The sequence below is a fragment of the Rhinatrema bivittatum genome, chromosome 16 (genome assembly GCF_901001135.1).
Source record: "Rhinatrema bivittatum chromosome 16, aRhiBiv1.1, whole genome shotgun sequence".
Classification (NCBI taxonomy): Eukaryota; Metazoa; Chordata; class Amphibia; order Gymnophiona; family Rhinatrematidae; genus Rhinatrema; species Rhinatrema bivittatum.
In genome coordinates this window covers 30,758,795-30,899,305 of record NC_042630.1, presented here as the reverse complement: position 1 = coordinate 30,899,305, position 140,511 = coordinate 30,758,795, and the positions used below count along the sequence as shown (strand labels likewise).

The 140,511-nt window shown below is 47.7% G+C and overlaps 4 protein-coding genes across 20 annotated transcripts in view; 3 read left to right on the top strand and 1 right to left on the bottom strand.

The window, feature by feature from the left end:
- Positions 1–15,026, bottom strand: part of CA14 (carbonic anhydrase 14) — a 25,107-nt gene extending 10,081 nt beyond the window's left edge. For 2 of the 9 annotated variants that reach the window (XM_029581795.1, XM_029581801.1), the window contains exons 1-10: positions 14,082–14,206; positions 12,849–12,869; positions 8,871–9,050; positions 7,357–7,499; positions 5,235–5,330; positions 4,956–5,022; positions 4,439–4,596; positions 4,075–4,198; positions 2,318–2,341; positions 1–29 (exon numbers count right to left, since the gene is read on the bottom strand). The exon at positions 1–29 is cut by the window's left edge and continues 56 nt beyond it. In XM_029581795.1, the coding sequence (XP_029437655.1) occupies positions 1–29; positions 2,318–2,341; positions 4,075–4,198; positions 4,439–4,596; positions 4,956–5,022; positions 5,235–5,330; positions 7,357–7,499; positions 8,871–9,050; positions 12,849–12,869; positions 14,082–14,184 (945 nt within the window). In that variant the 5' untranslated portion in view covers positions 14,185–14,206. Of the gene's footprint in view, positions 30–2,304; positions 2,342–2,365; positions 3,461–4,074; positions 4,199–4,438; positions 4,597–4,955; positions 5,023–5,234; positions 5,331–7,356; positions 7,500–8,870; positions 9,051–12,848; positions 12,870–13,018; positions 13,271–14,081; positions 14,207–14,566; positions 14,809–14,834 lie in introns of those variants that run through there. The other 7 variants (XM_029581797.1, XM_029581802.1, XM_029581796.1 and 4 more) reach the window with 7 other exon arrangements.
- A 4,073-nt stretch (positions 15,027–19,099) lies between these two features.
- LOC115078783 (diamine acetyltransferase 2-like) lies at positions 19,100–22,432 on the top strand. The gene is made up of 6 exons (XM_029581806.1): positions 19,100–19,432; positions 19,767–19,818; positions 20,667–20,750; positions 21,216–21,317; positions 21,785–21,825; positions 22,124–22,432. Exons 1-6 carry the CDS (start codon positions 19,367–19,369, stop codon positions 22,301–22,303), a joined length of 525 nt encoding a protein of 174 aa, XP_029437666.1. The 5' UTR covers positions 19,100–19,366; the 3' UTR covers positions 22,304–22,432.
- Positions 22,433–22,698: 266 nt separating this feature from the next.
- On the top strand, positions 22,699–54,446 carry CIART (circadian associated repressor of transcription). Of its 3 annotated transcripts, none has more exons than XM_029581794.1 (6): positions 22,699–23,928; positions 47,192–47,802; positions 48,725–48,800; positions 50,828–50,906; positions 51,200–51,326; positions 52,531–54,446. In XM_029581794.1, exons 2-6 carry the CDS (start codon positions 47,203–47,205, stop codon positions 53,038–53,040), a joined length of 1,392 nt encoding a protein of 463 aa, XP_029437654.1. In that variant the 5' UTR covers positions 22,699–23,928; positions 47,192–47,202; the 3' UTR covers positions 53,041–54,446. The 3 variants fall into 3 exon arrangements, with proteins under 3 accessions (XP_029437654.1, XP_029437653.1, XP_029437652.1); XM_029581793.1 differs by lacking the exon at positions 22,699–23,928 and adding an exon at positions 43,159–43,315 and having other exon boundaries at positions 47,195–47,802; XM_029581792.1 differs by lacking the exon at positions 22,699–23,928 and adding an exon at positions 43,160–43,315.
- Positions 54,447–65,715: 11,269 nt separating this feature from the next.
- On the top strand, positions 65,716–139,488 carry PRPF3 (pre-mRNA processing factor 3). Of its 7 annotated transcripts, none has more exons than XM_029581005.1 (16): positions 66,600–66,736; positions 76,561–76,741; positions 82,087–82,217; positions 83,294–83,440; positions 90,727–90,810; positions 97,845–98,059; positions 98,360–98,666; positions 98,990–99,156; positions 109,145–109,227; positions 109,567–109,710; positions 110,785–110,884; positions 120,005–120,118; positions 120,250–120,368; positions 137,197–137,280; positions 137,481–137,542; positions 139,206–139,488. In XM_029581005.1, the coding sequence occupies exons 2-16, from the start codon at positions 76,597–76,599 to the stop codon at positions 139,350–139,352; spliced, it is 2,049 nt and encodes a 682-aa protein (XP_029436865.1). In that variant the 5' UTR covers positions 66,600–66,736; positions 76,561–76,596; the 3' UTR covers positions 139,353–139,488. The 7 variants fall into 7 exon arrangements, 5 of the variants coding, with proteins under 5 accessions (XP_029436866.1, XP_029436868.1, XP_029436867.1 ...); XR_003853091.1 differs by lacking the exons at positions 66,600–66,736; positions 139,206–139,488 and adding exons at positions 73,177–73,308; positions 135,715–135,884 and having other exon boundaries at positions 137,481–137,533; XR_003853092.1 differs by lacking the exons at positions 66,600–66,736; positions 139,206–139,488 and adding exons at positions 73,177–73,308; positions 129,779–135,884 and having other exon boundaries at positions 137,481–137,533.
- Positions 139,489–140,511: the final 1,023 nt, after the last annotated feature.

The window sequence follows — 140,511 nt, the reverse complement described above, 5'->3', positions numbered from 1 at the left end:
GGTCCCAACGACGATAGCAGCAATTTCACCTGTTTTTGGAGAGAAAAGGGAGGCGTTGGGGAAGTATTCCTGGCTGACCGTAGTGAAATGTAGAGTAACCAGCTGCTTTTATAGCCTCCGGGACAGGCTGAGCTAGTTCTGGCCGTATTCACAATGCATGCAGAGACTTGCAGTTCCAATGGCTCTAAGAAAGACCTAGTCCAAACCAATGGATGCAGTGGGAATAAAATCAGGACTGACTCGGACTGTCTGTGATGGCACGGTGCTAGCTGGTGCCCCTCTGCAATTGGGGAAAGTCCTCCAGTTTTTGCAAAAAAGAGCCCACTGTCTCAGTTTTCTATGCCATCTTACCCAAGGTCCCTTCATTGCACACATGTACCCATAAGACCCTCTTGGAAGCCTGACTGGCTAAAAAAAACAAAAACAAACAAACCGCTAGTGTGAACATGAGGCCATCAACGGGTGGCGTGGAAGTGCACTGCCTTGGGCGAGATGCTTGGCCTGAGTTATGGATGGTGAAGAGATGATGGATGCCATGCTTCCCTCCAGCTTCCTGCTCTGCTCAGCTCAGCTCACCGTTATCACATGCTTAGGGTTCTTTTCAGTTTTTATTTTATTTGTCCCAGGAATGAATTGCAAGAGTGAGGCAGCATGGTTTTACCCAAGGCAGATCTTGTCAGACAAATCTGATCACTTTCTTTGATTGGGTGACCAGCGAGTTGGATCAGGAAAAGGGCTCAGATGGACTTGGATTTCAGTAAGGTCTTTTGTGCGGTTCTGCATAGGCGACATATAAATAAATTGGGGGCCCTTGGTATGGTCACTAGAGTGACTGACTGGGTTAGAAGCTGCTTTGTGGGGGAGGTAACAAAAGGATAGACTCAAGACCTGGCTGTTCAACCAAGCCTTCGCTGGAGTCTGATTCTACTTGCCTCATCCCACCCAGGACAAATCATTGTTTTCCCACTGCACAATAATTCTTGATTCAGTAGCAACCTATTACTTGTCAACTCTTGCTCACCAGGTTTTTTGCATACAAGTTTTAATCCTAGTCATTTGTTTCTTAGTTATTTGTTATTTAAAATGAGTTGTATCCCAGTTCTTCTTTCCTTGTTCTTTGTAAGACACTATTAAGTCATTTTTAATGTTGAATGTAAACCGAAGTGATTAGTAACCTTGTTACCTGAACCTCGCTATATAAAAGTTTTAAATAAATAAAAGGAGTTCACTCAGCAGAGACAGGGGATTACTAGCAGTGTACCACATGGATCAGTCCTTGGACCAGTTCTTTTCAACATTTTCGTCAGCAACATTGTTGGAAAAGGTTTGTCTGATGCTACCAAGATCTGCAACAGGGTAGACAGCTAAGAAGATATGGGAAAATATGAGGAGGGATCGAGTGAAGCTTGAGGAATAGCCAAGGGTCTGCAGCTTAAATTTAATGATAAAAATAACAAAAACATGCAGTTATGCATTTAGGTTGCACAAAGGCAAGAGAGAAGTACAGTATTAGGGGTGAAATTCTTCTAAGCATGAAAGAAAAGTGAGAGCTGGGGGAGATTATGCACCTGTTTGGCCACAAAGTGACAGCAAAAGCTAGAACGATGCTTTGCTGCATAGGGAGAGGAATGGTCAGCAGGAAAAGGGAGGTGATATTGCCCCCTGTATAGATCCTTGGTGCGGCCTCACTGGGAATACTGTGTACAATGCTGGAGACCGCACCTTCATAAAGATATAAAACAGGAAGGAGTGGGTCCAGGGGGTGGCCACTGAAATGGGCAGTGGTCTTCGTTCTAAAGCATATGGGGAGAGACTTAAAGATCTAAACTTGTACATCCTAGAGGAAAGGTGAGAGAGGGGAGATATGATAGAGATGTTCAAATATCTCAAAGGTTTCCATGCACAGATGAGACTCTAGAATGAGGGGTCATGAAATGGGGTAGACTCGGGAGTAATCTTAGGAAAATGTCTTTACTGAGAGGGTGGTGGATGCGTGGAACAGCCTCCTAGTGTAGAGAGTGGAGTCAGAAGCAGTTTCTGAATTCAAAAAAGCATGGGATAAAGAACAGGGGCTAACTGAGAGAGGGATGGGAATTGTAAGGGCTAAATTAGATAGGTCCTATGGCCTTTTTCTGCCATCACATTTCTATTTGTATTATAAACAAAAAAAAAGGGGGGAAGGAAATCAGTGGAAGAAAAAGGTAACCCCCCCCCCCCCTTTGTTTGTTATAGTAAAACACTGAAAAATTCCTGGTTTACAGTGAAAACTGAAAACAACGGTTCCTCCATCTGTGCCATACATACGTGAGCTCCGTACCTGTAGAGTATGTAAATGGGGGACCTGAAAATAAAGCAAACCCGCAGTTAATGCTTGCTCCAGAGCATCTCCACCTGCTGTACAGCAAAACCCCTAACGCTCTCGGGAGAGGTTCAGCGACGTTATAGGGGAAGCGAGCCTATAGGTGGTGTGAGTGGTGGTGAGTGCCTATTACGCTGCGCAGACTTGTCATGCAGGTCATCCATGCAAGCGCCGTACGTGGAGATGTTCCATTTTTTTCTTAAAAACGAAAACAGAGGTCTGCTCTAGTATTTTCAGCAGATTTTATTCCTAAAGAAAGAAAAGCTCTTCCAAGTCTTCCTGCTCTCCATCGTCATGGCCTTTCTTCTCTTTCTTGTCCCTGTCCCTTTGGCTGTTTTCCCTTTCTATGGCAGAATCTTCCACCTCAAACATTTCTGGGTCTCTGTTGAGAGAAAAGGAAACGGGCCTGTCTTTTTTTTTTCCCCGGGCTGCAGTGATGGTGGGAAGACACCGTGATGCCGGCGTCTTAGTGCAGGGTGTGAGCCGAGTGCGACAGAAGCAGGGCAGTGGTCCCCCAACCCCCCCTGTTTGTACCCGTCAGCCGGGTCCAGGAAGAGTACAGGCCGAATCCCTGAGTTAGTGTGTTAGGGGTCTTCCAGTTGGAAAGGGCGCAGAGGACAGTACCCTTGTGCTATAAGATCTGAAGCATCCAAGACTACAACAGAGGTCACCAGTTCCAGGTGGAGATCTGGTGATCGTTTGGTGGCTTGGGAGTGGTGGCATAGGATTTTGTTATTGCTACAGCATTGGGGCCTGAATGAAAAAGTTTAGGGGCTGATGAGGTAGAGGATGTCAGCTCATAGAGGACAGCCTTGGCACTACAACAGAAGTATTGTGACTTCAAGAAAGCATGGGGTTAACACATGGGTTCTCTGCGGTGTGGTAAGGATTGTAAAGCTGAATTAGTTGGTGTGGATGTGCAGATAAGGTAGGCTGTAGGATTTGTTTCTGCCGCCAGGCTTCTTCTATACCTCTATACAGTGTGTTTATTTTCCAACAGGGCAGCTTGCATGGGGCAGTTAACAAAAAAAAACAAAACCAAAACCATCGATGGTGTTCTTATGTTCGCTCCAGCCTTGGATCCACTGTTGGAGTCTTTACCTGCAGAAGGAGATGGACAGAGTGCACGTGGTCCAGAAAAGGGCTACCAAAATTGTGATGATATGTGCATCAAAAATCCTAAGGTGGGAAATGTAGGACCTTTAGAGTCGCCAACTTCCCCCAGCACAATCCTGGCCATGTAGCCCATCCCCTCCCTTCTCCCATCACGCTATGCTGCTTTCTTCCCTTGCTCCCCTCTCCACATGCTCCTCATCCAGGAAGTCTGCTTCCTGAGCTCCCCCCTCCCCCCACGTGCAACGTGGAAAATTAACTTAGGAAGGTGAGTGGGGCTGGGGCGGGAGTCCGCGCGTGCTCCTCTCCCAGACCCTAGGTTCGCCCCACCTGGCCAGGCGTGCCTTCGTATTATTAATTCTGCTGCAGACACCATCACCACCTCCCTCGGGCTCGGAGCAGCCCTGCAGAGAGGGGGAGTTTGTGCTGGCCTGGAGGCCAGAGGTCATGCTTTGATGCTTCACCCTTTCCAAAATTTGAATGGAAACAGACTAGCAAGACACAAAAGGGGCCACCAGGGGGCGCAGTGCGACCAAGTTGAGAACTGTCGCGGCGGGGACAGTCACCCGTTAGGCAGGAATTGTACACTGCCCTGTACTCACCCAGGGGGAAGGTGCTGTACACTGTCCTGTTGTTCAGTGGCTGCAGGCGCCGGAAGTTATTCTCCAGTGTCACTGGGGACTTCTCTGCCCTGCTGGAATAAAGGGTGTGCTGCAGTTTGCTCAGCTGTTGAGAGAGAAAGCAAAGAAAGACTAGGAAGGAGGTTTGACCCCTGAATTTCCTCCTAGGGCACCTCTAGCCCTGGGAAAGTACATAAAGACACAATAAACTCTTGCCCGTAGATCTTAAAGTCTTAAGTGGGTATGCGAGGCAGAAAGGAGAGGTTAGATCTGTGTGTAAGGTTGAGCACAACCTGAAACACATAGTATGGTTATGCTCAACACATGACGGATCTTTTTCCGGTACCTGGGCTGTCGAGATTTGCACCTTCTGGTAGAACACGGTCCACAAGACGCTTTCGTAGCAGGGGGGCGTAGTCAGCGAGCCCCTGTAGCGGTAGTACTGGTCCAGTTGATCAGGAAGCAGGTATTGCACATCAAAGGAAGGGATGGAGATCTCCTGGCCTAGGGGGCAGGGGGAAAGAAAAGGGATGAAACTGCCCCGGATGCACCTGCCTAAAGGGTTTGTTGGGGGTCGTGGAGAAAAGTCTGCAGTTCTCGCTCTACCTCGTCCTTATCGGACCAGTACCCCTGCCGGTGGACATTACTGCAGCAGTAAGGCCAACCCTATAGCTGAGCGATGTTACCTTATCTTACACAGGAACTTCCTCGGTATTGATATGCCCATTTTTTCCTATGTTAGCTCTGGATTCCCTATGGTGCCTCATGCTCCACAGTTCCATGAGGTGTTTTTGGGGGTTTTTTTTGGGGGGGGGGGGGGGAATTTCCCAGGAAAGCCACGGAGGACGGCATTTTGCACTTACCTGCGTATTTAATGTTTTTCAGGTAGTTGAGTATGTGGTCATAGGCGGGGTTTGGCTCTTCGGCGACCTGAGGGAAGAAGGGATGGAGAAGGTACCGGATGCGACCACTGAGCTCCGATTTTTATCCCCTCCAAAACAGAGCTCGTTTTACTGGCCGTGCTGCCCGCTATGAAACACCCAGGAGAGCAGCAGACCTCAGCAATGAAACCAGGAGAAAAGTGGAGGGGGGGAGGGAGGGTGTGGAAGGAAGACAAGGCAGGGCCGCCATCCCTCTCTTACCTCTATCAGGACTCCCAGGACGGCGAGACCATCAGGCTGGTCTCTGGCTTCCTTCGCGCTGCTGTAATCCTCGGAGTTGTAATGCACGACGTGTAACTGCAGAAAAAGAAAAATGAAGAACGGATAAAGAGTCCTCAGGAGAGAGAGCGAACGCGCGCACCTGCACGCCCTCCTCTCAGCTACTCCACCACCGGAAAGAGCGACCAATCAGAGACCAGCTTCTCCGCTGCCTGGGCTGCGCCTGCTCTCTGCTTGCTGGCAGGAGAAGGAACTGGTTTCAAAAGCCTTTTAATTGTACAATTAATGATTCGGTTTTTAATAATAACAATTCCCCCCCCCCCCCCCAAACAATAAGATCAGGGCACCGAGGCACTGCTACATCTTTCTAGGAGGTCCCCCGACCTACCCAGAGACCAGGACTGATCTTATAAACTCTTAGGGGGTCTTCCTCGGTCATAGCACACGGATTTCATTTAGGGTTGCCACCTGACCTGGGTCAGCCCTGAGCCTGCCCTCAGTGACCCTCAGTGCACGCAGGGCCTTGTGATTTTCTACTTTGGTTTTCAGTTCAGGTTTATATTCCACCTTCCTTCCCTAAAAAAAAAAAAAAAAGGGGGGGGGGGACGACCACCCAACGTGCTTTACGATTTTGGGCAATAAAAAGAAAACCAAATCATAAACAGAATCCCTAAATTCTGCTGATCCCACTCTCACAAAAGGCTCTTAAAAAAAAAATAACACTCCCGCCTCCTCCTATAAACAACAATACAGATTTTCTTAAGAATTTCAATAACCCATAAGGAAACTTCTCCATAAATTGTACTGCATTGTGCCCTTTCACGCCTCCTCACAGCCCCAGGATACAAAGGACACCAAACATCACTGGAACTTCACTCCAGAGAGGCACTGGGGACAAAAGCAGGACTGGATCGGGGTTGATTTGGACTGGGTGACCCTAATTTCACGGTCATTTCATATGGTTGCCATCTCGTGCACCGCAAACTCATCTTGGTGCGGCTTCCTGGATCTTGGCGCCTGTTTCCACCCTCCCAGTGCTTGAAGCCTATGAATGGTCCTAGAGGCTGGATTTTATTTCTCATCAAACTTCAGTGGTTTTTCTTTAGCTCGTGGCGTCTTGGGTTTGCCGCCATCACGTCGATGGGCTTGCAATTCCTTCTTTCATTCAGTGACGTCGGAATCGCAAGGCCCATGGATGCAGTGGGGGAAGGAGGTGTATAAAAACCAGGATGACTTTGGACTATCCCTTCGGACTCAGTGCTTGCCGGCAGGCCTGGGTGAGGAGAGGGAAGGAAGGACAAAATCGGGCCTAGTGGACGCAGGTTATTTTGGGAGTTTCTGCCAGCCCCGACACACAGAGCAGCGTATTTCCCTCTGTAATCCCTCCCTCCATCTCTCCTCCCCAGCAGATCTCACTATTTCCCCCCCGACTTACCGAGTGATCCCGTCATGCCAAGGTGGGCGGGAGCTGGGTGACAGGTCTGGGAGAAGGTTCAACCACTGTCATGCCTCAGCAGTATCCTAACTCAGCTTAATGGGATTTCAGTTTAATTTATTGACTTAAGGCAAAAATAATGACTCTGCATTTCCAGCAAGGCGAGAGATTATATATGAAATGCCATGTCTAGCAGAGAGAGTGAATGTGCCCCAGCAGGGCTACCATCTGATCTAAAGGTTGAATGCATGCAGAGATATTAAGCATTCAGTCCGTAACGATTGCTTCTGAGGGTTCTATTATGTTGACTTTCCCTCAGAGTGTATCAGGCCCATGAGATGAGAAGTGGTGAGGTTAGCTTAAACGAGCAAGGAAACTTGACAGCGGGGTGGCATCTTCCCCTCCCGGGTGTCCCCAAGTTAACTTTCCCCAAGTCCATCTTTGTTGCTGTGAATTTGAGGCAGGACAACAGTCTCAGGTCCCCGGTCACCCTTGTCAAAGTTGAGTGATGTTCGCTGAGGCAGAGCTTCAGGGCGCCTGGCCTTGGCTGCCTCCCCTTAGTTTCTGCTCTGGGATCCAGTAATGTCTAACGCTGGCCCTGAGCCTAATTTCAGGTCCCGATGTGGGGTGCAAAGCCAGCAGAGCTACGCTGCGACCAAAATGCCCTACCTCGGCTGGGAACGCCATCCCGTTCACCCGGTGCTCAGCTCCCCCCTGGATATCGCCGCTGCCCCAGTGCAAGTGAAGCTGCTGGGCCGTGTAGCGCTTCGGAAGTCCATCGAGATACATGCTCGGAGGCAGACACATTTTTACTGGACAAGAAAGTGGGGGAATAAAAGGACACGGGCGTTAATCGTTCCTCCAGCACAAAGCAGCAACACCTGGAAAAATGTCGTTTCTGAGAAAGCTTGTGGGACGTACGAAACGGCCTCCCAGGGGAGGAGACGGAGCCAACAGCAGTAACAAAATGCAAGAAAACCAGAAATCAACTGGACTCTTATGGCATCGCACTGGGAATGGAGGAGGGCGGACGGCACGGGCCCTAGGGTCCTCGCCTGCCATCTTGGGCCTCTCTTTCTACATAACACCGGAGATTCTAAGGTAGGCGCAGCTCAGCCTGGAAGAACAAGTGGGGCGTAAGGGGGAGGAGGGGATGTCTTTTAGAAATAGATTTTAGGTGGCGTGGTGCCCGGAGGAGGGAAGACTGGTGCAAAGAGAGCGTGAGAAACTGATGGCCCTGGGAGGAAGCCCCTGTTCCAGTCATGTGACCTCTAATGGCCCATTCGGCTCAGTCTGCTTGCACCAATGTAAGAATTCTGCAAAGGTGGCCCTCGTGAGCTTTACAGACCACACCTATCGGCTGCCTCCGCTTCTTGAAGTGGTCGCCCTGTTTTTACCCTACACAACAACCCAGTCTATTACTCAGTGACCTTAGATCCCTGGAGAGGTGTAACGCAGGGAGGGCGTTCCCCAGGTTTAGCCTCGTGGAAATGCAGTACGAGGGCTGTGTGACTCCCCTTTGAGGACAGTGGTGGGGAGGCTCTGAAGGTGCTGGAACGGAAGCCGTGCTGGCTCGGGCACGGGGCTGGGTGTTAGGACGGTGGGCAGAGGCTTCTAGACCAAATTCCACAGGACAACCTAGCTTGGAGCTGAACCTCGCCAGCTCAGGCCAAAGGCCCAATTAGAATTTAGATCTCCATTGATCTAAGGAGGAAACGGGTTGGATCAAGCCAGAACAGGAACTTCCCCCAAGGATGTAAACCTCAGCGCCTCCTATGGGAACAAAGCGGCAAAAAATTGTGGATACACAGGGAACCCCCCCTGACTTTGCACCCAGGTGGCAATGAGAATGGTCCCCACGATAAACCGATCGACGGGCCAGAGTGCCTGGGAACTCCCGCAAGAAAAAGCAAACGCAGGGACCAGCTCGATGGCAGGAGGCGCCTGCTTCATTCCCAAAACCCGGGTCTTTGGGTCCCCCCCGGGGCAGCTGGGGTTGAGGGTCCATGATCGCAGGGGCATGGCCCCCCCCCGGCTCAGGACTGTCACTTCATTGACCAGTGACAGCTAGCCGTCTCAGGACAATCCGCAGCACCGCAGTGAGGTGGGGTCCAGGAGGCGCCTGCCCCCCCCCCCCCCCGATTAAAGCCATGGCAGCGGGGGTCACTGAGTCGCGTTGTCACCTGTGTGGCCTTCGTTGAGGAGGAGGAAGGTTGGGTCCTCCGGCTCCCTGTATCCCTTTGTCTTAATGGGCGGAAGGGATGAATTGTAGACCACACGCCTTGTTTCAATATTAACTGGGGACTGTGCTTTCCCTGCACATGCTGGGTAACTGGGTGACCAGTGGTTCTGTCCATGAGGCCCTGGTGAGAAAAGATACAGAATCAATTAAGCCATAAACAAGCGAACGAATAGAGTCATCTTTTTCACCAGGCCTGGCTGCTCAATAACAAAACAGTTCATCCCTAAACTCCATCAGCAAATTAGTGCTGGGCTGAGCTACAGAGATAAGTGACAGTAATTGCAATGGGAGAAAAACCGCACTCCCCCAGCACTCACTGCAGCTTTCCCAGCACGTTTAGAGGTCTTGTGAAAACAGGAGCAAGTTCTTGGATAAGTGAATACTATTGCAGGTCTCTTCCTAGAGACTCTCCCCCCATCAATGAAACTCGGGAGTGCCACCAGTGACAGCTCTGCCCTGCCAAAGGGGGTCCCTGCATATTCAAATAAGGATAAAATTAGGGATCTCATAGCGTACTAAACAGAATATTACAAGAAAACCCAACATAATAGACAGAGAATAGTAATTGTGTATGAGCAGGTGCAGAGCTATGAAAGTGCTCGCTCTGCGTTCTCACATACAAGAGAAGACCAGCAATTCTCTCAGCATATGGATTCCTTCCCCAGCTCATCAGTGCAATGGGACAGGTGCTAGCGTGATGTGGCCAGCCTAATTAGCAGCATGCGCTTTCAGCTTTTAGGGCAAATGATCCATCTCTCTCTCAGCATCCAGAGCTGGAGAGAGAAGAGTAGCAGGAGGCTGGATTTATTTTGTTAATTAATTTTAATATATTTAGGACCCCTCTATTCCAGTCAGTGGTTTTAGTATTCTCCTTCCAGTGCAGACACTGCAAGGCAGTGCTAGGGGAGGAGCTGCACTGGTGGGAGCACTGTGCCTCCAGTGCTGACACCTCACGGCAGTGCTAGGGGAGGAGCTTCACTGCTGGGGGGGGGGGGCTGTCCGTCTAGGGGAGGAGCTGCACTGCTGGGGGCGCTCTCCCTCCAGTGCTGACCCCACAGGGCTGACTCAGTAAAGATTCTGTTCAAGTGGAGTTAATGTTAGTCATCTGATCAGGACATCTGCCCTAAAACATACACAAGTACAATAAATAATACTGAAACTGATTCAATTCACAGTCAGCCACTAGATAGATTTAAATGTCTTCTGTCCTGCAGGAAGGCTCTAACTCTCCAGATGAATGACTTGTCTTTGGTGACTAAGGCTCAATACAGCCAAACAGAGATTATTCTGTGTGCTCTGGGTAAAGATTTCATTTCACTGAGAAAAGCCCCATGAAAGGTTTTCTTTGAAGGCTGCAGCTTTGTTCAACCAGCAAATTAAATTCTACCCAGGGGGCTCAGCCGGAGATTGTCCGAGAGAGGGGCACAGTCCACGCTGGTCTGCTTTGCCTCTGAATGGAGCCCTTTGCCATGCTAATTAGTTTTCTGGAAACATTCTCCTAATCCACAAAGACTAGGGGGAAAGCTGTTGGCCTCCCCCTGCACACGCCCAATTAGTATTCCAGTGGCCAGAGGCCGGGCTGTGAAGGAGAGAGTCACAGGATGCCTCTGTGTACATCTGTGAGAGGGCGCCTGCAGGGATATCCTGGGCACCTCTGCTAGCCTTAGGCCAGTGGTCTAGCAGAGGTGCCCAGGGGCTGTTAGGACTGACTGGGGGGGGGGGGGGGGGGCAAGGACAATGTGCTTTATAAATGTGCTTTATACATTCTGTTAGGTCAGAAAAATGGTCCATCAGGAGTCAGCAAAGAACTCGCTACCAACAGAAATGTTTTCTATCGCCCTCTGCTCCCCCTCCCCAGTTCCATTACCTCTCTCTAGTCAACCCCCGTTCTTTTCTTGCCCTCTCCTCGCCTCCATTTCCCCTTCCTCCTGTTCTACCTCTACTGCTCCCTGCTACTCTCTCTCTCCCCAGCGGTTTCTATTTCCATCGCAGCTCTCTGGCTCAGGCATGGGCGGCGTCGGGGCCTGGAGGCGCATGGGTTGATCTGCAGGGATGGGGCTTACCACCTCGGGGTCTGCGGCGGGAATCAGACCAAGGAGAGGGTTTTCTGACTTAACTTTCTGCGAGGGCAGAGGAGCGGAGCAATCAGGGCCGGAGGAACCACTAGGCGAGCTAGGCCTGTGCCTAGGGTGCCGAGACTTAGGGGGCGCCGCGGCAGGCGCCAGAATTTTGAAAGGGCAAAAAGTGCCCTTTCAAAATTCTGGTAGTCAATGGATTGACTACCATTTTAATTATTGGGTAGTATGTGATGTGTCTGCTGTTTGAAATATTTTATTGGTGTTGGGTAAAGCTTTCAAAATTTGTATGAGTCTTTAATTATTGGATATTCTATTCATCAGATGTTTTGAAATTATTTTATTAGTATGATTTTACTATTATTAGTATGATTTTACTATTATGATTAATGATTTATATATCTTGATTTTATTGATTGTTTCATGAGGAATGGTGATATTTTTGGTTTTCCATTGTTGCACTGTAGAGTCTGGCGTGATGCGTTTTACAGTTCAGTTTTTGTCTGCACATTTCTATTTATACTTTACGTGGCTTTATTCTGTAATTGGTGGGGGTTTGTGTTCTGCATGCAAAGACTGAGAGGAAGCATTCTTTTAGCATGTGGTTTCTCTGTAGGGATCTGTAGTAGCTTGGCCTGTTCTGTTTTCCTGATAGGAGGTGTCTTGATATTTTAGATTCTGGTGTAATATTTGTGGCATTCTTTTTCATACGTAAGGTTGTTATTCTTTGAGTGTTGGCAGATAGTACTGTGCTGATATGGGAGAAGCATACCAAGACATCATAATATGTATGATGCCATATGAATTCCAAGATGCAAAGTTTTCTTGTTGGCATCACAACAGTGCATGAAATTATCACAACAACATGTACATTAATTTTACCTCAGAATGTCATTTTTCATATAAAATATTTTGTTATAAATGCGTAATTTAAAATTGTGTATGGGGGGGGGGGGGGCGCCAGGCTGTAAGGTTTGCCTAGCGTGCCTAATACCCTTGTACCGGCCCTGGGAGCAATAACACCCGCAGGTCTGCTCCTCTCCGCCTGCGGTCTCGGGGCCCCTCTTCTGTTTCTCTGCGCTCCGCTGAGTTTCCCTTTCCCCCGGGGCTGGTGGACGCTGCAGCTTGGGTGCGGGAAGGAGGGTGGAGGCGGGCGCTTGCCTCCAGGGTTTGCTGCGGCAGAGCCCAATGCATGAACAGGATGTTCACCCACCAGAGGGCCGCAGGAGGGAGCTGCGGGAGCTGCCAACGGCCCGCGGGCCTTACCTCGAAGAACAATGTCCTGAGCCCTTCCTTTCTCCTCCTCATCTGTTTGTGAAACTTTCCTGCTACTGATAAATAATCTCTTGGTCTACACTTGTAGCTGCCTCATGTCTACAATCTGTATTTTATGGAGGGGAAACCTTGCGGACTTTTTCTCTGTGTCTTTCTTACTGCCAGATCTCTCAAAGGCGCCTTGTCATGGGAGTCACGGACATCCTTTAAATTTCATTTTACACGTTTATGAATGACTCAGCGCACTGGGTCCTTGGCAGCTCTGTCACACCCCCCCCCCCCCCCCTCCACATCATGGTCAAGCACATGAAACAAATCCAAACTTAGGGAATCCAGCGCCTGTACATGTGAGGGTCACCCCCTCGTAGGAAGAAAGTGTCACGCCCGTAGAAAGAGACACCTTAACAGGAGGAGAGTGACGCCCTCATATCCATGTCATTCACCGCCAAAAAAAAAAAAAACGCCAATGGCGCCTCCTTGTCAAATACCAAGCTCGGGCTGTGACAGCTGGGGAAACAGACCAGCAAGATCTCTCGTCTTATACCCGTTTACCGGGGGACTGTCCTTACCTGTGTATGTCCACGCCGCACCTGCAAGGAAAGAATGAAAGAGCGTTAGGAAGCAGGCCAGACCCAGTGTGGCAAGAGGCATAGACCAGCACCAGGGCTCCGTGTGGCTCTCCTGGGCTACTGACTCTCTGTGACCCGGAGCAGGGCCTGTTTAACTCCTCACGCCTCACTTCTAAGCCCAGCTCCTCCACTGACCACGCGTGACCCTGGGCCTCCAGGACTCATGCAGCGGGGCAGGCCCGTGGACATCCAGCAGTAGCAGCGTTACTAGGGAGCTTTTGGTTTTTGAGACACTGGGGCAGGGATAGCAGAGCTTTCCTCCAGAGCAAAGCTTTGCCAGATCGGTCCCTTTTCTTGGTGTCCCACGAGCCCTGTGAATGGCGCTAGGGGAGCTGCGAACGCTGGAATGTCTCAGTGGCCTGGGGAGCGCTAAGCCAGGAAGCTGAGGTATGCAGCAGAGAACACGTGAGCCCTAATATCCTTAAATCCCCCCCGCCGGGAGAAACGCAGAATTAAGAGCAGCTCCGGAGGCGGGCCGCACGAGCAGGCAGGCTCAGCCAATCCCATTCCCTTGAAGAAAATGTGCCCCCCCCCCCCCCCCGGCCATCCAGACCGGTTCCGTATTGTTTGTACCGGCTGAGCTCCCCTACCCCCTTCCCCAGAAGGTGCTGCACAGTTTGGGAAATCAAAATTGAGATTTGACCAGGATACCTGGGACCTTTGTCACTTTATAGCTAATAAACATTAATCCTAAACTACTAGAGACAGGCAGTGTTCCTATCTCCACTATCTTAAGCAGCGCGTTAACCTTGAATCGCTCCCTCCCACCCCCTATAACACCATCTCAATATCACGTACACTACAGCACTAAACTGAGCATGGGTAAGCACTACCCTCTCTATAACACCATCTCAATATCACCTACACTACAGCACTAAACTGAGCATGGGTAAGCACTACCCCCTCTATAATCACCATCTCAATATCACCTACACTACAGCACTAAACTGAGCATAGGGTAAGCACTACCCTCTCTATAACACCATCTCAATATCACATATACTACAGCACTACACTGAGCATGAGGTAAGCACTACTCCCCTCTATAATCACCATCTCAATATCACCTACACTACAGCACTAAACTGAGCATAGGGTAAACACTACCCTCTCTATAACACCATCTTAATATCACATACACTACAGCACTAAACTTTGCATGGGACATTCTACCTCCATCAAGAATCTGAAAACTATAGCCTGAAGCATGTGACATTTTAATAGCCAGGTGCTCGCTCTGTAGCCAAGGGGGATCCTTTCCCAGACACTGCTCCATATGCGCTATGAGTTATTGGTTGCAGCCAATGAGTTACAGAGTTCAGAGTAGTGAAGTACAACAGGACAAAGAGTAACCGAGACCTGGCGGGAGGTGATATGTAAGGTATTACTGCCATAGTCCTCAGTAAATGTTTAGAAGAAAAGGGGGATGGGGAGCAAAATCCTGTGCCTTAAAGAGACCTTCAAAGGCACGATGACCCACGCCACAGTCTCTGCTTTAAAATGGTCATCCTTCTTCCCTCGTGTTCCTCTTTCTGGGCATCAGTAGACGGGTGTGCACTTTATAGGCTGGCAGCAGTGTCCCATACTCACCCGTGGACTTCTGGCAGGTTCTGGGCACCGTGTGTTTCACTTCCTAATTTTGCAAGTGATAGACTCACCTTCATGAGCACGCCATTCACCCCCAGAGACCTTGGTGCCATCGCCCTCTTAAACAAGCAAAACGTGCCACCCCCAACTATGGAAAGTCACCAAAAACCTTCCGCTCCAACAGGCCGACAGCTCAGGATATCCAGAGCAGGTTAATCTTTCTTTGGTGAGCAAGAGATCACGGAGGGAGAAGAAATGGAAGCCCTTAGGTAACCTCTCCCACGAATCCTGCCTTCTCCCCTGGCAACTGGGCAGTCACCTGGGTCGCTTGCCACTCACCGTCTCCCCCGGCCAGTGCCAGGGACAAGGTCCGGAAGGCGATGAGAATCAACAGCATCCTCCTCACAGAGCTGCAGGGGTGAAGTCCAAGGCCATGTGGGGACCCCCAGAAGAGGAGGAGCGGTCTTAGTTCTGCTCGGGGCTGGAATAGCTCCAATCGCAGTCTGAAAGTCCGAGTGGAAGACAGAACTGGCTCCCCCCTCCCCTCCCCTCTCCACTCCAGAACACAAACCTCAGCCCACCTCACAATCGCCATTCAGGCAGCCAAGTGTTCTGGCTCTGCACTTTTAAGGTGGCTCCGCTGTTCAGCCCTAGTTGGCAGCAGGAGGGTCCTTAAATCCAGGGAGTCAGCAATTTAACCATTTGCCCAAAAAGTCTAGGAAATGTCATTGAAGGACCTGAGATTACAATTCCCTCACCCTTTCACTAAGCCATTTTCTGAAATTCCCATGCATTCAAAGCATCCGTGCCAGCTACAGTCTTCAAAAAAAATCCAGTTGCCTGGATCTTCACTCTGTTTCCTATTCTGATCTAATTTCAAGGTTGCCTTTCTTTTTCCGCTCACCAGATTTTTCTTTACATTTTTTAATTTCTGCATATCAAAGTTTGATTAGTTGATACATGTGCAGCAGACGATAGCGTACATCCAAACAGAGCCTGCATGTGTGTGTGTGCGTATGTGTCTGTCTGTGTGTGTGTGTGTGTGTGTGTATCTGTCTGTCTGTGATAGTCTTTATGACAATTATAACCATTCTAGACTTGTCATAGCCAGCATGCAGAGGAAAGGGGGAATTCTTTTGCTAACATGACTGCTTCCAGGGTGGTCTGATCCTCACAGATGGAATTTGAAAGCGGATGACCCAGCCTTCAGCTTTCAAATCCAGTTGGCAACCTGCTTATGTATAAATCAGGGCTTCCCAAACCTGCCCTGGTGACCCTGCCCCACCTCCCCCCCAGCCTCTAAATGTATGCAGCAGATAAATTTGCATGCATGGGAGATTCAGTATATGCAGATGTAGCTCATGCCTATTCATTGTGGCCATCCTGAAAGCCTGACTGGCTTGAGGAGGGTCACCAGGACAGTCAGGACAGGCTTGGAGGGTAGGGGACAAAAGTCCCATGATTTTACAGATTTCTTCTGCTTGCACTTTAATTACCTGTGATATCTCCCCCCCCCCCCCCCCCCCCCGAAAATGCTGAAAATTAAAGTCTTGGGCAAAAGATGCACTGTTTCAAAACTGTGCAGGAAATGATGTGATGTGAATGCTTTTACCCCACCAAACACATAGTGGATGGGCAGGGTTCCTAGTGTTAAAGACCCATCAGCCTCTGTATACTGTAGGTGTACTGCCATCTAGTGGCTTAGAATAAGATCTTCAGTACTGGACCTTCATTGTGCTGGATAGGGATGTGAATCGTTTTTTGACGATTTAAAATATCGTCCGATATATTTTAAATCGTCAAAAATCGTTAGGGCCACGATACAATACCAATTCCCCCGATTTATCGTCAAAAAATCGTAAATCTGGGGAAGGGGGAGGGCAGGAAAACCGGCACACTAAAACCCCCTAAAACCCACACCCGACCCTTTAAATTAAATCCCCCACCCTCCCGAACCCCCCCCCCAAATGCCTTAAATTACCCTGGGGTCCAGCGGCGGTCCATAGCTAAATCGGGGGAAGGGGGAGGGAAGGAAAACCGGCACACTAAATCCCCCTAAAACCCACCCCCGACCCTTTAAATTAAATCCCCCCCCAAATGCCTTAAAGTACCCTGGGGTCCAGCGGCGGTCCGAAACGGGCCGAAAACCGGCACACTAAATCCCCCTAAAACCCACCCCCGACCCTTTAAATTAAATCCCCCCCCAAATGCCTTAAAGTACCCTGGTGTCCAGCGGCGGTCCGAAACGGGCTCCTGCTGTTGAAGCGTGTTGTCTTCAGCCGGCGCCATTTTGCAAAATGGCCGCCGCAAAATGGCGGCGGCCATAGACCAACACGATTCGACTGCAGGAGGTCGCTTCCGGACCCCCGCTGGACTTTTGGCAAGTCTTGTGGGGGTCAGGAGGCCCCCCCAAGCTGGCCAAAAGTCTCTGGGGGTCCAGCGGGCGTCCGGGAGCGATCTCCTGCCGCGAATCGTTTTCCGTATGGAAAATGGCGCCGGCAGGAGATCGACTGCAGGAGGTCGTTCAGCGGAGGTCCGGAACCCTCGCTGAACGACCTCCTGCAGTCGATCTCCTGCCGGCGCCATTTTCCGTACGGAAAACGATTCACGGCAGGAGATCGCTCCCGGACGCCCGCTGGACCCCCAGAGACTTTTGGCCAGCTTGGGGGGGCCTCCTGACCCCCACAAGACTTGCCAAAAGTCCAGCGGGGGTCCGGAAGCGACCTCCTGCGGTCGAATCGTGTTGGTCTATGGCCGCCGCCATTTTGCGGCGGCCATTTTGCAAAATGGCGCCGGCTGAAGACAACACGCTTCAACAGCAGGAGCCTGTTTTGGACCGCCGCTGGACACCAGGGTACTTTAAGGCATTTCGGGGGGTTCGGGGGGGGGATTTAATTTAAAGGGTCGGGGGTGGGTTTTAGGGGGATTTAGTGTGCCGGTTTTCGGCCCGTTTCGGACCGCCGCTGGACCCCAGGGTACTTTAAGGCATTTGGGGGGGGATTTAATTTAAAGGGTCGGGAGTGGGTTTTAGGGGGATTTAGTGTGCCGGTTTTCCTGCCCTCCCCCTTCCCCTGATTTAGCTATGGACCGCCGCTGGACCCCAGGGTAATTTAAGGCATTTGGGGGGGGGGGTTCGGGAGGGGGGGGATTTAATTTAAAGGGTCGTGGGTGGGTTTTAGGGGGTTTTAGTGTGCCGGTTCACGATTTTCACGATTTTCACGATATTCTAAACACCCAAACGGCAACGATACGATTCCCTCCCCCTCCCAGCCGAAATCGATCGTTAAGACGATCGAGGACACGATTCACATCTCTAGTGCTGGATGCTCTCAGGTAGAGAACACCTCCAGGGCTCAGTTACATGAAGAAGAGGCCAGAGACTCCAGTGAAATGATGTAAGTTTGGATTAGAGAGGAGCTAGAAAGAAAAAAATCTTACAAGGTCCCACTAAAAACCGCAGCCCGAAATGGAGGATTTAGTGGGTCTTGATCAAAACCTGAGATGAATAGACAGGACACCACTGGATTTAGATTGTAAACCCCCTGGAGAAGGAACCTACCACTTGCATCGGAATTTGTAATTGACCTTGAGCGTGGATTTGGAAAACCGAGTAAAGCCAAATTCCATTCCAAACTCCAAATCCAATAAAAGAACAAACTGCACCATCCCCCAGGCTATGGCCTGCAGCAGATTCTGATCTTCCAGTTAATCTCCAAGCTGGACAGTTTGCTTGTTTTAAAACGCTTTAGGATTTATTTTGAGGCAGGAATTGTGCTTTAAGAAACAGAACAAAATAAAGGAGGAGAAAACCTTGCATGTGCCTGACTTCTCTAGTGCTGTTCAACTTTGATCCTTCTGCCTGATCCGATCAGGGTCATTTTCAGTACTGTTAGGTTTCAGGCCCATGCTCCAGCTTCCTCCCAAGTCTGGGCCCAGAAGGTGAAATTTCAAAGACGTTATGCCATGGGGTGGGTGGACTGAACTGGCCCCATGTGCTTTTTTTTTGGGAAGGGGAGGGTTAGTAGAAAAGTTGAAAAACAAATGCAAAAAAACAGAGAGGGGTGGATGTAAGAAGTCCTGTGTTAAGACTATATGCTAAAATTCAGTGCACGGTTTCTTAACCCGGATGCTAACAACAAGTTTAACTCCCGATGCAGTAATGGTATGGTAATGCATCAGAGGTTACAAAAATGCATTCACAAATCTGAATTAAATGTGTGCTCAGCACAGGTTGCATGCACATTTTAACTCAGGCAGTGCAGGGAGTCTCTCGGACAAGACTTATGTGCAAAAAAAAAAAAAATTCACATAGAGAGGACCAAAAGTATGCAAACATGAGAGGATAACAATCAAATAGCTCCCTCTGGGCTTGCTCTGGCGCTTGGTGGGAGAGGAGAGAGGCGTAAGGGCCGTTTTGTTTGTTTTTTTTGCCTTGGCCCTAGTTGACAATTGTAAAGTTAGGAGCGGAGGCAGCACGAAGAATGGCTGCACATGGAACGCGCAAACTCATGGAGAAGGGGAGGGGCGGCTGAGCCTTGCGGAAGCCGAGCCCTGTATTTGCTTACTGTCTCTTTAAATGGGGGCGGGGCGGTTCTTTCTGACTGTACCACAGCGTAGGGCAGGGGTGGCGATCATCAGGGCAAAGCACCGGCTTCGGGCAGCCGCTTTGACGTCGGCCTGTGGCGCTTACGCCGCACGGTACCGGAGGCGCTCTCTAGCTGTGCAAGTGGCCCCGGGTGCTAGAGACATCCTGAGACAATACGGCCCTCCCCTGGGCCCGGGGAAGTTCCCTCCGGCCGGGTTTGGAGAAGCACATAAAGTAGAGCCGCTGTGTGCCACCCCGGTGAGAGGGGATCCCAGTGCAGGCGCTCATGATGGAGTGCGACATCCGGCTGGCCAGGGCGGAGGACTGCAAGGATATAGTGCGCCTGATCAGGGTGAGAGCCCCCGAAGGCAGTCTGAGCGCGCGCTGGGCCAGCAGAGTCCAGAAGAGGCAACCTGATGCTTCGGACAGCGGTGTCAGGGTCCAGGGGGAGGAGCTTCCCCCCCCCATGGCAAAGGCTTCCCGAGAGGCTGGGACGGCAGTGCCAGGGAGAGGACCAGACACTGAGCTGGAGGTGCCAGGGCAGTCTGATCCTTGCATGGTGCTGCCGGAGGGAGCCAGAAAGGCAGTCTGAGGATCTCTTTCACGTCCACCTTTGCTTATATTACAATGAACCTATTCGGTGCGAAAATGCTAAGAAGTGACCCAGCTTTCTTCTTGTCCCCCAGGAGCTGGCGGAATTTGAGAAGTTATCTGAACAAGTAGAAATCACTGAAGAAGGTGAGACAGATGCAGCGCAGGGGGGTTTCTGCACCTCTGAATGTTGGGGGTTGGGGGGGATAGAGGTTTCTGGTTCAGTGCAGCTTCCTTTGGGCGTCCTGCTCAATCAAAACGGGTGCCACAAGCCTTCATTTGCCAGTAGCTGTGGATGTTCAACATTTTTTTTAATATAAACTTTTATTGACAAAACACAATATCACAAGTCTTATGAAAAGTGCTCCCTTCAGGGTTGCCATTACTGCTGGGGGTCAGGTCCAAAGGCTAGCTTTAATTTCTGCCGGTGCCGGGGAAATGTGCAGAAAAAATTTCAAAAAACAAATCTGCCCGTGGGTCGGAAGATGGATGTTCAATTATGCCGGCATCTGTTTTCCGAACCCGTAGCTGTCAGCGGGTTCGAGAACCGACACTGGAAAAATTGAGCGTCGGCTGTCAAACCCACTGACAGCCGCCGCTCCTGTCAAAAAGGAGGTGCTAGGGATGCGAGAGCTCTAATTTGCATAGGCCACCCTCCTGAATCGCGTGCCCAGGAGAGTGGCCTGAGCGCGCGCCAGGAGAGTGGGCGCTCGCTGGCTCTCCCACGTGTTTTTCTGTATCAGCCTGTAAATGGGATGCGCTAGGAGTAAACTGTGTGTCCCTAACGCGTGCGTGGCATCGGGCGCCCAGGAGAAGTGGCTGTGTGCGGATTAGGAAAACGGACTCCAGTATTTACAAGCATCCATTTTCCTGACACGTGTGTGTGTGTGTGTTTTTCTCAAATCCCCCCTTTATTCCTCCTCTTTGTTTATTTACCCTTTCTTCTCATCGCTTTCTTGCTCTTTCTCCATCTCCCTCCCTCTCTCTGATTTCAGTGTTACAGAAGGATGGCTTTGCCAAGAATCCCTTCTACCAATGCTTGGTTGCTGAGCTCCACCCTGAGCAGAGAAGCAAAGACGGTAAAATAAACCACATACAGCTGCGTGCTCCATGCACACAGATCTGCCAATGCACCTCATTCCTGCCCTGCAGCAAGCAGTCCCCCCACACAAATTTGCCAGTGCACCTCAGTCCTGTGCTACGGCACCTCCCACCCCCGCTATTCCAGTACTGATAATGACAGATCTGCCAATGCACCTCATTCCTGCCCTGCAGCAGCCTCCCCCCTACTATTCCAGTATTGATAGTGACCCCCCCCCCCCAGCAAATTTGCCAGTGCACCTCAGTCCTGTGCTACGGCACCTCCCACCCCTGCTATTCCAGTACTGATAATGGCAGATCTGCCAATGCACCTCATTCCTGCCCTGCAGCACCCTCCTGCTATTTCAGTACTGTAGGGTGGTTAGTCTAAGGCATCTGATAACAGTTTTGTCAATTTGTTGCACCTGCTGGAGAGTGATGCCACTGGTTTTGTGGTTTTGCAGGGTTCAGGGTCATTGGCTATGCCCTCTATTTCTTCACTTACAGCACCTGGAAGGGCCGAAGCATATTTCTGGAGGATCTGTATGTCATGCCAGAATTCAGAGGTATGGGGGGTGGGGGGAGGGGAGGGGTGGAGGAAGGGATGGCCCAAAGGCTTCAGCCAGTTTTCAACACAGTCCATGCTCAAGGTATCTCACAGCTCATTTATAGAGTGAGCAGACAAAGAGAGAATGACCAGACACCTCCGGGGTGTGTTATGGAAACAATACATTATTGTGCGCCAGAAATAACAAAGGTGAAGGAAAGCAGAGAAAGGTGAATTCTGTGCCTGCAGGTCACACAGCCCCAAGACTGGTGGCAGAGTGGAACTGGAGCCCGAGTCGCAGGTGGCCTGGCTCTGTGTTCTCGGTACACAGTGAGATTGGTGGCAGTGGTGGGATTGGAATTTGGGTCTGCAGGTGTTAGTTTTGCACTTTCAGCACAGTGAGCTTGGTGGGATTGGAAGGGGGGGGAGGTGAACATCCACCACCACAGACATTAGTTAATCCTTCACCTCTTGCTCTTCCCTTAGGAAAGGGGATTGGCACGAATATGATGAGCAAAGTTGCCAAGGTAAGTCTGAGATGTCCATCCCCTCTTGTTTACAAGCAGAGACCTACAGAACGAGGCCTGTCCACCCTTGGGGCCAATAAAATATTTCAAAACTCACAATCTGCCTGGAAGGGAAGGGGGGTGAAAAAGACACCTTCAAAGCCTTATTTTCAACTTCTCCGTAGCAGGAACAGAACCTGCGGCAGCTAAGGGCTTCTTGTATCGCCTGTGCCCTGGTGACTGTGAGGGAGGAGGGGCAGGGCAGGAAAGGTGCTTTGGAAGGATGCAATTCTCTCTCTTGCTTCTCTTCCTCCTCTAGGTGGGCCTGAGTCTGGGCTGCACCCGGCTGCAGCTGTCGGTGCTGGACTGGAACCAGGCCGCCAGAGATGTCTACACAGCCAGGGGGGCGGTGGATCTGACTGCCGCGGAGGGCTGGCACCTCTACCGCTTCCAGGGTGAGGCCCTGCAGGCGCTGGCTGAAGGGGCCGCGAAAGGCTGAGGGGTCGTCGTCCCCGTCCCCCCCCCCCCTCCAGAGAACGCACTGTACTGTATCGGCCTGTATGGCAGCAGAGAGCGACAGTCCTGCCTGGTAGCCACAAGCACTGATCAATACATTTTGATAAATACATTATTTGTGTGATGTGCTTTGTATATATTTTTGTTCTTTCTTGCTGCCTCCCACCAGCACCAGCTTAAAAAGGGTCTGCAGGGAGGAACAGCTGGGCAGAAGGGAGCTGGGAGCGGGAGACACAGCAAAGAGGAAGGCAAAGGAAGCTTATTTTTTTTTTTTTTTTTTTTTGAATGGGGAGCCCAATACGACTTTGTGAAAACGGAGCCAATGCCCTTGACAAATACAAGTTATGTATCTTTTTTTAAACTTATAAGCACCATTTTTGGCCAGCACTGGCTATCCAGTAACCCTCGCTGCAACCTTCGACCTGAACAAGAGATTTCCTCAGGACTCACTCTGAGATTAACCAGGATGTATTTGCACAACATAAGGTTAATTTAATGTGGATCTGCTTAATCAAGAAAGACAAAACAGTACCCTGTTTCCAACAGTGGTCCTAAGTACCGGGCAGGATCCCAAGGCATAGATAGATTCCAAGCTGCTTATCCCAAGAATAAGCAGTGGATTTCTGCAACTCTTTTCCTCAGCTTTCACCACATCCTCTGGCAATGAGAGCTTAATTATGTGTGGAGTAAAAAAAAGATTTTCTTTTATTAGTTTTAAATGTCTCACTATTAACTTCATTGACTGTTCTCTAGTCTTTGTAAACAACCTATTCACATTTACTCATTATTTCATAGACCTCTATCATATCTCCCCTCAGTGGTCTCCTTGCCAAGCTGAATAGGGAAATCATTCCATCCCTTTTATCATCTGATGAGTGCTGGGGGGGAGATGGCAGGAAGAGGGCAGATCAGAGTTGGTGGAAGTAACTATGAGGAAAGCTGTCCCAGATCACACCCATTCCTCCTTACCTCCCTCTCTGTCTTGGATTATTAAATTACATCCTGCCTTTCCCATGATAAACGCACAAAGTGACAAACAATAAAAGAGCCTTACACAATGGAAAAAATAAAGAAGCGGTCCCAATCTTTACAAATTAATTGCCATTTAGCGCCCTATTTTTTTTTCCAGCCAGCACGGATTGCCCCTGCTCACAGCTGGTGCAAATGTCCACTTGTCTCGATTGCCTGCTCCAGGGAGGGGGTATAAAGGGCTCTTAGTGTGCTAGGGTTACAGCAGTCAGGATTGGGGCAGAGAGTGAAACTGGCTGGGGTCAGGTCAGGTCAGCTCAGCTCAGCTCAGCTCAGCTCATCATATCATATCATAATCATCTCCTGTGGCTGCTTAGTGCTACTGCCTGGGGCTCTGTCTCTGATTACAGGCCTCACGGGGTTCTCGTCCCCTGGCTTTGCTCCGGTCTGCCTGTCACAGTTCAGTGCAAAGAGGCTAGGATGGTGGTGACTGGCGAGAGGGCTCTGTTCGGCACACGGTGGCCGATCAAAGCTGATGACCTCAGTCTTGGTCCTGCTTCCTGCAAGCCCAAGCCTGGAGCAGGAGATGCCGTGGCCACCTTTGACGTGGGACTCCATGAGTGTGGCAGCAGCCTGCAGGTAAGATGGAGTTGCTTCTGCGTGCGTCCTCTCTATGTGCCTCCCTGAGAACTTAGAGCACCGACACCATGACTGCCTACAAGGCTGGTCCCATGCTGAGTGCCGGCTCTGTAGGCGAGGTCTGCTGCTAGCTGTCCTCCTTAATCACTTGCATGAGCTGTTGCTGACTCCCTTGGCTCATTCTGCCTCTTTGGATATCTGGGCTAATGGGTTAGGGCTCTTACAATGGTCCATTACCCGCCTCCTCTCTGTTCCCACTCTTGTGAAGCGGGACCACCACCGCTCTTCTCCAATCACTCGGCACCACTCCTGTTTCTAGGGATCTATTGAACAGGTCACACATTGGACCCTCCAGCACATCTCTGAGCTCCTTCAGTATCCTTGGATGAATCCCATCAGGTCCCATGGCTTTGTCCACTTTCAGATTCTTTAGCTCTTCCCATACATTTTCTACTGTAAAAGGGTTTTCGTCTGTTCCACTTCCTTCCAGTTTCTTGTTGTGTGGAGATGGTCCTTCTCCAGAGTTTCCCCGACCCTGGGGGGGAGGGTATCCCAGCAACCAGAAGAAAGGCCTGGCATATTTTTCTAAAATGTTTGCTGCTTCAGTGTGGCTGAGAAGGCAGCGGCAGCACTGGAAAATCTGCTACTGTGAAATTAAAGGGGAACACAGCATTGGGGCTCTAAGCAAAGTGTGTGTGAGGCAGAGACTGGTCGTGGGGTGTGACTGGGGGGGGTGAGGGGCAGAGACTGGTTGTGACTGGAGGGGGGGGGTTGTGAGGGGCAGAGACTGGTTGTGACTTGGGGGGGTGAGGGGCAGAGACGGGTTGTGACTGGACGGGGGGGTGGTGTGAGGGCAGAGACGGGTTGTGACTGGACGGGGGGGGGGTTGTGAGGGGCAGAGACGGGTTGTGACTGGACGGGGGGGGGGTTGTGAGGGGCAGAGACGGGTTGTGACTGGACGGGGGGGGGTTGTGAGGGGCAGAGACGGGTTGTGACTGGACGGGGGGGGGGGGTTGTGAGGGGCAGAGATGGGTTGTGACTGGACGGGGGGGGGTTGTGAGGGGCAGAGACGGGTTGTGACTGGACGGGGGGGGGGTTGTGAGGGGCAGAGACGGGTTGTGACTGGACAGGGGGGGGGTTGTGAGGGGTAGAGATGGGTTGTGACTGGACAGGGGGGGGGTTGTGAGGGGTAGAGATGGGTTGTGACTGGGGGGGGGTTGTGAGGGGTAGAGATGGGTTGTGACTGGGGGGGGGTTGTGAGGGGCAGAGATGGGTTGTGACTGGGGGGGGTTGTGACTGGGGGGGGGTTGTGAGGGGCAGAGATGGGTTGTGACTGGGGGGGGGTGAGGGGCAGGGATGGGTTGTGACTGGGGGGGGTTGTGACTGGGGGGGGGTGAGGGGCAGGGATGGGTTGTGACTGGGGGGGGTGTGAGGGGCAGAGACGGGTTGTGACTGGGGGGGGTGAGGGGCAGAGACGGGTTGTGACTGGCGGGGGTGAGGGGCAGAGACGGGTTGTGACTTGGGGGGGTGAGGGGCAGAGACGGGTTGTGACTGGAGGGGGGGGGTTGTGACTGGAGGGGGGGGGTTGTGACTGGGGGGGGTGTGGGTGTGAGGGGCAGAGATGGGTTGTGACTGGAGGGGCAGAGACGGGTTGTGACTGCGGGGGGTGTGGGGGTGAGGGGCAGAGACGGGTTGTGACGGGGGGTGAGGGGCAGAGACGGGTTGTGACTGGAGGGGGGGTTGTGACTGGAGGGGGGTTGTGAGGGGCAGAGACGGGTTGTGACTGGACGGGGGGGGGGTTGTGAGGGGCAGAGACGGGTTGTGACTGGAGGGGGGGTGTGAGGGGCAGGGATGGGTTGTGACTGGGGGGGGGTGTGAGGGGCAGAGATGGGTTGTGACTGGGGGGGGGGGGGTGTGGGTGTGAGGGGCAGAGACGGGTTGTGACTGGGGGGGGGGGGTGTGAGTGGCTTGTTGTGGGCCCGTGAGGACAGAGCTTCAGCTGCTGCTGCTGCTGCTCCTGGTGTGTGCTTTCAAGGGAAAAGAGTTGGGAGAGGGTAAGCAAGTAAAGGTGGTATTTAAAGTTTAGTTTTCTTGATTGACTGAGTATTATGTGATGTCTGCTGTTTTGAAATATTTTATTGATATTTGGACAACTTTTAATTTTCATGAGTTTTTAGTTGTTGGATGTTCTGTCACAGCTGTTTGTGTAATATTTTAGTATAGTTTTACAATTATTTCTGTGTGGGGATCTATAGCAGCTTGGCTTGCTCTGTTTTCCTAATAGGTGTATTGGTGTTTAGGACCTGATTTAATATTTGTAGTGTTGCCTTTTCATAGGTAGGATTGTTACTGTTTGAGTGTTCCATAATACAGGTGTGGATCAGTTTGTGCGCATTATTGCAGATATTGGGACTGTTAGGTGCTGTATTTCTTTCCACATCTCCAGGTTTGCACCTAATGCAGAGGGGCTTATTTGTTTTCCATTCCAGTTTGTCTCCATATTTATAATTTGTGGACTTTCTATACTTGGTGAAGGTAAGTTCTGAGTGTGTGACCAAGGTAAGATATTTTACTAGCGTGTAGGCATTTGTTTCTCAATAGGACATGCATTAGTGGTAAATTATTGCCTTTTCATAAGGAAGGCTATTGTGCCTGGTAGTAAAGGGAGTTCGTTTTCCTCTTACTGAGGTGCCATCAGAACCAGAATTATTATTTTTTTTTGTGTGTGTGGTGAGTTGCATGGGTGATGCCCTAGTTCTGCAACCAATGGGGGGGGGGGGGCGGCAAGGAGGTTTCTGTGGATGCAGAATGTTTACATTTAGCCCCATGATGGTCACATGTTCAGTTTTTCCTGCATATGAGAACAATCTGTCAGGTGTGTCCAGGCCAAAAAAAGGTTGAGAACCTTTCCTTTTAGAAGGAAAGGCCATCACAGGGGTGTTTGCAGGCTGCAGGAGCCGGCCCACTTTCTGCCGGTGTTGCCTTATGATTTTGCACTGTGCCTAATTGTGGAACCGCTAGACTCCGTCAGGGTCTACAATTAGGCAGGAACCAGACTGCACTGGCAGAAAGTGTTCTACGGCTCCCGCAGCCCACAGACGAGCAATAGAAGAGGCCCAGGCTCAGCATCAACTCTCCCACCTGTAGCTGAAATAAAGGTCCAGTGGAGCCACTGATTATTTCCCCTCTTACCTGCAACTGAATCCAAAGCCCACCCACGGCAGAAGAAAGGAACCAGTGGGGTGAATAGGAGACTTAGGAAGACTGGACTGGTACACCCCTCCCACCGGATGCTAAATGCAAAAGCCTCGGCACATCTCCTGCCACCTGCAGCAGAAGAGGTGGCCTGGTTTGTAAGAGCCAGTGAGTGTGTGTATGAGGGGGAAGAGAGCCTGTCTGAGAGTGAATATGTATGAGAGAGTTTGTTAGCTCTCCTCCTCCCACAACAATTTGAGTATTGAAAGTGCTTACCAAAATATTTTATAAGTATTTTAAATTTGCACTATATTACAATGTTGGGACTTATACATACACAAATTTGACCAAGTAAAACAAAAGAAAAATATATCTATAATATCTGTATGTGTGCAGTTGTATACCCATGGGCCATAACGGATAAAAAATCCCCCAGGCAAATATTTTCCCACAATCCACCCTTGCCTAAGAGTAACCACCTTGCCAAGAGAGGCGGTCTCTCTCAACATGGGGACAGCAGTAGGAGGAGCTGGAGGCTGACTGGCAACACTGGCATAAACTAGAAGAAGGCACAACCTAGTCTGTCGCAATGTCTAAGGTAGGCAATGCAACACATCAGGGGGCAAAACTTCTGGAGCTGAAAAAAAAAAATCCTACTCTGTTTACTAAGCAGGCAGGTCAGCTGAAGCTTGGCATTGAGTGAGTGATTTGTAGTGCAATAATCAAAAGCGTGACACGGAAGAGAAAATCAGCTGTGCAACCACATGTAACTCCATAAGGAGTTTTATGTATTGTATGAAACAATTATTCCTGAATTATGTATGTGTATTCAATAAAATGTTTCAATCGATTGCTTTTTGTATTTGAATAAAGATTTTTGAATATTTAAAGATCTTTGTAATAGTTCTATATGTCACTACATTATATTGGACAGATAAAAGAGCAGAAGAGCAGGCCCGTCCACTGCTGCGGGAGTGAGACAGCAAGGGGAAATGGGGGGGGCCAAGTAACAGGTCTTCAAATCCTGGCCCCTTCATTGGGTAGAGAGAGGTTTGGCAGGGCAGTCTGTCACCACTATCAGGCCCAGCTAGGAGAAGGTGTGCTTGGCAAATTGGCTCCTCCTTTCCTAGGGAGGATTAGTTCTTCAGTAGCAGTCTGGGCATGCAGAGGGATCAAGAGAGATGCAAGACCTGACCCAAGGGGGCAGCATCATGTGTCCATTGCGGCGCGATTCACACGGCAGCCAGCCGGGGCCTCTGCCCCCGGCCGCCTCAGCCTTGTCATCACACAGTTATCAGCATCCAGCTCTGGCAAAAGCGGCCCAGAGGCAGGAACTCGGCCATGAGGGAGTGGGATCAGGGTGGGGGCTTGAGTATAGGAGGGATACTGCTGCTGGTACCTCTGTCTCCACAGATCTGGGGGACGTCAAGTATCCAGCTGCATCAAGGAGGGATGCCTGGAGAGCAGTTTACGGTATGGACCCTGGTGGGGGAGGACAAACAATGGTGAGGAAGGCGAAGCTACATTTAGAGGGAGTGGGACAAACAGGAGTAGGAGAAGAGGGTTTCTCCCCCCACCCCCCCCCAAACTATGAGCTCTAGTTCATCGGGGTCTTCCTCCTCGGATACCAGCACGTCTAGGGTAAGAGGTGGGGATGGAGGGGTTAGGCCCCAGTCAGGACATGGGACAACCATCCTTGACTAAGCTATGGGAGGGGGTCCCTAAGATTGTGAAGATGGATCAAGAAAAGGAAATACCACCTCACCTGCTGGAGGAGAGGGAGATTAGGAAGCCGCAGTGGGGGAACAAGCCGACATTGGGTCGTCCTTGTCTGTGGTGGAAACCCGAGCCCTGTTAGGCCGCCTGCCTATCTGTTACAGAAAAATCCTTTTCTGTTCACACTAACCTGCTGTACTCTGTCCTCCCTTTCCAATGTGCATGTACAATTTCCAACACCATCCATTTAATGTCATTGAATTCATGGTTCAGCTCCTTGAAATGAGCTTATCTGATCTGCCTGTCTTAAGGGTAGCATCTGATGCTTTGTCATACCCGCCTACAGTAGGGCATGGGCAAAATATTGCATACACTACATGTGTCGTGTTACAAGAAAATTCATGCAATGGAACTAGACGTCCAAACCTAAATTTGATAATGTGTGGATTTTGGAACAAGGCTTCCTAATCTGACAGCTTGGGAGCACTATGGATACTTGCATGGACCACCTGGTCCTTAATATTACAACCTTGGAAAATACAATTCTAATAGGTGCTTGAAATAAAGGGTGAATTTCTTGAAGCATCTCCTACTGCTTCTGAATCTCTTTGCTCATAGTGAAGGACGCCAGTGAGTATCTAAGCACATGGGTCTGTGGATTTGACTCCACTGTGGTTTTTTTCAAAAACAAAAATTCCCTGTTAGAGTAAAGAGCTTTGCCAGGTATGCTGTTTTTTACACAACAGACAGGGTCGTTCCCTCTGTGGCAATCGGTCCACCATAAAGTCAGTGTGGTCTGTTCATAATCTTTTGAGTCTTAAATTGTCCTAGCGGGAGATTTGTTTTAAAATTAGTTGGATGGAAGCTATCAAAGCGGAGTAATATTTCGATCATTTGGTTTGCGAAATATACTGGTTTTTAATGTGGTCATGTAGTGATCAATATATCTAGATATGCCACCTACTGTTCATAGTGAATTTAAGACAAGAGTCCAAGTTGTTGAGCCAGGTACAAAATTCAATGAGAGCGGACTGTGGTACTCCCCATATGATGAAGATGTCACCTATATAATCTCTTCCAGCATTTTAAATGTGTCCATGCACACTCTTGAATATATTGTTTCGAAAGCTGTAACAAATTGGCAACGTCTGGGGCCATAGTGGCTCTCCTTGCTCTCCTCGTTTATGTAAATAAAACTTCTCCCCAAACAAAGTAATTTTTACTCAAAGCTAACTGCAATAGTTCTATAATGAACTCAGTGGGTTTTGTTGAGGTTGTGGACAAACCTTCAAAATTTTGTAAGCCACTCTTAATACTTGCTCCTGTGGGATTACAGTGATTCAATGTCCATAATAACCAATAAGCTATCTGTAAGAGTACCTGGAAAAATATTGAAGCATGCTCGAGCTATCTTTGATATAAGATTGAGCTTGTGGTATAAAAGGTTGTAAAATGTTATCAAGAAAAATTGAAATAGGTTCTACAACAGATTCCTTAGCAGAGACAATTGGCCTTCCTCGTGGGTTAATGAGGGTTTTATGTATTTTAGGTACAATAACTTGGAGTATTATTGATGAGAATTCTGTTCAATATTGGGGAGATACCCAAGTTCATATTCTCAGAGTTGCAGGGGTGAAATCCAAGGCCATGTGGGGACCGGGAGGAGAGATCTGGAATAACTCCAATCACAGTCTGAAAGTCCGAGTGGAAGACGGAACTGGCTCCTTCAGCCCCCCTCACAATCGCCATTCAGGCAGCCAAGTGTTCTGGCTCTGCATTTTTTAAGGTGGCTCTGCTGTTCAGCCCTAGTGGCCTTCAGCTTTCAAATCCAGTTGGCAACCTGCTTATGTATAAATCAGGGCTTCCCAAATCTGCCCTGGTGACCCCCCCCCCCCCCCCAGCCTCTAAATGTATGCAGCAGATAAATTTGCATGCAGGGGAGGCTCAGTATATGCAGATGTAGCTCATGCCTATTCATTGTGGCCATCCTGAAAGCCCGACTGGCTTGAGGAGGGTCACCATCACAGGCTTGGGGGGACAAAAGTCCCATGATTTTTTTTTTACAGATTTCTTCTGCTTGCACTTTAATTACCTGTGATATCTCCCCACCCCCTGAAATGCTGAAAAATAAAGTCTTGGGCAAAAGATGCACTGTTTCAAAACTGCAGGAAATGATGTGATGTGAATGCTTTTACCCCACTAAACACATATCGTGGATGGGCAGGGTAATGCAGTAAGCAAATGGTATAGTAATGCATTCACAAATCTAAACTAAATGTGTGCTCAGCACAGGTTGCATGCACATTTTAACTCGGGCAGTGCAGGGAGTCTCTCGGACAGGACTTATGTGCAAAAAAAATCACATTGTGTGGGCATAAAAGACTTTTGTGCGCACACAACCTGATTTATGCTTGTTTTGTTTGCATAAAATATAATTTGTGTGTAGAAAAATGCTTTCAATGCAGAAAACATTTTTCATGCACATAAATCACATTTTTACACAGAAAAATTATTTGTGGTGCAAAGCATTTTTTCTGCACATAAATCTCAACAACATATCGTGGCACCAGAGCTAGTGCTTCTGCTTATAGACTGAGACAAGCGCTGAAAAATTTGCTCCACCGCTGAGCAGGAGTAAACTTTCCAGCATCAAAATAGCAGGGGTTAAGCCAGTGCTCCTCTCTGCATGGGAGGGGTGATAACTATCGCCCCTATTAGCGTGGATTTTCCTGCCAGGGCGCAAAGCACCAGGCAGTTTTACGTGCATTTTTTTTTCTACACAAAACTGCTGCATCTTGAGTACAATTTCTGCCAACCGTGGGTTAAACTGTGAGCTCTGCTGAGTGCACCTCATTCCCTCAGACTCGGGAAGAGGAGAGCAGATAAAGATCCTGCACGCTTGCCCAGTTTCTGCCAATTTCCCCCTTCCAGATGCAATACTGCAGATCCCACCAGATCTCCAGCTTTCCCCTGGCTTCCCCACTGCAGTGTAACCTCTGTCCCTTGTTCCATGCTTTCTAAAACTGCAGTCAGTGGCGAGAGTAGAGAATCCTAAGCACTAGGCTAAACTGACTGCCTTAAATGTTTGTCTAATGAAAGTTGTGGCAATTTAAAACAATGCCACTGAATAAACTGGAGCTAATGAGGTGGGGAGAGCACTAAAAAAATTTTTTCAAGCTTCTGGGCGTATCGGGTGAAGGATTAGCTTTCACAGGGCGTGATGTAAGGCCTGTCGAGGATTTGGATCTTCCGGTTTTTCTCAGCTATGACTTTCCTACCTCAGCGTAACCAGGAAAGATTGTGCACATACCTGCGGGTACCACTAGCTAGGACTCGGTTACTGATGACATTTTATTTTGAGGTAGAGGAGTGAGAGGGGGATGGTGGCTGGACAAAAGGTACCCTGCCCTCCTTCACATCACGGATTCTGGCCACTCCAGCACTTCTGGTTGCCATGATCCCTCAGCCTTGATCCATGTGGCTAACAAACAACACAGGCGTGGCAGGTTCCTTGGGGCAAACCTTGTGGTTTGATTATACACTCCTTGGCTACTTGTTTTTACAATTTTTTGCTAATAACCCCGCATCCCCTTTTCAATCTCTTCTTTCTGTACAAAGCATTAGGTAACCGGGAGCAACGACTCTAAAAAAAAACAAACAAAAAAAAAAAAACAAACGTGTTTAGATATCACGTGACAGGGATGGGGCAGGCCGCCTCCTCCCCTCTTATGTAATTTACAGGATGTCCGCCCTCCCATTGGATGACCCCGCTGCAAGGGGCGGAGTCCGGGAGGGGGGGGGGCGAGTGGTTTGCTCGGATTGGCTCCTGAGTGCTGGTGGGCGGGCTCTCCGGCCCATTCAAACCTTTCTTAGGAGTGCACGCCCGCGACACGTGAGAATCGCAAGAGGCGAACTGCCTCCTGGCTCGTGTTCACGCGGTTCATTCTTTTACTGGCTTCTGTGGACTTTATAATTAAAGCATCGAATACAAAACGTAAACGGTCACCGCACAAAAACAGTTGCAAAAAAATTGTTTCAATTTAAGCACTATATTTCCCCTTGCTTACCAAAGTTCAAGGTGGGGTTAGCATAAAAACACATGATCATTTAAAAGAATACCCAAAAAGTAAACACATAAAAGAAAATTACAAAAGGAAAAGAAAAGCCTGCAGAACTGTATGCCATTTTATACACAAGGGCAAACGGGGCTAGTATGTCCCATAGCCCCATAAGGCATTACAGCAAATAGCAAGAGCCATGTCTATGGATCTTGAGGCCTAGCCCTCCACCTCAAAGGCTTGTCTAAACAGCTGCTTCCTGAAAGTAGTTGTATAAGCCATAGTCTATAAGCTTTCCCGCAAACGGAATCCTAAAGCTTGGGCCTGCGCATTGGTGGACTCATGATGTCAGACTGGCCCAGGTATTCGCCGCCCAGGCCGGTCTAAACCATGTGACTGGAGCGATCGGCCCACAGGGGGATGCCCAAATACCCGATAGGCCAATCCTCCCCTGGGCCTGTGCCTGAGAAGGTGCATTTGCATGCCAGACGAGAAGAGAGCACCTTCAGGAGCCCCTTGAGAGCAGATCTTAGGGAGCGCGGAGGACTATAAACACAAACCCACGGTGGCGTTCCATCTTCTAACAATCTTATGGATTAACTACACTGCAATCTTAAAATGTAATTCTTCAACATGCTGATAGTCAGTGCCAAGAACAAAGCATTGGAACAATATATTTATTTCTCTATACCGATATTCGATTCAAAATATCACACAGGTTTACATAGAACAGGATGTCTCAAAGGCAGGCCTTTGGGTGACATGATACAGTATAACAGATTAACTGAGTAAATATAATTGTTTTACATAATCGCTATACTAACAGTACATATGTTCTGAATTTAACTTACTATGTACAATGGCGGGGAGGGAACTGGCAGTGCCAAGGGAGGGTAACCAAAAGTGTGGGGGGGGGGGGGGGGGGGGATAGGGAGCTGGGGATTAATTCTTTGGAGGGAATGCTTTCCTGAAGAGCCAGGTTTTGAGATTCTTTCTGAAGGAAGGCATAGAGGGGTCGGGTCTGAGAGGAGCTGGGAGTTTGTTCCAGATGTGGGGGCCTGCTATTGATTGCAGCGCATTCTCTTGTGGAGACTCGAACTTCCTTAATGGAGGGAATTGTAAGTAAACTTGTGTTGGTTGAGCGGAGGTTCCTTGAAGGGTTGCAGGGGTGCAGTGGTCCTTGTAACCATCTGGCCTTGTCATTGTGGATGGCTTTGTGGATGAGCATAAGGATCTTATATTGAGATCTGAATGGGATGGGTAGCCAGTGGAGTTGTTTGAGGAGGGGTGTGATGTGGTCTTATTTTTTTGCTATTTGTTAGTGATCTTGCGGCTGCATTCTGGAGGAGCTGGAGGGGCTTGAGGGTGGCAGCGGGCAGGCCTATTAGGAGGGTGTTACAGTAATCTAACTTGGCGAAGAGGAGGGATTGTAGTACAGTCTGGTAATCTGGAGGATGTAACAGGGGTTGGAGTTTAAGGATTTGTAGTTTGTAGAAACCTTCTTTTATCAGTGTGTTGATATGAAATTTAAAATGTCATTCCTTGTCCAAGGTGACTCTAAGGTCTCTGTTGTGAGTGATTTGTATTTGAGCGATGTTGTGAGGGATGTTGCAGTTTTGCTTGCAAGGTGAAGAATTTCCGTTTTGCTCTGGTTGACCGTAAGTACCATTTGGGTGAGGATACATTTTATATCAGTAAGGTATGTTTCCCATCGGTTTAGTGTATTATTGATGCTATCTGTGATGGGAAGCAGGATTTGTACATCATCAGCGTACAGGAAATAGGAAAGGCCTGCTTTGTCCAAATAGTTGCATAATGGCAGCATGTAAACATTGAAGAGGGTAGGGGATATGGATGAGCCTTGTGGGACTCCCTGTGAGAGGGGTATTAGTTCTGATGTTGTATTATTGTAGGTTACCTTAAAGGATCTGTTAGAGAGGAATAATTGAAACCATTGGAGGATGGTGCCATTGAGACCAATTTCTCTTAGTCTGTGAATTAAGATTTCATGGTTGACAGTGTCAAATGCGACAGAAATGTCAAGAAATATTAGGAGAAAGGAAGTGCCTTTGTCAAACCCTCGTAGTATTGTATCTGTGAGGGTGAGTAGAAGTGTTTCCGTGCTGTGAAATTTCTTGAAACTGTGTTGAGCTGGAACAAGTATATTTTGGTTTTCTAGGAATTCTGAAAGTTGGTGGTTAACTGTTTACTTGATGACCTTGGCCAGGAAAGGCAGGTTAGAGATGGGTCGGTAGTTGGATGGATGGTCGGATCCAGTTGAGATTTCTTTAGGATAGGTTTAACCACGGTGCTTTTAAAGGAATCCGGGAGGAGACCTTGCTCGAGGGAAAGGTTGATGTCCGTGATGGGTCTTGCCAGGCAGTTTGGGATTAGTTTGAGGGTTTTCGTTGGAATGGGGTTGAGTGGATGAACCGCTGGGTTGATCTTCCGCACAATAGTTTCCACCTCGCTGGAGGCAATGGTCTCAAATTGTGTCCATTTTGATGTAGTAAGGGGTGATGGTGTAGGGGGTTCAAGGTTGATTGGTGGGCTATTTGAACTTAGTTCGGATGTTCTGTCTTTAAGGTATTGGGTACATTTTTGACTGGATATTGTTGGGGTATCTTTTTGAAGGGCGTTGTTGATGGGCTGAGTTAGTTGAGTGATATAATCAAATAGGACTCTCGGGTTGTAATGGTAGTCATGAATTCTTTTAGTGTAGAAATTCCGTTTGGCTTTGATATCTGTATATATGTAGAGCAGTGTTCTGTATCGGTCACGTAATTGGTTTGTGGGTTTTTTTTCTCCAGGCGTTTTATGTTTTTTAGCTCCTGGTTATACCAAGGTGCTTTGCGTTTTGCTGAGGTACTAATTTCTTTTTTGATGGTTGGGCATATATTTTTTGCCATCTCAGTGTTGATTGCGGTCCATGTGTTAACTGCAGTTATGGTATTAGATGTATCCAGTTGTTTAAGGGCTTCCGGTAGGGTTTTCTCTAGGATCTCACTGGAGCATGTTTTGGTGAATTCAATGAGTTTTTTTGTCTTTGTGAGTGTGGATATGGGCGTAATCCACTTGGAGCTTGGTTTGTATTAACATGTGGTCTGACCAGGGACCGTGGTGGTAGAAGGGGGGAATTGAGTGTTATTTTCTTGTTGATGAATATCAGATCCAGGGTGTGGCCTGATTTTTGTGTGGGGGAGTTGATTATTTGTTTGAAGCCCATAGCAGTTAGAGTGAGGAGCTCACATGATGGGGAGTGGGGAAATTTGTCGATGTGGAGGTTGAAATCTCCTAAGATGATGATGGGGTGATTGATGTTGATGCAAGATGATATGGTTTCAATGAGGGGGTAGGGATCATTGTTGAGAGCACCAGGAGGGGCATAGATCAGCAGGATTTGTAGAGCTTTAGACTTGAAGAGACTGATTTTGAGGGATGGTGGGGGGTTGATGGGGAGGATACTGAATTTAAGTTTTTTGGCTGCTAGAAACAGTAGGCCACCTCCTTCTTTTTTACTGGGCCTTGGAATGGAGAATATGTTGTAATTGATTGAGGGGGGTATATGAGTTCTTGAGCCATGACTCTGTGATGCAGAGAAGGCCTGGATTTTGGTCAGTGAGGAGGTCATTGAGGATGGGAATTTTCTTTGTTATGGACTGTGTGTTCAGTAGGAAGAGGGTAAGGACTGATAGGGCAGCCATGTGTGGGTCATGGAATAGTGGAATGGGGATAAGTCTTCTGAGGTTAATTCCTGGTGTTGTATTATAAGGGTAGTGTTTGTAGGAGGTGTGAGGGCTTTGTGTAGGGTGTGTGAATCTTGTATCCATATTGTAAGAGAAAGCTAGAGGGGGGAGGTGAATAGGGGGGCCTAGAGTGGAAGCGGTACGGCAGGTCCGAGGGCGGGCCTGGGCTGATCGGTTGGCGACTTCAGCTGTGGCCTTGGATGTAGCCCAGAAGGGGCTTCAGGTGTGTGAGGTGAGGGGGGGTGTAATTGGAGATGGTTATGTTGGATGCAGATTGTTTGATCTTAGTCACCTCTATGTTGAGTATTGAGGTAGTCAGGGACAACAGAAAGGAGCTGCACAATGGGGCGCACCAAGGAGCCTGCCCCTTTGGCGCGCTCCTTAGGCGCGCGCTGCCCGCGGCTTACCCGCCTGAATTTAAAGGCAGTCCTGTCCCTTGGCGCTGCTCTGCTGCCGGTCTGCGGGGCGCGTGGGGAACGGGCGCAGCCGTGTCGGAGTGCTCTGGGGGAGCTTTCATGCAATTCAGTTGTTGCTTGGGTAGAGTGGGCCGCTGGTATTACAGATAAACGTCCACAGCCAGTCCAAGAGTGGGCCGCTGGAGGACGTGCTGGTGAGGTGAGCCCTTGCCCCTGGGGGATCTGCGCTGGTCTTTGCGGGGAGACACTAAGTGGCGCAACGCCCGGTGCGCGACGCCTGCAGCTGGCGTGGGCCCTTTAAAGGGCTTGGCAAGGTCACATTAGTCGACGTCGGTGAGCAGGGCATAGTACTCAGGGCATAGTACTCAGGCAGCAAGAGCCTTGTACTGTTTGCAAGGCCTGTATGATATTTAATGGTGGAGCCAAATGTACAGAATTACAATGATCTAATGTAGATTAAAAAAAAAATGTCAATGCAATTTTTAAAGTCCACAATTAAAAAAGTAAATCCAATCTTAACACAATATAAAAAGGGGAAGAAAGTTTAAAAAAAAAAAAAAGCGGAGAAAAGCCCCTGCAGAATAAAATTAATGTACCTAGTGTGCCCTACAGCCTTACCACCCATCTATCAAGCAGGGGTAGGCAAACTTTATTTTAACCAGGGCCGCATTACTGGCTCTCATCTGCACCAGGGATCAGGGAGTGGGTCCCCCTTGGAGCCCTTCGGGGAGGGGAGAGGATACCCCCAAGGCACATTAACAGGACCAAAGCAGTGCCAACAGTAGCTTTGGTCCTAACAATACAAGCGTCCGTTTTCATCCCTGCTTCTTTTTTTTATTCTAATTCACTTCAGCAACTTCAGCAAAATATCAGGCGCCCCTTGCTATGGACGTCGAAATTGAGGGGCCATAAGAAAAGTGGGGTTTTTTTGTCTTTTTTTTTAATGAAGTGAAAATATATAATTATTTTTCTCCACCAAAAGAGGTAAATGAGTGTCACACATGATACTAAAGAACAGGACACACTTATCACAACAGCTGGAGTTAAATTTGTCACGGTAAAAAGCATGAGTTGGGTGCTCAGCACTTTACATTATTAGGGTAATAGCCAATGTCCTCCTCTATGTGCAGTTATCATCTGACGGGTGCTATTGGGTTTGCGTCTGTTAAGGCGCCTGTTTTGGATGCGCTAATCTCCTTACTGTATCCGGCACTAGTCTAGTGCGTCCAAAACACATGCCACACTTTATTGCTCGAGGACAAGTGTGGGACCTCCTTCCTCCGACTGGGGCCTGCAGCAAATCAAAGGTGCCAAACGAAGATGGCATTACTGCTGCCATCCACAACCACCGCTGTCCTCCAGCAGCCTGCCTCGATCCTCTGACCCAACATCATCAGCGAAGGCCTGTGACATGCGGGATGCTGTGCCATTGTTGATAATGTGGGGGTCAGTGTCGGCGGGCCAGAGACAATAATGATCAGGGGGGGGGGGGGGGGGAGGTAGGCCGGGTCCGGCCCACAGGCTGTATTTTGCCCACCCCTGTGTTAAAGGAAGAAACTGGAGAGGCTTCCTGAATCAATTTGTCACTCAGAAACAAAGCTAAATGAGAGAGTTCATGAAAAAACCCCCAACATAGCTCAGATATTTGTCATAAATTTGCAAAACAAAATGTGAGCAAATTTAGCAGAACTGTGGACGTCAGTTGTAGGTATAACTTAGAGTGTAGTCCACTTGGGCGGAGGCATCACTCTGAGCTCGGATTTGGATAAGGTGAGTAATGATATCTAAAGCCCAAATCCAAGAATTGCTTCCTTTTCCTTTGTCAGATTGCGCAAGATTCTGACTTTCAGATTAAGGCAAAAAAAAAAAAAGCCTTCAACTTCATGCCTGAAAAGCAAGCTAAGCACTCTGTTGCCACCCAGATCTAAAGAAGACGCGCCCCAGTGAAAGTCGCAGCTTTAACCTGGTTCCCCTCCAGGATCTCCCTCGGTTCAGAGCAGAGAGGGCCTGGGTTGCACTTTATTGTCACCCTGGGAGCAGGAGTGAGAGAATCCAGAGAAATGTTCAGATTGTCTTTAAATCGGTGACCACGCAGACACAGTCAAGGATCTTGGGGAAATGAATAAGGCGGGAATCCCGGCTCCCCGGTGCATTTTCTAGGGCCTCGGGCATATCCTGTCTTTTACCAGGTCCTTTCGGCATGAGCAAAGTAGGCAACTGCCTCCGGCGCCAAATTTTGATGGGCACTGCCGTGCTGCCATTTGGACCTGCGGCCGGCTGGCTTTCTCTTGAGCTGGTGCCTGCAACAGCAGCAGCAACTTGAAGAAAAAGATTCTGTGGTGGCCCTGCTCCCTCGCAGGGATTTCCCTGGTAACCAATGGCTCCCCACAAGGTGGGGAATCAAGGGAAATATTGCAACAGGAAGAGAAAATGGGCTGATAAAATGGGCCTTGAGGTCTTTATCTGCTGACATAAGAACTATGACATAAGAACTATGTCATAAGAACTATGTCATAAGAACTATGCTGTCATAAGAACTAAAGTTTCAAAGGCTTTGTCTTTGGAACCCAAATGGAAGGCACTTCAGACTCGCCCATGGGAGAGTTGTGAGGTCTGTACTGAAATTTTGCCGGCCAGAGTCCAATAGGCATGAAAGCATGTATCTGAATGCATCCTGTTCTTGTGTTTATTCACCCATCACTTGACTTTGAAAATGCCACGTCTGGGGAGAGGCGTCTGTTTCTTTTTCCCCTTGATCCTGCTGCGGTCTCCTTTCACTGCCCACCCCTCCCCGGGCAGTGCTGGAGATCCTCGCTGGGGCACCTCCTCCCAGGACTGCTGGTTGGCTGACAGGAGCCACCTTTGTACCCAGGCCCTACCGGGCCCCTCTGGGCAGGAGACAGAACCTGGATCTCCCATGTCCTGGTGCTCCTTCTTATTTTATTGCATCGCTGTGCAGGAGCGCATCAAACCTTTTCAGGGTCATTTACTAAGCATTTTTCCCATACACACAGAATTAAGAAAACTCTTAGTAAATCTGGCCCTTAATTTATAATTCTGAATCATCGCAGTATCTTTTTTTCTCCCCTCCTCACTATTTTCTCTGTGCAAAAATACTGTCAGCACTTTATTTTTGTATTGTGGGTTATGTTCTTGTGTACAAGAAAACATTATTGTCAAAACAGCCAAATTAGAAAAATTGTTGTGCTCTCTTTGCTTGCATATCCCTTGTTAATCTGACTGTGCAGTGCTATGCATTAAAGCTCCCCACAAACAAGCAGAAATACTGGCCTTAATATTATCCTTCTGTATGGTTGGGCAGCTCACATCCAGGAGAGGGTGTATGCACCTCTTACTACAATGCCTTGTGCAAATGAAACATAGTCCTGAGGAATGGACTAATAATGGATGATATGCTTTAGTCTCCAGGGTGCCTCAGGGATTGGATTTATCAGTCATATTATTTAATGCACTACTGATAGCCAGTGAAATGACCCAGAGGCCACTCCTCTTGTCCCCAGCCCATCCCTAGAATTTTCTTCTCATTCTCCTCAGCCCAACCCCATCCCCTCCAACCCAAGGCCAGACCTTACTTCCCTTCCTCTCCAGCTGGACCCCAGCACTCTCTTTACCTCCAGCACACTCTGCCTTCTCTCTCCTATCACCTCCATCTTGGATATTTGCCACCCCCCAGCTCCCATCCTCCATCTCTCCGATTCTGTGGCTCTTATTCAGGATGCCTTGCACCATGGCTCTAGCCAGTCCCACAGCTCTACCACAGAAAGGCTCCAGAGAGAGAGAGAGGAAAGATGCATATGTGCACTAATGCGATCAGTGTCGGGCCACCAGTCCCCATGTCCTCAAGTTAGATTATACATACGTGCATGGATTCCAAGTTAAAACTGATACTGTTTGAGAATGCACAGAACTTAACATATATGCACTCTGAGCTAGTGTGCATGTAAGTTGTGATCTATGCACATTTGCTCCTTGGTAAATGCAGTGGTGGAGCCATAGGTGGGCCTGGATGCCCCACCCACTTTGGGCTCAGGCTCACCCGAGCAGCGTTGCCCAGTGGCCCAAGAAGAAGCCCTGTCACAGGGCCGCAGCGGACACGCTGTCCGAGAGGAGGAAGAGGCCTGCGAGGCCGCTGGTGGACCTCATCCCACTGGCGGCCAAGAAGTGGAGCAGGCCTTCACCTCAGTTTTTCACTATTTATTTATGGATGTCAAACCTGTGCACCGTTATGAACTAGTGATTTTTCACATGGAATGATGGTATATAAAACACACAAATAAATGAGGAGCAGTAGTGTTTGTGTATGTGAATGATAGCCTGCCTGGTGGGGGGAGGAGAATGGGAGACTGTTTTGCTTTTTCTTCAGTGTTTACAGAGGCTGGTTTCTCAGGCTTTCCATTTCAGTTTTGTCTGCATGTTTGTTTCAAATTTGTAGTCCCTTATTCTGTAATGGGTAAGGGTCTGTTTGTGTTGTGCATGTGTGACAGAGATGCCGTATTTTGGCTAGTGTGTAGTTTCTCTGTAGGGATTCGTAGCAGTCTGGTTTGTTCTGCTTGTCCATTAGGTAGTGTATTAGTGTTCTAGGGTCTGGTGTAATGTTTGCCTTGCTGCCTTTTTGTAGATAAGGTTGCTGCTATTTGAGTCCTAAGAGTTACTGCTGTTATGGTATTGTAAGATTCTAGGTATTTATTTATTTTGCAGAGGTTTATGTATTTCACAAACTGTGTGGCAGCGAAGGGAATTTGTTTTGCTGTCACTTAGGTGACATCGGAATCTGAATTATTTTTTTTGCATGTCCTAGTTCTGTTCTGCACCTGTTGCAAATCTTTCTATGATGATTATTATGAGTATTGCTATTGTAGTTCTATGCATTTTTGGAAAGGGGATTCATAAAAGAATATATTGATATGTTTTATTACATGTCTGGAACTGATGTTTCTTTAAATCTTCTTTGTTTACTTTTTACATTATATTGTGCATTTATAAACTGCAATAAATATCAAATTAATACAGATTAATAAGTGCTTGAAGTAATAGAATTAAAATATTTTAAAGTGTCATTCATGCATGATGGCTGTTGCAGATTACTCAGAAATCCATTGTAGAGTGCATTCTAAGGCATTACTTATCAGTAAGAGTACAACTAGTATGGACTAAGTATGTTTATGGGCCCCCAGCAAAAAATTCAGTTCTGGCTATGCCACTGAATGAATGCTGGAGTGTGGATGTGCGTTGATACACATTTGCACACCCTACCAATTGTTACACACTATCAAGTGGGCTGAGTGTATGTATATATTTTGTATTGTATATATTTAGAAAATACTTACAAACTTCGACTGAGATAGTAAAAGCAATAGGGATACATTATTATATTTACGCGGACTGACATATGCAGTTGTCTCTTGCAATACAATGAAAGTTTACCAAATCCATTTTTGATCATTGTATTAAAAGAACCAGTAGATGGATGTATGACGCTTTGCTCATACTTTTATTTGCAAAGGGCAAAACATTTTATAGAAAGGGAAAAATGGCAATTTTGAGCCTAATATCTGTTTAATGATTGGGAAGATCAATAGTCCTCATACAAATGGCAGTACAAGCCGCATTTTTTTAAATGAACGATGGTGAGATCATTAAAACATAATACAGAAAGCAATCCAAGATTATGAGTACAAGCTTGACTGCAATTCTTTGTACTGACTCGGACCCCGGCTGGCCTCCTGCAGTCCCGGGGTCCTCTCTGGGTCCCCGCCAGCCCTGTGGTTGGGGAAGGACTCAGTACCTCCGGGGGTATTTCTGGACACCAGAACTTCCCGTCAGAACATGGAAAGCCGGGGACAGCTGTGACCGGAATTATCCCACCCCCAACTCCTCCCATCTCTCCCCCGACCGCCCAGCCTCAAAGCCCACATGTAAGGGGCGGAGCCAGGTGGCGCTGCCTTCCCCCAATCAGCGGCATGCTACGCCTCCCCACCACCGACAATACCCCGCCCCTCCCGCTGCGGCCAATCAAGCGCCGGGATCTCCCCAGCGTGCGGGCCAATGGCGGCGCGAGCAGAGGGCGCACAGGGGGAAGCACGTGTGGAGGCGCACGTGTCGCTGGTGGCTGAGAGCGCGAGGTGGGCGGAGACAGGCGGGGAGCGGCGCGAGGACTGCGGGCACCGGGGACTGCAGCGGCGCGGAGATTAGATTCAGGCGGAGGAGAGCACGGAGAACGGAGGCTTTTGGCCAGGTTTGTGTCGAGCTGTAGCGGGGGAAGGAGTAGTTTCTGGGGATCCGGGTGGACGGGGAGTCGTTTCTCCGTCTCTGTACTCGGTAATGATGCCCTGTTCTCGTGAAGCGGCGTTCAATGTTTCTCCCCACCGGATAGGGGCCCTCTTTATACGGACGGTACGCTGGGGGGGGAGGATCCATGTTTTATCCGTCCGGGTTGCTGTATAGTAAAGAGTGACGAATCCCCTTCCTCTATACACTGCTCCATCCCGTGTGGTGAATACAGCCAGCGCCGTATAGGGAGAACTCTGGTAATGCTGTATTGGGGGATCGGTGTGCGCACTTAATATAGAGGTCCCGGGGGGCAGTAGGCTGATCCAGTGGTGGTTTTGCCCCGGTGCATGCAGGGACATGTAGTTAGGCGGAAACGGTGAGATTGGGACTACAAATCCCAGCATGCTTCCTATTTATGATACGGAACCAGATGGCCAGTCTGATCCTGTACAGGGCTCTCTAGTGCTGCTTGTGAACCCAGAATCGTTCTGTGCGTGGGGATTGAAGGGCTCTAAAGCCTTGTGCACAATAACTGTACTTAAAAAGGCGCTGGGTGAGGGCTGCAGCATAAGTGCATGATTTGAACTCGTAGCTTTCTGGCTATACAGTAAGCAAGGATTCAGGCACTGAGCTTGCTTCCCAGTATCAGGCCTGGTCCTCTGCTGTATGGCGTGCTGGTTTCTGTGGATGCACACTGGATTGCACATATCTAGTACTATGGGATGAAGTGCGTTGACAGTGGTGACTGCAAGAGGTGCCTTTTGGGTGTACAAAATGCTTGCATTCGGAAGGAATGCATGCAGGCCTTTTTATTGTTCCAAAGAGTTTGCACAGGCTGGGGGGAGGGGGAGAGCTTACGTAATTTTTAGCACTGGGGAGGCATGAGAAATGCGCCAGCCCTTGCAGGCTCCTGGTAGGTGGGTGACTGTTCTCTTTATCTCTTGGCTGCACCCACGTGAGCCTGCAGCTGCTTGGCCTTGCACTAAGGCCATTCGCCTGCTGTTGCATCACTAGGCTCCGCAGTCCCTGTACCCTCGGGGCTGGGGGAGGTATGTACTGTATGAGAAGGAAAAACAGCACTGAGGTGGTATTCTTTGATAGTTTGTTGCTGCTTTAAAACTTTGCTGTGCCATTGAAGGTGATGGCTAGACATGATCTGCTTCTATCGTAAAGCAGAGTTTCATATCGGCTACTGCATAAAGAAATTAGAGTCTGAAGCTTGGGATGTGAGTTTTTCCCATGGCTGATGCCACTGATACAGGGTTGAAATTAGCCAGCAATTGTCTGCAACTGCGACAGAGAAAACCTACCCCGAGCTTCAGATGTCATTTTCTCTGCGTAGGACCGGCATGTGTAAATGTCATAAGGAGCTTGCCGCTAGCATAAAGTTACAATAAAACTGAGTGTGGGGAGGGAGGAACGTAAAGAAGAACATTGCTAGGAAATCAAGAAGTCTGGTGAGTGAGTGGCGTGGCCTCCCAAGGGAGATGGAGACAAAAAACAGTAACAGAATTTAAGAGAGCTTGGGATGAGCACAGAGGATCTTTAGCTGCAAAGAAATGAGGGGGAAAACCACAGATGAACTGAGGTCTGTGGGTGCCAGGAGTGAAATTGGGCAGATAGCATGCCCGCCCCCACCACCTTCCCTCATGATCTCTGCATGGCTGGAAAGCAGCTGTGTACCACAATAAAGATAGATGGTTTGTTTTAGAGGTCTCTTCACCTTTCATTTGCTGCTGCCTGAATATTGCCTTTTTATCCGTTGTTCCTAGGATCTGGTTGCTGATCGTGTTGGCTCACCCACAAAGTTAGCACCTAAACTTATTTTTATCTCTTGGGAATCCCATCTTCTCGGTGCTATAAAGCATTAGGAGGGACACCCAAACCCTTGCATGGACTCAGTGCTGCCAGCAGGCTGCGGGACAAGAGGCAGGGGAAGGGAGTCCCAATAAGCTCCTCTGGTAGAGTTGCCCTGCTGGCCAGGGTTGGTTTTTCTCTGGGGTTGCAGCTAAGTGCATCTAATGCAAAAATTCACACTAAACCCACGGAACGTCGTTTTCTCCTTAACCTCACTCTGCCAGACAGACTTGGCAGGCTCTTTTTTTATTGGGTGCCATGTGGTTTGTCTCATTCCCTTGGTAATGCAATTCCTGGTATTACATAACTCCCTTAGTATTTTGTTAGGCTTTCAGCTGTTTTGGCTGCTGTGTCCACACAGAAGTTGGTCCATTTCCAGGCCCCAGAGCAAATGTGTTTGATTAAACAGAACAAGAACAGGGTGTCTCGTACGATTCAGCTTGGGCTCGGGCCTGCCATGCTGGATCCGACTGAGGATATGTCTCGACAGCAAAATAAATAAATAAATAAATAACTGCAAGAGCCGGGGGGGCGGGCTGGGCAGTCCATCTCCTGGATACTGATGCTGCCCTTTCAGCTTTAGGATGCACTGAACACTTAAGAGGACAGCCCTGGCTCCTAGATTTAATCATTAGCCAGGATGCCTCTTGGTTGTGGGAACATTTGCGTCTTAGCAGTCCCAGGTGTGTGACCAGCCACTGTCCCCTGAATTGCTGGTGGTCAGGGGACATCTTCCACGTCATCTGACAGGGTAGCCCATGCGCCCCCAAGTGAGTGACTTCAGGCTACATTCCTCAGGCTTTAAAAGATTGGATGAAAGGTGTGATTTAAATCCATATTCTATTGCCATGGTTCCCAAATTGGACTTATCAGAACCCCTCCCCGACAGGCCTGGTTATCGGACCAAATGGTTTCCGTGATCGCTCATGAATATTTATCCTGAAACCCAGATCGGTTGAGGGAAGGACTGGATTTGAGAAGCCCCTGTTCAGCTGTGAGCCCCGAGAAGCGTTGCTGCACCTTTTTGATTCGACGCCCTCCCGGGTGCAGGGGTTAAGGAAGGCCGCGGTCTGCTCTCCTGCAGATTGATCCCTCCTCCCGTTACATTGGAAGGTGATGGCACAGGGAACCTGACCGCACTGACAACTCGTTGCCGGATCTTGCAGCATCAGGTCGCAGCTTTGGCAACTTTCTTGCAAGCTTTCAGGTTCTCGAATGACGTTTTTTTTCCCTCTGCGCCCCCCCCCCCCCCCCAAAATGATCTCGCACTGCGTGGCATGGTGGTGCTTCTCGGTCACTGGTTTGTCGTTCGGTGCGCTGCATGCCTTGTTCGGTGCTGGCTCAGACGCCCTTTGCTTTGTTCCCTTGCACAAGAGGCCCACGGGGAGGTTTGTTAATTCAGATCAATGATCCGTCTCCCCTCTAGTGAGCGATTGACGTCACAGCAGTCACTCCGAGATTCCTATCCCCTTTCTATCTGGGGCTGTGTTCCCTATTTTTGTTTGCTTTTCAAATGTACTTTGTCCTCAGGCTGTAACCATGTGCTGTAAAATAGAATAGCAGTCCAAATATGCCAGCAAGTTATTGTATAATCCTGCACTCCTTCATTCTACTGTTTGTATTTTATTTAATTTGTTTTGATACAGTATCTGGAGAAATGGTCTTCATAGATATACTGCTGAAAATGCTGTATACAGATATAATTTTGTAACAGAAACCGTAATGAAGATGTCTCTTGGGCAGGTATAAAGGAGGTCTGTTCTTTCTGAGTGATAACCTCTGTATAAGGCCGTAAAAGACTATTGTGCTTCTTTTGCTTCCCTTTAATGATCCTAGCCCTGACTCTTAGTGGCTGGAAAGTATGTGGGAATATTTATAAGCCCAGGGAGGGGGGCGGGAGCATGTGAGATGTCTGCCCATGTGCCACATGTGATCTGTGTCTTGCTGCTAGTTCTCATGCATCCATTTTGCTCTTCCTTTGCAGTAGCTCTCGCCATGGATGAGGTGGAGTCCTCTGATTTTATGTCCTCGTGTGACTCCCTCTACTCTGTGGACAGCGCTTCCAGCGGGGAGGATGATAGTTGTGAAGACCTGGATGCCTTCCTGTCAGACAGCGTGGAAGACGAGGTGGCCCTGAGGGGCGGGCGTTGTGAGCGCCGCCGGTTGTCCCCCGATTCCGGACTGGACAGCGCCAGGAGCCCGAGCCTGTTGCGTGTGGAGCGTGAGTGCAGGACGCTGAGACCGGCCGGGCAGACTCTGGGCAGACATCAGCCCAGGAGTTACTCCATCCGGCACCCAGGGCTTTTGGAAAATGGAGCGATTCCTTCTGCTTGTGCCCGGCTAGCGGCCGAGGAGGCTAGGTTGCCGGCCAGGAACCTAAGTCCGAAGAAACCAGAAGGGGGCCTGAAACGTTTAGCTCAGAGTCTGGGAGGTGAGCGGGAGTGTCCGGGATGCTCCCTGAACCCGGCTGCCCTCGGGGTGAAGAGGCAGAGAACAAAAGAAGATGTGGAGGAAAAGGCGAGGTGGCGAGAATCACGCGGTGAAGGGGACGAGGGGAAGGCCAGATCTGAAGGCGACCGGATCTTTGCGCAGAAGGTTTGTGAGGTGGGGGGGCCTGAGGGCTTGGTGGGAGGGGATGGTTTAAGGTCGCTGCAATGAGAGAGGATTTATTTGCTCTGCAAAAAGACAGCAGCAGGATTTCAACAGATGTATTAGGAGATGGAGAAACTGTTAAAATATTAACAAGGAACTCTTTGTAAGCAGAACTGTTGGGAAGTAGCACACGTGTGTCGGGGTGTGTGCGTGCAGTAACAGAATCCCTGCCATTGAGAGGCAGCTGGCTTTGGGTTCCTCTCCTAGCTGTAGTCCGGGGAGGTGCTGGTGGTAAGTGTCCTGGGATGGGTTCTAGTCCTGGCTGAGGTCAGAGAGTGGGTGCCCTGGCAGGGTTCCAGACTTGGCTCTGCCAGCGAGCTTGCCTTGACCTTTTGGGCCACAGATGGGTATTTTTTTTTTTTCCCCCCCCCCTCCATCAGTGGTATTAAAGCGATAGTCCCAGCCAGAGACCACAGACAGGAGAGCTTGCCTGCTTCTGTTTTGTCCCGGGCTATCTTTTGATTTTTACCCCTAATTCTTGATTGAGTTGCTTTGTCATGCCCCGATGTGTAAATTCTGTTGCCCGAGTTGACCCTGAAATTCATGCAGTGTCCATAAGTTGCGAGGCTCTGTCGCCCACGGTGTGCTGGCGGTGGTGACGGCTGCTTTGGGCTTCTAGCAGCTGTAACAGTGAGGGTGCCCGCTGGGTAAGGACCAGGCAACAGGACAGCAAGCGTTTTGGCCAAAAGGGGAGGGGGAGGGGTTCAGGGAAGGATAAGGGGCAGACTTCCTAAGTGGGGAGGGAAAGAACGCGTGTACATCTGTCTTGTGAGCTGTGACTGGTTTGAGCGGCAGTGAAATCCTCCTGTGGAATGGACACGTCCAGCTGAATTTACGTTTGTTTTTTTTTTTTCTTTTCTCTCAGTGCAGAGAGCTCCAGGGATTCATCAAACCGCTGTTGGGGCTTCTGAACGGACTGAAGCGAGGACGCTACGAGAGAGGTAAGGCTTCTCGTGCTGCCCGCCACGTCCGGGCGCCGTCCTCTGCCCCCCGCTGGCGAGCCACGGCGTCTCATCCTCATCTCTGCCGCCTGCCTCTCAGGGATATTAATAGGCTAGGAGGTGGTGAACGGAGGGGGAGGGACTGGTTCTCGGGGGGGGGGGGGGGGCCCCACACAGAAGATTTCCCTTGCCCATAGTGACTTCAACAGTTTCATTGGCAAAGTGAAAATCTGTTCCTCGCCTTTCTCCGCTGGGTTTTGCCCTCTGGTTTTCTGCAGTGCTGCCTGGTCCGATCCCGGCATGGTGTTCATCCTGCTGGGGCAGGCTGTGAATCTCACTTATATTTGACGGTTAATGAAACGTTGGTTTGTGCACTGGATCTGCTGTAAGCATTTAAGTGGGGGTTTTTTTTTTTTAATATATATAACTGTGAATAGGGAGCGAGTTAATGTGCTGATTTACTGCTGCTTAACAGCTGCCTTGCTATCCTTTTACCGCTGCGAAAGTGGAGGTAGCATTCGCTGTTGCCCGAGGCAATGCCTGCGGGCAGTAGGATAATCTATAGAGATGACAGTCACACACCCTGAAGTTTGGATGCCAGCGCCACTCTGCTGGGAACAGCATCTCTTATCTTTTTAAAAACTTTTTATTTTGTTAATAATTAACTTTGGATCTTCCTGGGTTTTCTTACTGTAACTGCCAGCAGAAGTTTCAGCAAGTGGAAAAGGTGGTGTGTTTTTTTTTTTTTTTTTTTTTTTGGTGTGTGTTTATGTTGGTGTGAGTGAAGCGGTGGCTGAACAATGCTGGCAGAGCCCTTTAGCTGAGCTTATGTAAACAGGTTATGTAACAGGCGGGTGTGAGTCCAGCGTCCTTAGCTGCGTGTTTCTGCAAGTCACTCTCCGGGCACCTTCTCTTCAGGCTTGCTAAGATATTAAAAGCCTGGGTCCGTGAGCTTTGCTGCTTCTCTCCCTGCGACCCATCCTCTTTCTTCATCCGTTTGTCCCATTTAATTTGGCAGCCCTGTGGCAACTGGGCACATGGTGAAGTGACAAAAGGAACTGGCAGTCTCCAATAACTGGTGCAGGGATCCAGAGCTGGAGGGCTCTGGGGCACGGGTGCAGGGATCCCAGAGCCTCTCGCCCCCTAGGCCTGCGGAGGGCTCTGGGGCCACGGGTGCAGGGATCCCAGAGCCTCTCGCCCCCTAGGCCTGCGGAGGGCTCTGGGGCCACGGGTGCAGGGATCCCAGAGCCTCTCGCCCCCTAGGCCTGCGGAGGGCTCTGGGGCCACGGGTGCAGGGATCCCAGAGCCTCTCGCCCCCTAGGCCTGCGGAGGGCTCTGGGGCCACGGGTGCTGGGATCCCCAGAGCCTCTCGCCTCCCAGGCCTGCGGAGGGCTCTGGGGCACGGCGCAGAGTCGGTGACATAGCTGGCATTCAGTTATGCATCTTGGAAGTTCTCGAATTGCCTTGGTCTTGTCTCGCTCTCTAGTGTTGGTCCTCTCCTCCTCCCCGTAGCCCTTGGCTAGTTCTCAGGCGGCTTCATTTGCAGCAGTTCACCTGGCCAGGGAGAATGCCTTCAGTGGTTGTAACGCAGAGCCTCTGGCTGCCTAAGCCGCCGCTGCTCTGTGCGGGCTGAAGCATCCCGTTTATATCGATTTACAGACCTAGTTCTTAAGGGAAGTTTTCAAATAGACTGTGGGGGTGGAGGGCTGGGGTCTATGCTAACTTTCAAATGGCAATTAGCAAGTGGAAGAGACATGCATTAAAGGCATCCGGGCACTCCGCACCTGCAGTTTGTAGGGGCGGCCAAGCAGTGCAGGAGTGTTTTGAAAATCAAATGTAGGTGCACTACCTTCCTCCCCTGAGCCAAACGCACCCACGTACTTTTAGCTTTGTTTGAGGAGGGCGGTTTTACCTCCTCAAAGTGAATTCCTTTTCCCATTATACATGCCATCCCGCGTGCTTTGCTTTGCTTTCATGGCTGCGTATAAAGCCGCCTCCAGTGACGTCCCTCCTTATTGCCATTTCAGGGTTGAGCAGTTTCCAGCAGAGTGTGGCCATGGACAGGATCCAGAGAATCGTGGGAGTCTTACAGAAGCCGGAGATGGGGTAAGGCTGCCCAGCTTTGGGTTACACGGGGTGAGAGAGATCCTACCTGCCGAGCTTTGCGCCAGTCACTGTTTGGGAGCGTGCCTTGCTGGTCCCTTGTATGGCCCCTGCCTCTGTGGGAAGCTTGCACTGTGGCTGTTCCGTAACTATATGGAGAACGCCTTTTAGTTTCTGAATATTACATGCATCAAATCCACTAATACTTCTCCTGGATTCGAGATTTTGGTTTGTTTTTTTTTTCCTGCCCCTTCCCATCTCTCCAGATACTGACCTTGTCTGCTCTGTCCCTGCAGGGAGCGGTACCTGGGAACTCTGCTGCAGGTGGAGATGATGCTGAAAGTCTGGTTCCCCCGTGTGGCTCTGTGCAGTTCATCCCCTCCAGAGTACGGCACAGAAGACCTTCAGGACAGACCTGCCAAGGTACGGCATCCACCTGTCCAGCTCTTCTCAGGAAGCTGCAAGGAATGTCTGCATAACTTTCTTACCCCCGCTACACGCGCAAATACTCCACTATTGGGGGGGGGTCTCTTGAGGTTGGCAGAAGAAGCAGCTGGCTCACTTCCTGTACTCCTCTCTGGTTCTCCCGTCCTGCCCTCTACACCTCGTTCCCCCCTCTCGACAGGTCTGGTTGTGACCAGAAGCATGCAGAGATTGTCCCAGACTCGGGGGCTGCTCTTCAGGCAACCCACAGTGTGGAGGGCTGGATTTGGGAAGCACTCGTGCAGGGTGTGCTGTGAATGCTTTAACCCTTTCCTGCCAGCATGTGGGCTTTTGGGAGCTGGGGAAATCCTCCCTTCCACCACCCCCACCCCTCCCCAGATACTAGGGCCTGTCCCGGGGCACGGATCTCCATCGTGGAGCAAGAAGCACAGGATCCAGATTGTTTGTTTTTTTTTTGTATAACATTTTTTTCCCATTTATAGAAGAGGGGGAGAGGAGTTAGCAGTAAGCTGGGATGGGAAAAAAAAAATCGTTGAGGGCGAAAGGTATCCTGTCCTGCTGTCTGTCCAGTACTAGTGTGGGTGAATTGAAGGGAGATTTTTGCTTGGGACAAAACATTCCCCCGGCAGGAGAGCAGTTTGCCCCCACCATTGTCGCTTAGGATGCCCCCCCCCCCCCTCCTGTCTGTATCCTTCAGGGCCCCCCTTGTAGACTTTAAGGAGAAGAGGTGGCATCCTGTGGGGCAGTGCCCTGTGGCCCGTGCCGGGGCGTCCTGGGGGAAGCTCAGGAAGGGAAGGCATAGGTAGAGATGTACACATTCCTCTCCCTCCCCGTATATGCTTGCTGCTGGATGATGGACGGCCCTTCTCATCTTTTGGTTCATCCATACTCTGGCAGCTGGTTGGCTTTCTTTCCAAATCAACTTTGGCAATGTTAGAAGGGTCAGTAATGGACACTTGGCTTCCTTTGCCCTCTGTGGCTATCCCTGCCAGTCATCGACTTGCCCAGAGTGCTGGTTGCTGACATTCCTTCCATTTGTAGATATAAATAAGGGGGGGGGGGGGGAGGTGCTTGTGATCAAAAGACGGCAGACTGGGATCAGCAGTGAGCATTGGGGGTCGGGGGGGGGGGGTCTGGATGCAGTACTCGCACCTCCTTCACCACCTCTGCTCTTGCCTTCTAGAACGTGTGCACCCGCTGCACCGAGATGCGGAGTCTGCCAGGACAGCCAGTGAAACACCCCAGTGCCCGCGGTCGGGGCCTGCGGCGGGAGAGTCCCGGGATGGCGCATGAGATGGAGGCCGCCTCCGGTGCCAAGGACAGTGCTCGGCTCCTCCCCGGCTGGTCTGCCGTGAATCTGACCTGGATGCACACCTCGCCCATCTGCAACCCGCCGCTCAGGCCGGTGGCCGACGTCGGCACCGCCCCGCGCAGTCCCGGCACGGGCAGGTGCGGCGTGGTCTTGCTCCCGCATAGCAACTTAACCTCTCCGGCTTGCATCCGCTCGGCTTCCGTGCCCCTCGGAAAGAGCTCGGCCGCTGCCTGCCCCCGGGGAGCACGTCCCACAGAGCGAGGGGCGCTTTCCAGGAGCCGGAGCGTGCCGGGAGCAGGAGTGTCCCTGGACGGCAGCAGGATACCGGGTGCAGAGGGGGAGCCACCTCACGTCACCACTTTGCCTCCCAGTGTCGGATGAAGGATCCAGGTCCTAGAGGCAGCACTGGAGATCCAGGACAAGTCGTCCGTCCCGTCCCGTCCCCCCCGCTATGGATACAGCCCTGAATTGGGGTAGTTCTTTCTGATTGTTTTGATTTGTTTATCCTCCCCCTTCCCCCCCCCCCCAATGAAAAACATTTCATGTTTTATAAAAGGGGAGAGAGAAGGCTGCTGAGACAGAGGTGTGCAAAGGACAGGTACCTGGATTACGTTAAGAGCTGTCGCAGGGCTGACAAACGGAACTGACTTTTTTTTTCCCTGAAGGGGGCGATGTTGCTGTGGGTCCCAGGCAGCATGGGTTTAATTTGTTTCCCCCCTGTATCCCCTCCCTGCAATTTTGTATGGCTGTAAGGTGGAATTTCATGGAGGTTGGGGGGACAGGTAGAACCTCATTGATCCCTGTGAATGTGAACAGTCCCCCGTCCGTCCCCCTCGCTCCCAGTTTGTCGAGTTTGCTTTCTCCCCTGACTGGCTATCGCCCTCTCTCCTTGCCCCTGGCTGACTGTGTCTCTTTTTTGAATACAGCCCTCTCTCTGCATATTGGACTGGCAGATTCAGATGCAGCCCCCTTTGCCTTCTCTGAGGTGGGGGAGAGCCCTTTCAGCATTGGCCAAGTCCGAAGCTATGTTTAATAGAAAGGGAGGCAGCCTTTGACCCTATGATGGGATGATCTGTCTTTTTTTTTTTTTTTTTTTTTTTTTTTTTTAATATTACGAAATGCTCTCTACTGTGAAAGGGGCTCTCTTCCTTTTGGGGCGGCCCCTCCATCCGTGGAGATGAGAGCTTCCGGATGGGGTCTGGGGACACCGATCTGTGATATTTCGATTTTACAATGTGAAAAGCGCAGGCTGCTGAGGGTGACTCTGTGGAAGTGCTGCACACGCCGGCACCGAGGGACCCGGGTTCGGTTCCTAGCTCCTGTCTCCTGCTCCCTGGGGCGGGAGCGACTGTGGAGGCGGTGCCCCGTGGCTCCTGAGGAGCGGGGGGAAGAGTGTATGCCATCAAACAGCGGGGTGGGGATGGGTCACCCAGTGGCCAAACGCAGGGGTTGAATACATTTCGGGCACCGGAGGGAGCTGCGGTCTGTTTCTCTCCCCCCCCCCCCCCCCCCCCCAAGGTGAAGATTGTCACTAGGGTGGCTTTGAGGGGGGGGGGGGTTTAAAAATGGAGGGGGTACCCCTCGAGGGAAGGGTTCAGATGCTGGAGCCCACCAGAGGCTGCGTCGGGTTTGAGGAGGAGGAAGCTGGAAAGCCAGAAGCCTTCAGTGATATATCTTAATGATTTCTGTAAATCTGAGGCATGTTAACATGTGGCCACTGTATGTATAAAGGATTTTAAATATTGCAATGAAATCTTACTACTTTGTGAACAAAAATTTCACGTTGAGTGGTGGCTGAATTTTTTTTTTTTCCTCCCACCCTGGGCTTTGGAGGTGGGGGGGAATAACTTGAAAGCCTCCCCCACCACCCTCACCTTGCCATTTTCCCTGGAAAGCCAAGCTGCTCGTAATGTAGGCCAGGCTCATGGACCTGTCTTGTGTGCCTTCCCCGGGGAGCAGGCACTGACAGGAACTTGGATCCTGGCCAGGAACCCAGTGAGTGGCTTGGCAGGGTGTGGGAGGCTGTGGCATGGCTGGCCGCGTGCGGAGCTGGGAGGGGTGGGGCTGAGGCACCTTTCTTGGCCATGTGAGCAGGAGGGTGGGGATGGAGAGAGGGGGGGGGGGGTGCTCAGTCTGCGTTGCACTGAATGCTGGTATGCGAGTGTGCTTGCCAAAGCAGGAAGCCCTTCCATGGAGCTTGTGTTTTTTTTTCTCCTGAATTGTTGCTGCAGAGGGTAGGAACAGGAGTGGCTCTGGCATATTTACAGCATTGAATCTCACTTGCTGCTATTGTGGCTGCTCTTCTCCCTCCAGCCCCATAGATCGTGCCTTAGTGTTGTTAGCTCAAAGTGAGTTACATTCAGGTACTGTAGGAATCACTGTTGGAGGGGGAGGTATGACGAGGTGCTGTTCTGCCCCCTGAAACAACATCCACAAAGGCTTGCATGATATTGGGCCTTTAATGATGTCTGTATGTACAACAGGAGAGTTGCAGTGGGTTGTTCCATATTAAAATTTAGGAAGGTAAGAGGCTGGAATAAACGAATGCCGTAGGCTGCTTTTGGTACCTGGGTTGTAATTTTCACACTTTTTGGTCTAAAGGTCATGTTTTTGCTTCTGGCCATGGGGTAAAACCTGGACCCAACCATTCTCAAAGGACAAGCAGGATGGTAGTCCTCACACAAGGGTGACGTCATCAGATGGAGCCCGATGCGCAAAACTTATGTCAGTTTCTAGAAACTTTGACTAGGCACACTGAGCATGCCCTATACCTTGCGTTCACGTGGAGTCCCTCTTCAATCTCTTTTTCCGTGGAGCTGTGAGTCTTGCAGTTGGTTGAGCTCTTAAACATTTTGGCTCAGTGGAAATTTTTTTTTCTCTCTGTTCTGTGGCTTGGTCCCTCTTTGTGCCTTCACGTAGTGTCCCCAGTTGGGGTTTGACATCTTTGGGTAAGCTTACTTTCATGGTCAATTTCCCCTGTGGAGGCGGTGCCTCAGTGCCCACTGGTCATCTATGCCCACCATCACAGTTTCGTCCTTCTGCCTCCTTTGTTTTGCTTTGTCATGGCCATGTCCAGTTTTCTCCGATGCCCCCAGTGCCCATGGACCATGTCAATCACCAATCCACATGAAGTCTTCATCCTCTGCTGGGGTCCGAGGTTGCCACTTGTGCGACCAGATGGCCCTGAAGGGACATTGGCTTCAACCTGACAAGATGGAGCACCTCTTCCAGTCAAAGAAGTTCGACCCCCTCGGCATCTAAGGACCTCGCAGCCGCACCAATGGACATCTCACCACTGTCATCGGTGCGACTGTCAGTTCTGTCAAAGTTGCTGGTGGATGGGGGTGCCAGAGACCTAACCACTATCAATCTCTGGATCAAGGACAGCAAGTTCATAGTCTTTGACCTCTGCACTGGAAAAGACTGGGTCGAGTATCCTGAGAAGACTAAGAAGCATCAGCATCAGTCCCTGTCGATGCATGGTGCCAGACTTTGCCACGGTGCCCCTGAAGCAACCCCATGGCAAGGAGTACCAGTTCTCATTCGATGCCTGGGGTCTGCAATGGTCTCCACTGGTGCCAGTGGCTGAACCCCCCCCCCCCTCCCCTCCCCCCCAAAGGCTCTGAAGATCCCAGGCGGTGTTGATGCTCCAACTTCTCCTCGAATTTTGCCAAGTCCAGCTGATGGTGGAACAGGTGCTGCAGGGCCACAGTCTTGTGGCACCGATGGAACCAGAGCCGGTAGCGCCCGTTCTTATATCACTCCCCGAGAAGCTTAGGGTGCCTCATCTGTGCCTTACCGACCCAGCTGATGTCGGTTGCCAGACCAGCACAAGGGCCGCCTCCTCAGTTTCCGAGAAGGAGGAAGCTCCACAGAGGCTGGCAGAATTGCGGAGGCCTATAGCAAGTCCCATCTAGTTCCATTGGTGCCTGCACGTCTGGATGTTGACAGAACACCTAGGGTCTCATCTCCTGTGCCATACAGTGAGGTGGAGGGTCCCTATGACCCTGGGGGGATGATCAAACTGAGTCTTCCTCAGAGGACTTGGATGGTCTCCTATCAGACTCTTCTCCTCCAGAGGAGCAAAGGAAGTCTTCGCCTGAGGACTTAACCTTTGCAGGTTTTATGAGCTTGATGGCAGAGGCCATCCCATTCCAGCTGTTGACAGAGGAGGAAGCCAGACACAAGATGCTGGAAATCCTTCAATTTGTGGAGGCTCCTAAGGAGATTGTGGTGGTCCCAGTACAGAAGATAATTTTGGAGTTGCTGCTGAGGATTTGGGTACACCCCCTCAGTGTCTCATGTCAATTAAAGAAGGCGGATGGAGTTTACCTCTCCCAGAAGGCTGTTGGATTTGTTAAGAGTTAGCTATCCTACCAGTCGGTGGTGGTTGATCTGCCCTCAAGAGGGCCAAGCGCTCTCGGACCCACTATTCGGTGCCCCCAGGGAAAGACCACAGAGCAATGGATGCTCCTGGGAGGTAGATAATATGCTTATTGCCCACATTCCTACCTACATGAGCAATATTTGTGAAACATGTGGAAGCAGGTGCCTCAACAGTAGCAACACACCCTTGTCACTGGTGCGCAAGGGTTTGGAGTGTGGAAAACTCCAGGCGGGTGCAGTCAACGATGTTTGAGGCTGCAGTGACAGTCTGTACAGTAGGGAATCGGTGCCTGCAGAATGGCATGGCTGCAGGCCTTGGATCTCTGATCAGCGATACAGGAATGATCTGCTGATGGGCCATGTACAGGAGAGAATCTCTTTGGAGATAGGGTGAGGGGTGCGGTGGTACAACTTCAGGACCATCATAAGCCCCTCCAATAACTCTGCCTGTGTTCTGGACCCACCATCCTCTTCCAGGAGGCTGACAAGGCAGGGGCCAAGGAAGTCCTTTTGCCAAAGAAAGTACTTTCCTCTGCTTCAGAGCTTGCATGGCTGTCCCAGGCAGCAGAGAGCTCTCAAGCCCCAGCCAGTTCCTCAGTCAATCCAGGGATGGTGTTTTGATTGGCCTGCATAGAGTATCAGCCACTCGCCTGTACCAGGGCAATAGGCTCTCTGGTCAGAGGAAGGCTGCAGTTTTTTGTGAACCAATAGTCCAGTATAACCTCAAACCAGTGGGTTCTGGCCATTGTCTGGCAGGGATACCAATTAAATCTCTTGGTGTCCCATCAAATTTTCCTCTGTGCCCATATTGGGGGCCAGTAGTGCAGCAGGAAGATCTACTAGTGGAGCTCTCCTCCCTCTTAACGGCCAGAGAAGTTGAGCCTGTTCCACCATGCCAAAGAGGGTGGGTATTCATAAAATGCCTGGCTGTGGTGGTAGTGCACCTCCGCAGACTTGGAATTCATGGTTTTTCCTATCAGGATGCTTGGCTGTTCAAGGCAGGGGCAGCCAGGTCCATGCACTTGATCATTCAGGTGTTGAAGTTGCTAGAATTCATTCTCAACTATCCAAAGTCACAGTCTCACCTCTATTGGACTTCTTTGGAGCCCTGCTAAACACAGCTTAGGCCAAGGCCTTTCTGCCATACCAGAGGGCTGTCACAGTAGCAGTCATGGCGGCAGAAGTCCAACAGAGCCAGCAGGTATCGCCTTGGCATGTGTTGAGGTTGTTAGGCTACATGGTCATAACCGTCCATGTTACTCCCTAGGTATGATTGTGTCTGCGCAGAGCCTAATAGACCCTGAGGTCGCAGTGGTAGCAAGCCACCCAGAGCCTCCAACATCACATCCAAGTCCCCCTGTCGCTGCGGGCCTCCTTGTTGTGGTGGCAGGTACTTTCCAATCTGGAACAGGGAATCTCCTTGTGGAGTCCTCCCGTTCAAATTGTATTAACCTTGGATCCATCTACCCTGGAGTGGGGGAGTTCATGGGGATGGGCTTGACATTCAGGAATGTTCATGCCAAATCAACTTCCTGGAACTCCAGGTGATAAGATAAGTGCTATGGGTTTTCAGAGATCGACTCCAACAAAGTTGTCCTTTATCCAGACCAACAACCAAGTAGCAATGTGATATGTCAACAAGCAGGGAGGCATGGTGTCATAGCTCCTGTGTCAGGAAGTGGTCCAGATCTGGTCGTAGGCCCTGTCCCATGGGATGGTGCTCAGGGTCATGTACCTGGCCGGGCTGGAGAACATGCTAGTGAACAGGCTGAGTCGAGCCTTCAGACCCCCACTAGTGGTCCCTGGACCAGGAGGTAGTGAATAATATTCTGCTCTGGGGGGAACCTGGTTGATGTTCTGTTCATGTCCCCCTGTAAAGGGAAGGCGCCTCAGTTCTGCTCCTTGCACAAGACAGACAACAAACCAGCCCCACATGCCCTCGTCTGCCATTGGGCCACAAGGCTTTTCCAAGTCCCTTAGTGGCAAAAACTCTCTTGAAGCTTTGCAAGGCCAGAGGGACTATGATTCTCAATGCCTCGGCAGGTCTGGTTTCCATTCTTTCAGGAGTTGTTCAGCCAGAGCCTGATCAGTGTGGGGACTTCCCTGATTGCATCACGCAAGACCAAGGCAGGCTGCGGCATCCAAGCCTTGTTACTCACAGCCTGGATGTTGAGAGGTTAATTCTGCAGCTGCTCAATCTTTCGGAAGATGTTTCAGGTCCTGGTGGTTTCTAGAAAGCTTTCCACTAGAAAGTCCTACACTCTGAAGTGGAGGTGGTTTTCTGTGTGGTGTGAGCAGAAGACTCTAGATGCGTCTGGCATAAAGAACCCCTCCAATAGTGCGATTAGCACTTATCACCCCAATGTAGATGATATGCCCATCTCTGTACAGCCTGTAGTTGTAGGTTTTTTGTGGGGTCTACTTCAGTGGAAGCCTCCCCCCAAGGCCTCCCACTGTGGCTTTGGACCTCAACATGGTTTTAGCTCAGCTGAGGAAAGTTCCTTTTGAGCTTCTGGGTATCTGTAACCTGAAGTACCTGACCTGGAATGTTATATTTTTAAGGGTGGTTGCTTCAGCAAGCTCCAGGTCTTAGTGACTTATCCACATTATACAAATTTCTATCATGACAGGGTGGTCTTGCATATGCACCCTAAGTTCCTGCCTAAGGTGGTGATGTATTTCCATCTTAACCAGTCAATCGTCCTGCCGATATTCTTGCCCAGGAATGAGTACTGCACACTTTGGACTGCGAGTGAGCCTTAGCCTTCTATCTGGAGCGGACAGCAGCCCATAGACGCTCCACTGAACTTTTTATTTCTTTTGACAAGAATAGGGTGGATGTTGCTATTGCCAAACAGATACTATCCAGTTGGCTAGCAGAATGCATCTCCTTCTGTTATGCCTAGGTGAGACTGCATCTTGGGGGTCATGTCAAGGCTTATTCTGTTAACAGCCATGGCAGCAATGGTGGCCCACTTGTGAGAAGTTTCCATGGAGGAGATCTGCAAGGCTGCAATGTGGAGTTCTCTCCGCACAATCACATCTCATTACTGTCTGGATAGGGATGGCTGACACACAGTAGGTTTGGCCAGTCTGTCCTCAGGAAAAAGTTCAAGGTGTAGAATCCAACTCTTCCAACCTAGGGCCCGTTGTTTGGGTTCAGGTTGTCTCTGTTACTCTCTGCTGTTGTGCCCCTTGCCATCTGGTTAGTTGTCTGTTGGTCCTCTTTTGTGTTGAGCAGCCTGTAGCTAGGGATTCACCCATGTGTGAGGACTACCTTCCTGCATGTCCTTGGAGAAAGCAGAGTTGATTACCGGTAACAGCTGTTCGCCAAGGACAGCAGGATGTTAGTCCTTACAAAACCGCCCACCCACCTTCGCGGAGTTGGGTTTCTCCTGTTTTCATTTTACTATAATTTCTGTTACGAGACTGAAGAGGGATGCCGCTTAGCCGTGTGGATAGTGGCATGCTGGGCATGCTCAGTGTGCCTAGTCAAAGTTTCTAGAAACTTCTGATGTTTTCTGCATTGGGCTCCATCTGATGATATCATCCTTGAGTGAGAACTAACATCTTGCTGTCCTTGGAGAACACCTTTTACAGGTAAGCAGCTCTGCGCTCTCCCTACATGGGTCTAGTGGCAGCAGTGCTCAAATGGTCCTCCGGTCTTTTTGCTAGCAAGTCTTAGGTGTGATGCACCTAATGAATGCATGAAATATATTTACCTGTACTGCCTAATATATTCAAATATATTTTTGGCGTAGGGAGAGTTTGCAAAAGCAACTGGCGAAAGTGGGGAGGTGGGATTGGTAGGAGCACCAGTCGTATGGGGTAACCCCAGGACAAAGCCAGAACTGGATCTGTGTGTCCTTGAAAATCAGAGATTGTAACTCATCCTGAGCACTGACTAGCTCAGAAGAGTTATTGTAATTCTTTCTGTAGCGTAAGGTGAAAAAGTAGCTTCTTCATCCCCCCAAAATGTAGGGATGGGGTGGGGGAGAGAGGAAGTATCCTTCACAGGCAGGGCAGCTTCTGTGTAGTCTAGATGTGGTGTCAGCTGTCCCTGGATCAACTCTTCCTTACTGAATGGATGGAGCCCAATATCATTCTCCAACTTTGTTTCTGCTATGCGGTAAATAAGGAAGCAAGCTTTTCTTTTCCCCTCTCACTTAAAGATTGTTCTAACCATTCCCTCTACACACAAGCGTATTTGTTTGGTTTGACCAGTGTCGCTGAGGGATGCAATGCAGTGATGCCAGGGTTGAGCCCCCTACTTTTCTATAGCATTGTTCTCTTCCAGTGTGGGGCATCTATCTAGACATTGCCACCAGCTATGCCATGCCCCTGTCTCTTTTTTTGAAGATGGTTTTGCCTTGGAGTTGACTGTATCTGAAAGGGCAGGGGTGATTGGGTAAAATGATGGATTTACCTTTTTTTTTTTTTTTACTGCTTCCAGTCTGCACATTGGGTCGGGTTTACCATAAGGATGTCTTAGCCACCGTGGGCTGCAGAACCTCTCATGGGTCAGCAGCCTTGCCTCCCAGAAAAAAAAAAAAAAAAGACTAAATTCTATATTTAAACGTTCAAGGCCTCTTGTGGGACTTTCACTCTGGCCTGCCTTGTACTGCACCCTATGGCTCTAGGCTATGATAGTCTCTGCTGGGGGGGGCATGCACACCAGCTGCTCAACCATCTCAGTCTGCTGCCTACACTTTCAGAACAGAATCCCTTTACGCTACACCTTTGTTGGGTTTCTATGGAAATGTGTTTTTCTTTTAAATCTTTGTTCCCTTTCTTTTGACATTGCTCATGATTAATGTGCAATAATTCAGCACCTAGATTCGGATCACAGCCAAAACCTTCAGGGTACATCTCTGCACGAAGAAGAGAGCAGGTCCTCGCTTTCTGCTTCCTATGTTAAGACTGCATATTTATTTATTTAAATAATGGTTGTGTTTTTATGCATGCTTACGGCTGCTGCACAGACCAATTTTTATAATGTTTTCACTGCTGGGCCATAGACTCTTTGCATTATAATCAGAATCGCAGGTCTATGTACCTGTTTAGCTGACTCCTCCACTTTTTAAACACTTTAAAGACCTTTAATTGCATCTCATTTGGAAGTAAAAAATCAGAATTGTTGGAATGGTTTGAAATAACTTCAGCCGGTAACATGGTGTATATCCTCCCCAGTTTACTTTTTTTACGATGCTGGAACCAGCAGGCTCTAAGGAAAAACCTCACCCCAGCCACCATTGAACTCGATTCTGCCATCGGGTTAGGCTGGTACCAGATTAGGACTACATCACATCACATACAGTTCCAGCATAAAGAGCACTCTTCCCTTAGGAAGAGCTCCTGCCACCAGGATCTTCAACAAAATTTATGCTGAATTAATGCATAAACGGTCTTGTAAGAAAAGAATCCCTGCCACTAACAGTGGGTGGTGAACCTCAAAAACACATTCTATACCAGGCCAGGAAAAAAGATGAAACAAATTGGACCACATGCTAATATTGTGTGCTCATTCTAGCCCATAAAAATGTACCTCTCAATGAGGGGGTGGAGTTAGGCATCACCGGTCCTGGAGTGTCACAACCACGTCAGGTTCACAGGACATCCACCATGAATATGCATGAGATATATTTGCATGCACTGCCTCTATTATATTCAAATATATTTCATGTATCTTCATTGTGGATATCCTGCAAACCTGGATGTGGCACTCCACATAGCCAGTTAGGTTTTCTGGGTATCTACAATGAATATGCATGAAATAGATTTGCATACACTGCCCCTCCACATGCAAATTTATCTCATGCATATTCAATGTGGATAACCTGAAAACTGATTGTCTGGGGATAGCCCTGGCCAGGTTTGAGAACCCCTGGACCAGATGCACATGAAGAAAAAGTGTGGGGCTTTCAGCAGCGCTAACAAAACCTGTGGCACACTGGCCTATCCTGCTGCATGGGTTTCCTATTACCATGAAAACACATAAGGGAGGCAGGGCATCACATGGTCTGACAGTGCAGGAGCTCTGCTGAAGGCCCCATGGAGTTGTTACATAATTTTCAGACACTGACTTGCAGGTGAGAAAGGAGGGAGAAGGGAATTTGTGCAGGTGGAATCACTCCCCCCACTGCCTATGGGCATATATTACTTAATCTCGCCCTGCCTATAGGTTAAAACTAAGGGGTGGCCAACTCCGGTTTTCAGGCTATCCCTAATGACTATGCATGAGAAGGATTTGCATACACTGGAGGGTGCATATTATAGCCTGAAAACTTGGCCTGTCTGTGGGTTTGGAGGACTGGAGTTGGCCGCCCCCTGGACCAATCACTTGCGAACCATGGTTCAAATTCTACTTCTTCTACCGACACTTTCTCTCCCCGCAGAGACATAAACTTTCTTTCCGTGAATGAAATTGCTTTTTATCTGGAGTGAGGGCGATCCATGCCAGGTCTTCCACCCAACGCATACCGGCTGCCACTTGGAAGGGAGTAGGAACAGAGCATGGCGCCGTTGGGAATTTGCAAGAGTACTGGTAGAGCGGTGTTGCCAGGTTTTCATGAAAGAACAAGCACTTTTTTCCAAAAAAAAACCAAGCCCAAAAAAAGCCCAAAACACGTGAAACTGAAACTTTTTATTTTTTATAGCATTTAACGCCCTCACATACTCATTTCCCTCTCCCCACCCCCCTCCGAGTACATCTCTGGCCCCCACATACTGATTCCCCCTTCCCTAACCCCTCCGAGCACATCTGTGGCCCCCACACATTCATTCCCCCCTCCCTAACCCCTCCGAGCACATTTCTGGGCCCGCACACACTGATTCCCCCCTCTGAGCACATCTCTGGCACTCACATACTCATTCCCCTCTCCCCACCCCCCTCCAAGCACATCTCTGGCCCCCTCACACTCATTCCCCCCCTCCCTAACCCCTCTGAGCACATCTCTGGCCCCCACACTCTCATTCCCCCCTCCCTAACCCCTCCGAGCACATCTCTGGCTCCGCACACACTGATTCTCCCCTCCGAGCACATCTCTGGCCCCCACACTCATTCCCCCCTCCCTAACCCCTCAGAGCACATCTCTGGCCCCGCACACACTGATTCCCCCCTCTGAGCACATCTCTGGCACTCACACACTCATTCCCCTCTCCCCACCCCCCTCCGAGCACATCTCTGTCCCCCACACTCTCATTCCCCCCTCCCTAACCCCTCCGAGCACATCTCTGTCCCCCACACTCTCATTCCCCCCTCCCTAACCCCTCCGAGCACATCTCTGTCCCCCACACTCTCATTCCCCCCTCCCTAACCCCTCCGAGCACATCTCTGTCCCCCACACTCTCATCCCCCCCTCCCTAACCCCTCCGAGCACATCTCTGTCCCCCACACTCTCATTCCCCCCTCCCTAACCCCTCCGAGCACATCTCTGTCCCCCACACTCTCATTCCCCCCTCCCTAACCCCTCCGAGCACATCTCTGTCCCCCACACTCTCATTCCCCCCCTCCCTAACCCCTCCGAGCACATCTCTGTCCCCCACACTCTCATTCCCCCCTCCCTAACCCCTCCGAGCACATCTCTGTCCCCCACACTCTCATTCCCCCCTCCCTAACCCCTCCGAGCACATCTCTGGCCTCCACACTCTCATTCCTCCCACCCTAACCCCTCCGAGCACATATCTGGCCCCACACACACACTGATTCCCCCCTCTGAGCACATTTCTGGCACTCACATACTCATTCCCCTCTCCCCACCCCCCTCCAAGCACATCTCTGGCCCCCACATACTCATTCCCCCCTCCCTAACCCCTCAGAGCACATCTCTGGCCCGCACACACTGATTCCCCCCTCCCTAACCCCTCAGAGCACATCTCTGGCCCCGCACACACTGATTCCCCCCTCCCTAACCCCTCAGAGCACATCTCTGGCCCCGCACACACTGATTCCCCCCTCCCTAACCCCTCAGAGCACATCTCTGGCCCCGCACACACTGATTCCCCCCTCCCTAACCCCTCAGAGCACATCTCTGGCCCCGCACACACTGATTCCCCCCTCCCTAACCCCTCAGAGCACATCTCTGGCCCCGCACACACTGATTCCCCCCTCCCTAACCCTCAGAGCACATCTCTGGGCCCCGCACACACCGATTCCCCCCTCTGAGCACATCTCTGGCCCTCACATACTCATTCCCCAGCCCCCACCAAGCACATCTCTGGCCTCCACACTCTCATTCCCCCCTCCCTAACCCCTCCAAGCACATATCTGGCCCCACACACACTGATTCCCACTCTGAGCACATCTCTGGCCCCCACACTCTCATTTCCCCCTCCCAACATACTAATTTCTTCCCTCCTGATACCTGGCTGTAACTGCACACTCTGGATTCCTTTGCTGTTGCACTCCAATGCTGTGCTGCTGCCCTTCCCGTTCCGCCCACGTGCGGTGCTGGGTGGGTCTGCCCACAAAATGTGTCGTGTGCATCAACAAGACTTGCATTCTGCTCTGATTGGCTTACTGCTGCAATATAGGGATAGGGTGCGCCTGCTATGGACAGGTTCATCGCAGCAGCCAATCACTGTAACATGATTCAGAGCACAAGTCCCGCCCAACAAGCCCAAAAACCGCGACTGGCAGAAAAAATAGCCCAATTAAAAGAAACCCGCGAATCGGAAAAAAAAACCCGCGAATGACTTTTTGTAGTCAGGCGCTTTGCGCACCGCCCCTATCACGTGAGGAAGAGACCTAGCGTCACTTCCGGCTTTGGAGCGGGTAACGCCATAGAGAGGCGACCATGGGTGATATCTAAGGTCTGAAAGGGGATGGGGGTGAAGTAACCGGAGCAGAGTCAGGTTCAGTTCTGGGCGAGGAAATGTGTGGGCTGAGCTAGGATTAGAGCTCGGGCTCTTTCAGAGCGGGGATCTTGTAAATAGATCTGTGCAGTTCTTCCAGGCAGGGAAGGAATTAATTTATCTGTGCTTTTAGCCTCCGTCCATTCTCCTCTATCCCAGCGACGCCTCATACTCCGCCAGAGTTCTTATCTTAACCTTCCTTGAATTGCTAAACCTACGTCCTTGGCCAGTAGGAAAAATCTCCCTATCGCACATCCTCTCCTTAAGGCCCTATCGTCATTGGGCATCTCTGCACTTCCTTGATCTGTCATGCTTTTATAATTTTTAATAATTTTTAAAATTCATTTTCCTCTTTTCGTGACACTTCAAAGCAGATTACATTCAGCTATAATATGTATTTTCCTATCCCTAGAGGGCTCACAGGTCAAATTGGCTGAGGTCATTAACCTTTCAACTTCACTTAGCTGACTGGCATTGGCTCAGACATGTTTTTGCTTATGAAATCAGCCCAGTTCTCCCCTACCTCTATATAGAGAAATGTTTCTATATCTGTCATACCTGTTCAGAAGTGTTTGCTAAGAGCACAGATTATTATAACCGTGGGCAATAATAATTCTCATGTTATCTTGGTTACATGGGCTCCATTTTTCCTTGTGTTTTAGGTCACTACTGGCTCTCCTTGTTGTCTTTGGGATACTGGGCACCTGTAATCTGCATCAGACTTGGAATTCTCTTATTTGTGTCCAAACCCTGAGATGGCAAATCATTTGAAATTCGTGGCCAGGACTGTGATGGTGCAAAATGGAAATGTAGACAATGCATACAAAGCATTAAACAGGTAAAAAGTGCATGAGATAAACACAGAGGATCACTAAGATGGTAATGAAGCACTGGGGTAACATGCACGGGGAGGCAGTTACCCTGCCTTCTGTTTAGATTTGTAACTCTGAAAAGTCTTGCTGTGCATAGGCTATGTGTGTCTTTTTCTGCTGTCATTGTACTGTTACTAAAGAATGAGCAGGGTGAGGATGGGGATGTTTCTTTTGCTTCAGAAGCATAGAGTACAGAGAGCTAATGTTGTCTCCTCAGGTCATGGCATGGAGCAGCATCAGCTGCGTGAAAGGAGCAGAGGGAGTTTGCTTTTTCCCCATTTTGTGCTCCTCTTGTGAGTTCAGGGTTATTGTAACATAGCAACCTTGCAGATGATGACAGAATAAAAGACTAATTGGTCCACCCAGAATGCCTAGTTATTGCTGTCCACATTGCCAAGGATATATCTCAGGTGCTAGCAATAAAAGCCTGAGTGCTTGTAGGATATTGCTCCTTATTCAAGACAGAATTTGTCATCATGCTCATTAGTTCTTTACACTCTTAGGTAGGTGGACACGCACATTCCCATACTTAATCCAACACATAGCCCCTCATCCCACCACCAACGTTTGTACCAAAACTAGTGAGGCTGTTTCTTGAACATCTGGCCTTCTAGAAATAAATAATTCCAACAGGCATATTCCTGATTTGTTGAGCTACTGATTAGGGGAGAGGATTCTGTGTGGATGTGAATAAATAAATAAAGGGGGCTCTTAGGAAAATGATTTTGATTTACTAAATTGTTGATTAGTGAAAACAATTTTTGTTCAGAGGCAACTAAAAGGGTTTAGTGATAGACTGATTAAGTGTTGGGATTATTTTCTGAGAAGGAGAATGGGTTTTGTTTGATTTCTGTTATATTTGGATGATTACAGTAACAGTAAATGATAGCAGATAAAGACCAAGTAGTCCATCCTGTTGCCCAGCAAGTTGTTTCTGGTGGTAATTGCTGCTCCATGAAGGTTACCTCCGTGCCTTCTGTTAAAATGTTCTGGGCTCAGATCATGCACACTTTTTCTGCCTGGGGGCTAATCTCGCTGCGAGCTACCTGAAGGGTTTTTCATCTGTTTGCATACAGGACTGCTTGTGGGGGCTTACCCGATGTAAACACACACACTTACTGAGATGATATCTGGAGGTATGAACCCAGGAGCTTATTCCCCACACAAGTAGTCACAACCACACTCTGATTTGGTACATCATGGTTCAAGGTATTTATGAAAGTACGTTTATTGAAGCAATATGAGGATAGAACAGAGAATAAATAAAATCAGATAATACAGAAGAGTTAGTTGCAGATAATTACTACATATAGTAAAGCTTACATGTGTGCTATCATGTCCAGGAAGTGCTCTCTTCCTCTCACTCTAGCTATTACTTCTTTTATTTATTTATTTAAAGGATTCTTATATACCGATAGCCGTTTGCACATCGTATCGGTTTACATATAACTAGGAACATATAAGCAGAGCCATATACATATAGGCTGAGCCCTTACATGGAACAGAAACAATGTATGAGGAACGGAACAGTAAAATCACTAAAAAACATTAACTTTGGATAAGTTTATTTAGCATTTGTTTATATACCGAGGTACAGCTGACATAGCCTTCACTCCGGTTTACATTATAACCAAACCAGTTACATTTAAATTCATAACAGTGTAAAGAGAATGAATCAGAACATTAACTTAAAAAGTCAATAAATACATTGAACCATACATTGAACAATAGTTATTAGTGTAAGCAACACTTGAAGTAGACGGTTGACACCGTTAAAGAGGAAAAGGTTTCTGCAAGACAGGACGGAATACAGAAGGAGGGGATTGCAGGCATAAAAAGGAACGTGAAGGTGGATATGAAACAGATTATGTTCAGTTGTCATTAGGTGAGCAGCCATTGTACGACTGTGAGAGTAACCAATCTTTGAGATCTTTTTAAAAAGATTTAAAGTTTTCTTGCGAATTGAGGTGTTGAGGTAATGCGTTCCATAATTTTGGGCCGATGATGGAGATGGCTCTATTTCTAATGGAGGATAATTTGGCTTGAGGTAAAGAAGGGACATCCAGCTGAACTTTATATGTAGATCTTGTTGTACGTGAAGATTTATGTAGATGTATAATATTGTCCAGGGCAGAGAAGTCAACTTTGTGAATTGATTTGTGTAGGATTGTGAGTACTTTGTACTCTATTCTTTTTTTAACTGGTACATATATATAAATATATAAAACTTCTTAAATATATAAAACTTCTTCTTATATACTAAACATTAACAAAATTTATTTAACAGCTTTTCTATAACAACATTAAAATACACATCATATCGGTTTAACAAAAACTTGAGAGAGAAGCAATGTCTCCTCCCTCACTGCATACTCTTATCAGTTCCAAGACCAGCCGAGTGGCCTTCACTCTCTCAGACTTGTTGGTAATAGTGATTAAAAATATAAATTATAAAGAGAGAGAATCCCCCATGCCACCACCATCTTGCTAGCTGCTTTCTGGAGAGTTGTAGCCTTCCGGTCTCAACCTGGCTCTACCATGTCCTGCAGTACCATTAAGTTGTATTTCCTTTATCCGCACCTTGTTTTTGCCAAATCACCTGTTTGGACAGTATCTGGAATAACTTACAGGCTGATGCAATACTGTGCGCTCAGGCCAGTACACAGGTTAACTGCGGTTTGTACAGGTTGGATGCGCATCCATAACCCCTTATGCAATAAGGGGATTAATGCATCCAAACCAGGGCATAGCTAATAGCGCTCACCACATGTAAATGCCTTGTTATTAAGGCTATTAACTAGTACCCTCCGAAGTAAAAAAAAAAAAAAAATTGGTACATTTAACCCTTAAAAATTAACGCCAGCCCCGGAGCTTGCGTTAAGTTTTGAGGATCCCCAAAAGTTGATTAGAAAAACAGAAAATACTGCTTTTTTGTGGGTCCTCCAACTTAATATCATGACGATATTAAATCGGAGGAACCATAGAAAGTAGCAATGTAAAAAAAACACAAAACAAAACTGTCTTGACAGCGGTCAGATTAGGGAAACAGACGGACACTCAATTTACCAGCGTCCATTTTCCTAACCCTTGGCTGAGCACACAGTCACTTCTCCAGGGCGCCTGATGCCAAGGAGACACTAGGGATGCACAGTTTCCCCTAGTGCCTCCTTTCTAATGTAGCAGCTCATTTGCCTACTGCATCGCACGCTCGGGAGAGGTAGATGAGCGCCTTAGGAAAGTGGGCATTCAATCATGAGCGCCCATCTTTCCTGCACGGATGTTGCATGGGCCTGATAGAAGGTGATGGCAGCCAAGGCATCTTTTTTCTTTTCCATTACTTAAGGCTTTCTTTTTAAATATTTTATTTTTTGTAAATGGTTTTATACGGATGTAATTTTGCCTTTTCGATTGTCTTAAGTATACTGGTGAGAAGTAAGTGTTTATGGGCTAGCATGAGTGCAATAAAGTAACTCTTCAGCACTCAGCAAAATGTAGGCATTTGTTAAATTTCCCAGTTGTTTTTTCAAGCCCCTTTTTATTTTATGTTTTTTTTTTACGCCATGTCTGCTCTGCTATTAGTGTACACACTGATCTGTTACCACACTGTATGCCAGACCTGAAATAATGTGTGTGTTCCCATATGCTCCACACAGGCTCTCTAGCTCTGTTACATATTCAAGTGCTAGTAACAACACTGAAACCTCAACTTTAACTGAATTAATAAAAGGCTGGTGTGGGCCAGACCAACTTTGTTAGAGGAAGAGATATGGATGTGCTGTTCTTACCTTCCTGGGCCAGGGTGATTTCAGGGTTGCAGAGCTAACAAAGCACACATCAGAAGCAGCTTAGGATCAGAGAGGTCAGTGACTCCCTTCTGTTTGATTAGGAAATATCTATGAAAGCTTGAGTAATATTAGTCATTCAGGTAAGGTGCTTATTTTACAGTATTCAGTTTTCTCCTATGTTCGCCAAACAAACATTTCTCATCCCTGTGTGTTTGCAAATTTTCTTAACCATTCTGGTAAACCTTCATATCTGTCCGGTTTTGTCACTTCTGAACCTGAGAGTTGGCGCTTGAAAGTCTGGGCGTGTGGATACAGACGAGGGATAGTATTTACTGAAGCAACACAGCACAAGTGGATGTATGTGGCGATGGGCATGCTGGTCTTCCTTAGCGCTGGAGCCCCTTCCAGGAAGAAGTAGCCCCCCCATCTTCTTCTGGAGCTCATGGTCACCATGTAGGCATTTATGGCTCCGCAGGAAAGGGTTATTGATTATCCTTCTTTGCTTCCAAAGCTTTCTGTGTGTTTTTGGATTTATTTTCTCTGTTGTTCCTAATGGTTAATGATGTTGTTTTGGAGGCTGAGGATGACTGCAGAGGTTGACGACTAGAATCTTTTGAATTTACTTTCTTTGGGAATGATTAAAGAGATACATACATGTTTTTAGCCAATCAATTATACTAAATCTGAATATATAATGTCAACATACTTTATTTAGTAATGCCAATTCATGTCGGGTTTTTTTTTTTTTTTTTTTTTTTACTGAGATCAAACCTCAGTGTAGGGGTCATCATTACATCTGCAAGACCAACTTGGCCTCAATGTTGTGCTGCTGTAGTCCTTGATATCATTGGGTTCCCACCTGTGTTCCCTCTGGATTGGCAGAGGTCACTCACCCCTTGTTTTGTGCTCCCACCCCTACAGAATTTTAACCATGGATGGGATTCTTGATGACGCCAAACGGCGTCGATACTATGAGAAACCGTGCATCAAGCGGCGGAGAGAGGAATATGAAAACTGTAGGCGGATTTACAACATGGAAATGGCAAGGAAGGTCAACTTCCTGATGCGGAAAAATCGACCAGACCCCTGGCTGGGATGCTAAGCCTAAGTATCTTGTGCAGGGAAGGCTAGAACTTGAGATGCTGGTGGAGCTTTAAAAGACATTTGTAACTGCATGGCAGAGTTTGACCAGCAAAGGATCTCTCTCCACAGAGCTGACCCTGCTTCAAAGCTTTTAGGGGTTAAGTGCCATTTGCTTCTACAGTTTGCTGCCAAAAGTGATTTAATCTAGCAGTTTTGTTTCAAAGGTTATGTAATGGAGCATTGGGATTTTTTCTGAGCCCTTATGGGGGATATGCGGGGAGAGATACTTAGGGTTAGTCATAGCAAAAGATTCACTTTTAGGAAGCAGACAAGGTGGGGCTACTGTTCCTTTACCTTAGTAGTATGTCACCTCCTGTATCAGAACATTTTGCCTTTTTAATAAATGTTTCAAATAACTACTTTACCCATTTGGACTTTATATTGACTAAGACAAGTGCGCTTTGCTTCTGGTTTGTGTGCATAAACAATGGTTTCTGAGCAGAAAATGAGTTAAGGGCATAAACTTTGTGCTTATAGGTTGTGTGTACAAAACCTGCATGAATCGTGTTTTATATACATAAATGCTGTGTATACGATCCCAGTACCACAACCTCTAGGTTCAGCCTCAAAGACTTAACATTAGCCCCAGAATCTTTACTGATCCTCTGACCAGGAGTTTCTAATGCTAAGACAACGCTTTAATCCTAGGCACCTCTCTGCATTGATGAGTAATAGCTAATTCCTTGATTAATGGAATTTGCCTGGAGGAAGGCAAAGCTGTGCAAAAAAAATTCTTGCGAAAGTGAGAGTAAAGTTTTACATCCAAAAATCTGCGCATAATAGAGCGCATCTTATTACATCGAAACCTGAGTTTCTTGAGTTCATGCAGGCTCCTTGTGTTGTAAGTGAGGACCCTATTTCCCTCCGAGGCTCCTTTAAAGGGGCGAGCAAGTAGGGTGACCGCCTGCGAGTACATGCGCCCGACAGTTTGGTGCCAAACGCACAACCGGCTGGGGCTATTTTTTTTTTTTTTTTTTTTACAGCGATGGCCCTGTCACCTGGTTTCTAGATATCTGATGTGGATCTAATGAAAGCTATCCCAGCCCCCGGAAGGAAGAATTTTCTCCAAGGCTGATGGGGGGGGCCTTTGGGGTTGAGAAGCATGCAGCAGCAGACCTACGATTCAACTCAACACAAAGTATTCGGGCTTATAGTGCACAAGCGACAGCAGATACAGGGAGGGGTTTAATTATCACAAGTCTGACATTTGTCAGGAGCTTTTTTTATGAGAGTTGATGCATTTAAAATTTTAAATGCATATGTTGGCCAAAGTAATACATAATGAAATAAATATCATAAGACTTGTCATGCTGGGTCAGATCGAGCCCAGTATCCTGTCTCCGACAGTGACCGGCCAAGGTCACGAGTACCTGCCAGCTCCGTGCAAGGAGAGAAGAGGAAGACTGTTCCATGTCTCTACTCTCCGGAATCCGCCCTTCTTTAGGACCTGGCGCCGCACCGCCTCTGTCACGAGAGCGTTTTGTGAGGTGAGAAGTGACGCACTACCGCCGTTTTCGCGCGCGCATGCGAATTTGGCGGCGATCTGCCGTTTCCGCTTCCGCTCCCAACGTCGTGTCTCCGTCTCCCGCCGGAGTTGCGTGTCGCGGCCGGTGAGTACTGCCGGGCATGAGAAAGGATGGGGACCCCCCCCCCCCCCCCAAACAAGTCGAGCGCGCTGGTCTGGACCTCGGTCTTCACTTCCGGCAGGCCTCGTATATCCCCGAGCTGGAGTAGCGACCGCCGAGGGGCCTGAGGCAGAGGAGGCTGGATTGAGGCCTCACCTTCCCTGTCGGGAGTTTTTCAATTTGTATTGCGCGATTTTACTGGACCAGTATAAGAATTAATGTGGAGTGCCCGACTACATCATTATTGTCGCTATCGACAGGCCCTGTGAAAAGACTCCCCAGCTCTCCAGTACCAGGAGCATTAATTAATTGGTTTTTATTTACAAACGTTTGATATTCCGCCTTTACCAAGCTGGTCGCATGGCGGATTACAATAAAACTAATAAATCCCATTATATTAATGTCTTGGTTTATAGTGATTATAGGGAAACACCAAAGCGGGTATATAAACTATGATTAGAAGTGCGGGAAACATAAACTGAGACAGTAATAGAGGGTTACTATATATCTTCTGCTTGCTTGGCTCTTTAAGGTATTATAGTAGAGATACAGAGGAAGTCCAGATGGGTTGATAAGGTTTGAAGATAAAGTTCCAGTAGTCAAATGACAGAATCAGTCTATTGTCACAGTGTTTGAGGTGAGTTTAGGGAAAGTCTGCCTGAATAACCAAGCCTTTAACTCTTTTTTAAGGTAAGGTATGATGTCTGGAGGCATAGTAGTATCTTGTTCCATAGTTTTGGGGCGTACTAGTTGAATGCGTGGAATTAATCTGGTGGTGGGCCGAGTGGAGAGGAAAGGAGGGCTGTTTGGGAGGAATGGAATGTAGAAGAGCAGAAACTGGGAGAGAGATTCATGAGCCGAGCTGTTTACACACCTTAAGATGAAGGCAGTGTGTGTTGAATTGTACCCTGTATTTGACCAGGAGCCGGTGGAACTGATGTAAGATTGGTTTTATGTGGTCAGTTGCTTTGGCTCCTACAGAATTCTTGCAGCTCTGCTTTGTAAGAGCTTGAGGTATTTGAGATTTTTTGAGCTGCCATGGAATAGAGAACTACAGTTCTGTACAGCTGGTTCTTATTGCATATATAACAGTGGCAAAGTTTCCATTGTGATTTTGTAATTGAGTTGAACACTGAAACTTCACACTGAATCCTTAGGTTGTAGGGGAATTCTTGATAGAAGGTAGGGGTATTAAGCAGTAGCCTTGTTGACTTAGAGAAGTTCTGATTGGGGTTGATCTACTGGGCTACTGCTGTAAGACTGTGATTGAGATTGACATTGAAAGAGATTTGGTTCTATCCTATTTTGATGCAGAAATCTTTGCTGCTGATCTCCATTAGGCATTCAGTGTTGAATGACTGGATGAAGTCACTCATTGGATGAATGTAAGTGTTGAAAAGGATCAGGTACTCTATAGGTGAAGACTGTGGGTAGGGATGAATATGGACTGGGTCCTGTTGTTCAGGAAAGATTGAAATCATTTGAGTGCTGTGCTTTCGATGTTGATATCACTTAATCATTGCAGTAGGAATTGACTGATGGTGTCAGAGGTGGTGGAGAGATCTAGTAGGGCTAGGAGCAAGTCACCAATCAGCATTCATGTGAATACTGTTGTTTATGACTTATTGGACAAATTCCGTTCCATGGCCCTTCCTGAGTCTGGATTGGTAAGAATGGAGGATTTTATCCTTTTCAAGGAAGTATAGGAGTTGGAAATAGACTACTTTATCCATTGTTTTTTATAGGAAGAGTCAGAACTAGTTTTTTTTCCCCCCAAGATTGGTTTGATTATGGTCTTTATTAGTGGGAGAGGCAGGGAGTCTTGAGTTAGCATGGCATTTTTTATGGTTATTAGCTAAGAGCTAAGATTTGTTTGAGGTCCTAGTTGTATTTGGGAGGTTTTGGGTCTGACGGGCAGGATTTTTTTCTACTTTTTTGAGGGAGACCGCTCTGAATTCAGACAGTGGGATACTATCAGGAGGGAGCTGGATTGATTTGGAAGGGATTGAAGGAAGAGCAGATGTGGTTGAGAGGGTGTTTGAGGTAAATAAGTCATTTGGGATAGAGTTGACTGTGGAGATTGTGAGTGAGGAGCATGTAGTTTGAATTTTTTCCAAGAAAAATTTAGCAAAGTCTTCAGCTGAAGAAGTGGTAGTAGGTGTTTGTTTGTTCAGGCTTGGAATGATTTTGTACTAACTGAAAATGTTTCCATGAGTGATTCTTTGATGGTTCTGGCTATGTGAAGATATCTTTTTTTTTTTTTTGCTTGTCAAATGGTGGCTTTCTGTTTCTTTGAGTGTTCTTTGCTGGTGGATAAGTGGTTTTTGGTTTTTATTTCCTCCATTTTCAGTCAGTGTATGAATAGGGTGAACCTGCAGCTCCATGTCCAGGGGGGTAGGCTGAGCTGGTCCTTGGTTTTGCCCCAGGGAGGTGCATGGAATGGAGCTGTTGTGGTCACACTAGGATAAGACAGTTTAATGTAGTGATTCTTAGCTGGGGTACCCACTGGTCAAACTGGTTGCCAGTATCTGCACAATCAGTATGCATAAGATAAACTTGCATGTGCTGCCCCAATTGTATACAGATATCTAATGCATTGTGGATATTCTGAAAACCAGATTGACCAGGGGGTATTTGAGGACTGAGATGAGATCCGCTGATTTAGAGTATGAGCATAGGCTTTTCAGAGAGGCCGACTTGGCAAGTGTTCATCACTTTGCCGAGTTATTGTTATCATATACTGAGCTACAGAATAGCTCATACAAACAGCAATATGCAAATCTATCTCACGTATATTCATTGTGTATAACTTAAAAACCAGACTGGCTGGGTGTATCCAGAGGATTGGGTTGAGAACCTCTGATTTAATGAATTCAATAGTATGGCAGGGATGGGAAGCTCTGATCCTCAAGAGTCACAAACATGTCAGGTTTTTAGAATATTCAGAATGTATATGAATGACAGATTTCCATGCACAATCTCCAGTGTTTGCAAATCTATCTCATGCACATTCATTATGGTTATCTTGAAAATCAGGCCTGTTTGTGGCTCTTGAGGACTGGAGTTAGAAAATAGTGGCTAAATTGTGGCAGATTGCCATAGTCCTAATCTTGTCAAGTCTCCAAGTTTGAGCACCCAGTGGTGCATCTCATGAAATAAGCATACTGCTTGACTAGTAGATATGTTTTCTTTGACCCCCCCTCCCTGAGTGCTTGCCTGTATTTGTTTCTATCACAGGCACTTTATCAGAAAGTGAGACAGAGCTGAGCAGAGATGGCACTTTCCAAGCGAGAGCTAGATGACCTGAAGCCATGGGTAGAGAAGACGGTAAAGCGTGTCCTGGGTTTCTCAGAGCCGACTGTGGTGACTGCAGCACTGAACTGTGTAGGAAAGGGAATGGACAAAAAGAAAGCTGCTGGTACGTATGGATCATAATCATATGTTTCTTATAGATGACATAAAATTAAGTTGCTGTACTTTTTCTTACCAGAAATGTGCTCTGGTACCATCCAATGTATTCAGAGCAGGAATACAGCCCATATATGCAAAGCATAATTTTCTGGGAAGACAGAGGCAACTGAGGGCTTCTGCATTCGGCAAATATGTTTTACAAAACTTGTTACAAATGCTTATTTAAAAAACTGAACATTCCTTGTTCGTACCCCAGATCAGTCCACACAAGTGGGTTTTTTCATCCCTATCAGCAGTTGGAGGCAGAGAACAAAACTTAGAGGCACTGCTACATAACCAAGAGTGCCACCTGCAGTCCCTCAGTATTTCTCTGGCTCTGGCAGATGGTAGAGGTGTGACACCTGTAGTCTGGAGTTTAAAAAAAAATTAGGGAAAGAAGATAGGAAATTTGGCTTCGTGGGCCATCCCTTAGGTCGAGCCAGGTGAGCGGGGGGTTTGGAATCCCTGGCTGTCTTGGCCAAAGCCATCAGAGGGCTTGAAAGCCAGGCTCCTGTCTCCCTCAGTTCCTCTGGTTCTCCCTCACTAGTTCCTGGCCTCATCTGTTCCTGGCTATAAGATTCAGGGAAGTATTCCCATTATTGTCTTAAGTGTACTGCCTCTCCTTTTTTTTTTTTTTTTTTGTTACTGAAAGTAAAAAAAGAAAAGGGAGTAGGCTGCCAGCGCATGTGAAGTGTTGGCTGTGCTGGATCAGGGGGTGAGGAGGGAGACTGCAGCTGCACACCGGAGTTCTGGGAGTTTTATGGCTGACGATGCAATGTGCGACCGGAGGCTGCTTTTCCCGGGAGGGCTCAGCAGCAAGGTGGGTGCTTGGTGCAGTAGGTGTGTTGGGAGACAGCGTTCAGGGTGCTGTCGGCATGGCGCATGTGTGATAGCAGAGCGGGCCAAAATCTTGCAGCCTCTGAGGAGAAGCAGTTGTGCCTGAGGGCAGGTGCGCTTTCCCTGATGGTGTTTCCAGGGGCGAAGGCAGCTCCCTGGTGGCAGCGGACAAGCTGCCAGGGATGAGAGAGAGAGGGTGGCCATCTTGCCTCCTCGCTGTAGAAGGCAGATGGAGCCGGGGAAGTCAGCAGGGAAGAGCTGGATGAGGAGACTGCTGAGCATACCAGTGATCCGGAGGAGGCATTCTAAAGCTACGCACAGAGGACCTGGTTCCTTGCACGCTGCTCAGTGCCACCTAAGGACTGGGCCCCAGGCTGAAAGGACCAAGTGCTCTCCCATCGAATGTTCCATGTCCTTGTTCAATCCCTTGCACCCATTCTGCTAAGAAGCCTGCAGGATTGAGCAGGCGACCACAAGTTGGGAAGCTCATCAATTTGTACAGCTGAGAAGGTAACAAGGCTACGCGAATAGCACGGGCCTCATTCTCAGAGTGCACTATGCTGAGGGCCGCAAGAAAGTCTGTTGCAGGGCTGCTCCGTCGCTTAGGCTTTGGACGTTCTTCGGTGGAGGAGAGATCCATCGCTAATTTGGAAGAACTGGAGTAGGTTCTGGATGCGGGTAAGCCCCTATTGGACTCGGAGAGGTTCCGGTGCAGCAAGGAGTTGATCCTAGAATGATCTGCTGGTTCCGGAAGGCGGAGCTGTGTCCTCTCATCCCCCAGGTTCTGGTGGTGGCCCCGATTCTGAATGGGCTGCGTGGTGTGGTTCTCCAGTGTTTTGCCTGACTGAGAGAGGTGAAGAAGCGGGTAATCTGGGAGTGGGAGGTTTCAGAGGCTGGTTCTAAGGCCAGCAGGACAGTGGAAATTTCCACGGTGGTCAAGAAGATGACGACCATCCCGGGTGGCAGGTGCGGCTGCTTTCAAGGATATCCAGGATCGAAAACTGGAAATCCTCCTGAAGAGGCTGTTTTGAAGTTTCAGCTCTGAGCCTTCCTGCGGCAGTCTGCGGAAGTCTGATGCAGAGGGCCTGTTTGTGCGAGGTGCAGATGGCGCACGGTAAGCAGTCAGGAATGACCGTCGAAGCTGCTCAGACTGCCCACTTGGAAGCGGGAGTGGCCTATATGGTGGATGCCCTATATGACATGATCCGGATTTCTGCCAGAAGTATGGTCTCGGCTGTAGCGGCAAGGAGACTACTATAGCTATGGAATTGGTTGGTGGATGTGTGGTCCCAAGCCCAGCTGTCTAACCTCTTCTTCAAGGGAACACTGCTATTTGGAGAGTATTTGGAGCAGCTCATGAAGCAAATGGGGGGGAGTTGAAGGGTAATAAATTACCCGAGGACAAGAAAACACCCAAGAAGTTTTTTCCGCCATGCGCTCTATTCCAAGAAGCGAGAAGGTTTCATGCTGGGGAGAGCCCTGGTCCAGCAGCGCAAAAAACAGAGTTCGGGCAGACAGCAGTCCTTTTGAGCCCAATGAAGGCCTCCGAGGACCCCCAAGGGGGAGGCGGAGTAAGATGGGTCAATAAAGGCAGGCTTGTCCTCTCCTCTCCAGAAGCTGTTGGAGGGAGGCTGTCAATATTTTACAAGGAGTAGATCAGGATCATGTTGGAGCAGTGGGTCCTGGAGGTGGTGAGAGACGGCTACGCCTTAGAATTTCTCATCCTCTCAGGGATGACTTTGTAATCTCCCGCTGTCTCCAGAGGCAAGTGAGAGGTGGTGCAGGAGACGTTACAACGGTTACAGTTTCTATTTGCCATAGTTCCAGTGCTCCCTCTGGAGAGGGGATAGTGTCGGTACTCCGTGTACTTCATGGTGCCAAAGGAGGAGGAGACCTTTCAGCCCATTCTTGATCTGCAGAGGGTCAATGTTACCCTCCGGGTGCTGCGGTTTTGGATGGAGACATTGTGCACGGTGATAGTGTGCAAAAGGGAGTTTCTGGCATTGTTGGACTTGACGGAAGCCTTACTACATACCCATTCAAGCCGAACACCAGAGGTTCCTGAAGTTCATGGTGCTGGGAAAACATTTCTAGTTTCAGGCCCTTCCCTTTGATTTAGCATCAGCACCATGCACATTCACAGAGGTGATGGTGGCGCTCAGAAAGGAAGGTATCCTGGTGCACCTGTACCTGGACAATTGGCTACTATAAGCGAAATCGGAAGTGGAATGTGGTCGTTCAGTTCAGCAGGTCCTGCAACTCCTGGATTCATTGGGCTGGGTGACGAACCTGGCAAAGAGTCATTTGAAGCCGGCTCAGTCGTTGTAATATCTGGGGGAACGCTTTGATATCCGGCTAGGGAAGGTGTTTCTGACTACGTGGAGGGTAGTCAAGTTGCAGAGTCAGGTCCTTCTGCTGCTATGTTTGTCTGTTCCCAGGGACTGGGATTATTTGCAGGGTCTGGTTCCATGGCTTCTTCATGGAATTTCAGCTTCCATTGCAGGAGGAGGCCAGGCCCAGTCTCTCGTGGGGGCTGTCTCAGCACAATTTGGAGAAAGGGATGGACCTTGAAATGCCTGACTGGGTAGTGGTCATCACGAATGCCAGTCTATCGGGCCGGGGGGGGGTGGGAGGGGCGATATGTCAAGGTAATTCGGCCGAAGGTCAATGGTCATTGGAAGCAGCCTGGTCCATCAGTCAGCTGGAAACTGGTTTGTGGACCTTCTTCGTCTAGCAGTAGATAGTACCGTTCGTTGACCCATCTGTCAGAGTTGCGGGGGGAGGGACCTGTATTTTGAGACCAGGAGGATCACTTCTGTCTAGCGGCTTGGCTTTTGAGAGGCGACAGCTCTGCTTGAAAGTTTATTCGGAGCCTGTGATTGCGACTTTGCTTCAGGCAAGGAAGTCTTCCATGTCATTGGTTTATGTCCGAGTGTGAAGAGTCTTTGCATCCTGATGTTTGCAGATCAAAGTGCAGCCTTTGAAAGTTTGTCCTGCAGATTCTAGCATTTTTGCAAAGCAGCTTGTCTATGGGTTTGGCCTATAATTGGTTCAGGTGGCAGCTTTAGATTCCCTTCGAGTTAGGGTTCAGGGAAGACTGACATCTCATCTGGATGTGGTTCATTTCTTCAAGGGGTCAAAACATCTGCATCCTCCTGTTCGGAAGATTTGTCCAGGATGGAATCTGAACTTGGCTCTTCGGGTGCTATGTGGTCCTCCCTTTGAACCAGTTAGGAGGGCTTCTCTAGAGGACTGAATCTGAAGGCTGTTTTCCTGGTGTCTATCTGTTCAGCTAGAAGGATTTACGAGCTGTAAGCTTTATCGTGTAGGGAACCTTTCCTGCATTTTTTTCAGTGGAGGGGGGTTTCTTTACAGACTGTTCCTTCCTTTTTGCCTAAGGTGGTTTCATTTCAGTCAGGTTATCGAGCTACTGGCCTTTCCGAATTTGTCTGCGAATGCTTCTTTGGTGAGGGAGCTTCTCTTGTTAGATGTGCGCTAAGAAGGGAAATAAGGCATCCAAGGGTACTATTGCACAATGGCTGAAAGAGACAATAGCTTTGGCTTATATCTGTAAGGGCCGGTTGGTGCTGGAAGGCTTGAGAGTGCATTCCTCTAGGGCGTAGTGTTAACTGCTTTCTCTGCAGGAGATTTGTTGTGCGGCGACATGGTCTTCTCTTTACACTTTTACTAAACATATTACTGCTTGGATGTGCAGATGCCGGAGGAAGCATCTTTGGTGAAAGTGTGTTGTGCGTGGGTCTTTCGAGTTCCTGCCCAGAATAGAGGGGCTTGGGTACATCCCACTTGTCTGGACTGATCCGGGGTAGGAACAGGAAAGGAAAACTGGTTCTTACCTGCTAATTTTCATTCCCGAGACCCGTCCCCATTTTGCAAAAGACTTCCTCGCTTCTGGATGTTGCTGAGCTGATAATGTTATACATTCAGAATAATTAGAAATGTGCATAGTTTGAGATGTGCGTTCTGTTAGGTTAAGAGGGCCTAGCTTTTTCAGGGGGCTCCAACCTTTAAGTATCTGTTCACTCCAGGTTTATTGAGGTTTAAGGTAGTCATCTTGGCTTGGGTAGAGGTCAACACTGAGGGACTGCAGGTGGCACTCTCTGTTATGTAGCAGTGCCTCAAAAGTTTTTTGTTTTCTGCCTCCATCTACTGGTAGGGATGAATAAAACCCACTTGTCTGGACTGATCTATGGTACTTCAGGAACGAAAATTAGCAGGTAAGAACCAATTTTCCTTTCTTTGGTATATTTTGCTGTCCAGTAGAAGGCTGGTGTATGGGAATCTTGTTTGAAAAGCTTGCATAGACTTAAAGCTTTTATTGTGGACTTAGGCTGTTGTGTATTTGTTTGTCGTATAGGGAATATAGATGTTATGATTCATAATTCTTACCACATTGTAAGTCACTTGCACAAGAGTATGATTGCTTAATGCTGAAGAAAGATTTGTTTTTGTTGCTAGACCACCTGAAACCCTTTCTTGATGACTCCACTTTGCGATTTGTGGACAAGCTGTTTGAGGCAGTAGAGGAAGGCCGCAGTTCCAGGCACTCCAGATCGGGCAGTGACAGGAGCCGGAAGCGGGAGCTGAAGGTAGGGAAATACATACCAAAAAAAATACATACCAAAAAAATACATACCAAAAAAAAACGTGCGCTATCAACTGCTGGTCCGCATCACTGGAATTCTCTCCCGCCAGATCTCCGCAAGGAACATTGCCATATCACATTCAGAAAAAAATTAAAAACATGGCTGTTCACCCAAGCATTTCCCTGAATAAACAATTATGGTAACTTACTTGAACCATCACCCCACCATTGCGCCCTCTTGCCACCCCACAATAGAACTGTTTTCTGCCAACTACGCTCTTATATAACTGGTACAATCGACCCCTCTGTGTAATTCATATATAACTTCTCCATGTGTAAATTATAAAGTGTAAATTGTATTTTATTTTTCCATGTAAACAACTTCTCCGTGCTTCCGCCACGGCTCTTCAGTTAGAAATCGTTATTCTATCCTTTTTTTCCAACAGCCCTGTTTGACTTTCCCTGTTGTAATGTAACTTTCGCTTTCAGTGTTAATTGGTTTACCCCGAGTTCATTGTAAACCGGTACGATAAGACATGGCTCTTGAGCATCGGTATATCAAAAAAATTTAAATAAATAAAATAAATAAATAAATACCAAGCTTTACAGAAATCAGGTAGAGGCAGTTTAGGTTTGGGTCACCACTTAAGCTTGGTGATCTGTGCTTCTACAATGCCCTTCCCTCTCCCCCAAGCAGACATCTAGTCACATTATTCTAGGGAGGTGGGCCTGATGTGTGATTGGGTTTTCAGTAGCATTTTGTGGGGCCCACAGATAATGGAGAGAAAAAAACAGCACGCCAGCTACCTTATCAGATTTAAATAAGCGAAAATGTAGCGAATGGCTATGTTGACACTGAACTGCAGAAAAAAGGCCTTGTGCGGCATTCTTTATCTCCAGAAAATTTTGCATTCTTCCAGTGGCGGTAAAGGAAGGTGTTTAAAGTGGACAAAGAAGGCTCTTTGGGGTGAAAAATGCCAGATTGAAGTGGTGCAAAGATGCTGATTGGGTTGGTTTTAGTGTAATGTGTCTTCCTTTTTGTCTGTTTTTAATGAGATGTGATGCGTTTTTTGTTTTCAGGAAGTATTTGGGGATGAATCTGATCTCTCCAAGGATGGTTCTGGTGGTAAAAGACGCCGCATTCCGCGCTTCGAAGAAGTGGAGGAGGAGCCAGAGGTCATCCCTGGCCCACCAGCAGAAAGTCCAGGCATGCTGACCAAACTGCAGGTCAGGCAGCCAAGCTTCACTTCAGTCTCCTTGAAAGTTGCGGTGACTTATGATGTGCATGGGTAGAATCAGTGTCCCTGTCCTGTGCAGTTTCATTCCTTCCAGCTTCTGATTTTTCTGTACTTTGTCTAACACACGGTGCATGCTGTACACAACAGCTTGTGAGGTGTGAGCCCCATTGGGTGTTAATTTTGGGTTTATCCAACACATTCACTGCATGTAATTCAAGAATGGCAAGTTGTGTAGATTTAAGTGTAGTTTCAGCAGCTCTTAAATATTTTATGAAGCTGCTCTTAATTGGTTGAGAATTTCCTTAACTATGACTGTACATATTTTACAGTTAGATGTTTAGTATCTAGATAGGATTAGAGGGTTAAAATTCCTACATCACCTGTAAAAATAAGATGCATCAAGTCTGGATGCCATGATCTGTAAGCAGCTAGAGGTCTTTGCTTTTCCAGTTAATGAAGCTATGCAAAGGTAATATAGCCCCTACAGTGCACAGCCAGTAAGCTACTACTTTTTGATGTGGCTGATGTTGAATGACTCTGCCTTTGCATCTGTAAGTAACTGAGTTTAGGCCCTTCAACCAGGGGAAGTTCATAGTTGCAAGTTTACATTTTTCTCCCACTGACTGATTATGACCTTTGGAAGGTCATTTTATTTCCCTGTAGATATCCTCTGCAACATTTTTTTTATAGCATTTTTCTGTTCATACCCCAGATCAGTCCAGACAAGTGGGTTTTGCATCCCTACCAGCAGATGGAGGCAGAGAAAATAAAATCTTTTCAGGCACTGCTGCATAACCGAGAGTGCCACCTGCAGTCCCTCAGTATTTCTGTTTCCAGCAGATGGTAGAGGTGCAAACCTGCAGTCTAGATTTAAAGAAAAAGTTGAAACCACTTCTCCACTTCAATGATTTTCGGATGGTTCTACAAGCCATTATACTAACAAAAATCGACTATTGCAACTCGCTCCTTTTTGGCCTCCCAACCTCATCCATCAAACCCCTCCAAATGATTCAAAACTCTGCAGCCAGAATCCTTACCAATACGAATAAAAGAGACCACATAACCCCCATACTAAAACTCCTCCACTGGCTGCCAATTAAGCAAAGGATTCTCTATAAAGTGTACATAGCAATTCATAAATCTATTTACAACATATCCCCACTCCACTTAAGCACCCAACTACGTTTTCACTCTTCAACTAGACCATCAGAGGAGCTTATAAAGGCACACTCTATGTACCTTCAACAATATCCTTACATCAGAAACGTGCCATTTCTTTAGCAGGACCCGTCCAATGGAACATGCTCCCGCCAGACATCCGTCTTGAGATCTGCTACGCTTCCTTCAAAAAGAAAATTAAAACCTGGCTCTTTAGCCAAGCTTTTCCAGAACTATGATCATTTTTTTTTTTCCACCTCCAGCTATTAAGATTTCTCACCATCGCAATATTCATGTCTTTTATATTACTTGACAATGATTCCAATCCCTTCTGCAGATCACATTTAACTTTGACAGTTACGCCTTATTTTATGATTTGGATACTCAAAGAGACTTTACAATTTTCTCAATGTTAATTTTTGAATCTAGTTTTCCCTGTTTCCAAGTTCTATAACCTTGTTATATGTACCGCCTCATGGCGTAATTTTATGTTTCAATGTAAACCGATGTGATCTGTATTTTAATACAGGAACACCGGTATATAAAAATCTAAAAATAAATAAATAAATAAATAAAAGAGAGAGAAGTTAACAAGTGGCTTTTAAGAGGTGGTGCTCCCCGAGGTGTTACATTCCTTCGAGGGCCCTCCCTCAGGTAGAGCAGGGTGAGCGGGGGTTGGTGATCCCTGACTGGTCTTCGCCTTAACATCCAGAGGAGGTGAAAGCCAGGGATTCTGGTTCTCTGAAGCAGGAAAGTATACCCTTCATTTTTACTGGGTTTTTAATTTACTGCTGGTACTATTCCTTTAAAAATAAAAAGCTGAGAGTGCAGGGCTGATCGGACACTGGGAACCGAGCGGCAGGGGTGAGAAGCAGGCCCATACATCTCCAAGGCAGCACCGGGGTTCCGGGGTAGTGATCAGGGAGCGTTGTCGCACCCACAGGGAACTGCTCTTAGCTGTGCTCGCGACATTGGGGTGACCACGGCACAATGGTGCTTGCTGCTCAGCGCGGGAAAGTATGCCAGGTCTGTGGAGTGAGGCGATTCTGTCTCAATGAAGCCTCGCTGTGCTCTGTGGAGGGACCCTCCACAGAGGCTACAAAACTACAAGCGGGTTACCCAGTTGGCAGGCTGAGCCCTGGGGGGGGGGGCCATCTTGCCTCCACGTGGCAAGAAGCATGCAGTTGCAAGAGAGCCCAAGGCCTCCCCTGCCCTGCCTTCTGCAGTGGGTCTTTCCTTGGTGGAGGACCAGGTTGGAAAGTGGGGGGGGGGGGCCAGATGAGGACGTGATGGACTATGAATCCAGTGCTTCAGAAGCGGTTTCCTTGGATGGACTTGCTGCTCCATAAGACCTGTTTGCCAATAAAGGAGAGCAGGGAGCAAGCATCCATCCTCCCAGAAATCTCACGACCTGACTAAGAAGCCTAGGCTGGCTACACTGGCAACGTCAAAGGGACTTCTTCGTTTCCTGGAGCTTGGATGGCTGTCGAGAGAAGAGTCCATGGATGATTCAGATGTGGGACAGGATGATTTGGGTGATGATCCAGGAGATACTGGGGAATGCATTGGTGGACAGGGTGTCTGATGTAGATAAGGACTTAACGGATCCGGAAGAGGTTCCTGTTACAGAAGGAGATGATTCTAGAGTGGTGCGCTTTTTCCGAAAGGAGGAACTGCTCCCTCTTCTCCTTATGGCTTGGATGAGTTAGGGATCAGGATAACACGGGAGGATTCGAGCAATGGAGTGGGTCCCAGTCCTGGATGGATTGCATAGGCCACCAAAGACTTTCCCTTTACTGAAGAAAGTGAAAAAAAATATTGGTTGTCTGGGAGTGGGATGCTCCTGAAGACCTTAAGGTAGCCAGGACGATGGCTAAGTTGTATTCCTTGCCAGAGGAGTCCTTTGATGTGGATGTGGTGGTATCAGTGGTTACTAAGAAGGCGACCATCCTGGTGGCAGGGTTGGCTGTGCAAAAAAGGATGTCCAGAACCGAAGTTGGAAATTCAGCCTTCGGGTGGCGGTCTGTGCTAGCCTAATGCAACAGACATGCTTTTGCTGGGAGCAAAAAGCATAGGAAAAAATGGCAGCCGATGCCAAGCAGGCAGCCCGGTTGAAAGCAGACATCTGCCTATGTGGCAGATGCGCCCTATATGACAGACATCGGCCAGGAACATGGTCTCAGCGGTGGCGGCACGAAGACTTCTGTGGTTGTGTAATTGACAGATGTCTGGTCTAGGTCACAGCTGTGCACTCTCCCTTTCAAAGGAAAACTGTTCAGTGAAGATCTGGAGCAGTTAAGGATGTATTTGGGGGAATCAGAGGGCAATAAGTTGCCCAAGGATAAGAAGGCCGGCAAGAAGTCTTTTTCCGGCGCGATCTCGCTTTTGGGATATGAGATTTTGCTCCAACAGGAACGCTACTGCTTCAATGTAAGGCAGCAGCCCCTTTGAGGGACCTGAAGAACTTTCCAGAATAGTTCCGTCCAAGAGACCAGAGGAAGTAAAAACTCCCGAGGAAGGCAGGCTGCTCCTCTCGGGGGGAGACTAGCCCTCTTTTACAAGGAGTGGACCAAGATCATGTCAGACCATTGGGTTCTGGAGCTGATAAGAAATGATTATACCTTAGAATTTTCTTGTCTGCTTAGAGAAGCCTATGTAACGTCCCAGTAAGCCTCCCGTGTCAGGCGAGAGGTGGTGTGGAAATGAGATGTTGTAGTGACTGGACGCAATTGTCCCAATTCCTTCAAGGGAGCAAGGACAAGGAATGTACTTGGTGTACTTCGTGTTATCAAGAAGGAAGGCACCTTTTGGCCCATTCTCGATTTGCACAAGGTCAATGCAACAGGATGGGTTCTGATTTTTCGCAAGGAGACGTTGAGGACGGTTATGGCAGCAGTTCGTAAAGGGGAGTTTCTGGCATAGTTGGATTGGATGGAGGCCTATCTGCACTTTCCCATATGATTGGTCCATCAGAAGTTTCTGCGGTTTAGTTTCGGGCTCTTCCCTTCAGGTTAGCAACAGCACCATGTACTTTCATGAAGGTGATGGTAGTAGTAGCGGTGTTGCTCGAAGAGATTCTAGTTCATCTGTACTTGGAAGGCTAGCTCATCGGGGTGAAGTCGGTGGTCGATTCAGTGGGTCTCGGAAAGGTTGCAGTCTCTGGGCTGGGTGGTGTACCTGACGACTCTTACAGCTGTCCCCGCCTTTGTTGGAGCATCTGGGGGGGGGGGGGGGGGTGCAGCTCCATACCTGAGTAGGCAAGGTTTTTGTTTGGTTTTTTTTTACCTCGGACAGGATTATGAAGTTGCAGAGGCAGGTGCTGCAGCTTCTGTCAGTGCCTAGGTTCTGGGATGATTTGTAGGTCCTAGGTTCTATGGCTTCTGCACTGGATTTGGTTCCATGGACATTTGCTCACATGTGGCCTCTTCAGAGAGTGCCTTTTTTCTATTGGAGTCCTCTGTCAGAGGAATTTCAGCTTCTGTTACCACTTCAAGGGGGTTCCAGGTCCAGTCTCTCGTGGTGTCTGTTGTGACCCACTTTGGAGAGAGGCGTGGAGCTGGAGATTCCAGACACGGATGCTAGTCTCAAAGGTTGGGGGGGGGACGGGGGTGGGGGGTGGGACTGTGTATCAAGGACGTGTGGCCCAAGGTCACTGGTCAACTTTAGAGGTGTCCTGGTCAATCAACTTTTTGGAAATGAGGGCGGTTACTGACCTTTTCTGCCACAGTTTCAAGGGTGGACAGAGCACGTGTTCTCGGTCAATGTGGTGGCATATATCAATCGTCAAGGTGGGACAAGGAATCGACTAATGGCTCTGGAGGCCCAGGAGCAATTTCTCTGGCCTGAGAGACATCTAGCGGGATTAGTGACAACTGATGTGGCCAGAGTGGACAATGTGCAGGTGGATTATTTCAGCTGGCGGCACCTGGATCTGGGGGATTGGGAGATGTCCGCAGAGGCTTTGGTCCTCCTTTAGACCAGGTGGGGCCTTTCCCATCTAGATCTCCTGACGTTGTGAGGGAATGCCAAAGCAAGGTGGTTCTTCAGCTGCAGGAAGGAGGTCAGGACAAAGGGAATCGACACTGAAGTCCAGCCTTGGCCAACAAGATTTCTTCTATACACGTTCCCCTGTCTCCCCTCGTAGGGCGAGTGTATCGTCATGTAGAATAGCATCTTGGATGTGTGTTCCTTGTTGTGCCAGAGTGGCTACGGCATCCGTGGTTTGTGAATCTAGTTCATCTAGCAATAGATGGTCCATCTGAAGAGTTTGCTGTGACAAGGACCCATTTCTTTGGATCAGGCAGATCACCTATGCCTCACGGCTTGGCTTTTGAAAGGCGGCGGTTACATTTAAAGGAGTTCTCAGAGTTGGTGATTGCTACTTTGCTCCAGGCTCGGGGACCAGCCACTTCTCTGGTGTATATCTGAGTGTGGAAAATTTGAGTTGTGGTTTTTGGACATTTCTTAAGCCTTAGCCTTTTTGCAGAAGGACTTGGCAAAGGGAATGACCTACAGTTCGCTTCAATTATAGTAGCCTTAGGATGTCTTTGAGGTAAACTACAGTTGGCTTCCCATTAGGGAAGATTATGCGCCTGCCGATCCATAGAATCTGGTCCATCACGGAACCTTAATTGGTGCTTCAGGTTTTGTGAGGTTATCCCTTTGAGCCGTTAAGACAGGCATCTTTCAAAGATGTCACCTTGAAGGCAGTTGTCTTTGGTGATTTGTTCAGGCAGTTTTCAGAGCTTCAAGCTTTGTTGTGTAGAGCTCCTTTTCTGTGGATTGCAAACAACGGGGTTTATTTATGGACGATTCCTTCCTTTTTTACTAATAGTCAACTTTTCTTTTAGTCTCAACCAGACGGTGGAGCTACCAGCCTTCCCTAACTTGGAGTCATATATGACACATGTGAAGGAGCTATGCTTATTAGATATTGGCCAGCTAGTGTCTTAAGTCACTAGCAACTTTGGGCGGTCAGATCTTCTGTATGTCCTGTTAAGTGGAATAAAGAAGAGAAATAAGGCTTCCAAAGCCATGGTTGCTCGCTTGTTTGAAGGAAAACGTTTTCTCGACTTATCTCTGTAAGGGTCAAATAGTTCTGGAGGAGTTGTGGGTGCATTCTGCTAGGGTGCAGGCAGCCTGCTGGGCAGCGTGTCAGCTGGTATCGCCACAGGAAATCTATTGGGCAAACTCATGGTCTTCCTTGTACACTTTTACCAAACATTACCGATTGGATGTTCAAGTGCTGGAGAAGGCTACGTTTGGGGAAAGTGTTATGCATGAGTGTTTCGAGTGCCCTCCCAGGGTAGATCCTACTTGTCTGGACTGATCTGGGGTATGAACAGGAAAGGAAAATTTGTTCTTACCTGCTAATCTTCGCTCCTGGAATACTATAGATCAGACCAGAAGTCTGTTTCCTTAGAGACCGAAAGAATTTTGTCGCTTCTGTATACTGATAATGCTGACCTCATGATGTTTTCATTTCCTGTGTATGCACGGGGCTCCAAGTTAGGGGGCTTCAACTGTGTTTTCTCTGCTTGCCCTAGATGGGGAATTAGTTGGGTTTTAAGAGTGGAGTTCTTGGCTTGGGTACAGGTCAATACTGAGGGACTGCAGGTGGCACTCTCGGTTAAGTAGTAGTGCCTGAAAAGTTTTTATTCTCTGCCTCCATCTGCTGGGAGGGATGCAAAACCCACTTGTCTGGATAGATCTGTGGTATTCCAGGAACAAAAATTAGCAGGTAGCAACCAATTTTCCTTTATAATGTTTTATCCTTAATCCCTATGTTTAAGGTGGATACATTTATCCTATTTTCAGGTAGACTTTTTTTTAACATGTTTTTTTGTTTCTCAAGTAGAATTCTCCCCTCTGTATGTGGACAAAACCCGTTTCTTTGCAGGTTTCTGAGAAATATGCTGTGAATCTGGCTGTATGGATTTTTCTTAACTTGAAAGTTGAAATAATTACCATAAACCCAACCGTTCTCAAACTGTTGCCATTTGGGTCCCTAAAAATGTAATTAAAACAATCTTTTGTAGTAGCACGAAGTAAAGGGCATTTAAATATCTGATTCCATGGCCAAGTGAGACATAAGTAAACGATGTTTTGTCTTTGCAGATTAAGCAAATGATGGAGGCAGCAACCCGTCAAATTGAGGAGAGGAAGAAACAGCTGAGCTTCATTAGCCCGTCAGCGTCACAGGTATGAGATACAGACACGAACTCTTCATGGGAATCCTATTGTTTTTTTTTTTTTTTTTTAATTTGAAAAGGTTTTTTATTGAAGCAAAAACCAGTTGTAGTATACCACAAAAATGAACAGCAGAACAACAGTGTGCAGTCCAACACATGGACTACAGACAAGCAAAAAAAAAAAAAAACCAACAATACAGGAAGACTGCTACAGAAACTAAGGGAATCCTATTGTTTTAATGAGAAATTGAGTTCAGGTAGACATATTGTTGTCCCCTCCAAGCTTCAGTGCCTTGCAATCTCAGGTCACAAAAAACGGAGCTAGAAATTTGCCAGTCTAAATTAACCAGTAGATTGGAGAAGTAGTTCACAATCCAGTTCTCAGGACCCACTGGTCTGGTTTTCAGAATATCTGCAATGAATACACAAGGCATTTATGCAAATCTTTCATGCATGTTCATTGTGGATATCCTGAAACCTGACTGACTGGATGTGTCTCAAGAACTGGGTTAGGGAACAGAATATATTGCTACATTGTAGACTGTTTAAATTTTGTCTTTTTTGGTCACTGTTAGCTGTTGCTCTGTTGGTGGCCTGCCAACAAATGGTCACACTTTTTTTTTTTTTTTTAATTGTACTTTACTTGTCCAAGAAAAGGGGATAAACCAGTACTTTTTCAATTCCTCTTGATTCCCACCCACCAAAATGAGTGAGTATTGGAAGTCTCACCGCCATTATGATGAACTTATAAAGTGACCAACATACCAAATGGAAAATCCCTTTGATTTCCACTTCAATGGCTGGGAGGGAATTGGATTCAGATGATAGCTTGACTTTAACGGTTCAGGTTACCTATAAGCATACATTTAGAGAGAGAGTGCAAAACTGCTTCTATGGCCAAGTCCAAAGCACAACAGATTTGTATGAATTATCAAAAAGTCTGCTCACCCTGGAAAAATGTTGCTGGCAGTAATTTTGTTATGGGTTTGACAGCTTGGTTTTGATTGTTAATATTACTACCCTTAACAATAAGGCTCGGGGGTAACCTGCCAGGAGTGCAAGTTACTACCATAAAAAACTTGCTGGGCAGACTGCCTGGACTGCTTGGTCTTTCCTGCTCATACCCAGATCAGTCCAGACAAGTGGGGTTTATGCATCCCTATCAGCAGATGGAGGCAGAGAAGAAAACTTTGGGACACTGCTACATAACCAAGGGTACCACTTGCAGTCCCTCAGTATTTCTCTGTCTCCAGCAGATGGTAGAGATGCAATCCTGCAGTCTGACAAAAGCAAAAAAAAAAAAAAAGAGAGAGAGAAAAGTTAGAGATGAGAGAATTTGGAGTTGGAGGCTCCCTGAGGTATTAGTCTCCTTTGTGGATCATCCCTCCGGTAGATCCGGGCGACTGGGGAGTTGGGAACCTCTGACTGGTTTAGCCCACTGCTGTCCTGGGGTCCTGATTTGCCAGGGGCCTGGATCCCTCAGTATCTCTGTATTATCTTCCTGCGAGCCACCAGTTCCTGCAGGGAAGTATCCTTTGTTTTTGTTGAGGGGGGAGCTTGATCACTGTTAGCAGGAACTTCAGCAGAGGCTCAGTGGCAGGGCACCTTTGACTGCGAGAGCGATCGGTGCCGGCAGGAGTAGAGAATGGGTGCCTTGGGGGTAATCCTTCGCTCTGGTGGATCCGGGGGGGGGGCTGAAGGAATTTTCGGCGAGTGTGCTTACTCAGCTGCTGAGCAGCTTGCGCAAGTGTGGCCTAACTTCTCCCCCCCCCCCCCCCCCCCCGCGCACTGTTTAGTCAATGGTGGTGCGCTCTGCAGGACGCAAACCACGTGTGGCCTTTCTATATAGCTGTGTACGAAATCCGGTGGTGCGACTGCATGTATGATGCCCAAGCCCTTAATGGCTGTCTGTATGACATGTGGTTTGTGGTCTGCAAACCTGAATGCACAATTCCTGTGCCCAGGCTGTGCCTCTGGGGAAGAGGGAACTTCGACTGGGGCATGTTTGAGAAAACAGGCGCTCCAGTCATCAGGGCCCACAGTGGCAGATTCATGAGCTTCTCGGCATGCGGCTGGACACTCGAGGGATTGTGATCGAGGACTGGCGGACCCAGGGGGTGTCGAGTCTTCTCTCTCTCCCTCCCCCCCCCATCACCGTTGGGACTTAGCCCCACGGAGGTTCAGGAGAAGGGAGGGGAGTTGGATGACAATCTCTTGGATCAGGGGACTGGAGATCCAGAAGGTTTTTCCCCGAAGTTTGTGCTGCTCCTTCATGAGGCCTTCCTGGCAAGGAAGGGAGTGAGGGGAAAGCATCCCCAAACGGAGCAGCTGCGTTGCTCTTCTCCTTCTTGGTGGTAGCCCCAGCGATCTGGAATTCGCTTCCAGAAGATTTATGGATAGCAGACAGCGCCAAGTCTTTTAAGTCCCTACTAAACTCGACTGTTCAGGCAAACCTTTTATTAAGTTTGCAAATGGTGTATTGTCTTATCCTCTTTCTGTACTGTATATGACGATGAATATTTTTATGTAAATGTCTGTACCTATGTATATTGCCCAGGATATGGGCCTTTAATAAATTCAAATAAAAGATAAATATAAAACGACCTAAGGTGGTGCCTTCAGGTGGTTCCAGACATATTCTGCAGCGTCTCAGTTCGGGTCACGTAGGTTCAGAGGTCGATCCAGACGAGTCAAGGGATTCTGAGGAAGCGAATATGGGACCGAATGCAGATTCGGATGTTCACAAGAATGATCTTGATCCGGATGCCCTCCAGGCTTCTGAGGGGGGATGACCTCGGGTAGTCCGACTGTTTAAAAAGAAGGAATGGAGTCCTCTTATTCTCCAGGTGCTGGAGGAACTCGGAGTTAAGGTGCTCAGGAAGAGTCTGATAACGAGGGCGTGAACTCGGTCCTGGAGGGGCTACATGGTCTGCAAGTTGGAGATTCAGTTGAAGCGGATGTTTGACGTGTCCGCGTTGTCTTTGGGCCACATTTTATGGCAGCATGATGCTGGGTTCAGAAGGTGCAGGGGCAGGCTTCTTCCGGGCAGGACAGTAGTCTGCAATTGGTGCACCTGGAGGCTGCTGTGGCCTATGTTGCAGGTGCCCTGTATGACTTGGTTCGCACTTTGGCCAGGAGCATGGTCTCAGCAGTGGCGGCCTGCAGGCTTCTGTGGTTGTGAAATTGGTTGGCTGACATGGTCCAGGGCCCAATTGTGTAATCTTCCCTTTAAATAGAAACTCTTTTTTTGGGGAAGATCAGGATCAATTAATGAAGACTTTGGGTAAGTCCAAAGGGAACAGGTTGCCTGAAGATAAAGCCAGCAAGAAAGTATTTCTGACTCTATCCCAGTTTCAGGAGTTGCTTAGGTTTGTCAGGCAAGCCCTCCTCTGGTGCACAGTAGGCGGTGGGATGACAGCAGTCCTTTCAAGGCTCCCTCAGATCTTCCAGAGATAGTGCCGGACAAGAGACCGGTGGTGGAAAGTCTTCGCTATGAAGCCAGCTTTTCCCATTCCTCCATAGAAGCGGTAGGGGGCAGATTGTCCAGCTTGTATGAGTGGGCCAAGATTACCTCAGACCGCTGGGTTGTAGAGGTGGTGAGAGATGGCTATGCTCTAGAATTTTCATGCCCTGTCAGGGAGGTCTTTTTGGAGTACCACGTGGTCTCTCTAGGCGGTGTGAGGGACTTTGCAGAGGCTGTTAAATTTAAACGCGACAGTTCTTGTCCTGTGGGAGGAGCAGAGGTGGGGAAGGTGCTCCATTTATTTTGTGGTTCCCAAGAAAGAAGGGACTTTTCGGCACCTGAGGGTGCCACATTTTCGAATGGAGATATTACGAATGGTGATCGTGGCAGTCTGCAAAGGAGAGGTTTTGGCGTCATTGGACTTGATGGAGGCATACCTCCATATTCCTATTCGAAAGGACCATCAGAAGTTCCTTCGGTTCATGGTATTGGGGCAGCACTTCCAGTTTCAAGCCCTTCCCTTCGGCTTGGCCACGGTACCACGGACCTTCACGAAAGTGATGGTAGTGGCAGCAGCCCTCCGATGAGAAGGGATGTTGGTACATCCATACCTGGATGATTGGCTCATTTGTGCAAAGATGGAGAAGTGCATGCGGTCTCTGAGTCTTGTACACCTTGCGTTCGCTGGGTTGGGTAATAAATATGGCGAAGAGTTACCTGGTGCCTACCCAGTCATTGGAGTATCTGGGACTGCTTTTCAATACCCAGAAGGGCAGGGTGGTGTTGACTTTGGACAGGTTGGCGAAGTTGCAAGCACAGGTGACGCGTCTGCTTTGGATGTTGATGCCAATGGCTTGGGATTATTTGTAGGTCCTGGGGTTCATGCTGTCCACGTTAGATTTGGTTCCATGGACCTTCACGCACATGAGACTGTTGCAGAAAGCACTCTTGTCCAGGTGGAATCCCTTGTCAGAGGATTATCATCTGCCTTTGCCTCTCCTACAAGAATCCAGATCCAATCTGTCATGGTTGCTGTCACATCACAACCTGTAAAAGGGAATGAATCTGGAAACCCCAGACTGGGTGATGGTGACCATGATGCCAGTCTTAAGGGTTGGGGAGCGTTGTGCCTGGGGCAGATGGCCCAAGGGCTTTGGTCAGCGGAGGAAAAGTCCTTGTCCATCAATCGCCTGAAAACAAGGGCGGTCCATTGGGCGTTGGAGGTGTTCCTTCCCTAGGTCAAAGGCAGGATGGTTTGGGTTTTCTCGGACCATGCGACTACAGTGGAATACATCAATAGACAAAGAGGGATGAAGAGTAAGGCGGTGGCTATGGCAGCCTTGCAGTTGTTTATTTGGGCAGAGCTCCATCTCGAGGGAATAGTGGCTTCTCATGTTGTGGGTGTGAATAGTGTGCAGCGGATTTCCTCAGCAGGCAGCAGTTGGATCCGGGGGAAAGGGAGTTGTCCCTGGAAGCTTGGGATTGCATCTGTGCCAGGTGGGGCGTCCCCTAGTTGGATCTGATGGTGATGCGGACCAGCACAAAGGCAGCAAGGTTTTTCAGTTGCAGAAGAGATTGGCACAATGGGGCTGGATGCTCTGGTGTGGCCACTCGTCGGGCGAGTTCTTCAGCGCATAGTCACATCCTGGGTCGAAGGTGCTGATGGCGCCAGAGTGGTTGCAGTGCCCGTGGTTCGCAGATCTTGTGCATCTCGCTGTAGAGGGATCCCTCAGGCTGTCCAAAAGGCAGCCTGAGGGATCCCTCTTGCTTCAGCAGGGCCTCATGTTTTAGGATTGGGAGGATCACGTTTGTCTCGTGGCTTGGCTTTTGAGAGGAAACGATTGCGGTTGAAAGGCTATTCAGAACTGGTTATTTCCATGCTCCTCCAGGCTCAAAGACCCTCTACGTCTCTAGCTTATGTCAGGGTCTTGGAGAGTCTTTGAGTCGTGCTTAGCACCTGAATGTTATTCGCTTTGATGTACACTTTGAAGAGCCAAAAAGCGGAATATAAAAATCTGAATAAATAAAATCAATACATCTCTGTGGACATGCCTTTTTGCAGGAGGGATTGTCTAAGGGTTTGGTCTATAGCTCCCTCCGTGTTGAGGTATCCGCTTTGGGTTCCCGTAGGGGCAAGTTGCAGAAGAGGTCTTTGGCCTCTCATCCTGATGTGGCTCGTTTCCTGAAGGGAGTCAAGCATTTGCAGCTTCCGGTTCAGAAGTTGTCCAGATTGGAACCTCAGTCTGGTTCTGCGAGTACTCTGTGGTGCGCCTTTTGAACCTTTGAAAAGGGTGACATTGAAGGTTCTGACGTTGAAGACTGTTTCTGGTAGCCATTTGTTCTGCCAGGTGGATTTTGGAATTGCAGGCGCTGTTGTGCAGAGACCCTTTTCTGTGTATTTCTAATGTTGGGGTCACATTATGCACTGTCCCCTCTAACTTACCGAAGGTGGTATCTTCTTTTATCATATGAATCTTGGCGCTGCCGGCCTTTCCGTTGTGGTCTAAGGATTCCCCACGGGAGAGAGAGTTACATCTTTTGGATGTGTGACTCACTCTGTTGCGGTATTTGGAGGTCACAAATTCCTTTTGGTGTTCAGATCATCTTTTTGTGTTCAGTGGCTCGAAGAAAGGGGATAAGGCCTCAATAGCCACAATTTCTTGGTGGCTGAAGGAGGCCATTTGCTCTGATGTTTGCAAGGGTCGTCAGATTCTGGTGAGTCTGAAAGTGCATTCTACTAGGGCGCAGGTGGCTTCTTGGACAGAATGTCAGTAGTTGTTGTTGTCTCGAGAGTTGTAGAGCGGTGGTGTAGTCATCGCTTCATACTTTCACCAGGCATAACCGTTTGGATGTGCGGGCGCAAGATGATGTGTTGTTCGTGTGGGTCTTTCGGGCTCCCGCCCAGTTTAGGGGTGCTTGTGTAGATCCCACTTGTCTAGACTGATCTGGGTATGAACAGGAAAGGAAAATTGGTTTTCTTGTTAATTTTTGTTACTATAATACTGCAGATCAGTCCAGGAACCCTCCCCGTTGCTGCCGAAAGACTGAAGTTCCTAATAGTGGATTTAACTTTTCTCAAAGAATTGGTACAGTTTGTGCTTATGGGTTTTTTTTTGTTTTTCTGGTTTTATGCAAGACTCCAGTGCAGCGGGTTCCAACCCGTTGTGCTGGTTCGCCCTGTAGAGGGGTTTAGAGTCCATCTTTGGCTTGGGTACAGGTCAATACTGAGGGGACTGCAGGTGGCGCTCTTGGTTATGTAGCAGTGCCTCAAAGTTTTTATTCTCTGCCTCCATCTGCTGGTAGGGATGCATAAACCCCACTTGTCTGGACTGATCATGAACGAAAATTAGCAGGTAAGAACCAATTTTCCTTTTTCTGCCATCAATACTATGTTATGTTACATTAGGTGTTATAACATGGCCAAATTTTGGGGCATATTATACATTTTTTTTTATATCTGGGATACTCAAACAGAATTCTTATGAGAAATGTAAAAATTTGTAGCAGATACCTGGGTGGATACGTTTTACTGATTTCAAGTTAACCGATGGAAGTTTGATGCTCTCTTGGTTTTGCTGCAGAGAGTTTCCTCCGTGCAGTCTGAGCGTCCCCCCATAGGAAGCACCATCCAGCCTTCGCAGGCAGCCACCTTCATCAACGATGCCATAGAAAAGGCAAGGAAAGCTGCGGACTTGCAGTCCCGGATCCAGGCTCAGCTGGCACTAAAACCAGGACTCATTGGCAACACCAACATGGTGGGCCTGGCCAACTTGCATGCCATGGGAATTGCACCTCCGTGAGTACAAACCTTTTTCTGGTTTTATTATTTCTGTCCCCCCCCCACTGTGTATGCGTCGGGTAACAGGGATCTCCATGCTGGGGGGGAGTGACGTACTGCTTTGTTTCATATCTTTCTACGACTTGCAATGATCACAGCAGGCAGTTTCCTTGGGAATAAGTATCTCCCAGACTTCCGTGGCAAATGAGTTTTGAAAACTGCCATCTTTATTTACAATTTAATGCTGGATTTCCAAAGTGCTTTTTACTGTTGGGGAAAGAGCGGGAGAGACAGACGGTGTGCTTTTATTTCTAACAGAAAGGTAGAGCTGAAAGATCAGACCAAACCCACACCCCTGATTCTGGATGACCAAGGCCGGACTGTGGATGCCACGGGGAAAGAAGTTGAATTAACCCATCGCATGCCAACCTTGAAGGCCAACATCCGGGCGGTGAAGAGGGAACAGTTTAAGCAGCAGCTGAAGGAGAAACCCTCAGAAGATCTGGAGTCCAACACTTTCTTCGACCCCCGAGTTTCCATCGCCCCCGCACAGCGCCAGAAACGAACATTCAAATTTCATGACAAGGGCAAATTTGAGAAGATCGCACAGAGGCTGCGAACAAAGGTAACCTCATTTATTTGCCTGTTTGTGAGGTGCAGATGCAGTGCACGACGTCTGGGTGTTTAAAATCTGAAACCTGAATGCTAAAGGTTACACATTTTGAGATGTAATAGTTGTGCTTTGCTTTTGATTATAGCAGCCTTGTTAGAATGCTGGACTTACTGATTGATTAGGTTACTGGCTCAGGAGTTGGCTCTGTAAATGGTGAGGCAGAGGGAGGAGCAGGTCCAAAATCAGTATAGAAAAAAAAAGAGGGGGAAGGTGGGAGCTTTCCTGAGCCTGATGGGGCTGGGCACGTCATACTCTGCCTTTCTCTTTCTGCTCAGGCTCAACTTGAAAAGCTGCAGGCTGAGATCTCCCAAGCTGCCAAGAAGACTGGGATCCATGCATCCACCAAGCTGGCTCTCATCACCCCCAAGAAGGAGTTACTGGAGGGGGAGATACCTGAGATTGAGTGGTGGGATTCTTACATTATCCCCAATGGGCTAGAGCTGTAAGATCATCTTTATACTTTGTGATTCCTCAGAACGCCTCTTTTTATATTGGATAACCTCTGTGCGGAGTGAAAATATGGCATCATTTTTCAGGGCTCCATTATTTTCTTTTTTCCCAAACTCTGCAAGTTCAGTTTTCAGTGTTTGTTATAGCTACAGAGCAGACTTGCTATCATTAAACTGTTTATTTTACATTCATTTACTAATCGCTTTGCATGGGAGAGGTGAATACTCCAGGAGCTTCAAACTTCCATTAATAGTGCAAAATTACTTTTGGATGGTAGAAACCTGTTCCTGAACATCTCCAGATCAGTCCAGAAAAGTGGGTTGTGTATCCCTACCAGCAGGTGGCATCAGAACAATTAGAACTTTGGGCACTGCTACATAATGAGAGCGCCACCTGCAGTCCCTCAGTATTTCTCTGACTCCAGCGAGTGGTACAGATGCAATCCTGCAGTCTTTAGTTATATTTTTTTATTTAGTTAGTTTGAATTAGGGCAATCGGTTGCTGGAAGATAAAAGATCTTCTAAGAAAGTCTTCCCTCCTCGAATTAGGTTTTGGGACTCTCACCACTTCAGAGCGGGTAAATACTCCGCACCTTCTTCTTTTTTTTTTTGTATTCAAGATTTTTATTGAACCAACAAGCATGTACAATCCAAACTTCACATGCAAGTGTACACATATTATGCACTCGTAAATGGAATTAACACAGGGAACAGCCTGTACCTAATATGGTAAACAGTAACATAGTACAACATAATCCATACAGGCCTTCCCCTCCCACCGTCTATACGTGGTTCATTTGACTATTATACCCATCCCCCCCCTCCCCCCGTTGCTTCACATGTACACAAAGACAAAGATCAAGGAGATAATCAACTGAGGCATATGCCATAAAAATGCAAGAAATCAGCTCAATATATCCTGGACCGACAGATCGAGATTTGAGCCACTCCGGGGTCAAAACACAATTCAGGTCACCATTGCCCCCGACACCTTGGTATACCATTTTTGGTAGGGAAGCCAAGTTCGCTCGAAATGGGACACTCTCTTATTTTTATAAGCTGTAATATGAGATAACCTATAAATCTTCCGGACTTTACTCTGAATGTCCTCAATTGTAGGAGGGGAAGGGGATTTCCACAATCTCACAGCGGCTGGCTGTGAAGACATACTGGGCTAACTGATTAGATGGTTGCGACATTCCAGAAATCGCCTGACCCAATAGCCCAGATGCAGGAGTAAAAACAGGCATGGCAGGAAAGATTGCACAGAGCCATTGATGCACCTGCCCCCAAACCCCCTGGACACGGGAACAGGCCCACCACATGTGGAAAAATGTGCCTTCCTCCGCACAGCCTCGCCAGCATGTATCTGGATAAAGAGGAGTATATTTATGTAATTGGGAAGGACACCTGTACCAGCGATATAGCAGCTTATAGGAGTTTTCAATAAGAGAAGCCGCAATATATCCCCTGCCGAGCCGCTGAAATATTGATTTCCAAGTTTGGGGGGACCAGCTAACCTGGAGGTCCTGCTCCCAAGCCCTCTGGAAGGGGAAAATAGTGGTATCCTGCAACCCTAACATTCGATACAGCCAGGATAAAATTCGAGTACAACCATGCGCCCTTTCACACAGTTTTTCAAAATCCGACTCACCCTGGGCCAAATGTGCAGCGAGTAGGTTAGACTTAGCAAAGTGCACTAATTGAGCATAGGAGTATCTGGCCGACTCCGGTAAGTCATAAACCCGCTGGAGATCAGCAAAAGGGCGCAAAGAGGAGGAGCCCCAAACATGACCCCATATCCTAATGCCCCTTCTCTTCCAGTCTGAAAAAGCTGCACTCTCAAAGCCCGGGCGAAAATCCTTATTAAAGTGAATATGCGTATTGACATGATATGCCCTAGTACCCACTAAGGAAGCACCGTACCGGTGCCATAACCGAAACAACATAAGTGTAGAAGGGGGCAACACGGAATCCAGGTCCACCAGCCATGTGTGTTTAGGTTGCCAAATAAAACTACTAAGTGGTATATCCCCGATAAGTTCCTGGTTAAGAAGCACCCATTGCTTTTGACGTCTAGTTAGATGCAAATCCACTATTTTTTTAAACTGAGCAGCACGAAAGTAGCGAATAAGATCCGGCACTCCCAAACCTCCTGTACACCTTGGCTGATGAAGGACTCGCCGCGCCACCCGTGGTCGACGTCCCGCCCATATAAAATTCATACAACGCCTTTGCCACTGTTTTAACATGGATACAGAGACCAGGACAGGAAGGGTCTGAAAAAGATACAACAACTTCGGCAGAATATTCATCTTAAAAAACAGCCATCCTTCCCAGCCACGAAATCTGGTAGCGGCTCCATTCCTCCATGTCCTTAGATAGTTTACACCATAGGGGGTTATAATTAATGGTAATCAGGTCCTGAGTGGCACTTAATTGAATCCCTAAGTATTTAATTTGGGTTTTGGCCCATTTAAAAGGAAACAACTCCTGGAGGAGACTAACCGAACGGGGGTGTAGGTTAATATTAAGAACCTCCGATTTATCCCAATTAACCGTGAAGCCGGACACCCGCCCAAAGTTCTCCATCTCTTCAATTACACAATCAAGGGAATTGGCTGGGTCAGTAAGCGTGAACAATGTCATCCGCATACAAAGAAATTTTTGTGGTAATATCCCCCACGGTCACTCCGGCTATATTGGTATTGCTACGGATATGGATAGCAAAGGGCTCTAAAAAGATAGCAAACAGGAGAGGAGAGAGTGGGCACCCCTGCCGAGTCCCCCTACCCACCTCAAAGGGGGCAGAATAACCACCATTAATCTTCAAACAAGCCCGGGGGGAATTATACAGCTGACCCAACCATTGCAAATACGAGGCGCCAAAACCCATAGTTTCCAAGGTGTAAAAAAAATAAGGCCAATGCACGCGGTCAAATGCCTTATCCGCGTCAATGGACAAAGCCACCGCCGGGATCCTATGTTTTTGGGCGTACCATATAGTATCTATAATTTTGTGTACATTGTCCGCAGTAGTTCGACCTGGAATAAATCCAGCCTGGTCAACCCCTATCAATTGAGGAATAAAACAATTTAATCTATTTGCCAAGATCTTGGCGAGGAGCTTCACATCAATGTTCAGCAGGGAAATGGACCTATACGACCCGCAAATAGAAGGGTCCCGGCCAGGTTTGGCCAACAGAGTAATCCCAGCCGTATTTGTCTGGGCAGGCAAGGTAGACCCTGTCCGCATGGAGTTAAAAAACTTCAATAAAATCGGGGGGTGAACCCATCGAGACCGGGCGATTTTCCCACCTTCAGTGAATTAATAGCTTCTTCCAATTCAAGGGCCGTAATATCTTTATCGAGAAATTGTCGTTGGGCGGAGGTCAGCTGAGGCAAAGGTATCCGAGAGAGGTAGGCCTCAACTGAGGCCACCTGTATATCGGTTGCCCCTTTATATAAGGTTGAATAAAATTTATGAAAACAATGCCTAATCGCGGTGTTATCGGTGAGGAGGCCCCCCGTATCATCCTTGATTTTGGAAATATGAGCCTGTGCCTGCTTCCTCTTAAGTCTGTGAGCTAAGTAGCGGCCAGCTTTATTCCCGCCCTCAAAAAATTGTTGTTGGGCCATTTCCAATTGATGGGCCAACCTTGTGGAGCCTAAAGCCCCAATTTTACCCCGCAACTCCTGCCCCGCTAACTCTGTCAACATAATCTGGCGCTCCCGCTCACGTAACCTTTTGACGTGAGCTGCCCGCGCTATGCAGGATCCACGTAAAACACATTTCAAGCATTCCCATAGCGCCCCAGCTCCCACCTCCCCTGTGTCATTTAAGCTAAGATATTCTTGAATTTCTTGAGACAGCTGTTTCTGAAAAAGATCATCTTCCAACAGAGAATCATTCAGCCGCCAAAAACGTTGGCCAGTATCAGACTGACCCACCACAAGTTGGAACCATATGGGAGCATGGTCAGACCAAACCTTAGGCTCAATATCTATAGTTTGGACAGCATTAAGTTTAGTTTTATCAAGCAGGAACATGTCTAAACGCGAATAACTGTTGTGTGGGGGTGAGAAATAAGTGTAGCAGCGAGATGTGGGAAATCGGGACCGCCACAAATCCACCCCAGAAGTAAGAGTAAGTATCTTCTTTAAAGCCTTCCGTGCAAGGGCAGGGTCAGCGCTAGACCCAGTCGAATTATCCAAGCGGGGATTCAGCGTGAGATTAAAATCCCCACCCAGAATGACACTACCCACCGCATGGGTTGCCAGTACATCATACAGCTTAAGATAAAATGCCGCCTCCTGAGAAGTGGGACCATAGACCGAGCATAAAGCGTAAGGTTCCCCACCCATGATAACATTGAGGAGTAAAAATCGTCCCTGTGGGTCAGAAAAGGTAGACTGTACTTCAAATTGAATATCTTTGTGAATTAGAATACCCACACCTGAATATTTAGAATCAGGGGTCGCTGCAGCCCAAAATTGCTTCGGGTATTTATCGGAGCGTAATAGGCCCTCATATCTCCTACGCAGGTGGGTTTCCTGCAAATAAAAGATCCCGGCTGAAAGTCGCTCCGCCTCCTGGTATAGTAATTTTCTCTTCCTGCCGGAATTTAAACCCTTAACATTAAGGGAAAGAAAGGTAATTGTGGCCATAACTTTTAAATCCTTTCACCACTCACCACCTGCGGGGGCAAGCAGTATATGCCAGATGGACCTAGCTCCTCCCAGGATAGGGCCGCAGCATACCCCGAGGCATAGGAGCCCAGCATCTCGTCGATTCCCAGCAACCTCAGTACCCCGAAGTTAATGTGTACCCTGTGAAGCATAGTCCCCCAGCCCCCCATCCCCTGAGTACCCTGGATGGATTCCCACCCGCCAGGAAAAGTAGGGAGGAAGTTACCATGCCCGAGAGCGGTTCTCTCCACCCCCCCGGAGCATCCCTTTATGTCACTTATATTAATAGCAGAGCAAACTGAAACTGCAATTACCCACTCCATTGCCCAGCATTACTATCAAAGTCAGTAAAAACTTTAGAAATGGTTATTAAGAAAACCGTTCCATGAGAAACAAAACCAGCAGGCCCTCCAGAAAATTCAGGTAGCTGTTGCATCCGCCCCGACTGCACTGGTATTCCTGTGAAGCCGGCGGCCTCCTTTGTTGACACGTTGCCATCTCGACGTCGCTGGTCTCGCTTGGGAGGATCCTGTTGCTGTTGTCGTCGGTAGGGCCACTGGGAGTCCCAGTTCTTTTAAAGCTTGTACCGCTGCATCCAACGTACGGACCTTGTAGGACTTTCCTTCCACCTGAAACCACAAGCTAAAAGGGAAAAGCCATCTATAACGTATAGAGGCAGTGGTTAGGGCCGACGTGACTGGGCGGAAGGAAATGCGCTTGCGGAGAGTGCTGGCCGCCAAATCAGCATACACAGAGATCTCATTGCCTTCCCAAATCCATATACGCTGACGCCGGGCTGCAGCTGCAAGTTTTTCTTTATACACAAATGAGTGAAAGCAGACTACGACATCGCGGGGCCGATTCCCAACCTTGGGACCCAGAGACCGATGCGCACGTTCAACCGGCGGCTCAGCAGGGGTGCCACCAGCTTCATTCTCCAAGCCTCCGAGAATCAAAGAGCATATTTTTTGAATTAGGACACAGTCCTGGTTCTCCTCTGTCTCTGGGATGCCTTTGAATCGGAGATTGCAGCGCCTGGACCTGTTCTCCAGGTCTTCAAGTTTGTCCGCTAGATCCATCTGCGCTGATTGCAATCCGGCCACCTCTGTCTGTTGCAGCTGCCAGCGTTCCTCCTGTTCATCAAGCCTCGTGTCCGCCTCATCCAGCCGCCGGCCTAGAGCCGCATGGTCCTCCCGTATTTCTTGCAGCGTGTCTGCGATCTCCGTTTTAAAAACTTTGATGTCACGCCTCAGCTCCATAAACCATGAGCGCATCTCCAAACGCAGCGGCTGATCGGAGTCCAGGAGCTCAGAGGTGATCCCTTCAGTCTCTGAGTCTTCCGTCTCGGCAGCCGCCGCCATTTTGGGATCAGAGGGGTCCGGGATTTCACTTCCCTTAGTGTACGAATACTTTTTAAAGTCGACCAGTTTTTTCTTTTGTGCCATGCTCCTGCCGGTATCCGCTGCTGGAATCGCTAAAAATCGCTGCGATTTGGGGGGTTTTTCGTGGCTTTTTCTGCTGAAAACGCTCCGGGGGCAGAGAGCTCCGCTAAAACCCTCCCGGCATGGGAAGTGACGTCACTTCCTCCTCTCCGCACCTTCTTCTAAACCTGCTTCAGGGCGCCAGCAGTCCTTTCGAGGGGGTCGCCGGCCCGGAAGAAATTTGGAACATCTTGTTGCAAGAAGTAATAAAAACCCCCAATGAAGCCACGAGCACCCATTCTGTCGTCAAAGCTGTCTGAGGCAGATTATCCACGGAATGGGCAAGAATTACATCAGACCGCTGGGTCTTAGAAGCGATCAAAGATGGGTATGAACTGGAGTTCTCGCACCCGGTCCGGGAGGTTTTTGTGGAGTCCGGAGTGGCCTCAAGTGCCAAGCGAGAGGCGGTTCGGGTGACTCTACGACGACTTCTCGAGCTCAAAGCTATTGTCCCAGTTCCGGAGGCTCAACAGGGATGAGGTTGGTACTCTGTGTACTTTATGGTCCCCAAGAAGGGGGGCATGTTTCGGCCCATCCACGATCTGCAGAAGGTGAATCGTTGCCTTCGAGTTCCTCTCTTTCGTATGGAAACCCTGAGGACAGTGATGGCTGCGGTTCGAAAAGGGGAGTTTCTCGCTTCTCTGGACCTCACGGAGGCGTATTTACACATTCCGATCCGGCTGAATCACCAGAGGTTTCTGCGGTTCAAGGTCTTGGGATGACACTTCCAATTTCGAGCCCTCCCATTTGGTCTCGCAACAGCTCCTCGCACATTCACCAAGGTGATGGTGGTGGTGGCCTTCCTTCATCAGGAGGGAATCTTGGTCCACCCTTACCTGGACGATTGGTTGATTCACGCAAAGTCTCGGGTGGACTGCGAGAGATCAGTGCACATGGTGATGTTCACATTGCGATCCTTAGGTTGGGTAATCAATGTGCAGAAGAGTCACTTGGAACCCACTCAGAAGTTGATTTATCTCGGAGCCCAATTCGATACCTTGCTGGGCAAAGTGTTTCTAGCAGCGGACCGAATAGGGAAGTTGCAGGAACAAATACATTCCCTTCTTCGAAGGAACAATCCCACAGTGTGGCATCATCTTTAGGTCCTGGGCTCCATGGCCTAAACCTTGGACTTTGTTCCTTGGGCGTTTTCTCACTTGAGACCTTTACAGCGTGCGCTTTTGTCTTGCTGGAGCCCGGTGTCAGAGCAATTCCATCTACCAATGCCTCTACTTCCGGAATCCAGAGCCAGTCTGTTCATGGTGGCTGTCACTGGACAATCTGGAACGGGGAGTGGATTTGGACACTCTGAATTGGCTGATAATCTCCATTGATGCCAGCCTCTCAGGTTGGGGGGCGGTGTGTGCAGACAGGTTCGCCCAAGGGCTCCGGTCGGCGATGGAAAGATCCTGGTCCATAAACTGGCTCGAGACCAGGGCTGTAAGTCTGGCCCTGCAGGCGATGATGCGAGTCTTCTCGGACAATGCGACAATGGTGGCGTACATCAACCGGCAAGGACGCACGTCTTCTGTTCACCTGGGCGGAGCGCCATCTGGCAGGCATTGCCGCATCCCATGTCGTGGGAGTAGAGAATGTGCAAGCTGATTATCTCAGCCATCAGCAACTAGACCCAGGGGAATGGGAACTATCTCTCGAGGTGTGCAATCTCATTTGCTCCAGATGGGGAACTCCTCAGCTGGATCCGATGGCAATGCAGGCGAATGCAAAAACAGTTCGTTTTTTCAGCCGTTGCCAAGAACAGGGCTCGGAGGGCATAGATGCTCTCGTGTGTCCTTGGCCAACGGGGATTCTGCTGTATGCCTTCCCGCCCTGGCCCCTCATAGGTCGGCTTCTCCGTCGCATAGAGCGGCACCCGGGAAGAGTGATTCTGGTGGCGCCGGAGTGGCCACGTCGTCCGTGGTTCGCGGATCTGGTACGCTTGGCTCTAGAGGGTCCACTTCAGCTGGCTCATCTAACACACCTGCTCCGTCAGGGGCTCATATTTTCGGATCGGGAGGATCGCTTCTCTCTCGCAGCTTGGCTTTTGAGAGGCGACGTTTACGCTTGAGGGGTTATTCAGAACAAGTCATTTCCACCCTCCTACAGGCGAGACGTCCAGCCACCTCTATGGCCTATGTGAGAGTTTGCAAGCTTTTTGAGACGTGGTGTCATCAGCGTTCCTGTGACCCTTTAGCAGTGCATGTTCCTCGGGTTCTTGACTTTCTGCAACAGGGCCTCGCTAAGGGCTTGGCGTTCAGTTCCCTTCATGTACAAGTTGCAGCTCTAGGTGCCTTGCAGAGAAACTTTGATGGCTGTTCGCTGGTAGCGCATCCGGATATTGCTCAGATTCTTAAGGGGGTCAAACATTTGCGCCCTCCCATCTGTTCGGTGTGTCCGGATTGGAGTTTGAATTTAGTCCTGCGAGTTCTGTGTGATGATCCTTTCGAGCCTCTTCGTGGAGTTTCCATGAAAGATTTGACTTTGAAAACGGTGTTTTTGGTGGCCATTTGCTCGACCCGTTGGATCTCAGAGTTGCAGCCGCTGTCTTGTCGGGATCCTTGTCTTCGGATTTACGACAATCGAGTATCATTACATACGGTTCCGTCCTTTGTCCCTAAGGTGGTTTCAGCCTTTCAAGTCAATCAAACTGTGGAGCTTCCGGGGTTCTCTAACTGGTCCCAGGAGACTTCTCAGAACAGAGACCTTCATCTTTTGGATGTGCGGCTCGCCTTATTGCGGTATCTGGAGGTTACCAATGACTTCAGATGTTCTGATCATTTGTTCGTTCTCTTTGGTGGCCCAAAGAAGGGGGACAAAAAGTGTCAAAGGCGACCATATCACGGTGGATTAAGGAAGCCATTTGCGCGGCATACATAGCCCGAGGGCGTCAGGTGCCTTTGGGTCTCAGAGCTCATTTCACTAGGGCTCAGGCTACCTCCTGGGCAAAGTGTTAGTTACTGTCGCCTCAGGACATCTGTAGGGTGGTGGTGTGGTCGTCTATTCACACTTTTACGAAACATTACCGATTGGACATTAAGGCTTCTGATGAACCGTCCTTTGGGGAGAGTGTGCTTCGTGCGGGTCTTTCAGGTTCCCACCCAGTGTAAGTTGGCTTGGGTACATCCCACTTTTCTGGTCTGATCTGGGTATGTTCAGGAAATGAAAATTTGTTCTTACCTGCTAATTTTCGTTCCTGTAATACCACAGATCAGTCCAGAGGCCCACCCCTTTCTTCAGATACCGAAAGACTGTCTTGGTCAGAACTGCTTAAGTTTTTTATTGTTTAAGCTCCTTTTTTGCAGACATGATTCATGCAGCAGTTTTTAGCAGTTGTTCGGTCTGCTTTTTTGCCAGCGACGAAGTGGTAGTCCAGAAATGTGGTTGGGTGCTACCCTTCGTTATTTAGTTCTGTTAGCATGGGCTTGGGTAGAGGTCAATACTGAGTGACTGCAGGTGGCGCTCTCGTTATGTAGCAGTGCCCAAAGTTCTGATTGTTCTCTGACTCCACCTGCTGGTAGGGATACACAACCCACTTTTCTGGACTGATCTGTGGTATTACAGGAACGAAAATTAGCAGGTAAGAACCAATTTTCATATCTTTCTAGACAGAGAGCCTGGGCACAGCTGTGCAAGTGACCTTGCTAGTACCCCCCTTGTGTAAAATCAGCTGTTGCCTGTAAAAGGTCTTTTTATAAAACCACAGTTGCATCCTTTGTGCTGAGCTGTATATCAAGCTGCTTAGCGCTCTAAAAGCTTTTCATGGCAGGAATTAAGTTGTACAAAAACTCGGTTGCTTTCTTTCTTTCTTCAGAAAAGTGGACATATTATTGAAAAGAGACGAGTTCTTTGGCATCACAAACCTGGTAGAGCATCCGGCACAGCTAAACCCACCAGGTAAATCTCATCCCCATCCTGCCCAGCGAGTTGACCCGAAAGACTTAGAAGGATCCCCGCTGTTGGGTTTGACACTGACTGTCCAGCATCACCTGCTAGCACAGAAGTATGGAAGGGGCATGGTTTCAGCCTGTTGCAGTCCAGGAATAGTGTCTGCTGTTCCCTCTGCTTTCAATAAAATGTTCGCAAGCGAAAGTTCAGCATTTATGGCAATAATTCATGGGCCTAAGTGGGTCAGGCTGGCAGCTCAAATGAACATTGGAGTCCATGGAGGAGGGGATCTGATGAAAATGTGTGTAAAGCATTCTTTTCTTTGTCTCCCCCCCCCCCCCCGGGCAGTGGACACAGACGCACCGGTGACTCTGGGCGTTTATCTGACACAAAAAGAGCAAAAAAAATTACGGCGTCAGACACGAAGAGAAGCTCAGAAAGAAATGCAGGAGAAAGTCAGACTGGGCCTCATGCCCCCTCCAGAACCGAAAGGTAGGTATGGCTATCGTGCCAAGCCTCCACTGGGCAGGAACGGGTGAGTGATCAGACATTAGCGAAGATAACTTGGTTTTAGAATATTTAACAAAATGGGGCTCAGGATGCGGGGAGCAATAATGCATCTCGCTGTCCTCAGGCAGAAGGAGAAGGAAATTTCTCATGAATCTTTAAATCCTGTTCCCTGTACGTACCCGGATCAGTCCAGACTCCTGGGTTTGGCCCCCCCCCCTCTAGCAGATGGAGACAGAGCAGTTACCATAACGCTCCGCCTATGAATAGAATGGTGCCACCTACAGTCTGGCAGTATTCCTGTCTCCAGCAGAGATGGTGGGGGTGCCAAACCTACAGTCTGGGCTGTGTGGTAAGTTTGTTTTGGGAGTTAGTCAGAGTTAGGTGGTTTTTTGGTTCCTTTTCTTATTTCTTAGTCAATTTGGCTTTATTCAGTTTCCTTTTATTAAACTGTAAAGCTAAGGCATTTTTTAGTGTGTAAAAAAAAAATTCTTTTGAAATGTAGAAAAAAATCTATGGAGCTTTGGTTTATTGTGACCCTGGACCCTTTCTTGCTCATGCCATTTACAATCACAGAAGCTCTTTGTGGTACAGTGAGTTACTTCACTGGACTGTGACTAGTGGAGACCCGGGTTCAAATTTCACCCTGGTTTCTAAAAGCTAAGTCTAGAAAGGGGGGGGGGGGGGGGTGATACTTGCCTTAGTTTCTGATTATATCCAAGCATCAGAATCGTCTCTTCCCTTTGCTTTCTTGTATGTCTTGTAATGTTTAAAAAAAAAATAGCTAGTTCTATAAAAATGACCCATCTTGTGTTTAATTGTAAAAAAAAAAAAAATAATTCCCCAATTCTTCTTATAAGTTATAAATTTGTTAGCATCATCATACAAATGCTGTTGCAATGTTCATTCATTTGTTGAGCACGCTGTCCATTGAGGATAAATTTTGATCATGACTTGTGAGCAAAATGTATTAAGATTGTTACTGCAATACTGATCTAGACCCACATAAACCTTTTTATTTTTGCACCTGGATCTAATGAGACTTTTTTGCTCTTTCAGTGCGAATATCTAACTTGATGCGGGTTTTGGGGACCGAGGCTGTTCAGGATCCCACAAAAGTGGAAGCTCACGTTAGAGCTCAGATGGCAAAGAGACAAAAGTAGGTCGCCTGCCAAAAGAAAAAAACAACTTTCTTTTCTGATTTAGAATCCAGGTTAAAAGCAGACCAAATTCATGCATGCTAAACTGTACTTGATCAACACAGATCTCATATTTTAAGAAGGATTGAACTTGGCTCACTGGGAGGGTGTCTCTCTTCCCTCCGAACAAGTATGGAACCTGTGCTGAGGCGTCAGGAATCACTGGGCCAGAGGTGGCCAACCTTTCACACACCAAGAGCCACGAAACCGGAATGCATGGTAGCAGAACTCCTCACCCTTTGAGGAAACCAATCAAGGGCCAGCTCTCTCAACCCTAGTCCCTACTATTGTCTCTCTCTCAGTATCCTACCCTCTCCCCGTCATTGTCTTTCCCTCTCTCTGCATCTCCCATCCTGTCTCCAGCAGTCTTCCACCTACTCTATCCCCACCAGTATTTTTCACCTGTCTCTGCCAGCCTCTGAACACCCCATCCCCTCTTATTCTGTTTGTTTTCTGTTCATCAAGTCAGCAGCTCTCCTGCTGGCATCCCTGCCTCTGTTTTTTTCTTCTGACAGGGCCAGTGTCACCATTTAAACCATGAAACAGATTTTTGCTTTACTTATATGTTTGGGGTTTTGCCCCTTTAAGGGCTTTCTAACTTGTGCTAGAAGGCCTAATTGTCCTGTTAACTTGTATCCTGGGGACTGGCAGAGGCAGGAACTATAGGGCAAAGACTGTCTCCTGGCTAAAGAGTATTCTGGGGTCAGGAGGGTGTTCCCCCCCCTTGGAGCTTGCGGCCAGCTTGGGAGGCGGGGGGGGGGGGGTGCAGTGTTTCCTCCTCCTCAATACCAGCTGTGTTAGCCGGTCCTCCTAGGACCCATCAAGTTAGTGCTGCTGACTAGTTGCTAGTTGGCCATCCCTGCCTGTGCTGTAGATGATGTCATTGATTGGGTGAGGCAGGAAATGGAGGTAATTTTCTACTTTGTGAACACCTGATAATGCCCTTTTTCAAGAAAACGGATGATAGTCTGGGTTGATGTTCAAACTAGGTTGTGGGATTTGAGACCTGCATAATTTTGTGAGTAAATAGACAATTATTAAATATATAGTATGTGTGCCAATTTGAATATATTGGTACTGTCTGAAAAGGCTTTAGAAGAGCATTAAATGTCTTTTTGATTCTAGTAGATATGCTTATCTAATTGTGATTGCTTCCTTTAGTGTTATGATGCATAATTTGTTTCTATAGGCTAACTTTAGAATGTTTTAATGTTCCTGTTCATATCCTGGATCAATCTAGATGAGTGGGTTTATGCATCCCTACCAGCAGGTGGAGGCAGAGAATAAAAACTTTGGGACACTGCTACCTAACAGAGGGTGCAGTCTGGAGTTTTAAAAAAAAACCCAAAACAACCATATATATTTTAGTGAGAAAAAAAAAATGTTCTGCTCCCCAAGTTGTTAGGTTCCTTCGTGGGCCATCCCTCAGGTAGAGGCAGGGCAAGCAGGGGTTTAGTGATCCCTGGAATAGCTCTGCCCTTATCTTTGGTGGGGTTGGGGGGGGTGATAGCCAGTGGTTCCGGTTCCCTCATCCCCTCTGGGACTCTGTCGCTGGCCTGGGCTAAGCTTTCTTTGCAGAAGCAGGGAAGTATGTCAGTTTTTCTTTCCCTTCTGTGTGTGTGTCCCTTTAATTGCTTTGTAAAGAAAAACAGAGCAGCTTTAGCTTGTGCTCCAGCGGCTGAGTTCAGTATTGCTGCTGAGAAGCAGCTCGAGGTGAGCTGGGTCGAATTGCTGTGTGTGTTGGGGCTGGGAGTGCTTGTTCAGCACCTGGACAGAGCCGCCTAGTGCTCGCAGGCAGGGTTTATTTTTAGGCCACTTTTTTTTGCCGGCATGGCACTTCCTGCTCTGCGTGGGTAAGTTTGCTGCAGCTCAAGGCTCTCACCTCGATTTGGTTGTGCTTTGCAGGGAATGTCTCCAGGGGGCAGGGACCTCCGGCGTCCCGAGTAGCAGTAGGAGCTGGTTTCAGCGGGGCAGGTTTTGGAGGCCCGGGGGGGGGGGGGGGGGGGGTGTCTGAGGAACCAACGGGCATTATGTGCAAATGTGCTGGGAGTCAGGCTGCCGTTTCAGGGACTCCCCTCCCATGCTTTTTCCTGAAGAACAAGAACCCTGCTGATGGCAGGGCGAGAGAACAGGCGCAGGGAGTTGCAGATCCGGACCCTTCTTCGAATTTGGAATCTTTTTTTTTTTTTTCCGGATTTTGTCCTTTTGATGCAACAGGCCTATTTGGTCAGGAAGGGAGCTGGGATCAAGCGGTTTTTTCATAGGAAGACCTGCTTGGCAAAGAAACCTAAGCAGGCGGAATCAGGAAGTTTCCTGAGACTTTTGGGTCCCAAGAGGTCCGCGGTGGAGGAGGACACGTCTGAGACAGTTGATCCAGAGCAGATAGAGGTGGATCCAGGCAATGACCCTACTGGTGCATTGCTGAATCCATTACAGGATCTGGGTCAGGATCCTATCAGTGCTGGAGAGGGGATCCTATGCAGGACCTGGATGAGATTCCGGCGGCGGACAGGGACAATCCTCGTGTGGTCACTTGTTCCACAGGGGGAGGAGTTGGAACCGCTGATCCCCCAGGGTTCTGGAGGAGCTGGGGATTAAGGTCGCTCAGGAGTATCAGACAATGAGGGAGTGAACCCAGTCCTGGAGGGATTGCGGAGTCTCCCTAAGGCTTTACTGTTGGTGAAGAAGTTGGTGGATCGGGATTGGGAATCTCCTGAGGTGGGCTTGAAGGTAGCCAGAGCTATGGCCAAATTATATCCCTTGCTGAAGCAGGCCCTGGAGTTGTGGAATTATCCCCAAGGTGGATGCAGTGGTATCCACGGTTTCCAAGAAGACTAACATTCCGGTGGCAGGTGCAGCGGCCTTGAAGGATATTTAGGATCAGAAACTGGAAATCCTCTTTAAAAGGCTGTTTGAATTTTCGGCTCTGCATATGGCGGTTTGTGGGAGTCTGATGCAGAGAGCCGGTTTGTGCTGGATTCAGAAGGAACACGATAAGAGGTCGAGAATGACCATGGAGGCGGCCCAAGCGAGTCGCTTGGAAGTGGGAGCAGCCTATATGAAGGATACCCTGTCCAACTTGATTCAGACATCCGCCAGGAGCATGGTATCTGCGGTAGCTGCGAGGAGGCTCTTGTGGTTGCGAAATTGTTCAGCAGATATGTGGTCTAAGGCCCAGCTGTCTAACATACCCTTTAAGGGGAAGCTGCTGTTTGGAGAGGATCTGGAGCAGCTCATAAAGCAACTGGGGGAGTCGAGAGGTAATAAGTTGCCTGAGGATAAGAAGAGCCCCAAGAAGTGTTTTTCTCCACGTTCTCGATTTCGGGAGGCGAGGAGTTTTCGCGCTGGCAGGAGTAAGGCACCATTGGCCTCAAAGCAGAGTTCTGGCTGACAGCAGTCCTTTCGAGCCCAGCGCAGGCCCTCGAGGGACAGTGGATCTCAAGGTGGAGGCGGAAACAAGATCGGGCAATGAAGTCGTGTGTGTCCATTCTCCAGAGACTATTGGAGGGAGGCTGGCCCTCTTTTACGAGGAGTGGACCAAGCTCATGTCTGACCACTGCGCACCATTGTTCCAGTTTCTCCCCTGGAAAGGGGACAGGGTTGTTATTCTGTGTACTTCATGGTGCCCAAAAAGGAAGGGACCTTTTGACTTATTCTCGATCTGCAGAAGGTCAGTGCGACCCGGATACTGCACTTTTGGATGGAGACGTTGCGCATGGGGATAGCGGCGGTTCGCAAAGTTGAGTTTCTGGCATAGGACTTGTCAGAAGCCTCAATGTGTTATCCCCATTTCAGCTGACCACCAGAAGTTTGAGGTTCATGGTATTGGGGGAACACTTTCAATTTTGAGCTGTTGCCTTTTGGGTTGGCGACAGCACCATGCACCTTCACAAAAGTGATGGTGGTTGTGGTGGTGGCTTTCAGGAGGGAAGGTATCCTGGTCCACCCGTACCTGGACAATTGGCTGATATGGGAAAGTCGGAGGTGAGGTGTGCTTACTCGATCCAGCGGGTAATGCGGTGTCTGGAGTCTTTGGGCTGAGTAACGAACCTCGCGAAAAGTTATCTGGGCCCGACCCAATCCTTGAAATATCTAGGAGCTCGCTTTGACACCTGTCTAGGGAAGGTGTTTCTGACTATGGAGAGAGTACTCAAGTTTCAGGGTCAGGTTCTTTGGCTGCTTGAACCTGTTAGTGTCCATGGTCTGGGATTACCTGCAGGTGCTGGGTTCCATGGCACCTAAGCTGGATTTAGTGCCTTGGCCTTTGCTCACATGCATTCTCTGCAGGGGGCTCTGTTATCCCATTGGAATCCGCTGTCGGAAGAATTTCGGCTTCCTTTACCATTGCTGGAAGATGTCAGGTCCAGTCTTTCTTGGTAGCTGTCTCTGCACAGTCTGAAAAAGGAATGGATTTTGAAATACCCGACTGGGTGTTGGTGACCACGGATGTTGGCCTCTTGGGCTGGGGGGCGATTTGTCAGGGCAAATCAGCCCAAGGTCAGTGGTTGCTGGGGGAGGCAACTTGGTATCGATCGGCTGGAAACCAGGGCGGTGTGCCTTGTTAGCGTTTCTTTCACTCATCTGGGACATATCTGTCTGAGAATACGACGACAGTGGCGTACATCAATTGGCAGGACAGCACGAAGGGTCGTCTGGTGGTGCTAGAGGCACAAGAATTGTTTGGGCAGAGAAACATTTGGTGAGAATAGCTGCTTCTCATGTGGCTGGAGTGGACAATGTGTAGGCGGACTTCCTCAGCAGAGACACTGTCTGGATCCTGGGGATTGGGAGTTGTCAGCTGAAGTATTCGCCTTGCTGCAGGCAAGGTGGGGCACACTAGTAGTGGACCTCATGATGACTCCAGCAAATGAAAAAACAGATTGGTTTTTCAGTCGCAGAAGGGAGGTCGGATCAGAGGGCATAGACGTGCTCGTTCAGCAGTGGCCGGCACATCTGTTGCTGTACGTTTTCCCCATGGCCTCTCATAGGTTGGGTGCTGCGGCTCATCGAACGTCATTCAGGCAGGATGAGCCTGATGGCTCACGAGTGGCCACGTTGGCCGTGGTTTGTGGACTTTTTGCATCTGACGGTAGACTGTTCTGTTCGCTTGTCTCACCTTTCGGGGTTGCTGTGGCAGGGACCTGTAGTTTCAGACCGGGAAGATCACTTTTGTCTAGTTTCTTGGCTTTTGAGAGGTGGCAGCTCCATTTGAAGGGCTATTCGGAGCTGGTGATTGCAACTTTGCTGCAGGCAAGAAAACTTTCCACTTTGATGGCCTATATCAGAGTGTGGAGAGTTTTCAAATCTTGATGTGTGCAGAGCAGGGAGTAACCTTTTAAAGGTGGACATTCCTCAGGTCCTGGCCTTTTTGCAGTGCGGTTTAGCGAAGGGATTGGCGAATATTTCCCTTAAGGTCCAGATGGCAGCCTTGAGTTCACGTCATGGCAGGATTCAGGGTAGGCTGTTGGCGTCTCATCTGGATGTGGTTCATTTTCTGAAAGGAGCAAAACATCTGCGTCCAGTGAGGAAGATCTGTCCGGATTGGAATTTGAATTTAGTTCTTCACGTCCTGTGTGGTCCTCCCTTCGAGCCAATGTGGAAGGCGTCGTTGAAAGATTTAACCTGAAGATTGTTTGTTTTCCTGGTGGCCATTTGCTCGGCTAGGCGTATAACAGAGCTGCAAACGTTGTCGTGCAGGGATCCCTACATAAGAACATGCCATACTGGGTCAATCCAGGGGTCCATCAAACCCAGCATCCTGTCTCCAATAGTGGCCAATCCAGGCCATAGGAACCTGGCAAGTACCCAAAAACTAAGTCTATTTCATGTTACCATTGCTAGTAATAGCAGTGGCTATTTTCTAAGTCCACTTAATTGATAGCAGGTAATGGACTTCTCCTCCAAGAACTTATCCAATCCCTTTCCAAACCCATCTACACTAACTGCGCTTTTTGGAGGATGGGGTTTCTTTACGTATCGCTGCTTCCTTTTTGCTGAAGGTGGTGTCCTTTCATTTTAATCAGGTCGTTAAGCTTCCGGCTTTTCCCAACTTGATGGCCAATACTCCTATGACTAGGGAGCTTCACTTATTGGATGTGTGTCGAATTCTTTTGTTATCTCAAGGTGACTGCATGTCTTTCGGAGATTGGATCCATCTGTTTGTCGTCTTCAGTGGATCCAAGAAAGGAAATAAGGCTTCCAAGGGCACTATTGCTCGATGGTTAAAAGAGATGAAAGTATCGGCTTACATCTGTAAGGGCTGTTTGATGTCGGAATGGTTGAGAGTGCATTCCACTAGGATGCAGGCGACCTAGTGGGTGGAGTGTCAGCTGCTTTCTCTGCAGGAGATTTGTTGTGCGACGACATGGTCTTCTCTTCACACTTACTAAATTTTACCGCTTAGATGTGCGAGCCCCAGGGGAGGCGTCGTTTGGGGAGAGTGTGTTACGTGCGTTTTTTTCATGTTCCAGCCCAGAATAGAAGGGCTTGGGTACAGCCCACTCGTCTAGACTGATCTGGGGTACGAACACGAAAAGAAAATTGGTTCTTACCTGTTAATTTTTGTTCCTGAAGTACTACAGATCAGTCCAAAGACCCGTCCTCCATCTGTCGAAAGACTTCCTCACTTCTGGATGAGCTTACTGTGCTGGTTTGTGATAGACTCGGAGTAAGAAGACATGTACATAGTTTGGTATAGTTTTTGTTAAATCAAGGTGGCCTAGTTTACAGGGGGCTCCATCTTTACGTCTCTGTTCGCCCAAAATTGATTGGGGTTTTACAGTAGACAACCTGGCTTGGGTGCAGGTCAATACTGAGGGACTGCAGGTGGCACACTCTGTTATGTAGCAGTGCCTCAAGGTTTTGTTCTCTTCCTCCATTTGCTGGTAGGGATGCATAAACTCACTCGTCTGGACTGATCTATGGTACTTCAGGTATGAAAATTAGCAGGTAAGAATCCTGTAGAATTTCTTTGTAAATAAATGTTTTCCATGTCTTTCTAGCACACCAATCTGCACCCCAGGGCTAATATCTGTTTACAGCAGGTCAGATAGATTGTCTGACCTATAACTTGTATCCCACCTCTTCTCCGTCTCCATTCATTAATTTGTCTCATATGGAAAGAGTCCATGCATCTCAGCTGCTGCTTGTTACTGAAGAAAACAGATTTTTTTTTTTCCCCGGAAGGATGGGCGAGAAATGAAAACAGCCCTGATAAGAATCACACTTGCTCTAAAATTTAGATGCTATTATTAAAATATAAACTGCCTTATCCCCCAGACCAGTTCAGATGTGTGGGTTTTTCTCCCTTGCCAGCAAGTGGAAACAGAGAGCAAAAGCCTCTCTGCACTACTGTGCCACCTGCAGTCCCTCGGTATTCTCTTGTCTCCTGCAGATGTTAGGGGTGTCTGACCTGTGGTCAGAAATTCTGGTCTGAAGAAATGGCTCCCAGGAAAGTTGGGTCCAGTTTTGGGTGTGTTGACTCTTTAAGAAATTTAAAAAAATAAAAAGATGCATTTTGAAGCAGTGCTGGGAGAGGCTTGTAGTCGCTGAAGCTAGGCAATAGGAGGAGCCTTCGCAGTGCCGTTCCCATGCGGTTGGGGGGGGGGGGTGACCTTTCTCCATAATTTGGTCTGCATAGAGGATGAGTGTTTTTTTTAAATTTTTATTTTCATAGCATGCAGACAGATGAACTCAGCACCAGTGGGTTATGCTCTCCTGCCAGCAGATGGAGAACTGAGCAAGCTGACGTCACAGTATATATATACTCCTGCCGTGACCTCAGCCTGCCAGTATTTTCCGTCTCCAGCAGGTGGTGGACATGCATCTCCCTATAGAGATTGCTTAGGGTTTTTTGAAGGAGAAATTTGACTTCTGGAAAAGAAAAGCCCCGCTCTCCTGCAGGGATACCAAAAGGTCCCTCCTTCGTTGAGAATCCCTGAGGTGATTTCCGTGGTCCCTCAGAGGTGTGCCTTGGTCCGGTAGCTTGGTTTCTCGGCGTTTACTTAGCTGCTCGTTCAGCTGAAAGGCAGCGAGTACAGGAGGCTGAGTGTAACGGTGCCAGCGGATGCTCTCTCCCCCCCGCAGCTGGAGACTGTCTCTCTACTCAGCCGGTTAGTGCTGAGCTCAGGTAATGTTTGAAAAAAAATTTTGCTTTCAGACAGACAGAGAGGGGTTTTAGGACTTCCTCTGGTTTCCGTGCTTGGCATGCCGTCCTGGCGTTCGTTCCCGCTCCCATTGGGGTTGGGGAACTGGGCAGCCTGGCGGGTTGACCAGCCCTGGTGGGTTAGGCTTTTTGCATACCGCGTGGTAAGCTGGGGAAGCGTTTTTGTGCGCGCTTTGCTGTCCTCTACAGGCCATTGGTGTGCACAGTGTGTTGGCTCTGTGCTCGTATTGTGCGCTCCGTTTTGGGTGCACCTTTTGCGTGCACAAATTTTGAATTGTTTCAAACGCTTTAGCGCTTACTTAAGATGGGAAAGGATCGTTTCCATTATGAGGTTCCACTTTCCACTGCTTGTTCAGGGGGATGTGTTTGTTTTCTTGTAGCTATGCTCGTTACTATCTTGGCTTGGGTACAGGTCAATTACTGGGGGACTGCAGGTGGCACTCTAGGTTATGAGCAACATCTGTAAAACTTTCTCTGTCTCCATCTGCTGGAGGGGAGGCAAAACGCAGGAGTCTGTACTGATCTATGGTACTACACGAATGAAAATTAGCAGATAAGAATCAATTTACCTTCCCCCTCCCCCCCCCCTAAATCTTCCTGTTTTTAAGAGCACCCAGAATCTTCTTAATGGAGTAATCATGATCATCTGCATTAGTCTTCCAGGGACTAATTTCTACATTTTAATGAGAATGTTTTCATAGATGTTTGATATTGAACTTTTGAAGCTGAGCAGGAGAAGGAGGCAGGATACAATCATTAATCCAACCTCTGACATTGACAAGGAAGGTAGTAGGAGTGGTCCGTCCTAGAGAAGAAAGATGTTATCCCTGTGGTGCAAACGAGCATGCCAGTTAATGGAACAGGCATGGGTGAGGTTTGATGCATTTCCCCATTCCATGCTTCTTCCTAACCACAGAGCACACGAGGAGGCTAATGCGGCACGGAAACTGACAGCGGAACAGAGGAAAGAGAAAAAAATGAAAAAGCTAAAAGAAGACATTTCACAGGGTGTCTATGTGGCAGTGTACAGGTGAGCATCTTCTAATGAGCAGAGATGTTTGCTGAGAGTTAATACATTTAGTGTTTACAGCGTGAAGGATGCCAGTGTAGAAAATCTATGTATTGTGAACTCTCCCTAAATATTTACCTTTCTCTTTCCAGAGTACGAAATTTGAGTAATCCAGCAAAAAAATTTAAAATTGAAGCCAACGCAGGACAGCTTTACCTTACAGGAGTTGTAATCTTGCACAAAGATGTGAATGTGGTGGTGGTAGAAGGAGGTAAGATTGGAGAGGGTTTTGTGGAATTTATTGCATCTTTAAGATTCATTTTTTAAATTTGCTTTAGTAGTTTCTCCACCCCCACCCCCCCTTTAAACATTTAAGATGTATTTCTTGCTATATTTTTTTTTTGTTTGACTCCTAACATTTATCTTACCTCTTTCTGGTCAAAAATTTCTTTGATTCATGTCTTGTGTGTTTCCACCAAAGGACTACAGGTAGACATTAAAGAGCTGAGATCATAGGATTAAAGATGTGATTGGTGTATTTTCTGTGATGTGCATAAATATCTGGTAGTTCTTTCTACTTTTTTCCTCCTTCAGTATATTATAAAAAAAAGAATCTTGTCCTGGGTTATGCAGTGCCTCTCAGGAACAGGAGACCAACTCTCATGAAGCAGAAATCTTGTGCTCACAGCTCTCATGGGTGCCAGTTTTATGTGGTCGCCTCAAGAACTGAACTGTACATCTCCGTTCTACGTGGAGAAGCTCTTTTAGCAGAATGAAAGACACTGAGAAATTAAGCCGCTGCTCTTCTGTCTTTGGAACCAGTTTCCATGGCAGGGATGATACTTATGCCCACCCTGCCATTTGTTGGAGTTCATAATAAATACTGTGCCTGTTCATACCCCAGATCAGTCCAGATGCATGGGTTTTTCATCCCTACCAGCAAAGGAAGAGACAGAAAAGCTTTACTGACACTGTGCTACTTAAGATAGCGTGCCACCTGCCAGTCCCTTTAGTATTTTTCCTTCTCCAGCAGTTGGTAGAGGTGAAACACCTGCAGTTTGAAGTTGAAAAATAAATACAAGAAGATATGAAAATTGCTCCTGGATGTGTTAGGTTCTGTGAGAGACCATCCCCCAGTGGAGTAGGGCGAGCGGGGGTTGGTGACTGAGTTGTCTTGACTCGGAGTCTGTGGGGTGTTGAAAGCCAGTCGTCTGGTTCCCCATCTACCCCACATGGTACTTCCTCCCCCTTCTTGGCTCGGCACAGACAGCGGAAACAGGGAAGTATTTGTTCTTTTGTGTCGGGGCTGATACCTACATGGAGCTGTGGTTTAAAAAAAAAAAAAGTGCAAATAAAAGAGAAACAGGAGTTCTCTTCTGGGAGACACAGCCACTGACTTGGGGAAAGTCATTGAAGAGAGGAGGGAGTTGCAGTAGTAATTGAAGGAGGCCAGGAAACAACCAGAACATGGTGTGGTTGAGTGATTTGCCAGGGTCCATAAGCAACAGGAAGCCAGCTGGCAGGAGACGTGTACAGCAAGGCCACAATATGGCAGCGACTACTGAGCGCGGGAAATGCCGTTGCTCATGTGGCGATCAGCGACGCGTGGCTTTCATTAGTGGGACTCTGCAAGAGGTTTCTTGTCAGGAGGAGAAGGCAGTTCTGACTCCAAAACAGATGCAGAGGACAAACGAGTGACCCTGTTGGCTGGAGCAGGCTGAGCTGCTCTCCCTGGCAGTGTGGGAACGGTGGCCATGTTGGGAGTATGTGCTGAGGAGCAGGACAATGGTGGGGAGGAGTCTGGGTCTCCTTCTCTTCCATTCTCCTCTACCATCCCAGTTGCGGGGCGCAATCAGAAGGGCTCTGAAGGGGTAGTAGGCTCCTTGGATGAGTATTCAGATGCAGCAGAGACCTTGTCTGAGTGTCTGCTTCTCATGCACAAGGCCTTTTTGTCAAAGAAGGGTGCAGGGAGAAATAGATCCCTGAGGTGATCGAGGGAGCCTCTTCGAACACTTAACCATAGATAGTGGATCAAGAGTGCATTGGAGGGCTCAGAGGATCGGGGTCCTGATGTTTCCAGGGATGATGCAGATAAATGGCCCCTCGGATTTCGAGAAGGTTCTGATGGCAGAAGGCGACAACCCTAAGGAAGTCAGGCTCTTCAGGAAAGAGAAGTTATTGCCTCTGATTCCCCAGGACTTGAAGGAGCTTTGGGGATAAGGAGCCTCAGGAGGAATCAGATCATGAAGGGAGTGGATCCCGACATGGAGGGACTTCGAGGTCTGGTGCAGGTTTGGTAAGAGGCTGGTGGTTAGGGAGTTGGATACTCCTGAGCTGGGCTCAAAGTGAGAAGTGTGATATAAAGTTGTACTCGCTTTCTGAGGATGTGTTAGAGCTCCTGAAGCTTCCCAAGGTGTATGCTTTAGTATTGATGGGTGACCAAGAGGGCTACCATTCTGGTGGCAGGGTCCGCTGCATTGAAGGACTCTCAGGAGCGAAAATTGGAGATACATCTTAAAAATGTTTGAAGTATCAGCATTGGGCACATGTGCAGCTGTGTGCAACAGCTTCATGACACGGGCCTGTCTGCGATGGGTTCAGCAACTTCAGGTGAAAGGAATAGTGTTCTGGGTCCCCACCAAGCAGGCAGAGCGATTGGTGGCAGGGGAGTATCAAATGTGGCAGACATGTTGTGTGACTTGCTCAGCACGTCTGCCAGGAATATTGTGTCAGCATTTTCAGCCAGAAGGCTCCTGTGGCTGAGAAATTGGTCTGCGGATGTCTGGTCCAAGTATTAACTGGGTCATCTCCCTTTTAAAGGCAAGCTTTTGTTTGGGGAGGATCTGGAGCAGCTAGTTAAGCATTTAGGTGAGTCAAAAAGGTATAGGTTGCCTGGACAAACCAAAAGGTGGCAAGAAGAGGTTTCCAGCCAGATTATGGTACAGGGAGGCATGGAGATACCACCCGGATAGGAGCTCTTCATCTTCCCTGAGACAGGGTTCTTGTAGAATGCAAACCTTTCATGGTTCACGTAGATCCGCCAGGGAGACCTCCAGTCAAGGGGCCGGAGGGAGTAAAACCACACAATGAGATACGGCTGGTCCACTTTTCCCCAGAAGCCAGGGCATTTAGCCCTTTTTTTTGCAAAGAGTGGACCAAGATGATAATGGCTCAGTGGGTCCTCACAGTCATAAAAGATGTTTATGCCTTAGAATTTGCTCGCCCGGTCCGTGAGGCCTTCATGAGCTCCTCATGTGCCTCCTGTGCCAAACGAGAGGCAGTTCGCTCTAGAGCGGATATGTCACCTGGAGATTAGTCTGGTGCCTCCAGAGGAGCAGGGCAGAGAATGGTATTTCATCTATTTCTTGGTCCCGAGGAAGGAAGGTACCTATCGGCCCATTAAAGATCTGAAGAAGTGCAGCTTTGAGAGTGCCTTGCTTCTGTATGGAGACCCTACGCTCAGTGATTGTGGCCATCCACAAAGGGGAGTTCCTGGCTTCTCTGGACCTCACAGAAGCATATCTATATTTTATATATTACCATTAGAGAGGAGCATCAGAAATTCCTTTGCTTCAAGGTTCTGGGAGAGCATTTTCAGTTTTGTGCATTCCCGTTTGGGTTAGCAACAGCACTTTTGAATTTCACCAAGGTGATGGAGGTTGTGGCTGCAGCTCTACGAAAAGGCATTTTAGTGCATCCTTAACTGGCCAACTGGCTACTTCGGGCGAAGTCAAAGGACCTATTTCAGTAGTCTGTTCGCATCATGCAGATGTTACAGACCCTGCGTTGAGTGGTGAATCTAGCAAAGAGCAACTAGTGTCCATCCAATCACTAGGGTATGTGGGAGTCTGCTTCAATACCAGGCTAGGCAAAGTTTCTCATGGAGGACAGGGTACGGAAGTTGCAGTCACAAGTTCGCTGGGTATTGCTACTTTCAGTACCCAGAGTCTTGAATTATTTACAGGTTCTGGGTTCTATGGCATCTCCGCAAGATCTAGTTCCTGGAGCATTCATGCATATGAGGCCTCTGCAGAGGGCACTTCTGTCCTATTGGAACCCTCAGTTGGAGGCGTTTTGACTGCAACTACCACTGTGTTGGGGAATCTGGGTCCTGTCTCTCCCGGTGGCTTTCTCGAGTCAATATGGAGCTGGGCATAGAGTTGGAGATTCCGGATTGGGTGGTAGTGACCATTGATGCCAATCTGAAGGGCTAGGGAGCCATTTGCCAGGGTCACGCGGCCTGGGGCCAGTGATCAGTGGAGGATGTGTCATGGTCTTTCAGTCATTTAGAGATGAGGGCGATTTGCAATACGTTACTGTCCTTTCTTCCACGGGTTGCACAGTGCAACAACAGTAGCTTATATCAATTGCCAAGGTGGGGGGGGGGACTAGGAGACTCAGACTCATATTCTCTCGGGAGATCCAGGAACTCTTCATCTGGGCAGAACAACATCTGGTGGTGCTGGTGATGTCTCATGTTGCCAGAGTGGACAATGTTCAGGCAAACTTTGTTGACAGGTGCTGGATCCCGGAGAATGGGAGTTGGTGGAAGAGGCAATGGTGCTCATTTGCTCCAGGTGGGGCATTCTACAGCTGGACTTGATTGTGTCGAAGCAGAATGCCAAAGCAACCCGCTTTTTCAGTTGCAGGCAGGAATTTGGAGCAGACACTCTGGTTCTCCCATGACCCTGCAGGATTCTGCTGTATGTCTTCCCTCCGTGACTACTGATAGGAAAGGTGCTAAGCTGTATTGAGACGCACCCGGGGAGAATGATCCTGGTAGTAACAGAGTTGCCACATCACCTGTGGTTTGCAGATTTAGTGAATCTGGCGGTAGACGGTGCTCTAAGGTTCAGGCATCTTCCCACTTTACTCTTTTAAGGACCAATCTTCTTGGATTAGGTAGCTCACGTTTTTGTCTTGTAGCTTGGCTTTTGAAAGGAACAGTTTGTGACTGCGGGGCTATTTGGAAGAGAATTATTTGGCCTATGTTAGGGTGTGGAAGGTATTTGAGATATGGTGCCTAGAAGAGGGTGTTATGCCATTTTGGGTGTCAGTATCTCACTTTCTGGTTTTGTGAAAGGGCTTACATTTAATTCACTAAAAATCCAGGTGATTTCTTTGGGCTGTTTCCGAGGGAAGGTGCACAGGGTGTTCTTAGCTTCGCATCCGGATGTGGTCCACTTTCTTTGAGGGCTAAAGCATTTGCACCCTCCGGTGAGGCGAGTGTTCCCTTTCTGGAACCATAATCTGGTGTTGCTGGTCCTCTGTGGTCCTCCATTTGAGCTGTTGAAGGTGTCGCTGAATGACCTGATGCTAAAAGTAGTGTTCCCGGTGGTCATTTGTTCGGCCAGAAGAATTTCAGAACTTCAAGTGTTGTCTTGTAGGGGTCCTTTTCTTCAGTTTTCAGTAGAAGGGATGTCTTTGCACACTAATTTTCCTTTTTTCCGATGGTAGTATCTGTCTTCCACTTTAGACAATGGAACTTCCCTCATTTTGGAATTTGGATTCTTAGGTTCCGCATGCGAGGGAGCTAGACTTGTTGGATGACTGTCGGGTACTGTTGCTCTACTTGAATGACACCAACAGTTTTCGGAGGTCCGATTTATCTTTTCCTTCTGTTTGGGGAAATGAATAAAGGGTGTAAAGCTTCAAAACCCACAATTGCAAGATGGCTAAAGGATTCCATTGTGTTGGCTTATGTTTGCAAGGGCATCAGATTCCTGAGAGGCTTCAGGCCCATTCTACTAGGGCACAGACTATTCTGGGCTAAGTGTCAGTTGGTGTCCCCACAAGAGATGTCAGGTAGCGACCCAGTCTTCTCTACACACTTTCACAAAACATTACTGACTGGATGTTCAGGCACCGGAAGCAACTGGAATTGGAGAGTGTGCTGCAAGCAGGTCTTTCTGATTCCTGTGGAGTTTAGGGGAGCTTGGGTATATCCCAAGCATCTTGACTGATCTGGTATATGAACAGAAAGGAAAATTGGTTCTTACCTGCTAATTTTTGTTCCTGGAATACCATAGATCGGTTCAGAGTCCTGCTGTCTCTGGAAAGACTGCACTTTTTTCTGTGTGTAGAAAGTAAAGAAATTTTTTTTTTTTTTTTTGTTTAGGAGGTTTCAATCCCCTTTGAAGATGAGGGCTCTATTTTAGGGGTTCGACCTTTCCCCTGCTCAGTTTTGTGGGGGGGGGGGGGAGTGAAGTGGTTTATGGTTTTATCACATTTTGGCTTGGGTACAAGTTATACTGAGGGGACTTCAAGTGGTACGCTATCTTAAGTAACACAATGTCATTAAAGCTTTTCTTCTGTCTCCATCTGCTGGTAGGGATGAAAAACCCATGCAACTGGACTGATCTGTGGTATTCTAGGAACGAAAATTAGCGGGTAAAAAATTTTCCTCTAGATCTATAAATTGCCAACTCACAACTCAGGGTTTGGAAGCAGTAACTCCTGAGTTGCTCTCTGTTTGAGGACCAGATTGTGTTGATCTTCTATCTAGCTTTATCACTTTCTAACATGGCTTAAACATGGCTCACAATGTCCAATCTGAAGATTCTACTTTGTTGTATCTAGTGGGGGGTGGAGAGGGAAGAGAAATGCCATAGCACGAAGACCTGGTGGTGAAAGGACAATGCCAATTGCATACACATGGAACAGTCTATGATTGTGCCCTCTTATATAAGTTAAACCTGGTACTTTCTAGAAGAAACTGACACAGTTCCCCCATGAAAATATGTTTAGGTCTTCTGGATAAAAGTTTATCACTGTAGTTCTTCCATAGTAATTCAGAATCATTTTTTCCCTAATCCATGCAAAAGTTTACGTTTCCGCCTCTGGTGTTAAGCAGCTCCTCAAAAAGCATTCATATAGTGTTCCTTTTCTAGGAACGCAGTCTGAAAAGGGAGGGCGGCAAGCACTTCTAGTGCATTCCACAATAGAGGACGTGGTTACAGCATTCGGATATTATAAAATTACCTAAAGTTATATTGGAAAAATGGGCCGAGCAACTATTAATCTTGCTTTAAAAAAAAAAGTCAATTCTAGTAGAAGAAAATGAACAAAAGAATGGGAAAAAACTTTACAGTCTAAGTAATCCTTTAGTCATTGTACCTGTAGTGTGTTGTTTGCAGATCCACGATTCAGGGTAGCTTCGGAAATGCGAAGGAACTGAATCTGATTCAGGTGGCCAAACCAGGGACCTTCTTGTGGTGGTCAGATTTTCAAGAAGCTTGTTTCCCTAAGCTTGCAGCAGTGGGTCACCAGAGGTAACTTGGTTTTCTGTGCAAAGCTTTATTTGCCTCAGCTCCCAGAGTATTTTACAAAGTTTTCAGAACTCTCCTAACAAATACCCAAGGAACATCTGTTTTTCCACATCTGGACATTCTTATCAGAGAGCTATCTTTTTCGAGAAACAGTATCAGTGAGGGATAGTCATTCATGTTCTGATCAAATCTATAACAGATTTTATCAGTTGTATGTCCTCAACATGTTCACCATTTGGGAGCCAGTTCTGTACATTAACAGATCATCGTATCAGAAGAAAACATTCACTCTATCATCAGAGAAGTTGTTAATTTTCAATGTAAATGTGCACTTTCTGCAAGACCCTGCATGAAAGTTGCAAGGGGGTATGCATTGCGCACATGGTGCCTTGAGGAAATATTTCATATCCAAATGTTGCAAAAATTGCCTTGTTCCATTTTTCAAATATGGTTTCGCAACTTGTATTATTTTGCAACCTAAAGGAAAAAGTATGCTGGTAATCCATTCCATTTTAGATCACAGATTGGATTTAAGTCACAAGAGATTCAAGGAATAAAGCCTGGGGAGCTACGCCAGCACCAAATTCTGTTCATAGTTGAGAAAAAGGCATTAATTTCCTTCAGGCAGCAAATTTGCAGACACAAATGTAACAATTAGTTTGGACAAAATAGTGTCTAATATATAATATAAACTTCTCTGCATACACAACAAGAAAAATCAATATTCAAGCAGATCAGCCATCAAGTGGATTGGGAATTAAGAATTACCGTATTTTTCGCTCCATAAGACGCACCTGACCATAAGATGCACCTAGGATTCAGAGCAGGAAAACTAAAAAAAATAATAATAATGGTGTGCTTAACCGGCTCTGTTCCTGGGCATCTGTGCGTCTTATGGAGCAAATTAGGGGAGGGCATAACATTTTTTTTGGTCCCCATTTCATTTTCGGGTCTGGGGAGGGCCATTTCTGTCCACTCCCCGGATCAGAAAAAGTTTGTTCTCTTTCTTGGGAAAAAAAAAAAACCAAAAAAAAAAATCCCATCCCAACGCTTTAAAGTTAATTAACTACAACCCCCCCACCCTTCTGACCCCCCAAGACTTGCCAAAAGTCTTTGGTGGTCCAGCGGGGGTCCGGGAGCGATCTCCTGCACCCGGGCCGTCTGTTGCCAGTATTCAAAATGGCGCCGATAGCCTTTGCCCTTACTATGTCACAGGGGCTACCAGTGCCATTGGTCGGCTCCTGTCACATGGTAGGAGCAATGGATGGCCAGCTAGCGCCGATAGCCCGAGTGCAGGAGATCGCTCCCGCACCCCTGCTGGACCACCAGGGACTTTTGGCAAGTCTTGGGGAGGTCAGGAGGGTGGGGGGTTGTAGTTAGTTAACTTTAAAGCATTGGGATGGGATTTTTTTTTTGTGTTTTTATTGTATTCGCTCCATAAGACGCACAGACATTTTCCCCCCACTTTTGGGGGGGGAAAAAGTGCTTCTTATGGAGCGAAAAATACGGTATGTTGCATTTATCTCCAATAGGTAACTTCTCAAGTAGATCTTATGGCCACAAAACAGTCCAGAGTAATAAGGCTGTCTAAAAATTGATGACTTGGCTCAAATATCAGTGATGTCTTATATGAATTTATTTATTTATTTTTTTAACTCCAAAGTTTCATGATGAGGTCTTGAATGCTGAGAATTTTTAAAAATAAAACCTTTGCATAATCAAAGCAGCAAAACTTGATAAGCCAAATATATCTCAATTTTTTTCATTAAGTTTGAAATTAGCATTAAACGCTCCAGTGGAGCCTCCTTGATGGTTATTAAATAGGGTTTTTTTGTAATTAATTATTCATGAAACTGATACAACTTCAGCATGTTATACAACATATCATTAGTTTCATGACAAAAAATGTAGATACTAAATGCCATTCCCCACACCCGCTCCACCCCTTACCCCCACCAAAAGTTTAGGTAATCACTTCATATTTATAAAGCTTCGACCAGATATTAGAAAGATGAAAAACAAATTGTAAACATTTAAAAAAGAGGAATAACGAAAAGAAAAAAGAAACAAGACCATGAGTGTCTTATATATCTGAGGAAGAGCTTTTTGTCCAGCCAGTTCTGAAATGGGTCCCAAATTTCTAAATATTTGCCATACTTGTCTCTTCGTAAAGCTGTCGGATTTTCTATAATTAGTTTTATCTATTAAGATTGTATTTTTGGTGGCTTTCCAAGAAGAGCAACATCAGGTCTTATCTCAGTTTTTCCATCTGTCGTTTTAAGGGCTACTGCATTTGTTAAATTTTAATTTTCACATTAACCAAGATATAGTCAACTCTGTGGCCTAAGCCATCTAAAAAGTGATAAGTTACATTTGTTGGAGGTTAAGAGCTTTACTTTGTTTACTGGCTCAGGCTGAACATCTGTGACACAGGAGACTTAAGAACATATGAAGTGCCATGCTGGGTCTGAGAGAAGTCCATCGAGCCTGGCATCTTGTTTCCAACAGTGGCCAATCCAGGTCACAAGTACCCACTAGATCCCCAATAGTGGATTTGAGTTTCCTGTCTGGAACAACTTGGATGGAAATGCTGTGAAGGTGATAGGTTTGTTTCTGGGGAGGGATGGAATAAAATACAACTAAGACAGCCACCCCTACTGGTCAGCTACGGATAGTCTTAAGTTGCGAGGGATCCTCTATCTGGGGTGGAGTTAGAGGGAAAAATAGAGAAATAAAAATGTAGTATTTATAAAGAAATATGGGTTTTAGGAGCACTGCAAACTTTTGTATGATCCACTTATTACCAGCATCAAAACTTACTGTAGCTAAATAGATTAGAACAGCAGTTCAGAAACCTACAAGTCTGGGAAATCTCCTTTCATCAAAACTTCTGCTTCAAGATCAGTTTTTACACGTACAGTGAAAAGTACATTAGCTGCAATACAAAAGATTTGTAGACCAGTAGTCTGACAAATCCATTCCTGCATGTACCAGGAACAACGGAATAAATGGTCATCAGTTGAAGCAGCCTCCGAGAGAACAGTGCTTTAAGCCTCAGTAAGTGCTATTCTTTAAGATACTACTTTTGTAAATCCTAGCGTGCAGACTGGTGTGAGAGCTTTAGAATAAGGATTTTGATCTGCCTGCCATTTCCTTTTCTATTAACTCTCTCACCAGTCTGCACTGGTCTCTTCCTATTTATTTCTTTGTATTTCTTCATTATATTTTGACTGACATATTTCTTTTTCCGTTGAAAAGCAGGCTGAATTAGCCATGACGTGGGTGATGTCATCTGGTAGCAATGATTGGACTTGTCTCTTCTAGCTAGTAGAGTATATAGCACTACTGAGCATGTACGGGAGTAGACTTCCTCAGTCATTTTTTTTCCAAGCACAAGCATTGAAGTGCACTCAGTCTGTCCATATATTTTTCTGTAAAATTGTTTTAATTCTTTTCTTCAGTTGTAACCTTTTTGGTTACCTTGCTGTCTGTGCAGCACCCACATTAGCACTTTCAGTGCTATTAAAAACAAAAAAAACAAACCCTTTGCTTCCTTAACATGTCCAACAAAAATAAATGTAACCGTGAATGGATTCAAGAACTGCATTTGTGGTAAGGTAATGTCCCTCACAGTCAGGCATGAGAATGTGCTATTGTTGCCTGGGTCCACATTGCAACCGGGCAAACTGCTATGCCTATGAATGAATGTCTCCGTGTTCTCAGCATTCCAGGACATGTAGGATTGAGGAGCTGCGTAAATCTTTCAAGCTGCAATAGATCATCCTCCCACAGTACAATGTCATTAACCTCGCCAGGAAAAGAGTTGAGCAGAAGTTCCTCAAAAACTCCCCCCATCAGCCCAGGCTGGAGCCTCAGGGCCAAGTAGTGCAAACTACCCTGCATTGAGGAAGAAACTGCATCCTCCTCTGGAGCCATTGGAGCCTGCACTGAAGAAGCATAAGTCCTCCAATTGTGGTGCATTGGCACCATTGGCCAAAAAGCATGTTAGTATACACAGCGCAGCAGTGCACTTGACACACAATGCATTGGTATGCTCGACCTGCTGAAACCCTCAGAACACAGTGTGCTAGTTCTACCAGAGCATGACCCGTTAATGCATAGCGCAAGAACACACAGCGATGTCCCATGGAGGTAAACGATGCCAATGCAGCTGATGTGTGCACTGTTGATGCATTCCCGCTGGACACATTGGGTAGGCCACTCATAATAGTTTGGTTATGGATCTTTGAAGCATTCGATGCCATTAAAGTACAAATCTCCTGCAGTGTCACAATCGATGCAACAAGCCTTGGACTGGACTCGTCATACTATGTTGTCTACACAGCTATATGCCAGCTACCCTCTTTTTATAAGAGCTCTCACCCTTTCCAGGTTACTGGCAGAAGGTTTACAATTGGAGATTCTGAACCTGGTATATTCCATAGTACCTCTCGCTTAAAATAAACCTATCAAAGAACATGAATCTATTGTCACCAAAGAGGATGTTCTATCTCCCATACCAGATCAAAGGACACATCAGGCTCTCAACCAGATACATATGGTGAGAAGTCTCATTACCCCTTTGACTTAGGAGACAGAAGGAACTATCTATCCCTCCTTCTCCAGCATTGCTACGGTGATCTCAGACTGGAGTCCAGGTTTCATCTATGAGGATGAGCATATCATCAGAACCTTTGCTATGAGTTTCTTCATCATCTCACTCAATTGCAGTGGAGTCAACTTGGTCAGAGGTGATAGTCCACAGCATTTCCAGTCTGGGGCAACTGGGAGAACCTGCCAGTTTGCCATCTTCATCATTAGGGTCTTGGATTAGCGAGCACACACCATTGGGTTCAGAAGAAAGTTCTAGAGGAATACCTTCTGACCTGGATCCTCTTGACCATACATTGCTTCCGGAGGATCTTACCGATTCAAGATTAGTAGAAAAAATAAGTGATATGCAAAGATAAAGACCCCAGGTCAGAAGTCTTTGGTGGTGTTCAAATACTGGACACTCCATCAGGTCCATAGCATTCTGAACTTGTTACAGATGCGAATGTGGGAAACTATTTCTGGCATTCCTTTGGTTAGGAAACATGATCTAAAGTATAGAGTTCAAAAATCACCAGGGTTTGGAGTTGTCCAGTTGCCATATCAGTCCTTAGTCATTGAATCCACTCTGAAAAAGACAAAGAATCCAATTTATTTGAATTTGCCTTCAGGAAAAGGCCATAGGCTACTAGCTAACTTTGGAAAGGGTTTTTCAGAGTTCTGTACTTACCACTCGAATCTCTATTCATCAGTTTTATAAGGTGCAATATCTACATGACTACATTTAAAAACTAAAGTCTTTTCTACAATCTGCGGAAGATGGAAGTTACTACCCCCAATGGGTATGACATTTTCTGTCTACAGATTTTGATTCTGTTTCACGTACCTCTTCTACTTCAGTCGGAGCTTGAGATATGGAATGGTTTAGAGCCAGTAGTATCCAAGGCAATGTACACAAGAGGTTAGTGGATATCGCTTGTCCAGGGGACAACGTTTTTGGAGAAAAGCTGAGAAACAGTCATTCAAATACAAGAACAGAATGTGGCAGTCCAATCCCTTTCGGGAGGTCCTGAACAGCCCACTTCTTCAAGATGCTCCTTCTATATTTACAAAAGACTGTACTAACAGACACCTCTTCTGCCCTTTTCAACAGTACTGCCTACTGTCTCTTCTGGTCCAATGACAGCAACCACTTCCAGCTAGACCTAAGACTACACAACAAGCTTAACCTAAACCTGGGCCAAGTTTTGATCCCTCCAAATAGTTCTCTGTTCCGGTGGGAAACAGAATACAGGCCTTCTTGGATGTATGGCGCCAGATAATCAAGGACCTCTGAATCTTCAAAATCCTGGAGTCTGGATACCATTTGCATTTCTCCCGGCTACCATCTTTTCCTCACTGCTCGAGTCTCAATCCAGATCCATCTCCCTTGACTCAACTCTGAAAGTGCAATCACTTCAACAGTGAGCAATAGAGCCAATCCCTGTGTCCCAACATGGATACATCTTCTACTTCTGATAGTTCCTTATCTCCAAGAAATCAGGAAAGTTGAGGCCCTTTCTGGATTTGAGACATCTGAATAAACATTTTCTCTCAGAAAAATTAAAAATGAATTCTCCTCTACATCCAGAATGGGGGAATGGGTGTGCATTCTCAATCTGAAGAATATATATGCTCCATCCCTCCCACTGGCACAACCTTTTGTTTCAAGTTGGATTCTTTCCATTACAAATTCAGAGTACTCCCTTTTGGCCTGTCAGCAGCTCTGTGAGTCTTTACCAAATGCCTCATAGTGGTGGCAGCATATCCGTGTCACCAAGAGATTCAGGTCTTCCTATACCTGAGTGACTAGCTAGTTGCAGCAGGTTCTCAGGAAGAAGTGTTGCTCTCCCTGCACAAGACAATTAGTCTTCTACAGGATTCGGGTTTTTTGGTGAACTGTGAGAAGTCAAATCTAGTGCCGACTCCGAAAATCAAATTCATCGGAATATGGATAGACTCCTTACAGGAGAGAGTGTTTCTACCATCAGAACAAGCGAGTGCCATTCACGAGTGAGATTGCTCATTCACAAACTACTGACCTCTCAGTGCTTGATGGCCAGAGCGATTCTCATTGCTTTAGATCATATGGCAGTAGCCATTCATGTAGTCCATCTAACTTGCCTTCTTATCCATTGCCTGCTGTGGAGTCTGTGTTGTCAATGGGATCAGCTAATTTGACTGTTGTCAACCATAGTACAAGTTTCCAGGGTATGAAACAGGAAATGCACCAGTGGTTAAACCCCCACTTACTTCAGGAAGGAGCTCCACTTCATGCTTTCCTCCATCAAGTAATCCTAGTATCGGACACCTTCACAAAATGCTGGGGTGTTCATACAGAATCCTTTTATACCCAGGAAACTTGGTCTCTTGGAAAGCCTTTTTCAGATCAATTGGCTGGAACTAAGGGCAGACAGATATGTTCTCACAACCTTCACACATCTTCTTCAGGAGAAGAGCATCTTGATTCAAACCAACAACCAGGTTGCCATGTTCTATGTCAAACATGGAGGCATAAGGTCATGGACTTTGTCAAGCTTTAAATGATTTGGCAGGAGCATCCAAGAATCCAGCTGTCCTTCAAGCCACTTATCTTCCAGGGATCTCCAATACATTGCTGGATCACCTCAGCAGAGTGTTCCATCCACACAAGTGGCCTCTGCGACAATCAGCGGCTGACAAACTATTTGATTTGTGAGGTCTACTGTCAGTCAACCTGTTCACATTAGAGCAGAAAGCTAGACAAATTTTGCTCAGTTCTACCCAGCAAGCTTAGGTTGGCTCAGGATGCTTTCTCATTTGAGGTACAATTCTCACATGCTTTTTTGCCGATACTACTGATTGGCAGAACAGTGCAAAAGTTACATTCCATTGTCTTGAATTAACAAGGCAGGGTCTGTCCCCAAATGTACAGGGGGGGGGGAAGTTATATAAGATATGCAAACCACATCTGTCTGGGACACGCTGGAGCTATGAGGATTAACAAAGTACAGTCCTTCAACTTGGAATGACAGTCACCAAACATACAGCGTCAGCTGGATAGCAGAATGCATCCATCTACACTTCAGGCTTGCAAATTACAAACTCTGTGAAAGCTCATCAAGTGAGAGCACTGCCCTCTTCCGTTGCTCATCTGTGAGAAATGCTTCTAGAAGACATCTGCAAAGTTGCAACTTGGTCATCAGTTCATACTTTGTCCCATTACTGTCTTGATAATCTCTTAAGGGCTGACAAATTCGGACAGGCAGTTTTGCGTAACTTATTCTCGCAGCAGTCTACTCTCTATGAGAAGTCAGAGTATATGCTCTAATGCAACCCTCAGTCTAAGCCTCCCCACATGTCATTGCTAATTCAGCCTGCCTATCAATGGAAAAAGCAAGTTTGCTTACAGAAAACAGTGTTTTCTATAGATAGGATGAATTAGCCATTCTAAATACCCACCCACCTCCCTAGAGAGTAAACTGCTTAGCTGGGATTAACTCTATATAGACTGAGAAGGCCCAGGAGGTAACACCCATGTGGGAATTTCCACACATGCTCAGTAGAGCTAAAAGCTGTAGTAGCTAGGAGAGATGAGTATGTTTAGTGTTGCCAGTTGACGTCACCCACAAATCATGGCTAATTCATCCTGCTATCTATGGAAAACACCATTTACAGTAAGCAAACTTGCTTTACCTATCCATTTTTTAAAGCTTTTTTTTATCCTAAAATGAATTTACAAATCACTTACACTATGTTTTCTCTTTTGAGTTTCTTTAGATTATGCTATTGAAGCCATCAAAACTGGCACCAGCTGGAGTGGGCTCAGGGGAGCACGAGAAGTCTTGTGAGATTTTCTGCTTCATGAGAGTTGATCTCCTGTTCCTGAGAGGCACTGTGTAAGCCAGGGTGCAGACTGGTGCACGAACTACTAGAAAAGGAATTGGCAGGTAGGGCAAAGCTCCTGCTATAATCATTAGTAGATGTATTTAAACTGTAGACTGTATCTGATTAAGCTATGTTGATTACCACTGTAAACTTCTTGCAGCACGGTGTGTGGCTCAAAGAAGAGCTATCCTTAAAAATCTCTTCGTATATATATACAATTTACCTAGGCATAAAGTTGTCTTTGAACTCCAGCATCCCAGCATAGGGCCACAGTCCAAGACACAGGATCCACTTCTGTTCCCCATTCTGTTTACTCCCTTGAGCCATTCCAGGAGCATATGGAACTTTAATTTGCTGTTTTGAATACAGGAGCTGGCTACAGCTATAACTCGCCAAAGCAAGAGACATGGACGCTGAGATGGAAATCTGTTGAGGGATTACAGTAACATGCTGTAAACTGCAAGTTGTCCTGAAATAACTAATTTGATTATGAAATTACATCCTTGAGCTGGGGATAGTTACTTCAGGAGTATATTGTACATATGTTACCAAGCTCCTGTGAATGGGAATTGAAACAGCAAAAGCAAGTCAACTCTCAATTATTTATCAACAACTGGTGCGAAGACAGGAGAACAGCGGCATTGGAGAGGAAGGCTGTAGATGAGGGCACCCCGGTTCCTCCTGGTTTTCAGGATGTGCACAATTCATGAGCTCTGTTTCCATGCATTCATTCTAAGAACAAACTCAATCATCATGTTTAGTTTGTCTGAACACTAGACTTGGTTGAGTTGCTTGCGGATCAAATTTGGAAAGTCCAACTTTAGTTGGTTTCCAGACTTCTGGTTCTTTTTAGTCTTCTTCCTAAAGGAAAAGAGCTTATTAGTTCCCTCTGTGTGTGTCCTCCTAATAATCTTTGTGCTTGTCCTATCTACACCATATTTTCAGGATATGTCAGGGAGCACACAAGGATTCTGACAGGATTGTTTTTTGGATCCATGCAGATACACATCCTGGAAATTAGGCTCCATTATTTCTGAGTGGAACATTTTAGAGGTTTTTTGTTTTTTTTTAATTACAAATATGCTAAACTTTTGCGTTCAGTTTTTTCCCCCTAAATAGGGTATTGTGAAGTGTTTTGGCTGTTGACAGACCCTTTCTGTTTGGGACACCTCATTTGTAGAATTCTAAATTGTTTGGTCACTAGCTCGGTGACATTCTATTCTCTTTAATGAGCATAAAGATGGAATGTGGCGTCACATTTTGGATTTTTGGAATCAGTCTTAGGAAAATTTACATAGCCAAAACTTGATTGTGGGTGTTTGTCAGGAGTGTGTTTTAGGGAAGGCATCTAATTTAAATTTGCTTTCACTTAAGGGCCAAAATCGCAAAAGAAATTCAAGCGTGTTATGCTACACCGAATAAAATGGGATGAACAAACAACCAGCTCCAAAGGAAAAGGTGAGTATCGGGTAAGCATAGTCTGTAATATAGAAATCATAGTCCAAAGGTATGTGTAAAAAAGATTGTAAAATCACTCTCTGAAGACAGAACGCCATAGCCGCATCCCACCCAGTGGCAAGGCAGCTATATGGTCATGGCACTTTGCAGTGTTGATGCAGCGAAGCTTTGCTCTTAACCAGGGTTTGTTTTATTTGCAGATGATGATGAATCAGATGAAGAATCTGTTGTAAAAACGAACAAGTGTGCCCTGGTCTGGGAGGTATGTGAGCTTACCTAATTAATCAAAAGGCTTTAGCTTTTTTTCATCTCTGGGTCCATTCAGGGATCCTTTCTTTGTTTCAAAGACTAGTGTGGGTGTTTAATCCCAGACTGATCGTTCTAATTGCTTTGCTATCCAGGGAGGACTAAAAACCACAGTAATATGTGTTTTGGAAAATTCCATTTTCAGTCTGAATTTTATTTTCCTAGATTGTGTTGTGTGAATAATGCAGTGAAAGCTACCATGCTGTTTTGGATTTGTTAGGAAAATAAAAGGGGGTCAAGGGACGAGGAAGGCAAAGAATGATTAGCTTTATTGATACCAGCCTATTAAAGTGATTGATATGAAATATGGAAAGATTGTTTGTAAAAGAAAAAGTCCGCAGTCTTAAAATTATACTTTGGGTTTCCTGCCACATCAGATGATCTTAAAATACTATGATTGCAACAATAAAAAGGGCCACAAACTCCCTTAGTGATGAAATCAATAATTTGTTCTGTAAGTAAGTTTAAGGGTGCAGGGACCTGTCTGCTACAGGACACTTCAGTTCTCCTCTCACTTCACCTCATGATCCTGTTCACTAAAAGACAGCGTGTTCTCAGAATTAGACTTTTATTTATCAGATTTGACAGGGTTTAGCATTTGGAAGATAATACGTGTCTCTAACATCCTGGCCACTAAGCAACAGTTTACCCTAAAAATTCTGTACCATGGGTGGTTTCAAACATGCCATAAACCTTAGCCTGCCTAATATATTACTACTTATGGCTAACTTACTTACCCCTGGTCCTGTTTACCTCTGAAGCAGGCTCTGGCTGGAGGTCTGGAGAATGTGGAGAGGGGAGGAAGCTTGCTTCCGAGTCTGGTTCTGGCAGAGCTGCCGGGTTGCTTTTGGCTCTTCACCGCTTCAGACTCCGTGTCACCATCCGACCCCAGGCAGGGCGCCTTCTCTCTTGGCCACACCTAGTCTTCTCCCTCCTCAATAGCAGGGGATGCTGGGGCTGCTTTGGGTCCGCTCCCCTTCTCCTTATTTGCCCCTGTCTTATACTTTCCAGCTGATAAATATGCATAAGCTCATGCATAATCATGTAGTGGGTGGAGGGTCTTTGTTGCATTACAGGTCTTTCCCCTCTCCCCTTTTCTTCGTGGGGTGGGGGGGGGGGGGCTGGAGGGTTCCTGCCATGTCTGGACCAAGGCTGTATGCCAGTGTCAGCTTTTCTCAGTTTCAGAATACTCCCCCTCTGGTCTTCCCTTGGCCGGTCTGTGACTTCTGCTTATGTGCTTAAGTTGCTGCATTGTCCCTCTGCCTTGGTTTTATATTCACAGTACCTTACAAACAGGTAGATCTTGTTAAGTATCCTTCAGTTTTGGTTTAAAGTTCCCATCTGGGCAAAGTTTCTTTTCTTTAGCTGTTACAGTGCTTTCGCCTATCGGTATACTGGTTAGCATACTTCTTGGCTATTATGATTCATATTGGATGCTTTCAGTGATTAAACATGGGATATCTCCTAACGTTCTAGATGTTTGAAAAGTATCTTTGGCTGCTGTTATGAATTGTATGTATTTTTACCATCAAGGAATCTGTCTTGGACAGATCCAATCTTTTTTCCCTTTATAACTGGCTACTGATATTTCTGGCCATTTTTTTTTTTTTGTTTTCAAGGGTACAACAAAGGAACGCAGTTTTGGCGACATGAAGTTCAAGCAGTGCCCAACCGAAAACATGGCACGGGAGCATTTTAAAAAACACGGCGTGGAGCACTACTGGGACCTGGCTTTAAGTATGTCTGTGTTGGAATCCACAGAGTGAATGCTCCTGCCAACCTGGCATGGATAGAACTCATAGGTGGATGAGAATGCCAGCTCCAAAAGCAGAGAGAAAGGAATGGGGGGGAGGAAAAAAAAAAAAAGGACAAACCCTACCATATAACATACAAGGTTTGGCTGTTTGACACAAAAATGTCCCGGGTGCAGATACATCAAAACCGGTGCTTTAGCTTATGGTGGGAAACTGTTAATTGAATATTGGTATTCTGCGGATATCAGCTGGTGCTTAAATGTTGGCATTTGGGTCTCAGAAAGAAGTTGACTTAAGACAAACAGAAAATATATATCTATTTTTGTTAGTGTTTATACCCTGTTTCTTTTCAGTATGGTTGTCTTGGATTGTGGCAGAGATGTACCATGACTTGAGGTTTTGTGTTGGAGCGCCCAGCTGGCCAGGCTTCCCAGACCCAGGATCATAGGTGACTTTACCAGTGGGTTATGACAGCTTCAGTGTAGTTACTCAGCCAGGAAACTCTGGTATACAAGTGACGTTCATTCTTGTCAAAGGTGTGTACAAAATTAACCCATTTGAAGACACTTCTCCCCAGGAAAATGAGAAATATAGAGCAGAACAGGGAAGAAAGCATGTCAAAGGTTTCATGCTAGAAAGCCAAAAGTTTATTTGCCTCCCACTCCAGGCCTTGGTTAGATTGGTTCATGGATCCTCCACCTGTGCAAGAGAGAAAGAGGCTGCAGGGCAAATCTTAGTCTGTTCACTGACCATTTCTCCAAAATCCACTGGGTTCAACTCTGCTAACTTAATCTGTCTCGCCAGTAGGTTGCAAAGAAACCTTCTGGCAGGGAGAAGATGTAAATGAAATAGTTTACAGATTTTAAAATGTTAAAAAACAAAAACCTTGCATATTTTATTTCCCTTGAATGTGCTTCTAGTGTCATGTTTGCACAAGACCTTTGAATTGCGTATACATGACTCTAATTGATTCCAGCTCTTGGATGGCAAGTGTGATTGTTGGTAGTTTTCTTTTACCACCTGACAGTGATGCCATCAGACATCCAGTTGACCACCTCAGATGGCAGTCGCAGTGCAGTTGGGTTTTTTTTTTGGTGCTTATAGCCCTTAAGCTGTGTATATGTGAACTGGAAGACACAGGCACCCCATCATTCTTAGTTTGTGCACTGTA

Excerpts from the sequence above, each read along its gene's own strand:
- PRPF3 (XM_029581005.1), top strand. The coding sequence starts at position 76,597 with ATGGCACTTTCCAAGCGAGAGCTAGATGACCTGAAGCCATGGGTAGAG. Across the intron at positions 82,218-83,293 it reads GCCGGAAGCGGGAGCTGAAG|GAAGTATTTGGGGATGAATC; the intron begins GTAGGGAAATAC and ends TTTTGTTTTCAG. Across the intron at positions 110,885-120,004 it reads CAGATGGCAAAGAGACAAAA|AGCACACGAGGAGGCTAATG; the intron begins GTAGGTCGCCTG and ends TCCTAACCACAG.
- LOC115078783 (XM_029581806.1), top strand. The coding sequence starts at position 19,367 with ATGATGGAGTGCGACATCCGGCTGGCCAGGGCGGAGGACTGCAAGGAT. Across the intron at positions 20,751-21,215 it reads TGAGCAGAGAAGCAAAGACG|GGTTCAGGGTCATTGGCTAT; the intron begins GTAAAATAAACC and ends GTGGTTTTGCAG. Across the intron at positions 21,318-21,784 it reads TGTCATGCCAGAATTCAGAG|GAAAGGGGATTGGCACGAAT; the intron begins GTATGGGGGGTG and ends CTCTTCCCTTAG.
- CIART (XM_029581794.1), top strand. The coding sequence starts at position 47,203 with ATGGATGAGGTGGAGTCCTCTGATTTTATGTCCTCGTGTGACTCCCTC. Across the intron at positions 50,907-51,199 it reads TTACAGAAGCCGGAGATGGG|GGAGCGGTACCTGGGAACTC; the intron begins GTAAGGCTGCCC and ends CTGTCCCTGCAG. Across the intron at positions 51,327-52,530 it reads TTCAGGACAGACCTGCCAAG|AACGTGTGCACCCGCTGCAC; the intron begins GTACGGCATCCA and ends CTTGCCTTCTAG.